This window comes from Balaenoptera borealis, assembly GCF_965194805.1.
Source record: "Balaenoptera borealis genome assembly, chromosome: 2".
Lineage (NCBI taxonomy): Eukaryota > Metazoa > Chordata > Mammalia > Artiodactyla > Balaenopteridae > Balaenoptera > Balaenoptera borealis.
The window spans coordinates 167,048,117-167,177,634 of record NC_138867.1 but is presented as its reverse complement, the minus strand read 5'-3'; the positions used below and the strand labels follow the sequence as shown (position 1 = coordinate 167,177,634).

The 129,518-nt window shown below is 39.2% G+C and overlaps 1 protein-coding gene and 1 pseudogene across 4 annotated transcripts; both read right to left on the bottom strand.

The window, feature by feature from the left end:
• Positions 1-28,301: 28,301 nt before the first annotated feature.
• RNF130 (ring finger protein 130) lies at positions 28,302-128,665 on the bottom strand. 3 transcript variants are annotated; one of them, XM_082379328.1, is made up of 9 exons: positions 127,976-128,663; positions 99,090-99,284; positions 80,458-80,708; positions 50,065-50,136; positions 48,104-48,186; positions 40,828-40,924; positions 38,885-39,089; positions 35,616-35,709; positions 28,302-28,489 (listed from the first exon to the last, which is right to left on the bottom strand). In XM_082379328.1, the coding sequence occupies exons 1-9, from the start codon at positions 128,427-128,429 to the stop codon at positions 28,474-28,476; spliced, it is 1,467 nt and encodes a 488-aa protein (XP_082235454.1). In that variant the 5' UTR covers positions 128,430-128,663; the 3' UTR covers positions 28,302-28,473. The 3 variants fall into 3 exon arrangements, with proteins under 3 accessions (XP_082235454.1, XP_082235455.1, XP_082235456.1); XM_082379329.1 differs by lacking the exon at positions 35,616-35,709 and having other exon boundaries at positions 127,976-128,664; XM_082379330.1 differs by lacking the exons at positions 35,616-35,709; positions 38,885-39,089 and having other exon boundaries at positions 127,976-128,665.
• LOC309623013 (rab-like protein 2B pseudogene) lies at positions 55,616-57,223 on the bottom strand (annotated as a pseudogene). Its single transcript has one exon. The product of its transcript is annotated as a rab-like protein 2B pseudogene (transcript).
• Positions 128,666-129,518: the final 853 nt, after the last annotated feature.

Sequence of the window (129,518 nt, the reverse complement as noted above, 5' to 3'; positions counted from 1 at the left end):
TAAAACTGAAATCCAGACAGGTGAAGTGATTTGCCAATTTCATACTAATAAGTGGCAGAGGTAATATTAATGTCCAGACCTTTAAGGTTCCAACTCTATTCTACATGTATTGGACATTTGCTGTTTTTGCCCCAACATCCTTTTCTTCCTGTGCAGCATCATGATTTTGCTGTGGCAACCACACCTTACAACTCTCAGCTCCTATCTTTCAGGTGAAGCTGAATGCACTCCTGGGCTGCAGAAGTAGAGCCCATGTTGGCCTTAGCTAATGGCACATTCTACCTCTGTGACCATAGTGGTTCGGTGATGTCCATGTGCTTCCAACCAAGCCAATCAGGGTCAAGGAGATGCCATTCTGGTCCCCTGGGGAAGTAAACCAGCTCTTGTGCTGATGGGGCTACGACCTCTCTGAGCCTGAGAATGCATTTTACTTGGAGGAAGCAAGGCTAGCAAATGTGTCCTGGAGTCAGTGTTTGAGGGCCAAACCATGCTATAAGTGACGTAAGCATACCCATGGCATTTAAGCTTTTGTGAGACACTATACTTCTCTTTGGCTTAAGCCAGTTTGGGTTGGGGTTTCTGACATTTGCAACCAAGAGTCCTCACTGATACAGGTTACCACCAACAGTACTCCATGTGGCCAATGCATCTTTTTCAATAGGTTTTTATTGAAATGGTTATATTAGCAAATCCCACACATACAGGTATACACTATTGGAATATAGGTATATACCATACAATTTTACTACTTAATTATACTTACATCAACCATACATTTCAAAGGGCTAAGATCTGATTGCCAAGAAGTCAGCTCACATTCTACTTGCAGGTGCCTGTGTTCTAGACAAAGTAACCCCCCTATAGTGAACCCCCAAATTAAGCTAATGATCAATTTTGCTTCTTGGATATTTGATGTGTGTTCTTTATGGCACAAGCTATCCAATGGTGAATTAAATTTAAGTGCAGTTTCCCTTTCATCCCTCAATGTGGACAATGTCATTAGCTACATTTAGGTATATCCCAAGCCTCCCCCACCCCAAATTACCTTTGCTACAGTTAGAAAAATAGTTTTGTAACCCACGCTCTGAGAGGTTGTGCATAGTTAGCAGGAACCCAGAGTAAGAGGAACTCTTTGAGTGACCTAAATATGAAAGCAGTAACTTTGATATGAGTATAAAAGCTACTGAAGGTAAAAAAACAATTGTGACATATGTGGCCTAGGACTTGGACCAACTCCTTCTCTTGTACAGGAACAAGATTGTTCTATTAGGTGATGGTGTTCCCCATATTCCAAATAGCATGTCCTAGCTTGGAGTCTTTTCCTGTTTCTGTAATCACACTGGTCAAGTTTCCTTAGCCAGAGCCTTGCTGCTCAGAAGTAGACCCTGCTTTGCATTCTCAGCTTAAGACACCAGATTCTGGCCCCAAGCATGGTCCGAGGGTGCCCCTCATCCAGCTGGGTCAGCAAGACAGGCCTGGGCTGCTAGGGGATGAACAGACATAGTGCCCTCTCCACTCCTCTCTAGGATGGCACGTGTCATCTCAGGCTGGGCACCCAGCAAAGGAGCTGGGACTCTGGCACTGGCCGCACCTACTGACCTGGTCCACGTGGGATGCAGTGGCAGTAAGCAGTAGGCAGTTAGCCTTTCTGCTTAGGAACAGCTTACTCACCTGGGAAAGAAATGGCCTGAGGTGTGATAGTCTACCTACCCCACATCTTTTGTATTCCACAAACATCTTGGCTCAGTACCACCCGGTCACTAGAAAACTCCTTTAATATCACATAGTGTAAATATCCTTGGACCAAATTATGGATGAAGGATAATTCTAAGAGCAAATTAGAGTTCACTTTGTGTTGGGTTAAATTTGTAAAAAATAGCTCAGAACATTCATCTGTAACTAATAGCTGTAAAGAGAGCTGGAGAGAGAGGGTGATAATCCGCTGAGGGGTAAGGAGCTGATGAAGGCCAGTCAGACTTGCCAGATGACCGGCATGCCCCTTCCTTACACACATGCCTGCCCAAGTGGGCTGGTGACAAATGAGCTGTTTCAGCCCAGCATTAAACGAGGGGGGGACCCTAGAAGCTGTGTCCCAGGGGATCAAGGGCCCACTGCAGCTGAGAAAAAGGTGCTAATGACATCCTCCAGCTCTTGGCTTTTCCACAGAAGAGGAATGTGTGTGGTTTGTAAAGGTGCTTACAGCTGAGCTGGACGCCACCCTTGGCTTGGGCATGCATGCTCTGGCAGCTGCCTCTGAGCCACCAGCAATGCTTCCCCAGGCCTGTTGTTTCTGAGAAAGTCACTCCTTTCAGGCTGCCAGGCTGGGTCTGTGTCACCTCAAACCTCCGTCTTTTTGTGTATGTGCATGTGGAAGAGTCAGTGGGCGGGACCAGGAAAGCCTGGGACAGGTCTGAGTGACTCCAACTGCACTGAATCCTTCTGAAACTTTAATTCTCAAGTTTGTATGAAGTTCAACGTTTCTTTGTTTTTTGTTTGTCATAAATTATCTTCCCCCTTCCCCAAGTCAGAGTGAAGAAAAAAGTGGCTTGAGCTATGGTGGAACTGCGAGGCAAAACCCCAGGTAAATCCCAGGTTACAGACTGGGGCCCACCCCAGGGCCTCGTGAGACCATTAGAACCAAGTCTTGGGCAGACGTGTCCTTTTAGCAGTCGAGACCGGCGGCATCGCCTCCCCTCCGTGGTCACTGAAGGCTGGTGGGACGCAGCTCTGGAGAACACAGGTGACTGCTTTTACCCCATGTCTGGTGAGGACCCACTGGACTCTCTTCTTCAAGGCTCAGTCTTTTGGGATCTTTCAGGGCACCCCTAAGAAAGAGGGCAAACCTCCTGACTTGACTTCCAGAGGAGTGATAGAAGCTGGCCAGTTGGGGACACGGCCCCTGTGGGAGAAACCCTTCTCCCTGGTTGTGGGAACTGGCATGCTTTGCTCTTCCTGCTGCTTTGCAGGACAGTAAAAAAAAAAAGCACAATTCCATGAAGGAAACACAGGCACCTTACCTCTGTATCCTTCTTTCTGAATTTTCTCTGATGTTATGAAACAAAATCTTTAAGGCATTTTCCAGTCCTGCTGAAAGGATCTTAACCATCTACGGATGTCAAATGAACCTGTATACTCGACATTTCATTTCATCCTTTTCCAAATGGACTTTGGAATGATTTACCAACAAAGCCAAAAGAAAAGGCAACACTAGATGCATCCCACTTGTAACAACTGCCTTTAACAGGGAAGAGACACTTATTTTAAGCTGTGGGTGTCAACTCCCATATGTTGAGTTGGGAGTGAATGCTGAGTTTAATAACTCCAAACCCCATCTCTGGGCGTGAGTGAGGCTTCTCCTGGCATGGCAGTGAGGTGAACACCACTTTTCTTGAATAGGGAAGTTACACTCAGTGGTTTTTCTAAATCAGTTGCTGTCTATAGCCCCTTCTGTCCTTATATTTATCAGTGTCCCCAGGGCTTTATCCCAAGCCTGGTTCTCAAATCACTGGGCAGTTTTCACCCCATTCTGGTTTCCATCATCATCTGAACTTAGCTTAGGAACCGCAGGCCTGGCTGGACACCCACTCTGGGAGATTCTAACTCCAGTGAGTGTGTGTGGGAGGGGGGAGAGGGAGAGATTTGGGGCACCTGTGGGACTGGATTACATGGAGACTACTTTGGTAGGTCTAGGTGACGTGTACATTTAAAACACAGCTTCCCAGGATTCTAAGGCACAGAGGGGCCACACACTGACCACCCTTGCCTCACCAAACCACTGCCTGAGATCCAAGGTTACATCTCCGTGCCTCCCCTAGAGGTCCTGCCAGCCCCCAGATCTAAAGTGTCCCCACAAGGGCTCTCTCTCCCTGTGTCCCACCAACAACCACTGGGTCACCAAGACCGGCGCCTGGGCTTCCTCTTCAATCTCATGGCTCCCTCCTTTCCCACTGTCAGACCCCAGCACTCAGGCATTGCAGGGCCTACCCGGCTCACCCTGACCCCATCTCCCTCTCTTTCCAAAACAGAGGTTTGGGCCCTCCCCACAGCAAAGCCGTCCCTGCCCAGGAGGTGAAACCCACGGCCTTGCTGGTCTCAGCTTTTCTTGGCCTGTCTTCACTGGGGTGTATCATCCTCGGTAACCACAGGTCCTGTTGGTGGGGTCCCTGTGCTGCACCGCCCCCTTCCATCTAGGCCCTGAAACCCCCTCTTCACCATTCACCATCATTTCATTTGGGCTCATATCCTAGTTGGTTGTTAATGTGCCAGTTCCCATAACAGCCAAAATTTTAATGATCACTGGATCCACCTTAACTCCCTGTATGTGTGTTTGGTACATAGTGAGAACTTACTACCTTTTTCCTTCTAAATGCTGCTTCCTGGAAATAGTGCTTTTGTTTCACGACATTTATGAGCAGCAACCATTGTCAAGGTGACCTGACATTAACACCATCTCCTTGTTTTCCTACAGCAGAACCACTACCTAGATAATAAAGGTGAACAGCAAGCAAGATAACATTTTGATTTTTCTTCAATTAAAACCAGTTTCATTTAACATGTAGATCAAGGAAAGAACTGGATGTGAGGGGTAATAAAAATAGAAGAGCTTATGAAATCCACAGGAAATATCAAGTTAGTCAAATTTAGTAATCCTATTTTGCTTAAACCCTTTGCGGCCGCATCTTTTGGAAGCTAGGCTGTTGCATGCATCAGTTCAAACCGGTGTTCAGGGAAGTGCTTCATGATGTTCCTCTGAGCCAGGCCTGAGGAGGGACCAGGAGATGGAGCCTTTCTTCAAAAGTGGGACTCACCAGACTTTGCCAGGTGGTATTAACCACCTGGTGATGGAACTTGTCTTCCCCCAAGGGGGTAGAGGCAGGCAGCCCTCGACAGACATGCTGCCCGCTCACACCACCAAGCCCAACCCTTGTACTGCGGGCAGCTTGGCTGTTATCTGGCCAGGCGCCTCTCTGCTCTCCCGAAAATAACAGGAAAGGAGGGCTAGGGGCAGTTCTTCCCTTAGGAAGTTAAAAATCACCAAATTGTAAGCGTTTGCATTTTAACTGTCACAACCGAATTCCTCGCAGATCAGCTGACGGTTCTGGCTGCTCCGGACATTGCTCCACCCTCGTCCTGTGGTGCCTGCTGGTTCTGTACCCAGCTCGGCCTGGAGACAGGGTGGAGGCCTTGCCAGGAGAAAGAGGCTGGACCCAGGCCCAGCTCAGAGCAGTCCACTGGAGGGACAGAGGGTTTATGGTGTAAGAAGCTCACTCCTCTGCCCCTTCCACTCTTCAAATAGTACTCCCCGCCCCCTTCCCCCCAAAGCCCACAAAAAACAATCAGAGGTTATCATATTATTCCTGGCTAATGATCACTGCAGCCGGAAGACTTACAACAACTGAGATACTCCTACAGGGCAGAAGCGCCTCTCCACACCCCAACTTTGCCACATGGCCAAGGCACTCGGCCCCCCGCACCGCAAGCTTCTCACGGGCAGGACTGCCCATGGTGAGAAGTGCATTCTCACAAAGCTCACAGGGCAAGCAGCCCTGGGGTCCCACCCCCTGCCAGGGTCCCGAGGGTGGCTGGGCCGAGGCTTTCCCCTCGGCACAGCAGCCAGTGAAGCTCTGTTGTTTGGGATGAAAAATGCTACCCTCGCTATTCCTGGAGTATATGACCTCCCTGGAGAAGTTACTGCCTCTCCTGACAAAGGCAGGACATTCTCTAGCTGAGCAGGAAAGTGGCCCCAATTTTTAGGAAAAGGGTGTTGAGCTGGGATCTGAAGCACTATGCTGAGAGAATTCGCCTGTCGGATATGCCTCCTTGGTTATTTGACAGTGAATGTGTGCCTAGGTTTACCAGAAATTCAAATATTATATTAATAGGTGGACTTTTAGGCACCTGAATATTTAATTTCATCTCAAGTAATTTCATTTCTTTTCAGTAATGTCTGGAGTGAAATTTAATGTATATGCTTTTTTTTTTTAATATATATGAAATGTAGTATTTGTTTTATTTATTTATTTATTTATTTATTTATTTATTTATTTATTTATGGCTGCCTTGGGTCTTCGTTGCTGCGCGCGGGCTTTCTCTAGTTGCGGCGAGTGGGGGCTACTCTTCATTGCAGTGCGCAGGCTTCTCATTGCAGTGGCTTCTCTTGTTGTGGAGCACGGGCTCTAAGCACGTGGGCTTCAGTAGTTGTGGCATGCAGGCTCAGTAGTTGTGGCTCGCGGGCTCTAGGTGCGTGGGCTCAGTAGTGGTGGCGCACGGGCTTAGTTGCTCTGTGGCATGTGGGATCTTCTCAGCCCAGGGCTCGAACCCGTGTCCCCTGCATTGGCGGGTGCATTCTTAACCACTGCGCCACCAGGGAAGCCCCTGTATATACTTTTGTAAGATTGTACTAATCAGAAGAAAACACTCCATTCGGATCTGAGTTCTGGTTCAGGAAAACAAGGTCATGGTAGGGACGACATAGTCAGAACTGAGCCATTTTCTCTGTCAGGTGAGCCAAACCAAATATAAACGCAGGTGAGTGTCTGGAACCTCTGGCAGACCGAGTTCTAATCTCCTTGAGACATATTGTCTCACTGTAAAGCCAGTGGGGCAAACCTGTCTTTCTGAATAGTGCTCTCTTGGAACTGTTTATCAAAAATATTTTTACAGTACAAAGACTATAGTACAAAGGAAAACCAAACAAAAGCCCTTGGTTAAAGGTAAAAAGAAAAAGCTGCTACAACCTCAAAACTCTGCACTGTTCCAGCCTCAAATGATAATAACATGCTGCTGGTCACTCGGAGGTGACGTCACTCCCTGGTTCTCTGAGGGGTTTTGTTCCAGGCACAACTGTGTCTGAGGCATCTTAGCGACACATCACAAGAGGAGAAGCCAGCTGCACACGAAAAATGGCAAGTGTTCACTTCAAACTCTGTCCTACAGAGTCAATACAAATCACAGGGCAACTCTGCATGGCTTGCTGCTGGACCTAACTCTAGGCATATGGAACTGAAGTTTCCACTCTCATACAAGGATCTGAGGATTTACATTCACATCTCTCCGTAGCTTATATCGATGGGAGAAACAGGCTGAACTACGGTGTGTCCTTAAGCAAAAAGGATGCGTAATTTGTTTTATAAATTTGCTCACTGTGGTTCTGTGTTGGCATTACTCTTAAGATACATGTTTCTTGCGATGTTAACTTGATGTCATCCCAGGCATGTGGGAAGAGCATGTGTGTCCCTCATGTCTGCCACGCTGGCTACCAAGGCTTTCCTGTAAGCTCCTGTGCCTGCTTCATGCTGAAGCTGAGGCTGGTGGGAGGGGACTGGGCTGGATGGGTGAAGACTGAAGACGGGTGCTTATATGGTATCTAACAGCAAGGAGGTGGTTTGGTTTTCTCAAGAAAGCACTCAGAACCTTCTGATTTTGACAACCACTGGCCGTCACCTGGGGATCACCATGCCCAGCTGGCCTCCTGGGCACTATCTCCCCATACACATCAGCAGTTGCCAAGAAGACAAGTCCACTGGCCTCAGGGACAGGGCCTCCAGTGTTTTAGTGGTCACATAAGCACTCGTCACCTTATGTCATGCTCTATGAGGGACGTTGGCAACAACACAGACAACTGCCTATACTGCACAGCCCGCAGCTCCACCGCAGTGCGCTGGGTCAGCCTCAGAGGAGGGACAAAAGGCAAGGCTTTCTCTTGAGAACCCTTAGAAAGAAGTCCTTTGACAGGAAGTAAAGTAAGAGACAGGAAAATACAGAGTGGGCCAAGGAGCAGCAACTTGTGCCCTGCATCAGTAAGAAGCAGTGCCTGCAGGCTTTAGTATGCATTATAAGTGGGGAGCACAAAAGGTATTTAAAAACCCCCAGCGGCACCCCGACACAGAATAGCATGTGATTATTCAGAGACACGTTGGCAATGCAACATTAACCCCTGGGCCCCGCCTCTTCTCTGGAAACAGCCAGGCTTGCTGGGGCCCATGTTCAGTGGCCAGCTTTGGGTAGGTTTTCAGTGCCATGAGGCTACCTGGGCAATAACGTTGTCCTCAAAGCCTCACCTTGGGGGAACTTGGCAATTTAACCCTGAGCCCCAACCTGTGCTTGAAAAGCACTGCCATTCTTCCAAAATGGACACTGACAGAAGAATACAAAATAAGAAAGGTGATCATAAATCAAATCACAAAAGAGGTGACAGCCCATTTTTAAAAATCAGGTTTTGTTCTCATCATACATGTCCAAAGAAGGTTCGATTGTGGAGAATTCACTTTCATACACCAGGCTCCGAGGGGACAGAGAGTTCCGATGAAAGAAGTGACCGCCTAGAAAAGGAACAAGAAAAACAGACTTAATAGGTTGTCAGGCCTATACTCCCCACACGGCTTGAAGGAAAGAACACGGACTACTTCAAAGCATCACATTTTCTCAAATATCTCCATTTTGGGCTCTTATCATGAAAAGAATACAGGCATCCCTCAGTGTAAGCACACTTTAAACATGTAAATTCCAGTGCTTGGATCCCCAAGAGATAACCACTGGAGCTCTTCAAGCAAAAGCTGCCTGTCTTTTTCTTAAGAGAAAAAGACTCCACTTATACATTTGAAGGCTTCTGTCTGGGGACACACGGTCACGTGGAGAACTCTCAAACCTCCTGTTTGAGCACCTGTTCTGGGCTGAGCCCGATAGTGGGGGTAGGGTGGGCACAGAGCCCCTTCATCAGCTGAGCAGACTGACAGATGTGACTTTGAAGCTCTGATAATGCATTAAAAAGTTTTTATTTATATCCAAGTTCATTTACATGGTTAATTCTACACATGTTAAGACCAGTAATCTCCAGTCCTCCTTTCTCAGACAGCCACTTTGAGCTGATCCATGTCCCTAAATAATATGCCTTTGTTGATCCTTCCTAATTGTTTCAGTCTTAGACTTTATCTACCGCACTCCTACTATGGAAAATGAGGATTTTCCCCCTCCCCTCTACCACATCCACACGTATTTTCCATTGCCCCAATATAACTATATTTTGATTAAAAAATTCAGTGTTAACAACAAGGTCCTATTGTATAGCACAGGGAACTATATTCAATATCTTATAATAAACTATAATGGAAAAGAATATAAAAAAGTATATATATAGATACATACCTATATATCTATATATATATCTGAATCATACCAGAAACTAACACAACATTGTAAATCAACTATACTTCAATTTAAAAACAGATTTAGGGCTTCCTTCCCTGGTGGCACAGTGGTTAAGAATCTGCCTGCCAATGCAGGGGACACGGGTTTGAGCCCTGGTCCAGGAAGATCCCACATGCTGCGGAGCAACTAAGCCCGTGCACCACAACTACTGAGCCTGTGCTCTAGAGCCGGCAAGCCACAACTACTGAGCCCACGTGCCACAACTACTGAAGCCCACGCGCCTAGAGCCCGTGCTCCACAACAAGAGAAGCCACCGCAATGAGAAGCCCTTGCACTGCAACGAAGAGTAGCCCCTGCTCGCCGCAACTAGAGGAAGCCCGCAGGCAGCAACGAAGACCCGACACAGCCAAATAAATAAATAAATTAATTAATTAATTTAAAAAAAAGATTTAAAAGATTGTGTCTACATTATTTGACTATTTGTGCTATTCAGAGCTGAGCCATGCTTACTCTGGTCCTTCCTTTTCTGAACAACTGTTTGTTTTTACAGCCTTATTGGAGTATATGTGACATACAACAAAATGCACATATTTAAGGTGTACAGTTTGACAAGTTTGGACATATGTATGCACCCCTGAAGCCATCACCTGAATCAAGATAGTGAACACCTCCATCACCTTCAAAAGTTTCCTGGTGTCTCTGATAATTCTTGCACTTCTCCAACTCTGCTCCTATCTCCAAGTAGACCACAGATTAGTTTGCATCTTTCTAGAATTTGATTTAAGTGGAATCATATGGTAATTTATTGGCTTTTACAAATAAAGCTGCTATGAACATCTGCGTACAAGTCTGAGTGTGGACATGTGCCTTCCTTTCTCTCCGGTAGGTACTTAGGAGTGGAATCACTGGATAGGTGTATGTTTACTTTTCAAAAATGGTTGTACCCCACCAGCAGTGAATGTACCCCTCCTCCAGTTCCTTGGCATCCTCGTCGGCATTTAGATGGTCAAGTTTTTACATTTCAGTCATTCTAGTAGGAGTGTAGTAGTATCTCATTGTGGTTTTAGTTTGCATTTCTCTGATATTTGGCTTCTTTTCCTGTGCTTATTAGCCAACTGTATATCTTCTTTTGTGAAGCCTTTTGTTCAAATCTTTTGCCCACTAAAAAAATTTAGTTGTCTTCCTATTATTGACTTGTAAGAGTTTTAAAAAAAAAAAATTCTAGAAACAAGTCCTTTGTCAGATATATGTTTTGCAAATATTTTCTCCTGGTCTGTGGCTTGCCTTTTTATTTTTATAACAATGCCCTTTGAAAAGCAAAAAGTTTTGAATTTTGATAAAATCCAATTTATTGATTTTTTCCTTTTATAGTCTGTGCTTTTTGTGTCTGAATAAAAAAATCTTTGCCAAATCCAAGGTCATTAAGATTTTCTCCTATGTGTTCATGTTCTATATTTTTAGCTCTTACATTTAGATGATCCACTTCAAACACATTTTTGTATATGGTGGGAAATAAAGGTTGAAGTTCAGCTTTTGCCTACGGATATTCAATTGTTCCAGCATCATTTGTTTAAAAGATTATCCTTTCCCAATAGAATTGCCTTGGCACTTTGGTTGAAAATCCATTGATCGATGTGTATGGTCTTTTTCTAGGCATTATTCCAGCAATTCGTTTGTCTATCTTTACACTAATATAACACTGTCTTGATTACTACAGCTTTTTAAATCTTGAAATCAGGTATTATAAGTTCTGTAACTTTGTTCTTTTTTTTTTTTAACTTTTTATTTTACTTTGTTCTTATTGTTCAAATGATATGATGGGCAGGGAGGAGAGGAAGGCTGTTATAAGGAGTATAGACAATTATTAAATGAAAGCATTTCATGCACTAGTATGAGTAGTAGGACCATTTCTATTTTCTTGTTTAACTTTCCTATATTAAAAACTTCTGCATTTAAAAAACTGGGATGAATTCAAAGATGCTTACCATCCGTATAAGCAGACCTCTTAGAGGAGTCCCAAGTAAAAGACGGGATCTTGATCTCTGACAGCTGAGTCTCAACCCTCAGAGGAATCTGCATAGTCCAACAGGGCTAAAGGGTTAAAGATTTTTTTTAAAAATTTGGTTGCACAGGGTCTTAGTTGCAGCAGGCAGGCTCCTTAGTTGTGGCCCCAAGGCTCCTTAGTTGTGGCTCTCAAGCTCCTTAGTTGTGGCATGTGGGCTCCTTAGTTGTGGCATGTGAACTTAGTTGCAGCATGCATGTGGGATCTAGTTCCCTGACCAGGGATCGAACCCTGGCCCCCTGAATTGGGAGCTCAGAGTCTTATCTACTGTGCCATCAGGGAAGTCCCAGGGTTAAAGATTTAAAAACCAAACCAAACAAACAAAAGAAACCCAGCAAAAGAAGAGGCTTCCTGCTCTGCAGGAAGAACTAAAGCTGCCAGAAGTGGAAATGACCTAACTTTTTGTGTTAGTGCACTGCTCAGCTGACACCAAATCTTTGGTAATAAATAATGGGTCAGAATTTACTCAGTAATCTACCCAGCTATTAACCAGTTTACTTGAGAAAAATATAATATCAAGAGAGGAACACACAAGCAGCTGAATTTCAGAGAAAGGCATGATGCTGGCTTTGCCAAGAAAGCACAGCATATTTTTCAACACCTGGAAACATCCTATTTACTGATTAACTGATTATTATTATTTTTGTTATTGGCTACGTAATGTTATTAAAGTAAACTCTTGAGGTATAACCTATATACAGATGTGCACAAAGTATACGTATACAGCTCAGTGAATTTTTACAAAGAGAACACACCCATGAAATCACTGGATCAAGAACTAGAACCCTACAAGCACCCCACAAGGACCTCTATTGATCCCAGTCACTAGGCCCTCTCTTCTCTCCAAAGGAAACCACAGTCCAGACTTTTCAGGCCATGGTTTAGTTTTGTCTTTTTTCAAGTTTACATAAATAGAAACAGAGTATATCTTCTTTTGTGTCTGGATTCTTTCAGACAATATTATGTTGTGACATTCATCCATGTCATTGAATATAGCAGTAGTTTGTTCATTTTCACTGCTGCATGATATTCCATTGTACGACTACCCCACAATTTATTTATCCAATCTTCTATTGATGGACGTTTGCTTTGTTTCCATTTTGGAGCTATTATGAATATTGCTGTTAGGAATATTTTTGTGTTTCTTTTTTGTACATGTGTATGCAATTCTCTTAGGTAAACTAGGGGTGAAATTGCTGGGTCTTAGGGTATGCATATACTGGCAGTTTTGGCAGATACTGGCAGTTTTCCAAAGTGGCTGTACCAATTTTTACCCCCGCCAGTGGATAAGAATTCCAGTTGTTCTATATCTACACTAATTCTTGATATTTTCTGACTTTTAAATTTTTGCACTTCTGGTGGGTATATAATGGTATTTCATTGTGGTTTTAACTTACATCCCCTGATGACTAAAAACGATGAGCACTTTTTTTTTTTTTTTTTTTTGAGCACGTTTTAATATGTTTTTAGGCTATTTGTACATCTTGCTCATCCTGAAACGTGTATTTCTTTTGCTCATTTTTCTATCAGGTTGTCAGTCTTTTCCTTCTTTATTCTGAGTGTGAGTCCTTTGTCATAAGTAATACTTATGACATTATGTAAGTAATATATAAGTATTACTTATTACTTTGCTGTAAGTATTATAGGTTTTCTTCTAAAATAGTGTATTGTGATGAACAGAATTTCTTAATTTTAGTGTGGACCAACTTATCTATCTTTTGTTTTATGGTTAGTGCTCTTTTGAGTCCTGTTTAAGAAACTGCCTATCCCAAGGTTTTGAAGATATTCTATTTTATCTTTCAGAAGCTTCATTGTTCTACCATTCATATTTAGGTCTATGCTCCACTTCAAATTCATTTTTGAGTATGGTGTGAAGTAGGAATCAAGATTCATTCTTTCTTTATAGATATTCAGTTGATGCAGCACCACTTATTGAAAAGACCATCCTTATACCCACTACTATACAGTGCTACCTTTGTATGAATCAAGTGTTCATAAATGCATGGTCGTTTTAGGACCATATTCTGTTCTATTAAGTTATTTGTCCATCCTTGTATCAATACCTCACAATCTTAATTACTGTACCTTTATAAAAAGTCTTAATATCGAGTCCGGTAATTCCTCCACTTTATCATTCTTCAAGATTGTCTTGTTATTTTCGGTCTTTTAAATTTCCATGTAAATTTTACAATCAGCTTGTCAAGTTTTACACACACACACACACCCCTACTGGGATCTGATTGAAACTGTAGTGAATCCATAGGTCAATTTGGAGAGAATTAACATCTTTATAATATTGAGTCTTATAACCTATCAACCTGGTATATTCATTTATTTCGGTCATCTTTAATTTCTCTCAATAATGCTTTATAGTTCTCTGTGTAGAAATCTTGCACATATTCTTTTAGATTTATTCCTCAGTATTTGATGCTTTTGTAAATGGTATCTTTTTAAAAATTTCATTTTTAATTTTTTATTGTTGGCATATAGAAAGAAAATTGATGTTGCTAAATTTACTTATTCATTTTAAGAGCTGATTTGTGGAGTCTTTTGGAGTTTTTACATACACTACTATGTTGTTTGTAAATAGTGACAGTTTTATTTCTTCCTTTCCAATCCTTACATCTATCTCTTTTTCTTGCCTTATCATATTGGCTAAGACTGCCAATAAAATGTTGGAGAAATCACAGGAGGTATCTTGATTTCCAATCTTAGGGAAAAGTTTTAAATATTTCATTATTAAGTATGATGTTTGCTGTAGTTTTGAAAATACTATTAGATAAGGAAGAATGGGTGCTGAATTACAGCAAATGTCTTTTCTGTATCTATTAAGATAAAAATATGACTTTTCACTTTCATTCTGTTAACGTGTTGAATCGCACTGATTTTCAACCTTGCATTTTTTAACAAGTCTAACTTGGCTGAAATTTTTCCTACTTATATATTGTCAGATTCATTTAGCTAATATTTTATTTAGAATATTTGTATCTATATTCATATAGTAAATTAACTTGTAATTTTCTTTTTTGTAATGTCTTTGTCATGATTTGGTGTTAGTGTTATGCTGGTCTCAGTGAAGGACTTGGAAGTATTCCTCTTTTTCTATTCTCTGGACAAATTTGTGTAAGACTGTTTTATTTCTTCCTTAGATATTATAAACAATTCATCAGTGAAACCACCTAGGCCTAGAGTTTTAAAATTTTTAAAAAATTAATTAATTATTTAAAAAATTAAAGTATAGTTGATGTTATAACATTAATAACATAATATCTATAATGTTACATTAGTTTCAGGTATACAACATAGTAATTCAATATTTTTATAGATTATACTCCATTTAAAGTTATTATAAAATTTGGCTATATTCCCTGTGCTGTATACTATATGCTTGTATCTTGCTTATTTTATAATAGTAGTTTGTACCTGTTAATCTCCTACCCCTAGAGTTTTTCTTTGAGGGAAGATTTTAAACTATGACTTTAATTTATTACTTAGATGTAGGAGAATTCAGATTTCCTGTTTCTTCTGTGTCAATTTTGGTAATTAGTATTTTTCAAGGAATTTGTCCATTTTCATTTAAATTTCAGAGATTCTTAACACAAAGTTGTCATAATACTCTTTTATTATTGATTTTTTTATTATAGTAAAAAACATAACATAAAATTTGCCATCTTAACCATGTTTAAGTGTATAGTTGAGTAGTGTTAAGTATATTCACATTGTTGTGAAACATCTGCAAAACTTTTTCATCTTGCAAATCTGAAATCTATACCCATTAAACAACAATTTCCCCTTTCCCCCCTCCTTCTCATCCCTGGTGACTACCATTTTACTTTCTGCTTTTATGAACTTTATTATTCTTATTTTTAATGTATGTAAGCTCTGTACTGATGTCCTCTTTTTTGTTCTCCTTATGGGTCATTTGGGTCTTTTTTCTTGATCAGCAGAGGTTATGAATTTTATTAGTCTTTTCAAAGAAACAACTTTTACTTGGTTGATTTTTTTTCTATTGTATATTTGTTTTCTGTTAAATTAATTTATGATCTTTATTATTTCCTTTGATTCAGTTTGCTGTTCTTTAACTGAGAGGAATGCTTACAACACTGATTTTTAGCCTTTCTTCTGTTCTAATATATGCATTTGAAGCCACAGATTTCCCTCTAACATGGCCTTAGCTGCATCACACAAGTTTTGATATGTTGTGATTTTATTGGCATTCAATTAAAATTTTTTTTATAATTACAACTGCAATTTCTTGACTCATGAGGTTGTTTTTAGAAGTTTATTACTTGATTCCTATCATTCCAATATCTTTTTGTTATTGATTTCTAACTTAATTCCAGTGGTCAGAAAACATACTCTGTATGACTTCAATCCTTATATATTTGTTGACATTTGCTTTATCACCCAGAATATGGTCTATTCTAGTAAATGATCTATGTGCACTTGAAAATAATATATATCCTGTAGTTGATGAGTGCCATATATATGTCAATTACATCTTGTCTATTAATTATGTTGTTCAAATCTAGATCCTTAATGAATATTTCTCTGCTTGTTACCAAGAGGTGTGTTTAAAATTCCCAGTGGGACTTCCCTGGTGGTGGCGCAGTGGTTAAGAATCTGCCTGCCAACGCAGGGGACACGGTTTAATCCCTGGCCTGGGAAGATCCCACATGCCACGGAGCAACTAAGCTTGTATGCCACAACAACTGAGCCTGCGCTCTAGAGCCCGCGAGCCACAACTACTGAGCCCGTGTGCCACAACTACTGAAGCCCACGTGCCTAGAGCCTGTGCTCAACAAGAGACGCCACTGCAATGAGAATCCCGTGCACCGTAATGAAGAGTAGCCCCTGCTCACCGCCAACTAGAGAAAGCCTGAGTGCAGCAGCAAAGACCCAACACAGCCAAAAATAAATAAATAAAATAAATTAATTAAAAAAAATAAAATTCCCATTGTGATAGTGGAACTGCCTTCTTTTAGATCTGTCAATTTTTCCTTCATATATTTTGAAGATATATTAGGTACAAAAATTTAGAACTGTTTTCTTCATGATGGATTAACTCCTTCATCATTATGAAGTGTCCCTCTTTATTGTAAAGCATATTTTGTTATATTTATATAACAATTTTCTTTTGGTTAATATTTACATGGTATTTATTTTTCTATCATTTTACTTTCAACATTTCTGTCTCATATTAAAGAACTATTACACATTCATTGATGTATATGTATATAAATTTTAAATCTAGTCTATATTTATCTTTGAGTATTTAAGCATCAATTTACATTCATTACTGACATATTGGGATTTAAATTTATCATTATATTGTTTTGTATTTATCTGACCCGTTCCATATTATTTTCCTCCTTTTTATTTTTAACTCTTCTTAAAGATGACTTTATTATTCCATTCTCCCTCATAAGTTTATTATATATTATTTATTATTCTTTTAGTGGTTTTGCTAACCTAGAGACCATTATTGTTTTAGTTGTTACCCTGGATCACAACATGTATCTTTGATTTATTAACATCTAATATAAATTGGCGTTTTTAATTATTCCTGTAAATACAAGTGTCTTGAGTACTTTTATTCCATTTATCCTCTCCCATCTTTTTGTGCAATTAATGTCAACTAATTTCCACAAGACATTATTATTAGTGTTTTATATTACATCGATTGTCATTTTACCTGAATATTTACCCTTGATGTTGCTCTTGAATTTTCCTGCATCTCCATGTTTTTATCTGGAATAATTTTCTTCTGCCTGAGGAACTCCCTTTCAGTGTTTCTGTTTGTTGGAAAATGTCTTGTTTCATCTTTATCTTTTTAAATTTATTTTTATTTTTTAAAAAACTTTTAAGAGTATCATGATTTTTAAAAAATATTTATTTATTTATTCATTGGCTGTATCGGGTCTTAGTTGCAGCCCGTGGGCTCTTTGTTGTGGTGTGTGGGCTCCTCTCTAGTTGTGGTGTGCAGGCTCCAGAGTGGGCTCTGTAGTTATGGCACGTGAGCTTCGTTGCCCCGCGGCACGTGGGATCTTAGCTCCCCGACCAGGGATTGAACCGGCGTCCCCTGCATTGCACTATGGATTCTTAACCACTGGACCACCAGGGAAGTCCCCTCATCTTTATTTCTGATGAATTTTTTCCCCTAGGTTTTTAGGTTGGCATATTTTTCCCCCTAACACTTCATTCCACTGTTTTCTGGTTTCCATTGTTTCTGTCAAGACACCAACTGTCAGTCCTCTGTTGCTGCTTTAAAAGTAATATATTTCATATAGGATAGATAACCAGCAAGGCCCAACTGTATAGCACAGGGAACTCTACTCAATGTTCTGGGATAACCTATAAGAGAAAAGAATCTAAAGAAGAATGAATATATTATATGTATAACTGAATCGCTTTGCTGTACACCTGAAACTAACACAACATTGTAAATCAACTATACTCCAATAAAGTTAAAATTAAGAAAGTAATATATTTCATATTGAAGAAGGAAAAACAGAGTTGGAGGACTCACACTTCCCAATTTCAAACTTACTACAAAGCAACAGTAATCAATACCATGTGATCCTGGCACAAGGACAGACATAGAGTCAATAAAATAGAATTGAGAGTCCATGAATAAACTCATATATTATGCTCAACTGAATTTTGACAAGGGTACCAAGACTATTCAACAGGGAAAAAAGAATAATCTCTTCAACAAATGGTACTGGGACAAATGGATATCTACATGCAAAAGAATTTGGATCTCTACCTCACATCACATACATATGCTGACTCAAAATGGATGAAGATCTAAACATAAGAGCTAAAACTACAAAACTCTTGAAGTTTTTGTGACTTTGAATTAGGCAATGGTCTCTCAGATATGACACCTAAAAACACAATGAAAGATAAAAAAGACTCCATCAAAATTAAAAATTTGTGCTTGAAAGACACTATCAAGAAAGTGAATAGACAACTTAAAGAATGGAAGAAACTCTTTGCAAATCATATATCTGATAAGGGTGTTCTATTTATTTATTTATTTATTTATTTATTTATTTATTTATTTATTATTTATTTATTTGGCTGCATTAGGTCTTAGTTGCAGCATGCTGGATCTTCGTCGCCGAGTGCAGGATCTTTGTTGTGGCATGCGGGTTTTTAGCTGTGGCATGCAAACTCTTAGTTGCAGCATGTGGGATCTAGTTCCCTGACCAGGGATTGAACCTGGGCCCCCTGCATTGGGAGCGCAGAGTCTTAGCCACTGGACTACCAGGGAAGTCCCAGAAAAACTTAACATTTATATACAATTTCACAACAATCCCATAAGATAGAAAAGTTATTCTTATTTCACAGAGAGGAAACCAAGGCTCAGAGAGATTAAAAACTTGCTCAAAATCATAAAGCTACAAGTTGAATCCTGGTAAATCTGAATCCAAAACTAAGTTATCTTTCAGTTTTGTACTCTTAAAACATAAGTAACTTGGATTACAGTTATGATCAAACTGCAAAAAACATTTAACAATAATTTAAAACTCCCTAGTGGCAACACCATTAACTGATTTGTTTCTTATGCTGCATAAGAAATGGCAATAGTAAATAAGAAGGTATTCTTTTTCTGAGGCAATCAAAATTTAATTAAACTTCAAAAACTTCCCAAGGACTTTACAAAGGTCCTGGTAACAACTTGGATTTAAAAAATACAATGTTGGGCTTCCCTGGTGGCGCAGTGGTTAAGAATCCGCCTGCCAATGCAGGGGACACGGGTTTGAGCCCTGGTCCGGGAAGAACCCACATGTCGCAGAGCAACTAAGCCCGTGCACCACAACTACTGAGCCTGCGCGCCACAACTACTGAGCCTGTGTGCCACAACTACTGAAGCCCGCGTGCCTACTGCCCGTGCTCCACAACAAGAGAAGCCACTGCAATGAGAAGCCTACACACCACAACGAAGAGTAGCCCCTGCTCGCTGCAACTAGAGAAAGCCCGCGCGCAGCAATGAAAACCCAATGCAGCCAAAAATATAAAATAAATAAATTTAAAAAAAAATTAAAAAAAAAATACAATGTTGCTACTACTTCTCTTTCTTTTCAAGAAATTTAAAAAATAGAACATAAGTGAAGACACAAGTTTTCAGCACTCAGTGCTGTAATAGAGCCAGCTAAATAACTAAAGGACCTGGCAAATTTTAAGAATTACTTTCACTATGGAAACCTCGCATTCCTATAATTAATGTAACAATGTAATCTACAAATCTTTATCTTGTGTCTTCTTAAAGAAATTAGACAATGCTCAAGTCTTCTTTATCCTGAGGAATCAAGAGTTCACTTGGAGTAAGGCTCCAGGGGTGACGGTGCTTGGCTCTGTGAATCGGGGCTACTACACCCCCCTTCCTGGTCCCCTTTCCTCCTATTTTCTTTGCATCATTTCTAGCCTGTGGGCCCCATTTCTAGATCAGATGCAAATATTTGCTCACAAGCAGCAAAGCTTTAGGTTTAATGGTGGCTGCACCTGTTGAAAAGTGATAAATGACCAGAATTTTCACATAAAGCTTTTCTCATGTAAAACAGGGATCGTGGTTGGAGGTGAGACAGCTTTTCCAAGAGACCTTTCAAAGGGCTTCATGAATTCTCACCTGGACCCAGGACCCCTGCTCCTTGATGAAGACGAGCATGGGTAGACATGAGGGAGAGGTAGTGGTGCCCAATGGACCCAAGCATGGAATAGAAGACTAGTCGTAAAACCTCAGCAGTGTGGAGCCTTTCCTGGTCTGAAGGATGCCTGAGCAAGGCTTTCTTATTATCAACACTAGGAAGGACTTTTATAGGTCAGTCCATCTTTCCATACAAGGAAGGAAGAAACAAACATTATTGGGTAACACTATATGACAGGCACCTTCACAAATCATCTATTTCTCACAGCCCTGTGTGGCTATTATTGTAACTTTCATTCCACTGCTGAGAAACTGAGGCTGCGAGAGGGTAAGTGACTGACCCAGTCAGGAAGGGCCTGGTCTGGGACTCATACCTCTGTCGCCTGACTACACGTTCGAATGTGTGGATCACATCGGTCTACAGCACCGAAGAGATGCTGCTTTGTGTGTTTCAGTTAACTTAGCTGGCTGTGTAGATGAAGTACTCAGAGAGGGTCAATAAAAATTCAATTTGCTTCTCCCAAAGCTTAGCAGTGCTGGCCTTGACAGGAACCTAAATACTATGCTCTGCTGCTGTGAACTTTTATGTCTGTCTTAGGCTGCACATTAATACTTCTGTGGAAGAGGATTCCAGCCCGGTTTAGAGAGTGGGAGCCTGAGTTTCAATGTACATTTATATCCACTCAACAATAAATGCCAGGAGAGAAAGGCGGAAGAGGAGGGTGAGAGAGAGAACATTTAAATAGTGGGGGGTGAGTCTGCCTGTCACCCCATACCAGGAGTGACAGGAGTATATGACTCTGACGTTTCTTCAGTAAGTTGCAGTCTCCTGTATACCCCCTGTCAGCATTTCACTGGGATTTGAGGGATTTTTCAAATGTAATTTGGGCTACACTTTGTCTTTTGCCTTTATAAACTACCCCTACCTGCTAAGACACAACTTCCCTACACTATAGCTATGATATGCCTGTGACCAAAAGCAAAATCCTGGAGAACTCCCTTTTCTGGGACAGAAGAGAAATTAAGTCATTTGTGCCTTGAATTCTGAACGATTCTTCGTTGTCCACGTGTGTAGGCTATTCTTGTTTTAGTCACGTGTGGTAGCGTGTGTGTATGGAGGTCATGAGGCACGAAGCCTCCTAGAGGAAGGGTCAGGTCAGGTCCACCTCTGGCCAAGTGCCCAACTTCGCCCTGAGCTTTGGGGCAGCCTGAGCAGGAAGAGGCACCCCCTTAAGGCAGAGGGCAATGGTGCCTCAGCTTCCTCTCCCAGGGTGAGAAAACCCCTTTCCCCGTGATTAGGAAAGACTGACTGACGCTTTCCTCAAAAGGAACTTTCATGAAAAAGGAACTGGATAATTTTAAGATTTACTAGATTTCTTTTCAGTTTTTTGAAGCCTCATCAAAGAATGGCCAGGCTGTTGCCACCAATATAGCACACCCATCTTGGGCATCTTTTCATCACCTGGGTTTGCCATTACCCTTTCTTATGCTCAGGTCAAACTCAGGTTTAGCTGCTGCCCTAGCTCCTGTTATTTATACCTGCTTTTTGACTCCTCAGTAAAGAAAGTATTTCCCCAAGACAATTTCAAAACTTCTCTCTGAGCTGTACTCTGAGTGGGCATAAATGCACTCATCAAGCTCTGCTGCACTGAGTGAATTCTTCCTAGAGGTCTCCTTACTTACGGAGTAAGATTTCTAGAATTTTCCCCTTGTCACTGACCCAACTGTTTTCATCCCATTTCTTACCTGCTGGCTTGTTTAAGGTAGCTTCTAAGCTGTAATGTTCTAAACCAGCACCTCTACCTGCTTTCTTTAGTGATCCCAGTATTTTAATTTCAGGAGCCAGTCTGTGTCTAATTCATACCTGCCAAAATGCACGAGCCTCTTCATGGCTCCCCACTGGAAAGCCCATGCTTTGTGCAGAGCGGCACCATCTCTAGCTCTAGAAAAACTCTTCTCACCAGCCCTGCTTGTGTCCTAAATCCAAGCCCATCACACTTCTCAGACTTTCCTACTATTATGCTTTGCACACATGGGTCCAGTGGTCAGCATGCCCTGTAACCTACCTTCCACTTGGCGAGCTTCTCTAAGAGACAAAACAGAAAGGGGGTTAGAACACAGACGCCGGGGCCAGGCTATCTGCACTGGAGTCTAGCTGCAGCTACTTACTAGCACTTTAACCGTGGCAAGTTACTGGATCTCTCTCAACTTGTTTCCTCACCTGTAAAACGGGGTTAATAATAATAGGGTTGTTGCAAGGATTAAATGAGTTAATATATGCAAAATGTTTAGAAGAGTGCCTATCACATAGTAAGCACTATAGGTTAGCTATTATTATTGTGGTTAACTTTAAAAACATAGTGTGTGTGTATATACTGTCCATTTTTCTGTGATACACACACACTATATATAAAACAAATAAACACATACACTATATATTTGTGTGTGTGTGTGTGTATATATATATATATATATATATAATATGTGTGCATATATAAAGCTTTCCCCTCAAATAGTTCCCTCTGTTTATTTTCCTGTTTTTCTCCCGAGACTCTGAATTCCTCAAGTACAAGAACTGTGCACAACCTAAATACTGGCCCAACTGTCTCATGGATGAAGGGTGGCCAGCAGTTAGGAACAATGGACCCTGGGCTGCCAGGGTCTCATTTCTGACTTTGCCACTTAATAGGTGAGTCATCTTGGCCAAGTTACTTGACCTTCTCTAAGCCTCAATTTCTTAATTTGTAAGAGAAGAGCTGTAACTTCTCTCATTGGGATGCTGCCAAGATGAAAATTATAATGTATATAAAACACTCAGCATGGTGTCTGGCACATCCTGTGATCTGAACTGCTAGCTATAGTTAGGTTTTCTCCTGCCCAGCCTCACAGCAGAGATCTAGAATGGCAGTTTCTATTTCAACTGGATTCTTTGTATTATCTGTTGCCATTAAGTTCTATTCTTAAACTGCCTGGATAAGGAATTTAGCATAACCAAATAATTTGGTAGATAAAAAGTCAAGGAACCTTCAGGATCTTTTCTCAACTATTAAAAAGCCTAAAGTTACAACCCAGCTGGCCAAAGAGAAATCAGATTTAATTTCTTCAGGTCTGAAGTTGCCAGGCAGGATCAGGTAAGCTGCATTCCTGTTGGAGGCTCTCTGGACTAAATTCTTACCAACTTTTGGTCTATTGTAAACACTGAGGCTTCCTTGAAATAAAATACTCTTGAATAATACTATGTGTGTGTGTGTAAAAAACAAAACAAAACAACCTATGCCTCATGCATTACAAAAGTTTGTCCAAGAAGGGTTTAAAAACTCTGAAATATCACATCTGTTCCAGACTAATTTCTGATCACTCAATAATTTTTAAAATAGTGAACAAGAAGTTATTCAATTTCATACATTGCTTCAATTCATAAAGCTGATTTCTTAGTTGATAGCACCATGCCCATGAAGAAATAAGCAACTGTATTTTGATGCTAATTCTAACTTTGGTTCTAAGGAACAAATCCCACACTTTAAAGAGCACTGAGACCATGAAATAATTGAGATGTAAAAACTTGATGATGTCAGTTCAATCTCAAAGCCACAAAACAGCAGGTTCAAATTTCAGTGTATGATGCAAATCTTCCCCAAGATTAATGGAAAGCCTTATCCTAGTAATTCACTCATTTTATTTCTTAGCTTTTGTAAAAAGTCTGTATTTGGCCTGAACAGCACCTACTTTTTTTAGTCTTACTCTCTGCTAGGACTTGAAATAATGTGAAAAGGGTGAAAGTACAGTAATAGAAACAGTAACATTGCCTTTAAATAGTCCTACATCTCCTGACTGTTGATGAAGGAAAATAACAATTCACCATAAATGGGAAATAGAGGAGAGGGAACAACTGATTTGATTTCCACTGGATAAAGGTAGGTGGGGAGGAACTATACTATTAATTGATGAAAATACTACTAAGTGAAAAACATTTTGTAGGTATTAAGGAGAATGTCAAGGCAACAGAACCCATTCTAGAGGGTAAGATCAAACACATTGAGCTTAACTCTCTAGCATTTAGAGTTGGCTGGAAATATCAGGAGGATCACTGAACCAGTGAATCTCAATGAATAATGATGTAATGAATAACCTGTGCAGCTTTTAAAAATCCTTTAACCCCATATGCACTTAACAAGAGAGCCTCCAAACAAATGAAGCAAAAACAGACATAATCAAAGGGAGAAATAGACAATTCAACAACAGTCATTGGAGGCTTCAATACTTTACTTTCAATAATGGATAGAACACTAGATAGAAGATAAAGAAGGAAAGAGCTATTAACCAACTAGACCTATAGAGCACTCCACCCAGAAACAGCAATCTATATATTCTTTTCAACTGCACATGGAACATTCTCCAGGATAGACCACATGTTAGGTTATAAAACAAGCCTCAGTATAAGTAAAATGACTGAAATCATACAAAGTATGTTCTCCAACCACAATGGAAAGAAGTTAGAACTCTATAACAGAAGGAAATTCACAAATATGTGGGATTTAAACAACCAATGGATCGAAAGGAAAATCACAGCAGAAACTAGAAAATACTCTTAAGATGAATGATATAAAAACCAAAACATACCAAAATTATGGATGGGTGAAATTGTGCCTACAGAGTAATTTATAGCTGTAAATGCTTATATTAAAAAAGAGAGATCTGAAATCTATAACATAATCTTCCACCTTAAGAGAAGAAGAAAAAAATGAGACCCAAAGCAAGAAGAAGGGAGAAAATTATAAAGATGTGAGTGAAAATTAATAAAGTAGAGAATAGAAAAATAGACAAAGCAATAAAACCAAAAGTTGGTTCCTTGACAAGATCAAAATTTACAAACCTTTAGCAAGGCATAACTAGCTAAACCATGGATAAGCGTTAGGTGCATGTATCTTTGACCAGGCAAAAAAGAACTCAAATTACTAAAATCAGGAATGAAAGAGGGCACATAACTACTGACATTGAAGAAACAAAAAGGATTTTAAGGGAATCTTATGGACAACTGTATGCCAACAAATATGATAACCTAGATGAAATGGACAAATTCCTAGAGAGAGACAAATTACTGAAATTGACTTAACTAGAAATAGAAAACCTGAATAGGCCTATAAGAAGTAAGAGGGTAAATCAGTAATCAAAAAACTTCCCACAAAGAAAAGACCACAACCAGATGGCTTTATTGGTGAATTCTACCAATTAAGAATTAACACCAATCCCTCTCAAACGCTTTCAAAAAACAGAAGAGAAGGAAACACTTCATAATTCATTATATGAGGCTAGCATTACACTGATACCAAGTCAGAGAAAGACATCACAAGAAAATTACAGACCAATATTCCTCATTGAATATAGATATAAAAATCCTCAGCAAAATACTAGCAAACTGAATCCTGAAACATAGAAAAACATAATCCTATTATGACCAATTGGGATTTATCTCAGGAATGTAAGGTTGGTTCAACATATGAAAATCAATTAATATAATATACCATATTAATAAAAGACAAAACCCACACGATCATCTCAACAGGCACAGAAAAAGCATCTGACAGAACCCAAACTCGTTTATGATAAAAACACTCAACAAGCTAGGAGCAAAAGGGAACTTTTCAACCTGATAAAAGGACATCAGTGAAAATCCCACAGCTAACATCATACTCAACAGTGATAGACTAAAAGCTTTTCCCTCAAGATCAGGAACAAGACATGGCTGTCTGCTTGTACCACTTCTATTCAACATTCTATGAATGAAGGCTCTAGCCAGGGGCAATTAAGAAAATGAAATAAAAGGCAGCCTGACTGGAAAGGAAGAAGTAAAACTATCTCTATTTGCAGATGACATGATCCCGTATATAGAAAATTCTAAGGCATCCACTAAAAAACTATTAGCGCTAGTAAATGAGTGCAGCAAGGTTGTGAGGATAAAAGCTCAATGTACAAAAATCAATCACATTTCTGTAGAAATTAAATAAATAAATAGGAAGGCATCTCCTGTTCATGGACTGGAAGACTTAATATTGTTAAGATGACTCTACTACCTAAAATGACTTGCAAATTCAAGGTAATCCCTATCAAAATCCCAGGGGGCTCTTTTTGCAGAGATTAAAAACTGATCCTAGAATTCATATGGAAATGCAAGGGACCCTGAATAGCCAAAACAATCGTGAAAAAGCTGGAGGACTCACACTTCCCAATTTCAAACTTACTACAAAGTAATAGTAATCAATACCATGTGATACTGGCACAAGGACAGAATAGGGACCAATAAAGTAGAACTGAGAGTCTAGAAATAAACTCATATATTATGCCTAACTGCCTTTTGACAAGAGTGCCAAGACCATTCATCTGGGGAAGAAAGAATAATCTCTTTAACAAATGGTACTGAGACAAATAAATATCCAACATGCAAAAAAAAAATGAAGTTGGACCTCTACCTCACATCATATACATATATTAACTCAAAATGGATGAGAGAACTAAATATAAGAGCTAAAACTATAAAACTCTTGAAAGTTTTTGTGACCTTGAATTAGGCAATGGTTTCTTAGATATGACTCCTAAAACACAACCCAAAGAAAAAATAGACAAACTGGACTCCCTCCCAAAAAACCCCAAAACAAAAAAACTTGTCCTGCAAAAGAGTCTATCAAGAAAGTGAATAGAGAACTTATAGGAGAAAATATTCGCAAATCATATATTTGATAAGGGCATAGTATCTGGAATGTATAAAGAACTCTTACAACTCAGTAACAAAAAGACAAATAATCCAATTAAAAATGGGTGAAGGACTTAAATAGACATTTCTCCAAAGAAGACATTCAAGTAGCCAACAAGCACATGAAAAGACGTTAAACGTCATTAGTCACTAGGAAAATGCAAATCAAAACTACAGTGAGGTGCCACTTCACACCCACTAGACATGGCTATAATTTTTTAGAAAAAGGAAAATAATATGCACTGGTGAGGATGTAGAGAAACTGGAACCCTTGTACATTGCTGGTAGGAATGTGAAATTGTACAGATGCTTGGCGAACAGTTTGGTAGTTTTTCAACAAGTTAAACTTAGAGTTAACATATACCCCAGCAATTCTACTCCTAGGGATATACCCAAGAGAATTAAAAAGATATGTTCACACAAAAATTTGTATACAAATGTTCATAGAAGCATTATTCATAAAAGCCAAAATGTGGAAACGACCCAAATGTCCATCAATGGATGGATGAAAAAAATGTAGCATATATCCATACAATGGAATATTATTCAGCTACAAAAAAGAACATAGTACTGATACATGCTACAACTGGATGAATTTTGAAAACACTATACTAAGTGAAAGAAGCCAAACACAAAAGGCCACATACTGTATGATTCTAGTTATACAAAATGTCCTGAACAGGCAAATCCATAGAGACATAGAGTAGATTAGTGGTTTCTGGGCTGGCAGGGGTGAGAGGTTACTGTTAATGGGTATGAGCCTTCTTTCTGGGATGACAAAAACGTTCTGGAATTAGACAGTTGTGATGGTTGTACGACCTTGTGAACATACTAAAAACCACTGCAGTGGCTTTACCCTTTAAAAGGGTAAATTTCATGGTATGTGAATTATATCTCAATAAAAAAAAGAATCTTTAACCCCCTACTGATTTGAGTATGACTGCTGTAGTGGACCTATTACTACTAGTGGGAATATTCTCAACTCTCAGGTATGCTGAGGTGGAAGGTTGGGCGCATTTACACATACTGATAATCCCTTCAAGCATAAGATTCATATAACATAAAATATTTCAACATCTTCCTCACAAGTAATGCAAAAAAATTTCATTTCTACATGTAAAATTGCTCTCATCCAACTTCAGAATTCACTGTTTTTAAAAGAATACAGTACAAACTACGTAAAAAAAAATCTCGGACAGATATAATTTATTACTAATCAGTTATGTATTTTGGAAAATTTTTCATACACTCACGCTTTCATCCCACCAAATATTTATTGAGCACTTACTATGTGCAAAGCACTCTACTAGGTACCAGAGATACAGTGGCAAGTGACACAGTTAAATGTCCCTGCGGCTGTGGAGCTGACGTTCTAGAGGAGTCAGATCAACCACCAACAAAGGAACAAGAAATTATCAGAGAGTGAATGGCGACCTTGAAGAAAATAAAATGGAGCAACTCAGTTCAGGGCCCGAGGGGGCATCACCACACAGGATGTCCCCACACTTGGGTCCTATCTGGGCACAACAGGAGCCAATGTGAAAAGACCAAAAGAAACAGCATCACTGTTCCTCCCCTGGGGAGTATGAGCACGTTCTGTATCTGAAACACACACAAATGAAATTTGGGCATGTGATCTCCAAATCAGCCTTCCAAACACAAGTGGGTGAATAACACTCAACAACACAGTCTTTTAATTTTATTATTTATTTATTTTAATACAAAGCTTTGGCATTAGCAATTTTATGAAAAAATAAAATGTACTAAAAATAAATGCTTGTGTGGCATGATTGGTAAATGATGCACAAAAATAGGTTCTTTTTTCCTTCAAGGCAATCAGTCAGAAAGCATTCTTTTCCTTCTTCAAAACCATTCTACCCTATGGAATAAAAGGAAAAAAGAGAGGTCAAGAATTAGTTAACGGGTAGTTGTCAATGTTTTAAAATAACAGAGAAAGTAATCCTAACTGAATGGTGGCCTGGGGTTGTCCCCAAGTATTTCCCAGACCAATTTGGTAAAGCCAGTAAGTCACTAGCATTTTCGTGAACTCAGCAGCTGTAGATCTGAGGTCAAGTGGCTCAGTCACCTAAAAGTGTGTTAGTACTTCCAAAAGGAAGGCAGGGAAAAGTACAGGCTAACAGCATTTTGTTTAAAAATGCAGGGACAACTGTCGTACAATTTACAACTTTTCCTGGTTTGAACACATGTTCTAAATGCTGAGTGCCCTGAAATCTGTAGCTGCTGTCTTTACAATATGCTCCTGCTTTATACCTCAAACAAACATGTCCTTATTTATTTTGAAGTAAGATTTGAGGAGTACAGACTCCCAGGGATGTAAGGCTTTCTTACAGGAATTCCCCAGATTTTACGTGCGTGCGTGTGTGTATGTGTGTGTGTGTGTGTCCCTAAATCAGGTGCCTGAAGGTACCTGACATCTTTGGAAGTTTCCTGCATTACCCTCAGGCTAATGCTGCCCCCTCTGCAGCCTGGCACTGTGGGACTGCCCTAGTTCCTGAACCCTTATAGAGTCTGGTTCATTTCTAAGGTTCCCACGTCATATCTTCAATTCTGCTCTCTTTTTTCCCGGCAGAATTCCAGACCCATACTTCAAACCTCTTAATCTTTGGTCAACATACAACTCTCCAGCATCTCCTGTTTTATCTCCTCCCCATCATCCTGACTTTCTCCTTCAGCTCCGTATTTTCACCTAACCTAACTTCTTGCTTCCAGTCTCTACCATGAAAGCAACTTCTCAGCCATCAGCAATTTTCTTTTTGCTGAAAAGCCTTAGATATCACCTGCTGGTTACAAAAAACCAGTCCAAATTCTGTAGCCTGCCTACCGTCGCCACCACCTACAGCAGACACGTCAAACCACACAACTCGCTGAAACTGCTCTGCTTTTTCTCACCTTGTGCTTTAATTATGCCTGGCTTGGTTTCTAAGTCACCCCCTCCAGGAAGCCTTTTTCAACTCCCTCGGGGCAAAAGCGGCAGTTCCCCTGTGTCTGTGTGATACTCCTGTCATCTTGTGCTGGGTCCGCAGGCACTCCCTGGCTCCTCCGTCACTTCAACCAGCACCGCAGTGCACAGCACTGAGCAGTGCAGCCCCCTTCCCTTTCCCCAGGGTTCCTGCAGGGTCAGGCCTGGTGCCGCAAACACTGGGGAGATGGTGCCTAATGAATGAAAGGCTGGGTATGAAGGCCATTCACAGAAACTGCAAACAGGGCTCTACACTTGTTTACTGTAGTTCATATTTAAGACAACACATTGTTTTTATAACATTTCCTCTGAAAAACTGGATATAGGACTTCTAATGGACAAATAAAGATTTTTAAGCTTACTTTTTTTTGCTGCCTGAGAAATTATAAACAACTATGCAGCCAAACATTAAAGGCACTTCTGAAAAATGAAAGACTGACCACTGTCAAAGACAGGACAGAAGTCCAGTCAAAGCTTCTGCTGCTGTAATCTTTTTGTCACCATGTTTTTAGAAAACCAAATTTATCTTTTTCAACCGCATTATTTGGAGCCCTTAAATGGCTCTCCGGAGTAGTCAAAGACAAGCAGTGTAAAGGAAAGAGTTGGAACCAGAAATACTGGGCTTGAATCCCATGCCCTTCTTCCTATGGCATTTCTTGGGGGTCACTCAGCCCCTCTGGGCCTCAGGTTACTCCTCTGTGTATATATCTCAGGCTCAGAGTGGCTAAAAGGAGAACTAAATACTAAGACAAAGAAGAGTATTCATGATCAAACTGGGGGCAAATCTTTGCTGGTATTGCTACAAAAAAGGCTGTCTCAGGAAAATAAACAATCAGAGATGTGTACTAGCGTGAGCAAAAGTTTTTAGGTTGAAAACTAAAAATTCAAAATTCTTTAGATCAGTGTTTCTCAAACTGGAAGCTGTAACCTATTAATGGATCATAAAATCAATGCAGGAGTTCATGACCAACATTAACAACAACACAACAAAAAAGCACAGAGAAGAATAGATCAGAGAATACTGTATGTAGTAAGGAAAATGTGGAACTTCTGTTTCAGTTATACATGTGGGAGCACTGGGTCAAAATATAAAATGTATTTCTTACAGTAGGAGACGGTTAAAAAAAGTGTTTTAAAAACATTGCTTTTGGGCTTCCCTGGTGGCGCAGTGGTTAAGAATCCACCTGCCAATGCAGGGGACATGGGTTCGAGCCCTGGTCCGGGAAGATCCCACATGCAGCGGAGCAACTACGCCCGAGCGCTACAACTGCTGAGCATGCGCTCTAGAGCCCGCGAGCCACAACTACTGAAGCCCGCAAGCCTAGAGCCCGTGCTCCACAACAAGAGAAGCCACCGCAGTAAGAAGCCCGCACACCGCAACGAAGAGTAGCCCCCACTCACCACAACTAGAGAAAGCTGGCGTGCAGCAACAAAGACCCAACTTAGCCAAAAATAAATAAATAAGTTAAAAACAAACAAACAAAAAAAACATTGCTTTTGACCCTGAAGGTTCTAAAAGAGGCAGCCAGCAGAGACCCCAACCCCTCTCCTTGGGCTCTGATCTCTCCTAGGAAGGGACCATTTAGGACAGACAATTCAAGAGCAACTCTGAGAACTAGAAGGAGTCTTAGAACTTCTACCTGACTCAGGATCTGCCTCCAAACAGCTTCAGCCTTGTAACTTCTGTCTGAATAAGCAGGTCCCAGCAAGCTCATTAGCTTTCAACACAGCCCATGGCATGGATGGACAATTCTGACTGGCAGGAAGTTCTTTCTTACATGAAATGGAAATCTACCTCCCTGTAGATATCTCCAGAGCTACACAGTAAGTATCACCCTCTGTATGCACTGGTTAGTCACCACGGGACCATTATGAGTATTAAATGGGGCAATGTGGGTAGTAACAGAGCACAAAACAGGAGTAAGTTCTTGGTAGGCATGCAATAAACAGTAGCTGTTCTCATCTTTGGCAGTCCTCCAAATACCTGGGGACACCTCTGACATCACCCCAGTCTCCTCTAAGGTAAGCATCCCTAAGATAGAAATGATTAAGTTTTCAGACTCTTTCATACTGAAATATGTCAACGTTCCTCTTAAAGAGTCCAAGCAAAACAATTCAGAAATATTGAGTAGAGAGTAAAATAGAAACATCAATTCCTTTGACCTGGCTTATAAATTTCTACCACTACACCTCAGAGGAGGACAGCTCAAGAGGAACACTGGTGTGGACAACTGAAGCCCAACGACCTGCCGCAGAGCTAGGGCTTCCTGGTCTTCAGTTATGCTACAGGATTTCATATTTGTTCCAGCTATTTCATCAAGTTAACTACATCAGATTCATTTCCTCCTCCTGAGACTGTTTTGAATCTTGAATGCCTGGGCTACGATCCTCTGCAAATCTCAGAACATGATTTCTATGCAACAGAATCCAGGAACTTAAGAAAGGGCTGTAGAGAATACGTAGCTGAACCTCCCATTTGACTCAAAATCTCTCCTATATCATCCACATATCTTACAACTTGTTCCTCCAATAAAAACAAATATTATTTTTCAAATAAATATTTACTTTTTTTATATTGAGGGAAAAATGGATTTATATAAATGTAAGCTGGTAAATGTTGGGATTTAACAAGGTTTACTTGAATAATGAAGTAGAGCAGAAAACCTCCTTTGGGCCAGAAGTTCAATAATGTTGCTTACTTAAGTACAACAAATGTTAGGGAAGCTAATATGTAAAAATATATTTAACTTACATTTATTTGTCTCTTTGACTACTATCCTGTTTAAATTTGCAAAGTCTCAAAATTCACTAGATTTGTTTGTAGTCATGGTTGAGTACTTACATAAATAGTATTTCATCACGATAGAAGGGGGTGACCCCAGATACTTGGACTTTTCATTGATCTCTGAGTTAGGCCCTGAGTGAACACACAGAGCGTAGTGAGGGAGGTGGAGTGCTTTCACCCCTAGTGGAACAGCAACCCATGGAGGCCTGGACCTGCCTGGGTTCCGCAGCCCTGCCTTTATATATGGCCAGTACTGCTTCATCTTGCCCACAGGGTTTCACCAATGACTAGACTGGGTCAAGGTCTTATTGACATCACAATACAATCAGTGTAACACTGTCAGAAAAGTAAACTATAACAGTAGGTAGAAAGCATAAGGTGGAATTTACTACTAATTTCCAGACAAATCATTAAAATGTGAAAAGACAGAATCTATTTATACAGAAGACTATCTTACAAATGGATGAGGTTACCCAGAAAATTGAAACAGAGCAATTAAATTGAAAGGCAATCTCACTTTGATTGTAATTTTTTAGTAAAAGTGAAAAGGTAAGATAGATTTCAAAGACTTCATTAATGAAGAATAATTATAAATTTATTTGCTAAAATAAACTTTTCTCCGGAATTAAAATCACACAGGAATTTTTCATCAACATTTTTGGGACAGAGACATTGAGTAAGAGTGGCTATCTTTTTTTTTTTTTTTGGCTGCACTGCACGGCTTGTGGGATCTTAGTTCCCAGACCAAGGATCGAACCCAAGACCCTGGCAGTGGAAGTGCAGAGTGCTAATAACCATTGGACCACCAGGGAATTCCTGGCTATTATCTTTTTTTATCCCCTATAATTAAAAGGGTCTTTAAAAAGATTAAGTAATTACAGTTACAAAAAAAATCAACACATAAAAGTACAACAGGAGGGTAAAACATCACCCAAAATTGTACTAAATTAAGATAATCACCATTAATATTTTGGTGACCATCCTTTCATGCATCCGTATGTGTGTACACACACACACACACACACACACACACACACACTCTCTCTCTCTCTCTCTCTCTCTCTCTCTCTCTCTCCCTCCCTCTCTCTCTCTCAATTTCTCTCTCTAAATGGAATCATGGAAATTGTCCTTCAGAGTGGTTTTGACTGAAGGCACAGAAATAATAGTCAAACGAACAATTGCAGCATCAACCCTCTACAAAGGCTAATGGGAGAAGGGATGGACTAAGACATGGATCTAAGATCTATGACTTAGATTCTGAGTCATGCAGGCATTTATGAGCAGAACTCTAACTTACAATAGGTAACATGTCTATTGAGCATTCTCTAAAATATCTGATACATGAACTGAGCACCTGGCTGATTCTGAGTGGCAGTAAGGTGACTACTAAATTACTTAATAATTCTCTAAAAGTGCCCAGTGTGCAGCTACTTGCTGTGATTGGTTTCCACTCTTTTGTGAAATTTTAAAGAAGTGGGCTTACATTATCATCTAGTTTATGGGTTGGTATGGGAGTAAGCAAGAGGTGACTGCAGGTGAAATAAATATGTCCCTCCAAATTGAGGTTTGAATCACAGGTACTCACGAGCTCTTATGATTCGGTATTCTACTTCATGGAAGAAAACTAATTTGCCAAAGGATAAAGGCAGATGGCCATCTTATTCATAGAACTTGGAAAGAATTGCAGAGGAATTGTTTTGGCTAACATTTATTGAGCACTTATTATGTACGAGGCACTGTGCTAAGCACTTTATATGCTAGTTCTCACAACAACCCTATGATGTACTCCTACCATTATTCTTGTTTTATGGATGACCAAAAGGAGCTTCAGATAAATATAACTGCCTAGGTCTCACAAGAAAAATATGGAGGAGCAGGGAGTTAAGTCCAGGTATGCCTGACTCCAGAATCTGGGCAATTAACATTGTGCTATGTTGAAGTAAAACTGCATCAGGTGGGCCCAACAGAAGCAGCTAGCTGTTGACCTGTTGGATGAGGCCGAGACTACTTATCTGAAGGTTGAAGAATGCCAACTGACATGACATCCTCCCAATATATAATATGTTGTATAAAGGATGCCAAAGGGTACTTCTTATAAGTATCTAGCCAAAAGATCAGGTTAGAGGTAATAAAATCATGTCATTGGAAGTGGAGGTTACTTGCCCATTGTTTCCACAGTTGGACTACGAGTATTTAATTAAATCAATTAAATGAGCTTGGTTGGTTGTTATTAATCCATTAAAATGCCAGGACATAACTGAATATAGAGAGCACAGGAATTCTACCAATTCAGGTTCAAATTTGGGCAGTGTCCCAGGGATGCTGTCATCTTGAATTAGTTTTCATAAATACTTCTTAAAAGAAAGGACTGAATAATATCCTACAGTAAATGCCAAAAATTTAAAGCAAAACAAATAAAGCCAATAAAACCTTTTCTTTATCTTACCCCCATGGAAAGCTACTCTTGGAAAACCATTGGATCAAAATGGACCTCAACTGTTACCCAGCCCAATTTTCCATCCTCTGAAAAACCTTTTACCGACAACAGCCCTGACAAGTAACACCCAGCTTCCTTCCGCCTGCATTCCTAGTCCTGCGCACTCCCTACCCCCACGGCAAACCATCTCACTGGTAAGTAGCCTTGCTGACAGATGTTCTTCTTTTTGCCAAGGTGAAAATTTGCCTTCCTGTAACCTACCCTTTGGTCCTCATTCTGTCCTATGGAAATATAGTTTATGTTTATTTTCTTTTTCTCCTGACAGTCTTTCTAATATTTGGAAGTCACAGGTCTTTCTGACTGCTTCTTTCTTGCAGGTTAAACATCCATGTTCCTTTGACCATAGGCCAGGGTGCCAGTACTCCACCAAAAGCTAAGTAGATAAGACTCCAGGTAAAGTCTGATGAGCACACAGCAAAGTGGGGCTAATCCTGTCTATGATTAGGACATGGGCATTCTCCACATACTACGACTGTATTGGTTCCCTTGGCATTTGTTCCATTGTTGATTTATTCTAAGCTTGTGGCTAATGAAAGCCCTGAGATCTTTTCTAAAGTGAGCAGTTGTTGCTGAGCACGGTGAACTCCCAATCAGTGTTACTGTTCATGAAATAAACTATTTTGCTAGGTATGATCCCATCAGGATCAGTATGGTAGAAGGCAATTCTCATGATCTTTATGAAAATTACATATTTTCTTGGGATCATCTGGCACATGCAATCCAAGAAACAATTGGTTACTTACTCATTAGCATTCAAGCTAGCTGTGGCTCTGATGATCATGTAGCAGAGTGTGAGAGCACTGAGGAGGCCAAAACTGGCAATAATAAACCATTCTTCTGTTGACAAAGGAAAGGGAGGAAATCACTCTGGGGAGAAGGCTTATGTCAAATCGATGTCAACATTTCCCTCAAATGCAACGAAGCAGACGTCAACGGAGGTGTAAGCCAAGACTGGCCCAAGGAAGTGAAGCAGGAGGAGGTTTGCCAGAGAGCTACTAAGTGGAGAAGGTTAGTGGAAGTAGTGGTGAAAGCTGCAAGGGAGAAAGGAAAGCATGGCCCAAACATTTCTTCCAGTTAAAGTCCTGAGGTTTGTGAGAAGTGTGGCCACCAAAAAGTATGTCACTTCTGCATGGCTGTGTCCCTCATTCTCTTTTTTTTTTTCCCCCCTCATTCTTAAAGAAAGGCTTAGAAACATGGAGCAGTGGTTCCCAAAGATCTCGTGGGTACTCCAAGCAGTCTGCAGGCTGGCCTTCCATGGCATTCACATCTATATTCTTTTTGCTTATGAGTGGGTTTACTTATAGTCTTTATTTAAAAAGGACATCTTATTGGTGTCTCCTGCAAAGAAGAGAACTACCCTTCACAACCCCACCGCTGGGAAGCGGCACTGGCTGTTCTGGCTTTATTAAACAGAAGTAGAAAGGGTAGGTTATTCACAAGGTAGGTTATTTCAACTCTTGGCTCATCAAAGAGTTGAAAACCTCTGGTACACAGAACTCTAAAGGTTTTTATCTAGTTTCTCTCTAGATCCAGGAAATAGGTTAATATTTTCCCTTAACTTTTCAAACTCTGTATCATCAAGGTAACATTCCAAAAACAGTACTTACTGAGAACCACAAAAATAACCTGAGAACCAATCTGACTTCCTAAAAAGTCTTAACTATAAAATATTTCCTAAAATATACACAAACTAGGGCTGGTTTAACAACGTGTTACACAGTAAAGTTCCCTATACATCTGCAATAATGCAGAGAAGAAATTTATACTTGGAATGCCAAATGTTTATATGCGAAAGCTGTGTATAACATGGGAGTTTCTTAATCTGGTTTCCATGAATCCTACATCTATGCAAAACTGTGTGTGCCTAGGAATTTTTCTAGAAAAACGTTATTATACTTTCACTGAATTTTAAAGGTTGTGATCTTCAAAAGGTTAAGAAGAACTGTTCTTCAGGACTCCAGGATGCTGAGTTGTTCTATGAGCATTTCTCTGCCCACCTTGGTTTACATTATTAAAATGCACAGCAAACTCTTTCATTTTAGATAACAGTGCAGCCACTGCTTCTTGGAATACAAATTCCTCATCAATAGAGTGAATTTATAAGGTTTTTATTTAAGTCAAAATAAACATTTAAGAACCCATGCAAAATCCACCATTTTTACCCACATATATTTTAAGTTAGAAAAAATATATACTGCCATTTAAAAAAAATTAAGAGATGGCTGATAATCAATTTCAAGAAGCTTAACATAGCATTCTTTATTTTTTTCTTCTTAGGCTTTTATACATGATAAGCAGACTAACTTTTAGAACTTCAATTACGTCTATGTTTCCAATTTTGAATATAGCATCCATACACGCATGGCATTTCAGTTACAAAAATTAGTAACCAAAAAGAAGTAAACACCGTCGTAATAATACCCGATGGGCCCAGAGGTATTTTAGCACCGACCTACTGCAGCTGGGGTCTCGGTCACCTCTGTTCTCCCCAGTGTGTAGTTAGCACAGTGCCTTGCAAACAGTGGATGCTGGTTGAATGCACTGTAGTTACTATGGCACTACAGAGCTTTGAGGTTAAAGCAGAGGTAGCTTTGGTCTAATTTAACCACATGAGTTTCATTTATTAACATGTACAAATTCTGCTAAAGGTGATTAATTTGATACATGAAGTAATATTTTTATCATCAAAACATAAGATTTTGAAAGGATATTTCTATATAAAATATAATGGGATCAGTACTTAATGTAGTAGTAGGTGCTCAATAAATGTCGATCAATGAAGGACCTACCAAAAACTCATTAGTAAACAGACAACTTTTGTCTCCTTTATTATTACTAGATCAATTTTTAAAAATCTAGCCCATAAAACCTAAATGTCAAAGCAGGACAACATGAAATGCTGTTAAAACAAACCATTCGTAAATGGTAAGAAATCAGTCAAATTGTATCAAAGAATAGCTTTACTTATTTTATAACTGAATGAAGTCTCCTTGAGTTTAGACAGATGAGAAAATAAAACTTGGGAAATCATTTTCTAACAATAATTTTTGGTTAGTTAAGATCACGTATACTTCAATTGAATAGACCACACAAGTCGTACTATTTAAGGGAAAACTCTTTTTAACAGCTCTATCCATTTTACTGACTCCCAGAGTTGAGAGGAGTCCCATTAGGGTTAGGGCTCGAAGCTATAGGTAAGCAACAGCATATACTGAAAAAGGCAGCACCAGAGTGGTGACGAGGAAGATGGGGTGAAAGGTTGTTAGATGAAAATAACACATAAAGAATGGATTGAAAACAGCTGGCTTGTTACGGGGTGAATGTCCACAAGGCCCACTCGCACGCCTGCCAGCCCACTCATACTTTGGCAAGGCCATCAAAACACTCAGAGCATTTTTTTTTTTCTTCTCGTCAACAGTTCAACAATCATGACGGTCATAATTAGCCCAGAGCATTTTTTAAAAGTAGATTACCTTTTGGCTTTTCTCACACTTCTTGTACAATTATACCAAAGAGGTAAGTGCTAAGACACCAAATTTCATAAAAGTATAAAATAAAGTGAGCAGCAGCTGGCCATCTCAACTGTTCCTGAAGTTGTGAATTTTTAGGTTCAAATTCTGGATTAGTTTTTTACTAGGTTGCCTGCAGCCTAGGTGCTAGAGACCACTGGTGCTCACAGTTACACGACACACCTGAGATGCTGCTGACGTCCTACCTCACATCCCTGCCTGCAATGCAATCGTTTCAAAACAGGCTTATAAACAGCTATTAAGACAAACCTCTGATCAACTACTCATCAAATGGCAACTATTCCTATTAACTACACACAAGTACACAAGCTTCTTATTATAAAGGAAGTTTCGTTATTCCAAATATCTGTTTTAACAAAAGTAACCATTACTTTCTCAGTTACAGACTAAGTCACTGGCCCTCGTGATTGCCTCAACTCTCCACCACACGTCAAATACCAGCAGCAAATCTGTCCTGTGCCCTGGGCACAGGGCCCACTTACTTGTTACTGCGATGTTGATCTCTCCTGTTCTAGGAGTGAGATCCCCATCCTGAGGAAGAGGCGAGATCCCCGAAGTTCGAAGTGGCTCGAGGCCAAGGGAGTTGTCACTGGCGAGGTCACCTAGGGCTGATCTTCGGTTAACTGCTTGGGTTCTGGTGAGCCTTTCCATATCAAATGCTACGTTATCAGTACATGGCAAATTTGGCTGCAAAATATTTCCAGATTAAAAGTACTTGTAAGATTAACAAATCCTTTTATACAATTCTAAATGTTTGACATCCTGTTGCAAAGACTTTACCAAGTTTTTTCCAGGTGATTTCCTCTCATTTCTCTCCCCATCTACACCTTCCACTCTCATCCAAGAATTTTTATTTAAAAGGAACAGACGATTTCTTCCCCAAAATGGTACTAAGGAAAGCCAAAATCCATTGCAGAACCGAGAAAATTGAATACTTCATCTTTACAAAGTGACAACCTTTTGTGGACATGGCTCACAGGCAGAGGGATTCATTATTATAAAGCTGACAAACAGCACAGTTATCACTTTGGCTCGTATGTTAATACAGGTAACATAAAATATCCTTTCACCCTATTAACTTCTCTGTAATACCCCCACCTATCTGCTAGTCAGTTTTTAAATATCTTCTATCTTTAAACATAATTAAAGCACACAACCAAGAGCAGATCAACATTGAAAAGACTTTTGAACTCTAAGAAAACTATGTTTCAAAACCTAAGCATTGGGACTTCCCTGGGGGCGCCGTGGTTAAGACTCTGCGCTCCCAATGCAGGGGGCCTGGGTTCGATCCCTGGTCAGGGAACTAGATCCCACATGCATGTCGCAACTAAGAGTTTGCATGCCACAACTAAGGAGCCCGCCTGCCACAACTAAGACCCAGTGTAACCAACAAACAAAAACAAAAACAAAAAAAAACCTAAGCATCTAATGCTGAAGGAGAGGTACAGAGCTGCTGTGGGGTCAAAGCCTACTAACTAAAAAGTGGATATGAAAGGCCAGGGATGCTGCTAGACAGTCTCAAGGACGGCCCTCACCAGAAGGAATTACCTAGGCCAGTGTCAGTGGTGAAGAGGTGAAGAAACTACAACACCACTGATGTGATCTCTGGAGATGGAGGATAAATGGGGCATCACTACCTAACTAGATAACATATTTCAAATAGGACTACTTAGATCTGTAAAGCTAAAACAAGGAATTCATCTGTTGGGTCAAAATAAACTTTCTTCTCTCTATGGAGATTATTCATTCACTCTTTTTTGAGACCAGAAAGTATTTCACTTTCCTCTAAAAAGCAATAATCCTGGACATATACTTCTCTTAAGGAAGGAACTGCAGGAAGTCTCCAAGGTCCTCAGTTAGTCAGTCCTGACTCTCCTGGCCAGGGCTGAAGTGCCCTATGTGGCCGGCACCCAACCAAAACCCCTGCCCAGCTGTCAAAGGTCTGCCCAGGGCTGGCACTGCCCACCTTCACTGACTGCAATTACCAACGCCCAGGAGAGCAAAGCCAAATTCAAGAGGAAGGAACATAAGTGATGACATAGTTTTATATCATGCTGAATGCAGAAAAAATTACTATTGGACCAGAGTTAAAAGTCTACATTCTATTCCTTAAATAAAAAATATTGGAATAGAGGAAAATCATGTTCTTCTCTCTACCTCAGTTCTTCATCACACACCCACCACCCAACAGAAGAAGCAGGCTGTAAAGTGGACTAGCACAGTTCTTCATCTGCTCTTCCAGAAGTTTCCTGAGGTGGGCTGGACTTTAAGTAACGTAGGAAAAAAGGCAGTGTTGGACTAACAGGGTTATCTGGCAGAGAAAGCCAGTGTTTTCTTGTGAGACTTTTAACCATCTGCTTGTGCTATGTTATGTTATGCTTAGAGATAATACTACACAAAAGTATTAACAAAATAGGAAACATACCACAATTCCCAGGGCCTTCAAAATATTAAGTTTGCACATAGGACAGGTACAATGTTCACTAAGCCAGGGATCCACGCAGGATTTGTGGAAAACATGCCTATAAAAAAATGGAGAATTATATCACAAATTATATACTGAAAAACTCCTAGGCCAAAATGTAAAGAAATGGAATTTTTAGTTAGTCTGTTTGGTACCAAGAGACAAATATTGGGGATGTATTAAAACTGAGCTGGCAGAAAATATCCTGAATCCAATCTTGTATGTTGATAGCACCGTATAATGAGAACTGATACGTAGTATTTGGCTGTTTGGTGTTTTTACTCCACCAAATTCCAAAAAAGATTTGAGGAAAAGTAGGAAATTTATTAACAATGAAGATAATGAATTATACGTTATAAATCAGTTGTTTTCAATAGTATCTAAAGTAGAAATAGAATTTCAAGAAGATATTAACCAGAAGTTAAATGAAGAGTTCTCTATATAATTAGTTTCATGGACCTCTGTTTAAATATCATTTAAAAAATTATTTAAAAAGACTTCTAAGCAACCCAGGTTAAATGTTTGTAAAGTTACAAACATTGGGTGGTTCGAACTATGTTTAGGGATGCACTGTGCTTGAGGACCAGATAACATTTAGTAGCAGTTTCCAGCTGAGATGTTGAAGGGAGAGAGAGGATGGGCGATTTTCTCTCTTATTCCAGAGAGTAGAAAGTCACATCCTTGTGACTGGAAATCAATCATGGACGGTTTTGCATTCTTGAAAAAGATGCCTGTGTCCTTTGGAAAGGAGAAAAGATGGTGAGGGAGCCGTTGACATCATTTCTCAAGCTCAAGTACCTCTCCGTGGTAGCTCTGAGAACCTGAAACGAGGCCACACGGAAGCCCCCGAGTCCTGGCCAAGCAGGGGGAAGGGCAGGTGCCAGGACAGATGTTCCAGGCACCTTTGGAAGCACTATAATCAGAGTCTCTGGATAAGATAGAATAAATTTTGAGAAAGATATCAAATTGAACCATGGTATGCCTTTTAAACCTTGTTAATTTATAATTTATATTTAGCTTATAAGCAGTTATATGCCCCAGTTTTAAAATGCAGTTTTGATTTTAAAAAGTAGGAGATCTAGAAAACTCACTTTTTTAAATTGGGATTTGGAAGAAACATTCACGCTTACAGCTTCAACCCAAACAACCTAACATCACTTGGTAGCCTTGTACCCATTTCTTTGGGGTAAGAATAAAAATCTTGACAACGAAATATATTAATCTGGTCTGAAACTTACAGATAATGCAATGAACCAGAACCTCATCATCCTTGAAAGCTTTTATTTAAAACTGAAGGTTTTTACTTAAGAGGTGAAAGTCATCAAACCATAGGCAAGACCTAAATTCATTCAGTATACACAGTGCACTGTCACGTCTGTTTCCTGTTCCTTGCATCCAAGTATGAGTGTACTCCAAAAGGGAGATGAAGCCTCCTTACCACAGGGCTGCACCAAGGGCGTGTTCTCAGAGATGGGGTTCAGTCCCCAGCAGCTGTGAACTGTGCCAGTGCTGGCTGTGGCCCAACAAAGACTAGAACAAGGCCTCTAGTCCTTTTTGAAGACGTATACCCTTTAGGTCTGACATAAATGACAGATCCTCCCCCTTGCAAGGGTGCATCTGCCTAATATCTGGCGTACTTTTTGGAAGGCCTATGGACCACTGAGGGTTTGGTCAGTGTTGGGTGGCTGGGAAGGTGCTCTAAGCCAGTTCTATGTAGTGTGGACCATGGACTTTGGCCAGTTGGCAGGTGACAGAAGAGATAAGGTTTTGTGATCTCTGATGCAGCTGCTTTGGTGTGGGGCAGCTGACTTGAGCCGGCTGTTTGTGGAGACCTTGGTTTAAGCCAGCAGCGGTGGCCTGGCTTTCACCTTCCCACTCTTACCAGCGTTTTTGCTTTCCCCTTTTCTTATTGTCTGGTCTTTTCTATTACTGGTTATTCAAAAAGGAACAAAATGGTATAATCCTATATTTAATTTTTAAAGCTGCGTTGAGTGTTCTCTATTTATCTGTTCTTTAACCTTAGTTATAAATGGATTTCTCTTATGTTGGGGTTCTTAATTGTTTCCTTGGAGGTTTGCTGATCTAAAAGAAAGTATCTGGTCCCCTGCTGTGGGGCACTGTAATGAAGGAAAACAAAGACTAACTGGTTTTCTAGGGACAAGCTGAGAAAGAAAGCCTCCCCTCCTTAGCTGACTCAAAATCACAAAGAAGTATTTTCTTTCATAAAAAAATAACTTTTCCTTTTGACTATCTGTTTACCCCATGGCTTTCCTACCCCCAGTCCCCACCCCAGGCAGTGATCCGTCCCTCCCTCCCTCCCACACTCCCTCCTCCATCTGTGCTGTCTTTCCAGGTTCCCTACAGTCCAGCTCCTGCACCTGGCCCAGAGACCATCAGTCCGATTCCCACAGCACATCTCCCTCTTCTGAAAACAAAACCTGACAACGTTTGTCTTCACCTACTGGCCCTTCTGACACAAGCCTATCACTCTGCTTCAGGTCACTGACAGAACTGTGGTGAAGAGCTGCCCTGTACTTGTTGCTTCTTTTCTTCGTCACCCATTGTTTTTACCTCTTGCTTCTATCTCCTCCTCAGGTCTACTGTTTTACCAAACTCCACATGGCCTTCCCTTCCTCCTAGGTAAAGTTCTGCTACTACAACACTCTGAGCCTTGACGAACTGCCCTTTCTGACTCCCAGCTGTCTCATCTGAACACTGCGGGGTTGGGGCGTAGTGGGGAAGGTTGCCTGCCATCTACCTTGTGAAGCTGTTTGGAGCAGTAAGTGAAAAACTTAGAAAAGGCACCAAGGGCATGCAGATGAAAGGTGTCATTAAACATACATTCAGGCAAAGTAACGTCAGCATTTCACACGATATCCTGATACGTGGTCAGAACACTTGAGTGTGCCTCAGGTCCCAGCAGCCCAGCACCAGAGTGACCTCGTACAAGCTTGCAGACATACCACAAGCATGCGCGGACACCTCAGAGGGCGGCACCTGGGGCCAGCCAGACCTTGAAAAGAAGCTCCCTTCTCACTTTTATAGATAAAGACTTGAATAATAAAAATGCACATAAAAGCAGAAGAGGGCCCAACATATTTAGGGCTGAGTGGTGTACGGGAATGGAAAGCAGGTGATGTGCTGACGAACAGTGAAACGTGAAAAGGATAAGCGTATCAGAGCTTCGGCAAAAGTCCTTTATTCCTATTAGAAATACTTTGGGATACAGAATGTGAAACGTATAGAACATGAAAGGAACCAAACCAATAATACTGAAATACGATGCTTTCCCACTCTCCTACTTCCCACGTACACCATAAGCTAGAGTGATCAGAACAACGGCTGGGGGTGGGGTGAGGAGTCTACATTGAAGGTGAGTTGTTTTCACAGCTCTGCAGCCTCTTGGTGCCGTGCAAGAACCTGGCAAATATAAAAGGATCCAGGATTATTAAAGGTCAGAGCAAATAACTCTTCTCCCTGAACTGGGACCGGCAACAGACACTGTTGAAACAGGCCCTCCCTCTGAGGAGGGGGCATCACGGTAATGCCTCTGCCAGCAGCCAGATGACTGACCCATCTTAGCTCTCGAAGTGGCATCTTAGACATACGGTCATCCAAGCTGCAGAACTCTACTTCTGAAAAGTATTTTTAACCACTAAAAATTTTGTGGCTGACCTTTAAGTAAAAGAGGTCTAAATAAAGTGCCAGTTTTCCAGTTTCTAAGATGTGTTGGCTAACATCCAAAGGATGATCAACTGTAATCAACTGCCACAAGTAGGAGGTCCCAAAGCAATGCCAACTGCCATCTGTCCACAGTAAATTAACATGACAGAAGGTAAAAAGTAAAGGTCATGCAACAAAAAGCCAGCAATCCATGAGAGGTTTGCTATCTACAGAAAGTCTTAGTTCAGTCTTGGGATAGGCTTGTTAAAAGGAAGGACAGACAAAGGCATCTGGGCTTTTCTTCTCCCCTTACTCAGGGGTAGAAGGGACAGTGAGTGCAGATGCTTTCCAGAGTCTGGCTGTAAAGGGGAGAAGCTGTAGAGTGGTACAGCTTTGGAGATGGGTTTGAAAGAGAATTATAAAAACTGGATAGAAAATGCTTGAGCATGATGAAATGCTGGTGGGTAGAGACAGAAAGAACAAAAAATGGAGGGAGCAGAGAGTCAATACAGCAAGGTCCCCAAGGAAGGGAAGGTGTTGGCACACAGAGGCCTAGGTTGAAAGAGCACAATAGAACCAAGGAGGCTGTCCTCTCCATCCTAATTGGGAGGGAAGGCTGCAAGGGTGGGTGTGGAGGCAGGTACGCATGAAGGCTTGGGGACAGCAGGCTGGGAGAATTTCAGCTGTCTAACAGCCATTATTTTCTGTGAGGTTTATGGTGAAGTTACCTGATGAGAGTGAGGAATAAAGGGATGAGTTAGGGTGTTTAAGGAGAATGAATACACCTGGATGTGCTGCTTGAGGAGTAGGGAGAAATGACCAGGGAAAGAGAGAGGCTCCGGGCAGCGCTCCTGGCCCAGCTGGAGGAGGGCTGGTTGGAGCCCCACGGGAGGCAGGGAGGTAGCAGAGCTGTCTGGCAACCAGAGCTAAAGGAAGACATAGCAGAGTCACACCTCGGCACAGTTTTAAAGACCTATAGACAAAAGAGGAAGGGCAGAGTATCTCAGGCAGAGGGAATAAAGCAAGTAGCGGCGCAAGAGTTAATTCAAAGGTACTTGAGAGGAATCCACTGGAAAACAGAGGCTTGGAGAAGATTTGGAGTAAAGATGAGTATTTGTGTGGAGCCATCCTCTAGGTCAGTGGCTCTCAACCGGAGACACCTGTGGTTGTCACAACTGTGTGTGTGGGGTGCTATTGGCGCCTAGTGAGTGGAGCCAAAGATACTGCTAAATAACCCACAATGCACAGGCAGCACCCCAACCTGCCCAACAAAGAATTATCTGGTCCCAAATGTCCACAGTGCCCAGGTGGAGAGACCCTGCTCTAGGTCAAAAGTTGTCAACTTGGGTCATACAAAATGTTGCTTGATGTGCAAAGTTAGTCTTTACTACACCTGAGAATCATGCTGTTGTCACCATTTCAGTTAGGTGAAATGTTTTTTTGCTGAGCAGGCTGTGCAACACAGAGAAAGCTACAACCTGCTTCAAAGCAAAAGGGGAAGTCAGGGCAGTGGGAATGTATAGTCTAGACAAGGATCTAGGAATAAAAGACAACCAAGTGAGCAGTGCCCTAATTACAGGTGCACAGAGATGCCGTTAAGTTTGCCAAATTCTAATACTGGAAAGCAGACCATAAACACAAAGGTTGAGAGCCCTCCTCTGGTGGAAGGTGCAGCCATAGAAATGGCTGAGGTCAAGCAAAGCTCTAGACTTCAATAGATGGTATGGCCTTGCAGCATCAGAGTCACCCGGGTACTTAATAAAAACACACATGCCCGGGGATCCCCTCAGGATTTGTTTCTGAAAGCTCCTCACTGATTCTGATTTCTGGAAGGAAAAAAGAGAACTAAGAATGAAACTCTTGAGAAGCCAATGCTTGAGGGACAGGGAGAATACGGAGCAAACTTCCCAGCATAATCTATTTTCAGCTGAGGCTCCCCTGAGGAAAACAGTGCCACCTTATTAATAAACCATTAGTGGTTTTGGAAGCCTTCGTTCTTAGGTCCCAGATGCTTCCAAGGGCCCCTGGACTGAGATAAGAAGACAGAGAATTTTGAAAGACTCGGCTTCTTCCTGGCTATTCCAGTGTCAAAAGAAATCTGTGCAGGTAAAAACAACTTTTAAAAGCAAGGAAGAGCTGATTATGCTTTATAACGTAACCTACTAATCTTTCCCCTGATCTGCACAGTTGACCTTTGAACAACCTAGGGGTGGGGTGGGGTGGGGTTAGGGGTGCTGATGCCCCATGCAGTTGGTAATCCACATATAACTTTACCGTCAGCCCTCCGCATCCACAGTTCTGCACATTCAACCAATTGCTGATCATGTAGTACTGCAGTATTTACTACGGAAATAAGTGGACCGGTGCAGTTCAAACCCGAGTTGTACAGGGTCAACTGTATTTGTATGTGTATTTCCTTTAGCCTCATGTTTTTAGACTGGAAAAACTGTAATTACATAGTTTAATTTTCTATAGCACAGCTTACATTTAGTTTTACAGATTTCCCTTTTTATGTAAACTAAATGATTTGACTTCCTGAATCTTTGTTTTCTGTTTCAGTATATGGAATTATTCTTAAGTTTTGATTAAAAAACCCCAGATCTTTCTAGGCTCAAAATATATAACTATGTGAATAAGTAAACTAACACCAGTAGCCTCATGCAGACAACTACTACTAATTATTCTATTCATTCACATGTTCCGTATTATTAGAAGGCAGGAGTTATGTGGATGTCTTTTAAAAGAGAAGGGAGAAGGAAGAGGAAAAGTCTTCTGATTTTAGGCTTCTCAGTAGGTGACCTCATATTTTTCCAGTCAATGCTCAGAATTGTGTATCTTAGTGTCTCATACTCCCTAGCTTGGCATAGCACCATGGTAGAAATCCACATGCTCTTTTTAGGGCACCAGAGTACAGGCGAACATCCTCCTTTTGGAGGGAGGCATGTGGCCCTACATAAAGAGCAGGAATAATACAGAGGCACACCTTTATATTGGCTCTGCCATTTCTGACTTGTGTGACCCTGGCAGCTCTACTATTGACTTCGCCATCCTTTACTGGACAATGGGGAGAGAGTAGATGTAAACTGCACAGAGCAGAGTACCTGACGTGGGACAGGCACACAGCACATACCAGTCCTCCCCACTTTACACAGCCAAGGCTCAAAAAAAGATTTGATCTAAGTCCTAGAGTTCTGGTACCCAGCACCAAGTGAACACTGCTGAGGCTTTATCAGACAGCCTAGTGATGTACTCTGATTTAAGAAGGAGAGGAACAGTGGCTAGTTCTGAAACCCACAGAAGTCACAGAAATAAAAATTCTTGACCTTAATGTTTTTAGGCTACTGATGTGCCTGGAGGTTATGCCCCTGTGTTTCTCATAACTAGAAAAGGCTTTGCAATCAGTTCTTGCTGAGGCACACGGCTCACCACTATGTGCAGTATGCAGCTGGGCCTCTGCCTACCAGAAAAGCCGTGGGTAAGGTGGCTCTCAAAAGCAAGTGGATACCCACTCTGAAAGGGAGATGTACAAATCACATTAGTATCATTCTATTTTAAACGAAGAAAGTTGACATACTTGCAGGGGAGAATCCGGACAACATCATTCTGTTTATAGCTTTCTATGCAGACTGCACAATGATCAAAGTCTGGGTCTGTTTCCTGAAATGAAAAGCACAGCAACAAAAGTTATACGCTAAAGCTATAAGTACCTAAATGGAGGAGATACGATCCAGCTAAGATTTTTCCTGTGGCAACTGTGGTAAACAGGTGATTATAAAGTGAAAGGTTATAAAAAAAATGTAACGTTTCCATTTGCTTAACTGTATTGACCCAAATTGTAATTAAGCCAGTCTATTTTGTTTTTAAACTATGGTGTAACAATTAATACTAATTCTGTTTGTGAAACATCTTAGAAATCAGAATACTAATTTTTTTCAAGATTCAAATCAGCTATCACCTTGGACCATCTAGTGCTGCATCACTATTCTGGTCTGAGAAGGTTTTCCTCATCAGGACGCTCATCTGACCACACAGTTAAGTACAGGCAGAAAAGATGGTCGAGCCCGCAAAAGACTCACCCCAAGGATGGGAGCTGTGCATCTGGTCATAGATTCGGGGTAGAGAACAGTCATGGACTCAACTCTATACTAGGTCTTTATCAAGGGTCAGGAAGAGTCAGCCAGGTGTTTGGTCACCCAGGGTAATTGATCTCCTTCCTCCTCTGGATTGGGGAAGGGTTCCCCTGCCTTGTCATTAAACAGAGCACTACCAGGAAAGGCTACACTATTTGCTGTGTCACTGCCCCTTGGACTGAAACTCAGTAGGGTAACTCTTGACAGGTCTAGGAGGTACAAATTAAAAAGTGCTGGCTTTAATAAGGAAAGATGGTTTTGTATTAGCATGGGGGACAAAGTAGGATGGGTAGGTTGGATGAGCTCCAGGGAAGTTCAAATTAATGTGGCAGCTGAAGGCTACCAGGTCAAAAAAGCATTTATATCAGTGACCACTCCTCTGGGGTTAAAGTACAGCTGTTGTGATGCTGCTTATATTTTCTGCAAGTGTTTTTACTTTTTTCTTTCTTTATAGTGTACCATGAAGTTCACTGAAAATGTTTCTACCTTCTGGAGCTGTGTCAAGGAAAACTAGATGTGGGGTGTCAAGGCAGTGGGAATAAAAATGAGTAAAGTCAAGAAAGCGGTAAAACTTAAGACGATGGAGAATCACCTGTAATTATCCTTCCAGAGCTCTTTGCTAAAAAATGAGAGTTGGTTTTGGGGCAGAAGACAGGTTTGGTTTTATAACTTCAGAGATGCAATTTCTTCATTCTAGATAACCTTGAATATATTGAACACAGGGTCTCACATTAAGTTGCTGTTTTGTCCATAGAGAGCAGAAGCAGGGCTCTACCTAATTTTGAGATCTGACTGGAGAATTCGGGTCAGGAATCTCAGCCACAGATAGCCTCTATCACTGCCTCTCTGATTCATTCCCCCTAAGCCACTAGACCCAACCCTAACAAACTGTGCCCTTCTTTCAAACCGCGCCCTTCTTTCAAACTGCTTAGCCCACTGTACAGAAAGCACCTTGTTAACCAACACTCCCTTGAATGTGGGTCTCTAGTTCTCCAGCTAATTGGTGAAGAACTAGAATACAGAAGAGAGAGGCAAAGTCGCATGAAGCACAGGAAGAGAATGCACATTCCTGGCTACTTAAGAGTTCTTCCCCAAAGTATGCTAGGTTTTAGCAGAAGAAAACTGTTGAACACCACAGCTAGGGAAACCGTAAGTAGTCCGGTGATGCTAATGATGACAGGAGCATTTAAAATCCAGGAAAATTAGAGAACTGTATGGAGGGTCTCTGAATGACAGGCATACTAAGAATAAGATTTCAAAGAGAAGCTAGTTTAGATAGTATGCTTGGAGAAAAAGAATAATCTAACAAAGGAGACACAAATGGTTAGGGTATACTCCCGCCCACCAAATCAAAAGCAAAATACTTTACTGTTTTTATAGTGTTAAAGTGATTTCATTACTGTACCTTATCACCTTTTTTCACTGTTCTGGTTGTTAATTTGCTGATGGCTTTCTTGGCTGCATCTCCAAGACGACGCTATGAAAATTGCAAAGGAAAACAGACATTAAGTGTAAGATCTCTGGATGTTCTTTTTTTTTTCTGATATTTCAGCTAACTTTATTTTATTAAAATTTTTAATTGAGGTATAATTGATATACACATTATATTAGTTTCAGATGTACAAAATAATGATTTGATAGTTGTATGTTTTGAAATGATCACAATAAGTCTAGTTAACATCTATCACCATACAGAATGTTTTTCTTCTTGTGATGAGAACTTTTAAGATGTACTCTAGATGATGTTCTTTATTTTAAAATAATTAAATGTATAAAGTCCCTATTATCCTACATTACTTTCCATGTCATATCATATGAGAGGATTCTAAAAAAGTAATTAAAAAACGAGAAAAACTGGCAGTTTTCCCATAGATTTAGCATTCTGGTAAATAAATGTATATAGTAAAAAAGCCAGGTGTCATAATCACCGTTGCATTTTGTATCTAACAAACATTTGAAATATTACAGCATTATCAACATCTAGTTCTTGTACATGTCAGAGCTACTGCCACTGTTCTAATAGCTTTCCTATTCTGCTCCAAGGATGACCATTATTAGATATATAAGCTCTGTCTTTGTGAAAGGACACCTCTAAAGCTCCTTAAAATTGCTTATCATATCACTGTGTGGGAGAAGGGATGCAGTCATGAGCTCTGCTTCTGACTCTGCCACTGCTATGCTCCGTGATCTTAGAAAGGTGCATTTACCTTTCCAAGCTTGAGTTTTTCTCATTTATCTAAGGTTAAGTCAGAAAATCTCTAAGGCTGAATTTATCCAGCATTTTGCAGACACTGCCAACACTGTTAGACACCAAGGACCCAAAGATGAAAAGACAGTGTACCCCTAACCTTGAAAAGCTAACTGAATTGGAAAGCAGACCAGTAAACACATTTTCATCAAGTGCCGTACGATGGAGCATGCCCAGGTGGTGTGGCAGCACAAAGAAGGCAAAATAATGCAGGTGGGGTGGGACAGGGCAGCAGAGGACTGCCAGGGAAGGCTTTGAGCAAATGATGCCTGAGCTAAGACTTGGAAAAGTGAGTAGGAAGGAGTTAGATAAGGAAAGCATTGGGATAGGAAGGGGGATTCTGGACAAAGGAATAGTCTAGTAAAGACAAACAGGTGTGAAGCACAGGTATGTGAAGGAAATTACAGTTCGATATAACTATAACTAGGGTAAGCGTATATTACTCAAATTAGAATATTTTGAGAGTCAGAGGGCCCTGTTAATAATTACACTGGGACAACAGGTGCAAACCAAGACTGTTCCAGGCACACTGGGACAGACGGTCACCCTGCATATAACCAGATCCTAAACTGTGGTGGGAGGCAGATGATGAGGCTGAAGGGGTATGGTGGGGGTTAAAACAAAGGGGACCTTGGATTCTACCCTGAGGATAAGACAAAAACAGCATAAAATTTTAGGAGGAATTTTAAAGTACACAAAAGAAACCGGAATTTAATGAACCTTTAATGTACTTATCATTGACTTTCAATTATCAATATTTACCTATATTCTTCATCTATTCCCCTCTCCTTATTGTGCTAGAGGATTTCAAAGCACATCACAAGCACTGTATGCTTTCACCCATAAAGTCACCCCAAGTGAACTATGTCTAACAGATACGGGCTTTTGTTTGGTGCCACTGTCTTATCTAACAAAATTAACAATAATTAATCAACATAATCTAACACTCAGACAATTTCCCCAGTTGCCTCCAGAACGCTTGAATCAGTATACAAAGTCCAAACATTGCATTTGGTTGCTGTGTCTCAAGTCTCTTTTAATCTGAGTCCCCTCTATCACATACATGCATATATACATATACATGCATACATACATATATATATTTTAAATAGCCTTATGGAGATATAACTGACTTAAACTGCATAAAGTGTACAATTTGATGTTTTAACTTGACTATGAAACCATCACAACAATCAACATAGTCTATCATCCTCCCCAAGTTTCCTTGTGCCTCTTCTTAATCCCTTCTTCCTGCCACCTTTTCACTTCATCCCCCATGAACTACTTTCTGCTACTATAGTTTGTATTTTTGAGAGTCTTATATAAATGGAATGACAGTATGTACTATTTTGTGCATGCTTTCTTTCACTCAGCATAATTATCTTGAGATTAATTCACGTTGCTGCATGCATCAATAGTTCATTTCTTTCTTATGCTATGTAGTATCCCATTGTATAGACATACCACAACTTATTTATCCTTTTCCCTGTTGATGGGACATTTGTATTGTTTTCCAGTTTTGGCTGCAATGAATAAAGCTAAAAACAGCATTCTTTACTTTTCAAACAGCATACAGGTCTTTGTAAGGACTTATACATTCCTTGTGCTGGGGTAAACAGCTATGAAGTAGGGAAGATTGGCTAATATGGTAGGCGTGTGTGACTTTTTTTAAGAGACTGCCGAAGTGTTCGCCAAAGTAAGTGTACCATTTTACATTTCCACCAGCAGTGTATGAAAATCCCAGTTCCTCCACATCCTCACCAACACTTGGTATGGCCAGTCTTTTTCATTTGATTTTAACCATTCTAATAAGTGTGTAGTGGTATCTCATTGGGGTTTTAATTTGTATTTCTATAATGACTAATGATGTTGAGCATCTTTTCATGTACTCATTTGCCATCTGCATATTTTCTCTGGGGATGTGTCTGCTAGAATCTTTGGCCCATGTTTCTAGAGTTGTTATTATTGACTTGAGAGTATTTTACATATTCTAGAAGTCCAGTGTGCTACCCATTGTGCTACAGAGCCACTTAGAGAGTATTTTACATACTCAAGATATAATTCATTTTGCATATACTTTCTCTCTGGCAGAAGTTTTTAATTTTGATGAAGTCAGTTTATCAATGTTTCATTTGTTGATTGTGCTCTGGTGTCGTATCTAACTAATCTTTGCCTTAACTCAAGGTTACAAGAGTTCTCCCTATTTTCTTTTCTAGAAGTTTATATGTAGGCCTTTATACGTAGGTCTCTGATCCATTTGAGTTACTTTTGCATATGGTTCAGGGTATGGATCAAAGTTCTTTTTTTCATATGACACATAATTGTCCCAGCACCATTTGTTGAAAAGGCTGTCCTTCCTCCACTGAATTGCCTTTGTACGTTTGGCAAAAACCTGTTGCCCATATACGTGTTGGTCTATGGCCAAACACTATTTTGTACCATGTATCTATTTGTCTATCATTAAGCAAATACCACACTGTCATGATTTCTGTAGCTTTGTAACAAATCTGAAATCAACTCCAATTTTTTTCTCCTTTTCCAATGTCTTTTTGGTTGTTCTTGATCCTCTGCATTCCCATATTAATTTTAGGTTCATCTTGTCAATTTCTATTAAAAACAAAAGCCTTCTGGGATCTACACTGGGATTGCACTGAATGTATAGAACTGGGAGAGAACTGACATCTTAACAATATTGAGTGGTCCCCCGAACACTGTATATCTCTCCATTTATTTAGTTTTTATTTATTTTTCTCAACAATATTTTATAGATTTCACTGTATAGGTCTTGTACATCTTTTGTGAGATCTCTAAGAATTTCCTGTTTATGTTATTTCCTGTTTGATGCTAATGAAAATGGTATTTAAAAAATTCAATTCCCATTCATTGCTTGTATAGAAATAAAATTCATTAATGTATAATGATCTTGGGACTTCCCTGGTGGCACAGTGGTTAAGACTCTGAGCTCCCAATGCAGGGGGCCTGGGTTTGATCCCTGGTCAGGAACTAGACCCCACATGCATGCTGCAACTAAGAGTTCACATGCCGCAACTAAGGAGCCCACGTGCCACAACTAAGGAGCTGGCAAGCTGCAACTAAGGAGCCTGTGAGCCACAACTAAGGAGCCCACCGGCCGCAACTAAGACCTGGTGCAACCAAATAAATAAATAAAATAAATATTAAAAAAATAGTTATAGTATGGAAATATGTATGGAAATATGTTAATATAAATGTTTCAGACATTGCATGAAATTTCTAAAAATCTTATATGTTCTGGTATAATGTTGTAAGTAATAATCCTAGTTATTACTTTAAAATGTATATCTCAGAAATAACTAATTTTCTTGTCAACTGCATTATTATGAACTTTCATCAAATCTTTAAAAAAAAAAAAAAGTTATAAAACTGTATAATGATCTTACATCTTGCAACCTTGTTAAACCCATGTTACTTCTAGTAGCTTTTTTATAAACGCCATCACATTTTCTTCATAGACAATAATGTCATCTGCAAATGACAATTTTACTTCTTCATCTCTAATATGGGTACCTTTTATTTTTCTTTTTCCTTATTGTGCTGGCTAGAACCTCCAGTATAATGTGGAAACAAAAGTCATAAGAGCACACATCAATCTCTTGCTCCTAATCTTAAGAAAAACCATTTAGTCTTTCCCCTTTAAGTATGATGGTAGCTGTCAGTTTTTCATAGATGCCCCTCTTCAGTTTAAGGAAGTTACATTTTATGCCTACTTTGTTAAGAGATTTCTAAAATGTAATTCAACCCTTACTGTTAAAAAAAAAAAACAGAAAAAAAATAAAAACAATGGAAATAATGCACAAGATGATCATAAAAACACATTAGTGAACCACAAGTACTAGAAAGAAGCGGAAAAGGCAGCAGGATGGTTCTTTTGCAGCCTCTGTCACCCAAGGAGACACAATGTCCATACTAGTCTTCAAAAAATGAGGGAAAGCCTCATATGATGAAAGAGGGGTTTTAAAGGTACCTCTTTAAGAAGTCAAGTTCTTGTAATCCAAATGGGTTTGGACCCAATGGCCTACTGACCTTTGACGTTTACCAACAAAGTTTGTGTACGGCCAGATCTGACACCTGCTTTCACTTGATTTTAATGGCAAATCTGTGCCTGTGGTCTTGGCTGTACCTACAAGAGCTCGTGAAATACCATAGGTGCTCAAAAATCTGTGGAGTGAACAGCTGTCTACTCAAAACCATTTTTTAAAAAGTTTGTTGGGAGACTAAAGAGGAAAAAGGATGGTAGGTCATGTGTAAAAAGGATGGAGGCTTCCCAAATTCCACGGGGATGGAAATGGGGGTAGTCAAGGATTAGAAATCATTCCCTTGGTGGAGATGCAATGAACGGACCCTGAGGTCAGTTCTGGGAGAAAAAAAAAAACTCACCTAAATTTCTAAGAGACACACAAAGCATGTTCCCTGATTCTCTTTAATGTCTGGCCATGGAAGGAAGGTTATAATACTGATCTCTAATTCTGCTTTACGGTCTAATGTGGACCTCTTACACCTGTTGAGGGAACTAGCTGGTGCTATCCCCATCCCTGTCCCTGAGTACAGGGGAGGGGACAACAACTGTGAGAGGGTCAGCTATCATGGGCCATGAAGTAGGGGAGGCAAATTGGATTGGTGGGTTTTCAGGAGGTAGAGTGGGAGATGGCTTGGAAGAGCTTCTCAGTTTTGAGATGGGCTCACAATTCTGCCCCATTGCTTCTTAGTTGGGCATATCCTCCTCCTTCTGCTCCTTCTATCCAAGTCAAAGTCCTCAAGCTCCTGCAAAACCTCATCCATGAAGTGTACAGGGTGTTCTAAGACACAGCCAACTGAACTGCATCATTGGAAAGCTTTTCACCATTGGTACCATCAGCAGTTGAGACAAAGTATGGGAGCAGGGAGAACTTCTGGGCAAAACTGAAGATTTTGGGGGTCACCTTTATGTCTGCATCATTTTTTTTGGCCACCAGATGCACAGGATCTCTGGCCTGAACTCCCAAAGCCCCATTTCCCAAGGTGCTCAGGTTCTTGTAGGTGACTTTCCTCTGACATCAAACACCACGATGTAGGCGTGGGCCTTGCAGTAGGAGGCATGTGTGCTCTGGAACTGCTCCTGGCTTGCTGTGTCCAAAAAGTCCACAAGGATGAGACCAGTAAGATACTGCCCACCATGGCCATGTGCTTATACAGGGTCAGGGTGTATGTGGACAGCTGCTGTGGCTGAAATCCATCTATGAAAAATCTCTCCATAAATTTGGACTTGCCCATGGTGCTGTCCCACTGGCAGATGATCTTCATGTTGTCATCAGCATCGTATTTCTCTTGGTTCAGCTCACAGGGTTTGGCTCTGTCCCGGGCCATTGGCTCCTGGCTATAGAGGGGCCCAGCCCAGGGGAAGGGACTCTTGTCACTGTCAGCCTGTTATTCCAGGAACCAGGCCCTCTGTCTGGCTCAGGGCCCAAGGAAGGCCTCAGAGAGGTGGTTCCCACATGCTGAGCCTGCCATCGGGGAGGCTTTGTCCTCTTGGATAGTCTTGGGTGAGGGCTGGAGAGACCAGGGATACTGCAGGTTGGCCAACCCTTGGCCAGCTGACCCCCAGGCCCTGCACACTGCCATCCCTGGACCCTACATCATCCCAGACACCTTGCTAAAAGTTTTTAATCAGGAATATATGCTGGATTTTGGTAAATGTTTTTTTCCTGCGTCTATTGAGATTATGTGGTTTTCCTTTTTTTGGTCTGTTAATATAGAAAATTATATTGATTAATTTTTTGAATGTTAAATCAACCTGCATTCTTGGGATAAATGCCACCTGGTCATGATGAATTATTTTTATATATTGTTAGATATGATTTGGTAAAATTTGTTTAGAATTTTAAAATCTATGTTCAAGAGGGATTCTGGTCTGTAGTTTTCTGTTTTGTAATGTTTTTGTCTGGTTTTGGTATCAGGATGATGCTGGCTTCATAGAATGAAATGGGAAGTATTCCTATCTTTTCAGTTTTCTGGAATTGGCATAGAATTGTTATTATTTCTTCCTTAAGTTTTTGTAGAACTCACCAGAAACCATCTGTACCTGGAGTTTTCTTTTTTCGGATAGTTTTAAATGCAATTTCCTTAATAGATATAGGGCTATTTAATTTATCTGTTCATCTGGAATGAGCTTTGGTCATTAGTATAGAATGACCACACTAATGGAATTCATCCATTTCATAGAAGTTGTCAAATTTATTGGCTTAAACTTGTTCATAAGATTTCCTTACTATCTCTATAATCTGTAGCGATGCCATCACTCTCATTTTTTTTTTAAAGGTTTATTTTATTATTGATTGATTGATTGCTATGTTGGGTTTTCATTTCTGTGCTAGGGCTTTCTCTAGTTGCGGCAAGCGGGGGCCACTCTTCATCGCGGTGCGCGGGCCTCTCACTATCGTGGCCTCTCTTGTTGCGGAGCACAGGCTCCAGACGTGCAGGCTCAGTAGTTGTGGCTCACGGGCCTAGTTGCTCCGTGGCACGTGGGATCTTCCCAGACCAGGGCTCGAACCTGTGTCCCCTGCATTAGCAGGCAGATTCTCAACCACTGCGCCACCAGGGAAGCCCTCTCATTTTTGATATTGCTAATTTGTGCCTTCTCTTTTTCTCCTGATCAGTTTGGCCAGAGGCTTATCAATTTTATTGATTTTCTCAAGGAACTAATTCTTTGAGTAATTTTCTCTACTGTTTTTCTGTTTTCTAGTTCAACAACTGCTGCTCTGATCTTTCTTATTACCTTTCTTCTGTCTACTTTTGGTTTAATTTGCTCTTCTTTCTCCAATTTCTTAAGGGGTAAGATGAGAGTATTAATTCCAGACATTCTTCTCTAATATAGAAATTGCTTTAGTAGCACCTTCAAAATTTTGATATATTGTGTTTTCATTTTCATTCAGTTCCAATGATCTTCTAATTTCCCTTTTGATTTCTTCTTTATCTCATGGGTTATTTAGAAGTTAGTTTCCACATATTTGGGGGTTTTCCAGAGATTTTTCTGTTACTGATTTCTAATTTAACTCCAGGAGGTCAGAGAACATATTTTGTGTAACTTGAATCCTCTTAAAATTTGAGACTTGTTTTTATGGCCCAGAGAGCATTTCCAAAGAATGTATGTTCTGCTTTTGTTAGAGGGAGTGTTCTGTAAACATCAATCAGGTAAAGTTAGTTGACTATGCTGTTCAAGTCTTTTACATACTCAATGATTTTCTGTCTCCTTATTCTTTCAATTATTGAGAGAGGGGTAATGAAATCTCTGACTATAATTGCAGGTTGGTCTATTTCTCACTGCAGGTCTATCAGTTTTCACTTCATATTTTTTTTAGCTTTGTTATTACCTGCATAAATGTTAAAATGTATCCCTGGCAATAGGTTTGCTCTGAAATCTCCTGATATTAATTAGCCTCTTCAACTTTATTTTGATTTGTGTTGGTTTTGTGTAGCCTTCTTCACCCTTTTAACCTATTTGTATTTTTATATTTAAAGGTTTCTTACAAGCAGCATATGGTTGGGTCTTCCTTTTTTAATCCAATCTGTTAACCTCTGCTTTTAACTGGGTGTTTAGAGGGTATACTTTAATGTGGCTATTGATATGATTATGTTTATGTATATCATTTTGGTATTTGTTTTCTATTTGTCCCATCTGTTCTTTATTCCCTTTTCCTGTTTTCTGTGTTGTTTAGGATTGAGTTTTTTGTTTTGTTTTGTTTTGTGTTTTTACAATTTCATTTGTCTCCTTCGTTGGATTTAGCTATAACTCTTTGTAGTGTTACTTTAGGGTTTAAGTATGCATCTTTAACTTATCACAGTCTAATTTCAGGTGATTATACTACTTTACATATAGTGTAAGAGCCTTACGACAGTATTCTTTCATTTTATCCCTCTCAGCCTTTGTGCTATTGTTGTCACCCATTTTACTTATATAACTCCACTATATATTATCATATTTCTTAAAGCAGTTTTTAAAATATTTATTTATTTATTTATTTATTTATTTATTTATTTATTTATTTATTTATTTATTTATTTATTGCTGTGTTGGGTCTTTCTTTCTGTGAGGGCTTTCTCTAGTTGTGGCAAGTGGGGGCCACTCTTCACCACGGTGCAGGGGCCTCTCATTATCGCGGCCTCTCTTGCTGCGGAGCACAGGCTCCAGACGCGCAGGCTCAGTAATTGTGGCTCACGGGCCTAGCTGCTCCGTGGCATGTGGGATCTTCCCAGACCAGGGCTCGAACCCGTGTCCCCTGCATTGGCAGGCAGATTCTCAACCACTGCGCCACCAGGGAAGCCCTGATATTTCTTTATACAGACAAATATCTTACAAATTAAAAACTTTTTTAATTGTGGTAAAAACATGTAACAAAATTTACTATCTTACCCATCTCTAAGCGTACACTTCAGTAGTGTTATATACATTCACATTTTTATGCATCAAATCTCCCAAACTCTTTCATCTTGCAAAACTGAAACTCTATATCCATTAAACATTCCCCCCTTCCACCCCCAGCCCCTGAGTCTCTGGCAACCACCATTTTACTTTGTCTTTGAATTTGATTACCCTAGGTACCTCATGTAAGAGGAATCATACAGTATTTGTCTTTTTATGACTGGTTTGTTTCACTTGCCATAGTGTCCTCAAGGTTCCTCCACAATGTAGCATGTGTCAGAATTTTCTTCCTTTTTAAGGCTGAATAATAATAAGGCTTAATAATATTTAAGGCTGAGTAATATTGTATGTATACACTACATTTCCTTTATACATTCATCTACTGATGTACACCCAAGTTGCTTCCACTTTTGGCTATTGTGAATAATGCTGCTATTGGAACATGGGTATAAAATAATCTCATTGAGATCCTGCTTTCAATTCTTTTGGTATATACCCAGAAGTGAAATTGCCAGGTCATATGGTATTTCTATGTTTAATATTTTGAAGAACTGCTATACTGTCTTCTACAGTGGCCTCACCATTTTGCAGTGCCTAAGGGTTCTAATTTCTCCTCATCCAAGAAATATTTTGTTTTAAAACATTAGCTCTAATGATTGTGAAGTGATATTTCATTGTGGTTTTGATTTGCATTTCCCTAATGATTAGTATGCTGAACATCTTTTCATGTGGTTATTGGCCATTTGTATATCGCTCTCTTTTTTGGTTGCTTTGGGCCTTAGTTGTGGCACGTGGGATCCTCGATGCGGCATGTGGGATCTTTTGTTGAGGCACGCAGACTTCTCTCTAGTTGTGGTGTGTGGGTTTAGGTGCCCCACGGCATGTGGGATCTTAGTTCCCCGACCAGGGATCGAACGCACATCCCCTGCATTGGAAGGTGATTCTTAACCACTGGACCACCAGGGAAGTCCCTGTATATATCTCTTTTTGAGAAATGTCTTTTTAAGTCCTTTGCCCATTTAAAAAATCAGGTTTGTTTGTTTTGTTGAATTGTGGGAGTTCTTTATATATTCTGGATATTAACCCTTGCCAGATATACGATTTGCCAATATTTTCTCCTATTCTGTGGGTTGCCTCTTCATTCTAATTTACTGTGTCCTTTGATGCACAGACATTTAAAATTTTGATACAGTCCAACTTATAATTTTTATTACTTGTATGTTTAGTGTCATATCTAAGAAGTCACTGCTAAATCCAATGTTATGAAGCATTTCCCTTATACTGTTTTATAGTTTTAGCTCTTATGCTAAGGTCTCTGACCCATTTCGAGTTAATTTTTCTACATAGTGTAAGGTAATGGTCCAACTTCATTTTTTTGCATGTGGATATCCAGTTTTCCCAGCATCATCTGTTGAAAAGACTGTCTGTTCCTCACTGAATGATCTTGGCACCTTATCAAAAATCATTTGAACATATATGTGAGGGTTTATTTCTGGGCTCTCAATTCTATTCCATTGGTCTGTCTGTATGCCAGCACCACACTGTTTTGATTACTGTAGCTTTGTACTAAGTTCTTAAATCCAGAAGTTTGAGACTTCCAACTTTGTTCTTGTTTTTCAAGGTTGTTTTGACTATTTGGACCCCTTGAGATTCCATATGAATTTTAGGATAGATTTTTCTATCTTTGCAAAAAAGTAATTGGGATTTTGATAGGGATTGCACTGAATCTGGGTACTACTGTCATCTTAACGATATTAAGTCTTCTAATCCATGAACATAGTATGACTGTCCATTTATTTGCATCTTTAATTTCTTTCAGCAACATTTTGTAGTTTTCAGTGTATAAGTCTTTTACCTCCTTGGTTAAGTTTATTCTTAAATATTTTACTCTTTTTGATGCTATTGTAAATGCAATTGTTTCCTTAATTTCCTTTTTGTTCAGTGTTAGTATACAGGATATATTCTGAAGGTAGATCTGAGAGAACTGATAGATTAAGTGTGGAATATGGGAGAAAGAAAGGGGTCAAAGATGATGCTGAGCAGCTTAGAGAATACAATCACCATTTAATGACATAAGGAAGATTCAGGAAGAGCAGATTTGGAAGGAGAAATCAAAAGTTCAGTTTTGGGTGTATGAAGTTTGAGGAAGTATCACGAGAACTAAGAAGTGACTACTGGAGATGGCAAGTAGAGGTCATGGTGGCCTCGACAATAACCGTTCAGTGGAAGGACAGGAAGAAAAGCCTGATGGAATGGCCTTCAACTGGGACAAGGTGGTGGTGTCAGTGTACCTTTTAAAATCTTACCAAATTTCCTCATAAAAATGCAAAGAGAAACTTTAAGAGTAAAAGTAAGAGCCCACAAACATCTTCAACAAAACCAGGTGAAAGGGTATCTCGCAAACCCCAGACTACAAGTAGGTGGGTTCAAACCACCAACTACAGCATTATTCTACAGATACACAATCAGCAGCTGTGCTGAGGTAGTGGAAGGAAGAGAAAATGGGTTCTGACAGTCCTAAGTGATTGATCCATCCATTATGAAGCTCCCATTGGTCTTTCACCTGATTTTAGCATCCACAAATGAGCACTATAAATCCATCATTTCATTGAGGGTAATGAAATGGTGATTTTCTAATTCTATGATTCATTTGTTAGTTGGAATTCTTCTATAAAGAAGTTTCCCTCATCAACTAGCTGGTTACTATGCAATACAATTTGTACAGAAAAAACAGATGAGTCAGTTTTTAAAAACTGATTTTCAGAATAACAAATTGGTTCTCTAACAACCTGCAGTTTCAATCAATTGCAATATTTATTCCCTGAATGCTCAGTCTCATTTTTGACTGATATAGGGAGCTCCTTTAAGATGGCACCCAGGTCCTTTTGATACCACCATAGTAGTCTTCAATAGCTTCCTTGCTATCTAGTACAATATTCATCTTATACATTTGCTGCCCTAAACCTAAAAAAAGCCTTTTCTCCAAGGATGCCTGGTTTTTTTTTTTTTGAGTGGGAAATGGTATTTGAAAATAACCCTAGAGCAGTCTGAGGGTGGAATGGGGTGGGAGTGGAGATTCATTATTTTATTAAGAATGTAAAATAATTTTCTAATTCTGTCATTCCTTCTGCATTTGGCTGCACTGGGTCTTCGTTGCTGCGTGCAGGCTTTCTCTAGTTGTGGCGAGCGGGGGCTACTCTTTGTTGCGGTGCGTGGGCTTCTCACTGCAGTGGCTTCTCTTGTGGCAGAGCACGGGCTCCAGGAACGCGGGCTTCAGTAATTGAAGCATGCGGGCTCAGTAGTTGCGGCTTGTGGGCTCTAGCATGCGCAGGCTTTGGTAGTTGTGGTACGTGGGCTCAGTAGTTGTGGCTCGCGGGCTCTAGAGCACAGGCTCAGTAGTTGTGGTGCACAGGCTTAGCTGCTCCGCGCCACATGGGATCTTCATGGGCCAGGGATTGAACATGTGTCCCCTGCACTGGCAGGCGGATCTTTAACCACTGTGCCACCAGGGAAGTTCCCTTCTGCATTTATTAGTTGGAATTCTTCTATTAAAGAGAGGTATTCATTGTTACTGGGTTGTCATTGCCATGGACAGAGGAGCTCTGTATTTTTTAGTAAAAGGAAAATAAACCAGGAGTCTATACTGACATTTTCAATTCAATAATAAGATTAAAGGATTATTATATAATTTCTGTATTTTAAATATTTATTCTCTTACTCTGATTCTTGGCTTCTAATATCATCAACATAAGTTATTTGCTTTATCCTACAATCTACATATAATAGTTTCAAAATAACAATCAATACTACCAACAATAAGACTATTAAATGCAGCTTAGACTCTTTTTTTTTTTGCCAATAGAGTAATTTTTTTAATATAGTCTCACCTGATATCTTATTTGAATTTTATTGTCCTTTTACCAGGAATATAAAGAAAAAGTTATGTGGAAGTAAAAAATGTAATCAGAAACAATAAGTTAACCAAAAGAAATACCCAAGTAAGGAACAGTAAAATTGCATTTAAGAAAATTCAATAGATATCCATTAAGATTTTTGTATCACTGACACAAGATATGAATTTAATTTTTAAACTCCATTTAAACCATTTCTTCACCAAAAATAAAAATATAAAATAAAAAGGCCAGTTTAACATTCTGGCTCTCAAAAATGAAATCTTAATTGGTGTTGCACTCCCATTTAGCTCACATACTCTGTACATCACTATTTAGTGATGGTTCTGTTTTCAAAAGAAAAATTATACAAAATAACTATTTTTCAAAAAAGGTCAGTTGTCAATATTCTTTTTAATGATAAAATATATACTCTTTAAAATAAAATAAGCTTAGAGACAAAGAAATGAATTTCAGAGACTATCAGTATATTCCTAAGAAACGAAAGCTGGCGTTTTATTCCAATTCCTATGGTATACTGAGTTATTATGATAATATATAATATCAAGAAAAGAAAAGCTTTTGATACCTCAGAACTGCAACATAAAATGAATTTAATTTGGGAAATTAAATTCAGGATTAAAGGATAATAAACTTCTTCTTGGAACTTTTCATCTTAGTCATCTGATCTTTAACATAGATCCTCACACAAGAGATGATTCGGTCTTATACTGTGGGTTGATTTATTTTTTAATGGCCAAAATACCAAACTTTTTTTAATCCAAGGAAACGTACCATTGTTTTAAGACATATTATTATTTTTATATATTTTAGAAAGATAAAGATACTGCTAATTAATATTTGATTATATACTTTCTTATTCTTTATAATTTGTATTTTACACAGAGAAAGAAATTTAGACTTAATTGATCATATGTTTTTATCATGCATCAGTCTTTTGCAAACATAAAAAGGAAAATGTGGACCAACCAAATTGGTAAACCTTTTCCTAAAGCTTCTTTGTATTTTTTTTTTAATCTCTCTTAATTCTTAAAAAAAATTTTTTTTTTATACAGCAGGTTCTTATTAGTCATCAATTTTATACACATCAGTGTATACATGTCAATCCCAATCGCCCAATTCATCACACCTCCACCCCCAACCCCCTGCCTCTTTCCCCCCTTGGTGTCCATACGTTTGTCCTCTACATCTGTGTCTCAATTTCTGCCCTGCAAACTGGTTCATCTGTACCATTTTTCTAGGTTCCACATATATGTTAATATACGATATTTATTTTTCTTTCTGACTTACTTCACTCTGCATGAGTCTCTAGATCCATCCACATCTCAACAAATGACCCAATTTTGTTCCTTTTCATGGCTAATATTCCACTGTATATATGTACCACATCTTCTTTATCCATTCGTCTGTCAATGGGCATTTAGGTTGCTTCCATGACCTGGCTATTGTAAATAGTGCTGCAGTGAACATTGGGGTGCATGTGTCTTTTTGAATTATGGTTTTCTCTGGGTATATGCCCAGTAGTGGGATTGCTGGGTCATATGGTAATTCTATTTTTAGTTTTTTAAGGAACCTCCATACTGTTCTCCGTAGTGGCTGTATCAATTTACATTCCCACCAACAGTGCAAGAGGGTTCCCTTCTCTCCACACCCTCTCCAGCATTAGTTGTTTGTAGATTTTCTGATGATGCCCATTCTAACAGGTGTGAGGTGATACCTCAATGTAGTTTTGATTTGCATTTCTCTAATAATTAGTGATGTTGAGCAGCTTTTCATGTGCTTCTTGGCCATCTGTATGTCTTCTTTGGAGAAATGGCTCTTTAGGTCTTCTGCCCATTTTTGGATTGGGTTGTTTGTTTCTTTAATATTGAGCTGCATGAGCTGTTTATATATTTTGGAGATTAATCCTTTGTCCGTTGATTCGTTTGCAAATATTTTCTCCCATTCTGAGGGTTGTCTTTTTGTCTTGTTTACGGTTTCCTTTGCCGTGCAAAAGCTTTCAAGTTTTCATTAGGTCCCATTAGTTTATTTTTGTTTTTATTTCCATTACTGTAGGAGGTGGATCAAAAAAGATCTTGCTGTGATTTATGTCAAAGAGTGTCCTTCCTGTGTTTTCTCTAAGAGTTTTATAGTGTCCGGTCTTACATTTAGGTCTTTAATCCATTTTGAGTTTATTTTTGTGTATGGTGTTAGGGAGTGTTCTAATTTCATTCTTTTACATGTAGCTGCCCAGTTTTCCCAGCACCACTTATTGAAGAGACTGTCTTTTCTCCACTGTATATCTTTGCCTCCTTTGTCATAGATTAGTTGACCATAAGTGCGTGGGTTTATCTCTGGGCTTTCTATCTTGTTGCATTGATCTATGTTTCTGTTTTTGTGCCAGTACCATATTGTCTTGATTACTGTAGCTTTGTAGTACAGTCTGAAGTCAGGGAGCCTGATTCCTCTAGCTCCGTTTTTTTCCCTCAAGACTGCTTTGGCTATTCGGGGTCTTTTGTGTCTCCATACAAATTTTAAGATTTTTTTGTTCTAGTTCAGTAAAAAATGCCATTGGTAATTTGATAGGGATTGCACTGAATCTGTAGATTGCTTTGAGTAGTATAGTCATTTTCACAATATTGATTCTTCCAATCCAAGAACATGGTATATCTCTCCATCTACTGGTATCATCTTTAATTTCTTTCATCAGTGTCTTATACTTTTCTGCATACAGGTCTTTTGTCTCCCTAGGTAGGTTGATTCCTAGGTATTTTATTCTTTTTGCTGCAATGGTAAATGGGAGTGTTTCCTTAATTTCTCTTTCAGATTTTTCATCATTACTGTATAGGAATGCAAGAGATTTCTGTGCATTAATTTTGTATCCTGCTACCTTACCAAATTCATTGATTAGCTCTAGTAGTTTTCTGGTGGCATCTTTAGGATTCTCTATGTATAGTATCATGTCATCCGCAAACAGTGACAGTTTTGCTTCTTCTTTTCCAATCTGTATTCCTTTTATTTCTTTTTCTTCTCTGATTGCTGTGGCAAGGACTTCCATAACTATGTTGAATAATAGTGGTGAGAGTGGACATCCTTGTCTTGTTCCTGATCTTAGAGGAAATGCTTTCAGCTTTTCACCATTGAGAATGATGTTTGCTGTGGGTTTGTCGTATATGGCCTTTATTATGTTGAGGTAGTTTTCCTCTATGCCCACCTTCTGGAGAGCTTTTATAATAAATGGGTGTTGAATTTTGTCAAAAGCTTTTTCTGCATCTATTGAGATGATCATACTGTTTTTCTTCTTCAATTTGTTATTATGGTGTAACACATTGATTGATTTGTGTATATTGAAGAATACTTGCATCCCTGGGATAAATCCCACTTGATCATGGTGTATGATCCTTCTAATGTGTTGTTGGATTCTGTTTGCTAGTATTTTGTTGAGGAGTTTTGCATCTATATTCATCAGTGATAGTGGTCTGTAATTTTCTTTTTTTGTAGTATCTTTGTCTGGTTTTGGTATCGGGGTGATGGTGGCCTTATAGAATGAGTTTGGGAGTGTTCTTTCCTCTGCAATTTTTTGGAAGAGTTTGAGATGGACGGGTGTTAGCTCTTCTCTAAATGTTTGATAGAATTCACTTGTGAAGCCATCTGCTCCTGGACTTCTGTTTGTTGGAAGATTTTTAATCACAGTTTCAATTTCATTACTTGTGATTGGTTTCTTCATATTTTCTATTTCTTCCTGGTTCAGTCCTGGAAGGTTATACCTTTCTAAGAATGTGTCCATTTCTTCCAGGTTGTCCATTTTATTGGTATAAAGTTGCTTGTAGTAGTCTCTTAGGATGCTTTGTATTTTTGTGGTGTCTGTTGTAACTTCTCCTTTTTCATTTCTAATTTTATTGATTTGAGTCCTCTCCCTCTTTTTTCTTGATGAGTCTGGCTAATGCTTTATCAATTTCATTTATCTTCTCAAAGAACCAGCTTTTAGTATTAATGATCTTTGCTATTGTTTTGTTTCTATTTCATTTATTTCTTCTCTGATCTTGATGATTTCCTTCCTTCTGCTAACTTTGGGTTTTGTTTGCTCTTCTTTCTCTAGTGCCTTTAGGTGTAACGTTAGATTGTTTACTTGAGATTTTTCTTGTTTCTTGAGGTAGGCTTGTATAGCTATAAATTTCCCTCTTAGAACTGCTTTTGTTGCATCCCATAGGTTTTGGATCGTCATGTTTTCATTGTCATCTGTCTCTATGTAGTTTTTGATTTCCTCTTTGATTTCTTCAGTGATCTCTTGGTTATTTAGTAACGTATTGTTTAGCTTCCATGTGTTTGTGTTTTTACGTTTTCTTCCCCTGTAATTCATTTCTAATCTCATAGCATTGTGGTCAGAAAAGATGCTTGATATGATTTCAATTTTCTTAAATTTACTGAGGGTTGATTTGTGACCCAAGATGTGATCTATCCTGGAGAATGTTCCATGCACACTTGAGAAGAAAGTGTAATCTGCTGTTTTTGGATGGAATGTCCTGTAAATATCAATTAAATCTATCTGGTCTATTGTGTCAATTTAAAGCTTCTGTTTCCTTATTTATTTTCACTTTGGATGATCTGTCCATTGGTGTAAGTGAGGTGTTAAAGTCCCCCACTATTATCGTGTTACTGTCGATTTCCTCTTTTATAGCTGTTAGCAGTTGCGTTATGTATTGAGGTGCTCCTATGTTGGGTGCATATATATTTATAATTGTTATATCTTCTTCTTGGATTGATCCCTTGATCATTATGTAGTGTCCCTTCCTTGTCTCTTGTAGCATTCTTTATTTTAAAGTCTATTTTATCTGATATGAGTATTGCTACTCCAGCCTTCTTTTGATTTCCATTTGCATGGAATACCTATTTCCATCCCCTCACTTTCAGTCTCTATGTGTCCCTAGGTCTGAAGTGGGTCTCTTGTAGACAGCATATATGTGGGTCTTGTTTTTGTATCCATTCAGCAAGCCTGTGTTTTTTGGTTGGAGCATTTAATCCATTCACGTTTAAGGTAATTATCGATATGTATGTTTCTATGACCATTTTCTTAATTGTTTTGGGTTTGTTTTTGTAGGTCCTTTCTTCTCTTGTGTTTCCCACTTAGAGAAGTTCCTTTAGCATTTGTTGTAGAGCTGGTTTGGTGGTGCTGAATTCTCTTAGCTTTTGTTTGCCTGTAAAGCTTTTGATTTCTCCATCGAATCTGAATGAGATCCTTGCCGGATAGAGTAATCTTGGTTGTAGGTTCTTCCCTTTTATCGCTTTAAATATGCCATGCCACTGCCTTCTGGCTTGTAGAGTTTCTGCCGAGAAATCAGCTGTTAACCTTATGGGAGTTCCCTTGTATGTTATTTGTCATTTTTCCCTTGCTGCTTTCAATAATTTTTGTCTTTAATTTTTGCCAATTTGATTACTATGTGTCTCAGCGTGTTTCTCCTTGGGTTTATCCTGTATGGGACTCTCTGCGCTTCCTGGACTTGGGTGGCTATTTCCTTTCCCATGTTAGGGAAGTTTTCGACTATAATCTCTTCCAATATTTTCTCGGGTCGTTTCTCTCTCTCTTCTCCTTCTGGGACCCCTATAATGCAAATGTTGTTGTGTTTAATGTTGTCCCAGAGGTCTTTTAGGCTGTCTTCATTTCTCTTCATTCTTTTTTCTTTATTCTGTTCTGCAGCAGTGAATTCCACCATTCTGTCTTCCAGGTCACTTATCCATTCTTCTGCCTCAGTTATTCTGCTATTGATTCCTTCTAGTGTAGTTTTCATTTCAGTTATTGTATTGGTCATCTCTGTTTGTTTGTTTTTTAATTCTTCTAGGTTTTTGTTAAACATTTCTTGCATCTTCTTGATCTTCGCCTCCATTCTTTTTCCTAGGTCCTGGATCATCTTCACTATCATTATTCTGAATTCTTTTTCTGGAAGGTTGCCTATCTCCACTTCATTTAGTTGTATTTCTGGGGTTTTATCTTGTTCCTTCATCTGGTACATAGCCCTCTGCCTTTTCATCTTGTCTATCTTTCTGTGAATGTGGTTTTTGTTCCACTGGCTGCAGGACTGTAGTTCTTCTTGCTTGTGCTGTCTGCCTTCTGGTGGATGATGCTATCTAAGAGGCTTGAGCAAGCTTCCTGATGGGAGGGACTGGTGGTGGGTAGAGCTGGGTGTTGCTCTGGTGGGCAGAGCTCAGTAAAACTTTAATCTGCTTGTCTGCTGATGGGTGGGGCTGGGTTCCCTCCCTGTTGGTTGTTTGGCCTGAGGCGACCGAACACTGGAGCCTACCCAGCTCTTTGGTGGGGTTAATGGCAGACTCTGGGAGGGCTCACGCCAAGGGGTATTTCCCAGAACTTCTGCTGCCAGTGTCCTTGTCCTCACGGTGAGCCACAGCCACCCCCCGCCCCCCCGCAGGAGACCCTCCAACACTAGCAGGTAGGTCTGGTTCAGTCTCCCCTGGGGTCACTGCTCCTTCCCCTGAGTCCCAATGAGCACACTACTTTGTGTGTGCCCTCCAAGAGTGGAGTGTCTGTTTCCCCCAGTCCTGTCAGAGTCCTGCAATCAAATCCTGCTAGCCTTCAAAGCCTGATTCTCTAGGAATTCCTCCTCCTGCTGCTGGACCCCCAGGTTGGGAAGCCTGACATGGGGCTCAGAACCTTCACTCCATTGGGTGGACTTCTATGGTATAAGTGTTCTCCAGTTTGTGAGTCACCCACTAAGCAGTTATGGGATTTCATTTTATTGTGATTGCGCTCCTCCTACAATCTCATTGTGGCTTCTCCTTTGTCTTTAGATGTGGGCTATCTTTTTTGGTGAGTTCCAGTGTCTTCTGGTCGATGACTGTTCAGCAGTTAGTTGTGATTCTGGTGTTCTCGTAAGAGGGAGTGAGAGCACGTCCTTCTACTCCGCCATCTTGGTTCTATCCTGTGGGCTGCTTTTTAAAAATTCCATATACTCGGTATGCTTGATGAGTCCTGTCCTCATCATTATTGTTTGAAAACATTGTCGATCAATGGCCCAGAGTTTCACATTTACAAGAGCTTGTTCTCAAGAGCCTCCTTGCTGCTGAAAACTCCAGCTTAGACTTTTTTTTTATCCTTAGAATGTATCGCAATAGAAATGTACTGTCAAAGAAAAGTCCCCTAAAACAATTCCTTTCTCTATGTGCTTATATCATCATCTTGAAATATATTTAGGTTCCATTTATTTTCAATTTTGATGATTTCTTTTCTTTTTTAAAAATAATATCTAAAACATTTAGATGGTTCCAAAGTCAAAACTATAAAACCAGTATGGGGAAGTCTCATCAATCTCTATCTCCTCCACCCTGTTCCCTTCCCCCCAAATAATAACTTTTTATGTTAATTTTTGCTTTATCCTTACATTGTTTCCTTTTGAAAATAAACGCACATATATGTACGTGTGCATATATGTATATATGTCTATCTATATGTATATCAACGTTTTCATGGTTCCCCCCCCCCCTTCTTACAATAAATTGGTATGCTAAAACTGTTCTGCACTAAGAGGTCACCCCATAGCAGCATCCAGAGAGCTTTAGAAACCATTCTCTTTTACAGCTATACACTACTCCATTGCATTTAGAGTATTTCATGTGTAGAGTACTAGTTTATTCAAGAAAACTCCTACTGATGGACATTTGAATGTTTCAAGTCTTTTGTTATTATAAATAATATCACAATGAATTGTATAGCAAATATGTCATTTTTTACTTTTGCAAGTTCATTATCAGGCTAATTTCCTACTAGTGAGGTTACTAAGACAAAGTATAAGTGCATATGCATTTGGCAAGATATTACAAATTCCCACTTCCCCACCACAGGAATTGTACCATTTTGCATTCTCATCATCAGTGTATGAGTATGCTTGTTTTCCCTACAACCTCGTCAAGAAAGTATGTTGTCAAACCTTAGAATATTTTTTCCCCTGCACTGATTAATAAGAAATCTTAGTTTGGTTTTAAGTCAGATTTAACTTATGAATGTGGTTGAACGTCTTTTAACATTTTAAGAACTATTTGCATTTCTTTCTGGTGAACTATTTATTTTTTTGCCCATTTTTTTCCACCAGGTTTTCTGTCTTTTTTTGGGGGGGAGGTCTTCTTTATATATCAGTGTCATTAACCCTTTGTCTGTAATGTAAATTGCAAATATCTTTTTTTAGTTTGTCACTCATTTTTTGGATTTTTCCTTTAAAAAATAGTCAAATTTATCAATCATCTTTATTACTCTACTGGATTTTGAGCCGTAATTCAAAGTTTTCCAAATTCTCCATTGAAAAGGAAAATTTAGCCTTCATTTTTCTAATATGTGTAGTTTTATTGTTTATAATTAGAGCTCTGCTTCATTTGAAATTTATCCTGGTGTACAACTGAGGAATGGATCTAATTTTGTCTTTTTCCAATTGTCCCACAACCATTTATTAAAAAGTTCATATTTCTCCACTGATTTGAGATGATGCTTTGTATTAAATGTCAACACTCAGTTGTGTCTATTTTTGGATTTTGCATTTTGCTCTATTTATTCATGGATTAACTCTTAACACTCTTTTAAATAAGAGGCTTTATTAGGTATTATAAAAGTTGGTGTGGCTAGCCACCTGTTCACTGCTTCTCTTTTTCAGGATTTTTTTCTTAATTACTTATTCTTCTAAATAAATTTTATAATTACCTTATCTAACCCCAGAAAAATATCTGAAAATAATTTTATTGGGCTTAAGTTAAACTTATGAATGAATTTAGGAAGAACTGATACATTCATTGTATTGAATGATTATATTCAATAGGAAGAAGGTGTCTTTTCCATTTGTTTAAGTATATACCATATATACATGGTATATATATTTAAGTATATACGTCTTTCAGTAGTGTTTTGTAGTTTTTCTCATATAGATTTTATACAGTTTTAAAGTTTATACCTAGATTGATCCATCCATCTCTCCATCCATCCATCCATCCATCCATCCATCCATCCATCCATCCATCCAGGCTGAGTGTGTATGCTCATGTGTGTTACTGACTGCCTCAAGGGCTGTGGCTGCCCCACCACCCTGTGTTCCCTAAAGTTCCTTAATGGGTTTCCAAGGTATTTTTTTCAATTGTTTACAAATTAGAGTCTGTGGTGCTATATCTATTTTACCAGTTGTTCTCAGATTTATTTGCTGAGGTTTCCCCTCTGAGTGAAGCCCTTTCCTTCTGATTTCTGGTTCTTAGGACCACCCTTTTCTTCTTTTGGCTCCTTTTCTTGGAGCTACAGTGCAGGTCTTGCTGCTGCTAGTTGTCTGGCATGACCACTCCTTTTCCAGAAGTTCTTGGAGGTACCCTGCTCCTTGGCATCATTGAAGATGCTGTCTGTGGGTTTTTCCTTTTGCTATCCTAGTTGTTCTTTGTATTTTTAAAAGGGATTTGGGAAGATTAAACAAAATACCCACTGCTTCCATCCTGCTCAGATCAGAATTCTACTGAAGAATTTTAAACAAAAGAGTTCCATGATGAGATCTGAATTTTGGAGAATTCAGATCTGACTTCCAGAGAAGAATGTATGTGACACAGAAAAGACTGGAGACAGAGAGACCAGGTAGAGTCTAGTACTTTAGAGAGATAAGTAGGGCTTGAATTAGGCAAGTAGTAGTGGGGCAAGAGGAGAGGACAAAGTAAGAAAGATTTAGGAGGTAAGACTGACAGAACCTAATGACTGACTGATGCGGGGGAATGAGAAGAGAGGGAAGTCAAGAATGGCCATCCCAGCTTTCTAGTTAGTGACTGGCTATGTGGGAGAGGCATCACGGTAGACGAGAGACTGGCAGAGAGAGGAGAGCAGGCACTGATGGGAGGAGTTCAGCTTCAGCAAGTTGATCTGAATGTATGTACGGCACCTAATTAGAGATCTCCCATAAATATTTAGATATATCACTTCCACTTCTGAACGTTCAAAACCTGCAGCAAAAGTAAAAAACATCTTTTCCTTGTGTTTGATAATAATGTCAAATATCTTCATTGTAATATTTTTCTTGGAACTTGGCTTCTGTGTTGCTACCTTGTTTTGGACCATCCCTTGAGTTTTAAATACTTCCCTCAACATTTCCCATCACTCTGTGACAGGTATACCTCAGCTATGATTTTGTTCTCTTACTTGAATCTGTCTAAAAGCCATTTTTCCCCCACCTCTTGGTTTTAATACTATTTGCGCCATGCTGACTCTCAAATATCTAAGATGAAGCACAAATTTCTTTTGTGAAGATCATTTTTTTTTTAAGATCCCTTACCGTCACCTGACTACCATGCCAGGTACTTAATAATAATATGAAATAATGATGATATTTACAGTAACTAAGATTTATTCAGTACATACCATGTGCTAGGTACTGTGGTAAGTCCTTCACATGCACTGACTCATGACATCTTCACAATCATTTTGTGAGAAAGAATTACATTATTCCCATTTTACAGAAGAGGCGATTGAGGCACAGAGAGATTAAGTAATTTGCTCAGATTGAGAGCTGGTAAGTATGCTCTATCCAGACTTCCTGAAAAGACTGGAGGGGGCAGGTGTCTTGGGAATCTGCAGTTTTTGAAAGTAAAGGAGGAGGAGGAGGAGGAGGAGAAGAAAAAGAGGAGGGGAAGGAGGGGGAAAAAGTGCCCCCACATGATTCTTTTGCATACTAAAATCTGAGATCACTATACTAAGTATAAACTACCAACCCTAGCTTCCAAAGCATTTCTCATAACCCTCTACCCACTCATATTCTCCGTACTTCTGACTTTAGTTAACAAAGCTACTCAAGTTTCCACCTCACCACACACAGAACATTATAGAATGGGACAAAACCACAGGGATGCATCATTTTATTATACAAAGGAGAAAACCCAAATCCAGAGAGAACTAAGGTGATCTATCTAAAGTTAGTAAAAGTGCTGGGACCAGAAACTTTGGTCTCCTGACTTTCTAGTCCAGTTCTTTTTCCATTGTAAATGCCTAAAAGACTTCCCATATTATAAAATATGAAGGGATATTGACCATCAGGGGCTAGATTAATTTATTTCACTTGGTTAAGGACATCAAGAATACCAATGTGAACACTATTCTATATTTGGATGCAGAGTGTCCAAAAGTTTTAAATTGGTAGAAAACAATTTAAAACAACTCACACTGCTTAATTTAACAGGAATGATCTGTTCAAAGCCAGATGGTTCACAATATATTGATGGCAGGTCACTTTAATGAGACTCATCTCTGGTTTCTGTTCGTCATCAGAACTCTCCCATAGACACAGAATTAGGTCTATATCAGCAGACAATAGGGCTTTCTTCTTTTAGACACTGGTGAAATTCAGGTGCTGTAAATATAATTTTTCCCTGACTGAAATAACTGTCTTGTAGTCAGCACCTCCTTTCATTCACTCTCTCATCACTACTACCTTTTTCTCTTTTGTCTGAAACGAAGTTATCCCCAACAGTTTTCCAAGGTAACCATTTGTCTGTGCCCCAATCCCTCCCCCAGCTCTCTACATAACCTTGTTTTATTAATATTATTTTCCTTTGCTCTTCAATATTTTCCTCTTTAAGAACTCTTTCCCCCAAGCCTCTCCTAATAGAAAAAAATCTTTTATCACTCCACTGCTAAAAAACCTTTGATGACTCCTTACTGCTTAGAGAGTAAAGTCTAAATTTTTCAGCATGAGAGTCAAGCCCTTCATCTTCTAGTGTCAATATGCTCATCCAGTATCAGTTCAGTCTCAGGTCTCCTCCCTACTATTTCTGATGCCATTCAACTCTTCTGTCTCTCCTTTTATCTCCCCACAGCTCTGTGGAAAATGATCCCTTTGCCTGAATTTCCACCCAGTTCCTGTCTGATGAAGTCTTATTCATCCTTTAAAATTCAGCTCAAATGTCACTACCTCCTCTGGATAACACTCTAGTAATATCACTCTGCTCCAAAAGAATAACTCTTATACTACACGGTATTTTGATTACACCTGTCTACCTTCCCAATAGAATGTAATCTCATTCTTTAATTCATTTAAGCATTTACTGAGATACTGTGACATGCCAGGCCCTGTGCTAAACCCCAAGGATGTAGAATTGAATATCTTAGAAACACTCTGATCTCAAGAAAATATTTTGTACTAGAAAAAGTCTTAAGCTTTGATATAATGTTTAGAAGGCATATAGTCTCTGAATATAGAAAGTGGTATTTATTTATGTAAATTGATTGTAATAGCAAGACATGAAAAAGAAGATAAAACACTTGCAATATACTTAAAAAGTGGTAAAATAATACATTCTCAGTTCAAAGATCTAGTTTCCTTTTCTAGCTCTGGAATTGTTAATCCCTAAAAAACATAATAAAATTCAATCTACCATCCAACTATGAAGAAATCTGTCCCTTTTTGACTAAATAATCTTTTCCTAGGGGAAAAACCTTGACAGTATGCACAATAACTTCTCCCCTTCCAATCTGGAAGGAAAAGACTTTTGAACCCACCATTTTTGAAGATTATACATGCAAAGTACTAGCCTTCCTCTGAAGAACATTCAGTCTTCTTCCATACTTGCACATGCAAGTGCATCCTCCAGTTAGCTATCTTCCGAGATAAAAATGGGCAGCAAAAGCATATTTCATTTCAGTAACCTTGAGATATGTATAAAGTCTAAGAATACTGCATATACATTTTGGCAAGAAGCTATAACGAGTTTTAAATACCTTAAAACCATATGCGTTTTCACAGAGGATTTTCATAAGAAGACCTTCTAAACTCAGTAGTCCTAGGTTATGGAATTTTTTTATACCTGCCTTATTCCTCAACAGTAAAATAAAAGGTTTATTGTTCTGGTTTGTCAAACTTGACCACTTTGGGATTAAGGGTACATTATTAACTATGTAATTGTGAACAAGTTTACATTTCTCAGAAAAACCTTAAGTACGCTTTCAATAACACACACCAAACATCTATCCTCTTGTGTGGAATAACTATCATTGTCTTATTAGAAGGTGACATTTAAGTTTACCATCAGCCATCATCTGACCTATTTGTATTCAGATGTATTCTAACAAGTTTTCAAGAAGAGCAACCACAGATACCTGGCAGTACACTAAAAAGCCAAAGCATTAGATTCTTATTTCCAGTGTAAAATGGTGTCAGTTGTGTACATTACGCTGTGCTTAGAAAGTTATTCACAACACAGGGCTCTCTTTGGTAGCATATTCTGTAGAAAGAACTGCTTCACGATGACAGTTTGTGGGAGAAAATGAGTCTCTCCTTAAACTCACTTATTTTTCTTCACTAATAGTTCTGGTTTCTCTTTTAAAATAGCCAAAGGTTTCAACCAGTTGAGTTGCTGCCACCTTCATATTAAACTTTAATAAGCTAAGCTTTTTAAGCCACATAAAAATTTCATCAAGTGCTTCTCAACCTTAGGAAAAACGGAAGGAGGAACAAAGGTCAGAATACCACTCTGCTACAGCAGCGTCTGGAGAAGAATGCTTAGGAAGTCTGCGTGCAGTCAGCCGCAAAACCAGTTCCCGTTTGTGGCCTGCGCCAGATGGTGACTATGCTGAGTCCTTCATCACACACAGGCCCCATGGTGGGTGCTAATTAAAGCAGTACCGTCAAAGAGCAGGCTCCTGGGACAAAACATTTGCTTTTTTCAAAAGTCCTTGAGATGCGCTACATTCAAACGAATATTTTAGGGTTTTCTTGTCAAGAACACCCTTTTAGAGCTACTCTTGATCATTTTACTTTGTCTTTCATGATGGCAATATATTTATAAAAACACCTTTAACTTATTTAAAAAAGGAGTATAGCATGCTACTTAGTTATATGAAGTTAATAACAGAAGGAACAGATAAGAGTTCAAAGAGGCGACTTGTTGCTGGGAAACAAGAATTAGAAGGAGGAGGGGCTTCCCTGGTGGCGCAGTGGTCGAGAATCCGCCTGCCAATGCAGGGGACACGGGTTCGAGCCCCGGTCTAGGAAGATCCCACATGCCGCGGAGCAACTAGGCCCGTGAGCCACAATTACTGAGCCTGCGCGTCTGGAGCCTGTGCTCCGCAACAAGAGAGGCCGCAATAGTGAGAGGCCCGTGCACCGCGATGAAGATGAAGAGTGGCCCCCGCTTGCCACAACTAGAGAAAGCCCTCGCACAGAAACGAAGACCCAACACAGCCATAAATAAATAAATTAAAAAAAAAAAAAAAAAAAAAAAAGACTTGGCCCTGCTGTGTGCAAAAAAAAAAAAGAAGGAGGAAAAGATTGGGCAAGGAATCAAGCTTTGTGGTTTTGACAAAGGTGCAATACTGGACAGACATAAGCAAAAAAAGGAACCTCAACCTAAACCTCACACTTTACACAAAAATTAATTCAAAATGGATCATGGACTTAAATGTAAAACTTTTTGAAAAAAATTAGAAAATCTTTGGTATCTAGGGCTAGTCAAAGAGTTTTTTTTAAGACTTGCCAGCAAAAGCACAATTTATAAAAGGAAAAATTGATAAATTAAGCTTCATCGAAATTAAAGATTTTGCTCTTCAAAAGACCCTGGGAGAAACTGGGAGAAAATATTTGCAAACCACAGTTCTGACAAAAGACTTGTATTTAGAACGTATGAAGAACTCTCAAAACTCAACAGTAAAAAACAAACCCAGTAGAAAATGGGTAAAAGACATGAATAAACATTTCACTGAAGAGGATATACAGGTGGCATTTAGCACATGAAAGATGTTCAACATCAGTAGTCATTGGAGAAATGCAAATTAAAATCACAAAAGAGATATTACTATACACCTATCAGAATGGCTAAAATGAAAAATAGTGACAACACCAAATGCTGTCAAGGATGCAGAGGAACTGTATCAGGGATATATTTCTACTGGGAATGTAAAATAGTACAGCTGCTTGGGAAAAGAGTATGGCAGTCTCTTATAAAATTCAATATGTGCTTATCATAATAACTCAAAAATTGCACTCTTGAACATTTATGCCAAGGAAATGAAAACTCATGTTCACACAAAAACCTGCACATGAATGTTCATAGTCACTTTATTTATAATAGCCAAAACTGGAAACAACTTGGTTAACCAAGTTATAGTACATCCAAGCCATAGAATACTACTCAGCAATAAAAAGGAATAAACTATTGATACATGTAACAATTTGGAAGGATCTCAAGGGAATTACGTTAGATGAAGAAATCCAAACTCTAGAAGTTAAATAATATGTGATTCCCATTTATATAGCATTCTTGAAGTGACAAAACTACAGAGTGGGGAACAGACTAGTGTAGTCAGGCGTTAGGCAGGGGTGTAGGAGAGAGGTGGCTGTGGCTATAAGAGAATTTGCACAAGTGATCCTCATGATAATGGGTCTGTATCTTGACTGTGGAGGTGGTCACCTGAAACTGCACAGAACTATACACACACCAGCACAAGTTTAACTGGAGAAATCTGAATAAGATCAGTGGATTGTATCAATGCTGATATCCTGGTTGTGATATTTACTATAGTTATGCAAGATTTTACCGCTGGGAGAAAACGGGTGAAGGGTATTTGGGATCTCTCTGTATTATCTCTCATAAACGTATGTGAAATTACACCTATCTCAAAATAAAAAACTAACAAATGTAAAGGACTGGTATTCCTGACAAAAATGCATATAACCTGGATCTAATCATGAAGGAAGATCAGACATCAGACAAGCTCAAATCCAAAACAACTGGCCTGTACTCTTCAATAATGTCAATATCATGAAACAGATTAAAAGAGACGTGACAATTGAACACAACATACAATTTGATTGGATCAATCCAGGGTTTTCTTTGCTATAAAGGACATTATTAAGATAATTTCACAAAACTTAGAAAACGTCTATAGATCAGATAATGATATTAATGTTAATTTCATTATTTTGATAATCATACACTGTGGTTATATAAGAGAATGTTCTTGCTTTTAGAAAGTACACAACGAAGTATTTAAGGGTAAAGGGGCATCTTATCTCAAACTTACTCTCAAATGGTTAAAAAGGAGATATGGTAAAATGTTAACAGTTGGAGAATTTGGGCAAATACTTTATATTACTCTTGCAACTTTCTGTAAGTCTGAAATTATAAATAATAAAAATTATCATGATAAAAATTTTAAAGATGTATAGGATGCTGCACAGAGCCTGGCACACAAATGTTCAATAAATTATAGTTTTCAGATATTTTATACATGTTTTCAGATGCAGAAACAAGTTGAGAAGCTAAAAAAACTGTGCAAGAGGGACAAGGGCAAACTGGTGGTAAGGTCAGGATTTGAACTCCACACCAAAGTCTGTGCTCTTTTCACTAGTATGAGGAAGGATGAAAATTTCACCCCCCACCCCCCACCACGGGGACTTAGATGTACTCTGAGGAGAGGATGGTGTTATATAAAAATTGTCTTCAAACCACTCTCCAAGCAATTTACTTCTTAGTGTCCTAGAAAAGCATAGGACTGGTAATGGGACCTAATACCTCAAACCTGGCTCCAGGGTAGATATTCTATATATAGCACATCAAACAAACTAAGTAATAAACTCACAGAAAACCATCTGCAAGCCCTTTACTACAGGGCAGTATATTGTCTTTTCTGTGTCTTTATTCATTCATCTGAAATCCACTGCGCTGGTCAATGGAATTTCTAGGATGACTATCTAGATATATCTCTTCTATTGGTCCTTCCCCACCTCATCACTGCCCCATGGCTAAGCTTAAATAGGACAGGTAATTTATTTTTAATTTATTTTTTCTGAATAGATAGTACATAGTTCAAAATTCACATGGAAAAAAAATTTCACATGGAACAAAAATATATATAGTGAAAAGTCTCCCTCCCCCACCCTTCCAACTCCCCTGCCACTGACAACAAATGTTACCAGCTTAAAAATGCAACTTTGTAATATTTCTTCAAATTACCAGAATTAGCTAGATCACACTATGATATTAAGCTAACCATTTACCTGGAATATTCCAAGTGATCACTGTAAATTTAATAATTTCTCCATTTAGGTATTTCAAATATCCTTAAGATACTTGTATAGAAATGTTTTCGACATATTAAAATGACTGAGGGTTACCACTTTTTTTAATGAAAAAATATTCATACTATGTATGATTACAACAGATGTCTATGAATTATGGCCAGTAAGCATCAATCAATATAGAGTACTGGTAGCTCACCTGGTTCCTGTCCCGGGCATTTGTGTACCTGATCTTCTGAATGAAGTAGAATATAAGCCATGCTGAAGAAATAATCATCAAAACAATAAAGGATATTGACACGAAGACTAGAGAGCCACGGCTGAAGTTCTTTGGCGGCATTCGAGTTCCAACCGCTATTGTCATTTGTACAGAGATGTTTTTCTCCAGGTAACTCAAAATATCTTTACCCCTCAATTCTGTAATCATGACAGCAATAATATCTCCAGTGCCTGTAATGTAAAATAAATATATATACTCAAGTGACATTTAAAATTTATAGAACATCAAATACATAAAAATGCTACTTAGCAAAACTACTGTAATTTTTGCTAATGGCAAGGGTTTGCAGATTCAACTTTTCAAATGAAATGAAGTTGCAGTTGGGTATGCTGGCACCAAGTGGGAACAGAAACTTGTTGTGTACTACTTAAGACTTAAACGCACTTGAAGCATAAAATGATTGCAGTGTTAAGAACCATATTATCTTACCTTACAACTATATTTAAAAAACAGATTATTAAATCAGCCAAATGTAACAAAAGACGGTACACAGCACTGTATTACACACCAATAGAAATGTGATAAAATCATGGCAGGTTTTCACTGTAAAACTTTTTCCATCTTAAAATGTTCTTTCGAGAGTCCCAACTCCTTATAAAAAGGTGAAAAACATTTATAGTACAAAAATTGGTACTTTTTACATTAATCTTTCTTACAAATGTTTATGGAGCACCTATTGTGTGTAGAACTAGTACAGGAATAGAAAGAAGCAGAAGTACAGGATATACAGTTTTATAATTTCACTGACTTAGGACACAAATCTGATAATAGAGTTCCAACAGCAAAATGCCAAATGGTGGTATCTTTAATCAATAACAGTTGAAACTAACTTTGATCCTATGTGTAGGTCGGACTGGAGGAAGGTTCCTTTTTCATTTATCCCAGAACTCTTGTAGAAATCAAACCCTTCCTGAGAAATGTCCAAACTTCAAAGCTCTGGACTAGTCTGGCATCAAAATACTTGTAGCTTCTAACAGCCATCCAGAGGTTCCGCTACAGCCACTATTTAAGTTACTTATAAGGATGTTTGTAAGTTGCTCTCCTAGTCGTCCAGTTCTTTCAATTACATAAGCAGTAATACGGTAAAGGCAAGTGACTCTCTCTCCTATACACAGCATGAAATTTCTATCCCTTTCCTTCTCCAGAAAGGGAATAATTTCCCACCTTCTTTTAAGCAAAAAGAGAAGCCTTTCTACCACCAATCCAGCTGTCAGTGATCATCCTTTCATAAGGTGAAGCTGCCTGTGGCAATATGCAACTTTTACAATAGGCCTTCCTTCTTCAAAGAGCCCCGAGACTGTGGGGGTCAAAGGAAGGAGAACAGACATTTTATTCTGGGAAAGAGAAAATAATAACCACTTACTTAAATTTGAATAAAGTTTGTGCATATAAATGTAAACCACCAAAACAAAATCAAAACCCCCCAAACTTGCCCTTTGGAAGGCTTCAATGACTACTACTACTAAATATTTAGTTTATGTCTCATTTATCATATTTAACTAAAAGGACTATCCTTGTACAATGTGCAGTCAAAAGACCATATACAACTGAAAAGAAATTTAATAATAAAAAGTTTTATGAAAAGTTTAACCCAATGGAACATATACCTTTGTATAACCTCATTCAAAACTGTGCCAGTCATTTCATCAGAATTTATCGGCAGTTTATCAGAATACTGATGAAAAATCCAAAAACAGAAAGAAAACTGCAAAATTAAAGCAAGCAACAAAGTTAACATCTAATTATCTTTCTGAAGTAAGAGTTCTGATCAGTAAGTCAGAAAAAAAAATCATAAAACGATGCTAAACCATTTAAAATTTCCATTTAGAAACCTTAAGTGCTTTTAAAATGTTGTTCAACAGGCAATGATCTGCAGTATAAGATACCAGGTATGGCTATAAAGTAACTGAGACGGATCCCACAAACAACACATGACAATCAGTCTCATTGCTTTATAATCACACCAGGTACAAATGGTTTTAGAAATCAGTTCTGAGGCTCCCTCTTGAAGACTCAAGCTGGAAAAGGAGCTGGGAAAGCTGCACAGGTAGCCAAGGGAACCAATCCATGTAATTTCATTCATTCAAACAACACTAAATGAGCACCACCTAATTTCAATTGGAAGGCTGTTTGGGAGAAGAAGCATTTAATTATTTCAACCATCCCTTCAACAGTAGTTATTGAGCATATCCTATCATCAAGGCTCCTTAATGTTCACTTTGCAAAGAGAGTGGAAAATTACCTGCTGTGAAATAGTAGAAAAGATACATATTGGTCTCTGTCCCTGGTTCCTGGGACAAAGCTCCTAAAACCCCTGCAATTTCCTAAGTGACAGCACTAGGAGCATCTTTTGTTCTAATATAATATTAGGTCTTTGACCTTGGTTCCTGACACAGAGCTCCTAAAACCCTTGGAATTCCCTGGGTGATGGGAGTATCTTTTGTTCTAATGAGGTAAATCTTGGTGGGCTCCTGGATAGCTGCAGGATGGGGGCAGGTCACCAGAGAGACCAAGCCATGATGAGAAGCTTGGACCTTTCAGCCCCACCCCCCAATCCTCTGGGGAGGGAGAGGGACTAGAGACTTGAAGCCTGCATAAAAATGCCAAAGTATGGAGGTCAGAGGGTGTCCACGTTGGTGAACACATGGAGGTGGTGAGAGGATGGCATGCCAGAGAGCCCCTTCTCACACACCTTGCCCTATGTTATGTTTTCACCTGTATTCTTTATTATATCCTTTATAATGAATCAGTAAATTAAGTTTTCCCCTGAGTTCTGTGAGCCATTCTAACAAATTTTTGGACCGGAGGAGGGGGTTGTGGGAACCTCAACTTACAGCTGGTGGGTCAGAAGTGCTGGTGACAACATGGGACTTGCAACTGGCTTCTGAAGCAGTGGCGTGGGGGGTGGGATGTCTTGTGGGACTGAGCCCTTAACTTGTGGGATCTGATGCTAACCCCAGGCAGATAGTGTCAGAATCAAATTGAATTACAGACACCCAGCTAGTGTTGCTGAAAATTGCTTGGTATAGGGAAAACCCCACAAACATTTGGTGACCAAAGTGTCGGAAGTGAAGTTTTCTGTGTGAGTAGTAAAAGAGACACACACAGGAGTGCTTTTTCCTTTACACCTGCTCTTGATTACATGAAAACTGCATCTGCTCTCAAAGGGCAAAGGACAATTTTAAAGGGACTAGAGAGAGGAGCCAAACACCGGTGGTCTCATAATGTTACTACAGTGGAGGAGACTGGGAAGAGTGACAGGAAAGGAGACTAAAACACTGCTGGTCAAACAAAGTGAAAAATAATTACAGCAGATCATCAGAATACCAGCAACGGCATTAGTCTCAACCATTTTAGGTCGTAAATCCCTTGGAGAATCTGATGGTAGGGCACCCCCTTCTAATTTCAGGAGAGGTTCACAGACTTCCTCATTCCCCACCCATAAAGGTGATCTGGGCTCAAAGACCTTAATTTAAGGATTGCCTCAGACACTTGACTTTTAAAGACTGTGAAGCCTTGGCCCAGCTTCTGGGGTGGGGTGGGGTGGGGTGGGGGGAGGATATTAATGCCAGAGAATATGTAAGCTCAGGATAAAATTAGGGTTAGATCAAGTAGTGACTGATAAAGAGTTAAGAACTAGTTAGACTGTAACGATGTGAACATTCAAGGAAAGATGACAAATATTTGGAACATTCATCCCCACTCTCACATCTGAAGCCCTTGGCAAACAATGCTAATAAATCATGAATATGGCCTCAGAATCCCATGCATTTCAACATGCCCAGCAGCCAGGATTAATTTGCCAGAGATGTCGATTAAGTAAAAACCTAGTTGTGATACCTGATTTCACCTACTTTATTGAAAACTTTCTCCACTGTTACTCTTTAATGTGAATCTGTTTCCTCTGCTTGAGTATGGCTACTTTAATATACAATTCTATTCTTTCTTCTTCTATTTTGAGAATTTTCAAGCCTACAGTATAGTTTCAATACTGTATGAACACTCATGCACTTTTTTATTTAGATTTGTCAACTGGTAACACTTCACTTTTTCTGTGTGTATTTATTTTTGCTGAACCAATTGAGAGTAAGTTGCAAACATCATGACATTTCCTTCTTAAATACTTCAGCATTATCTCCTAAGAACAAGGACACAGTTCATTTATCATACTCAAGAAACTGAACTCTGATATGACATTTTTCTGCAACATACTGTCCACATTCAAAATACTTCTGACTGATTCTAATAATGACTCTCAGAACTGTTTAGGTTAGTTGAGTACCCAGTACCTAATCAGGCCTTGTGGGCACTGTGCTTAGTTGTCTCTTCTTGTTAGTCTCTTCTGATCTAAAACAGGTTCCTCAGTCCCTTTTGGTCGTTCACGACATTAACCTTTTTGATGAGTCCAGGCAATATGTTTAAAAAATGTCCCTCAACCTGGATTTGTCTGATTGTTTCCTCATGATTAGATCTCCAAAGTAAACACTTTTGGTAGGAATGCTACACAGGTGACGTTATGTCCTTCTAGCGTGCTACATCAGGAAGCATATGTCGGGTTTTACCTTTATTGATGAAGGCGAATTTTATCACTTGGCTAATAAGCTTTCATTCAACGCTCTGAGCACCCACTAATGCCCACCTGAATCAGTTACGACAATAGTGTTTGCAAAATGGTGATTTTTCTAACACTATGATTTCTTCTACATTTTGTAAAGTGGTTCTGTACTCAATATTCTTCTACTTATCTTTATTTCCTACTAAATAAACAGAACTTCTGGGTTGGCATTTTTTCTGTAAAAAAGAGTCCCCCTCGCTGCAACACCTAGCACTTCTATTTTTTAATGGGAAAAAAGGGTAAGTGAAAAAATATGGTAATGCTGCTATAATCCTGACTACAAAATCAATTTTCAGGGGCCAAAAAATGAACCTCAGAATTAACCTCCTTTGGGCTCTGAAGTCAGAATGTCTGAGTTCAAATTCCAGCATGATACTTAACCTCTCTGAACTTCAGTTTCTTCTTTCAAAAAATGATATTACCTGCAGGCTTCATGGCCGATGCTCAGTAAATGCTACAGTTTACTGAGCTTATTCTACTTGTATTATTATTACTCATGGAAAGCAGAGGAAGGCATTCTTTGGAGGAAACCACAAAGCCCCCACCACAACATTTTGGAACTCCTATTCTCTTTAATTTCTCCCACCACCTTGGGAAACACTCAGGTATCTGCTGACCAACACAATCCTCCTGGCTTCCAAGAGGATTTGAGCTTCAGCTCAGGGAGTCCCCGCAGTTGGGAAGTATCAGAAATCACCAGCCTCTCCCCTCAACTGTCTTCGTCACCCGGCTCCTGAGAATGACTCTCAGGGCAAGCCCAATTCAGCCAGGCAGCTGATACTTTAACTCTAGAAAGGCAGATACAGGAAAAGAGCAAATGAACTGTTTGAGGCACCAGGCCACAAGTGGAGAAAGTGCTTTTACTATAAGCTCTTTCACTTTTGTACTATAAGCTTACCTGCAAAATCCCATTTAGCAGAGGTTTTATGCCTTAATAGATGAACTTGTTTGTTAAGCTCAAATCAGCTGCCAATGTTTTAAGGAATTTTAAAGCTCTTAAATAATTTTAGGAAATTTCCCATAAAAAATAGCTCAGGGGAATGCTGCATTCCCACATTAAGTGTCTGCAATGATACTTTTATAACTTCTGATAGTGGTATCAGTTATTCCTATAGAATTCAATGACCTCTTTATATGTAAAGCAGAACACCATATATTGTAAGTGAAAGAGATTAAAATTTCTTTAAAGGTCTAGAATGGCTGCTGCTGAAGGAACAGGTAGGTGTAGGTCAGGGACTTTCTGTACTAACCTACCAGTCACATTGCACAGACTGGCTGAGCCCTGTGTGCTTGTGTCTCAATGAATCCGCTCACTTATGATCTGAGGGCTTCTCTTAACTCTCACTTCCACTGACTTAAGTCCTTCTCAAATGTTACTCTATAATACTTTCACTTCTTCAAACGTAGTATTCACTTGTCTCTTAACTGACCCCTTAAAGAATTCAAGGGAGAAAAAAAGATGTTACATTCTTTTATGAAATGAATACAGCAGTAATTCTGATCAATGTGGATGACAGGTTATATCAATTATAGATCTCCTGCTGAGATTTGTCAGTGGTTTTTCTAAAACACATCTGTCATGTCATTCCTCTGTTCAAAGACTTTCATGTGTCCCTTCTATCAACTAAATAAAATTCAAACTCCTTGACATTCAGGGCATTTTGGGAGGCAAATGGACCTAAAGGTAACTGACAGTCATGTGATGGTAGACACTTCTTAACCAAATGAAGCAGTCAAAGTGACTGAAATAGTGGCTCGTGATCTAAGTAGAATGCAAGTGTGAAGTGTGGAGTGGATAAGTGGGAGAAAACAGAGAGAGAGCCCAAGGAACAGGAAGCTTCAACAAACCCAAATGACAGGAGAGGGAGAGAAAGAGAAGCAACAGTTGGAGAACAGGACACTGGAGTTGAGACTCCAGAGATATAAAAATTCCAGGAGATAATGAGGCCTAGGTTCCTGGTGAGGTGGAATGGTCAAAGGATCAGAGTTAAGAATTTTAGGTTTGGGTGTTCACTCTCCACAAGGATTCTGAAGTTGGCCAGGACGATGGCAGGACCATGTGTGGGTAAGTCAGCAGGAGTCAAGGCCTCTGAGAAGTGACAGGCAGCGAAGTGAATGACTGTGATAAAGGAGGGACACAGGGTGTGGAGCAAGAGAATGAAAGGTGAAGTTTTGTCATTGTGGAAGTGCACTGGTTTGAAAGCAGCTGTACTGATTCAAGAAAATGCCAGCACCATGGGTATACAGCTGATGCCCACAAGGTTCACAACACTGACTAACTTGAAATTGTGCTGAAGTTTGAATCTAAACCTCCTGCCCCGAGGCTGATATACAGGAGCTCCATGCGTGAGCCACCGAGCGATTCCAGAGTTGCTTGATAATTCCTGATGATCCTCAACAGTAGTTTGTCCTCAAAAAGAACAAGGGTCTACTGAATCCTTGTTCTTTTATTCCTTGAGTAGGAAGTTCTTCAACCTCACACAAGCGGAGCAAAGGCTCAATGCCCAGCACTCAAATGTCAGTTTCTTTTCTTCTTATACTATCTCCTGCCTATATGCGCTCATCAGGTAATCTCTACATCATAAAAAAGAAAAGATGGCAGGAGCAAAGACCAGCATGGAAAAGAAAGCCACTTTCTTCCTTCATGTAGAGAGGCAGAAAGGTAGGAAAGTAATTAGGAAGACATCACCAGACACTAAGAGAGTCATCAAATCTTTTAGTTAGAAGAGTTCTTAGGGGTCATCTTCAACATAATACAGGAACACCCTATAAATTACTGACTCTTTTAGGTAACTGGTTCTATCCATGGGTAGTTTTAAGTACTAGAAAGGTCTTTTTTATAACTAAAATCTTGATTCCTAAACGCCCATTCATGGCTCTTGGTTCTCTTCTCTGGAGAAGCACCACTGAATAAACTGTATTTCACTTACTGATGGTGTAAAATACCATCAACTGTAAGGTGCATCGTCACTGTATCCTGTCAATAAACTGTAAGATGCCATCAAATACAAGAAACACCTTCTAGAATCAATGAAAATTCCTCTTCTACACAACAGTCCTTCTGATAATTAAAGACATCTTCCCTGGGGCTCCACCTCAGTCTTTTCTCCATACTAATTATTCACAAAGTCCCAAATTATTCTTTTTTAAAAAAGATTTTTTAAAGAATCTAACATTTACAAGTTAGAAATATCATATAAAAACCTTTCCCACCACCTTGGGAAACAAACCATTCAAGAGTAAGTTACTGGCATGATGCCACATCACCCCCAAATATTTAGTGTGTATTCTACAAACAAAAAACCATTTATAAACAGAGTACAACCATCAAAATCAGGAAATTAACACTGATACATTGCTAATCTGAAAGTCTATTCAATTTACTCAATTTCCCAATAATGCCCTTTATAGAGGCCCAGATGAGAGCCATGCATTGCATTTAACTGTCATGTCTCATTAGTCTCCATCAGTCTGGAATAGTCTCTCAGACTTTGCTTGATGTTCACAACCTTGACACTTTTGAAGTCTACAGCCCAGTTATTTTGTAGAATGTCCCTCATTCTGGATTTATCTGGTGTTTCCTTGTGGCTAGACTCAGGTCATATACCTCTGGCAGTAACATCACAGAAGTGATGCTGTGCTCTTTTCAGTGAATACTCTCAGGTGGCACAGTTTTGATATATCCCATTACTGGTGACGTTCACTTTGATCATTTCATAAAATAGATGTCCTCCAGGCATTTCCACTGTGAAGTTACTCTTTTTCCCCTAGTAATTATTAAATATTCTGTAGGGAGGTATTTCGAGACCAGGTTAAGTATTCCATTCCTCATCAAACTTTCAATTTATTTTACTTTTTAGATCAGTATGAAGTCACAGTTACTATTTTTTTTTTACTTAATCGTCTAAAATACTATCATTATTCATTTTGATGCTCAAATTCCAAACTGTGTTTGATAAAACACGTTTATAGACTTTTTCCATCCTGTTCTTTTTTTGGACATCATTTTTCAATGTCTTTTTCAATTCTTTCAACAAAGAATGAATACTTCCAATATCAAGAGCAGTATGAGACTAACATCTTCCTTCATCTGAGTATTATGTTCACAGGGATACAGGCCAAGCCTTCAATATATTTTTTTAGCAGCCATGGCACATGTTAGCATATGCTGAGCTTACATGATTGAAGGTTCCCAGCTGTCCTCCATTTGAACTGTTACTTAAGCCACGTCTCCACAAAACCTTGTTACTTACTTTTTTTTTAACCCATTTGCAGGCTGACCTAATGAATACTTTCTTTTTGTTGTTATATGTTCCAAGATCCACCTAGTTTTGTGTCATTTTCAAGTTAAGATACTTATATTTTCTTACAAGTTTTTTTTCAATTTAAAAAAATTTTATTGAAGTATAGTTGATTTACAATGTTGTGTTAATTTCTTCTGTATAGCAAAGTGATTCAGCTATATGTACACATATTCTTTTTCATTCTTTTCCATTATGGTTTATCACAGGATACTGAATATAGTTCCCTGTGCTATACAGTAGTAGGACCTTGTTGTTTATCCATCCTATATATAATAGTTTGCATCTACTAATCCCAAACTCCCAATCCTTCCCTCCTCCATACCCCCTCCCCCTTGGCAACCACAAGTCTGTTCTCTGTCTCTGTTTCGTAGATACGTTCATTTGTGACATATTTTAGTTTACACATGTAAGTGATATCATATGGTATTTGTCTTTCTCCTTCTGACTTACTTCCCTTAGTATGTTAATCTCTAGATCCGTCGATGTTTCTATAAATGGCGTTATTTCATTCTTTTTTATGGCCAAGTAATATTCCATTGTAGATATATACCACATCTTCTTTATCCATTCATCTGTTGATGGAAATTTAGGTTGTTTCCATGTCTTGGCTATTGTGAATAGTGCTGCTATGAACATAGGGGTGCAGGTATCTTTTTGAATTATAGTTTTGTCTTTATATATGCCCAGGAGTGGGGTTGCTGGATCATATGGCAACTCTGTTTTTAGTTTTTTGAGGAACCTCCATACTGTTTTCCATAGTGGCTGCACCAATTTACATTCCCACCAACAGTGTAAGAGGGTCCCCTTTTCTCCACACCCTCTCCAGCATTTATTATTTGTAAACTTTTTAATGATGGCCATCTGACCAGTGTGAAGTGGTACCTCATTGTAGTTTTGATTTGCATTTCTTTAATAATTAGTGATGATGAGCATCTTTTCATGTGCCTAGTGGCCATCTGTATGTCTTTTGTGGAGAAATGTCTCTTTAGGTCTTCTGCCCATTTTTCGATTGGGTTGTTTGTCTTTTGATATTGAGCTATATGAGCTGTTTGTATATTTTGGAAATTAAGCCCTTGTCAGTTGAACCACTTGCAAATATTTTCTCCCAGTCTATAGGTTGTCTTTTCGTTTTGTTTATGGTTTCCTTAGCTGTGTAAAAGCTTATAAGTTTGATTAGGTACAAGTTCTTGATAAAAAATTTTTAATGAGTGGAGAAAGAAAAGTTAAGTACACAGTTAGGCATTCCAGCCAGGGAAGATTTAAGTTGAGAAGAAAGTAATTTACATTAGCTTTCACACCAAGCACCAGCACTCCAAAGGCCTTACAATATGTTACTTATGTTTAAGAACTTCTAAGTCTGAGAGCTCAGTGAACTGAACAATTAAGAAAATGGATGGTGGTTGGTGTCAGCCAGGTTTCTCGCTTTTGGAGTGGGAGTTTACAGATAAGCAAAGAGAGAAAACTAGAATGATCTATGTAATGTAATGGATTAGAATGTAATGGATTAGGGTTGGAGACCTAAGTATGAACTTATTCTTAGCTTAATATAGATACAAATGGTTATATGTAGAAATATTTATAGATATGTGCATATACAGGTATTAGTATACACACATATATTTCCTTGCTCTGTCAACTGGGAAGCCCCAGAAGCAACAGAACCTTAGTAGTAACAAGTATACCTAATACCCAGAGCCTGGTTTCTAATATCATTCTCCAATAAATGGAAACTAGGGTTCCTCGGAGAAATGGCTGATTTTAGGACTGGGACAGGAAACATATACAAGATGATCCTGGAGCTTCTTACAGCACCAGAAAAGAAGGAAGTGCTCAAAAAAGCAAAACAAACAATGGTAATGGCAACATGTCAAAGGACACAGGAGTCAACTGAAAGAACTCTCAATGGCCAAAGCTGAAATAATTTGAGCAAAAAAATAAGCAAAGTAACACTGTATTACAATACAAAGTATAAAATAAATATCCATGAGTCCATACTGATACATATAAATGACTGAATAAATTAATAAATAGAGAAGAGATGAATCATCCAGATGAAATAATTCCAAGTAAATATGTAATACTTTACCCTAAGGAGGGGAAGCCTAACTCCCCACTCCTTAAGTGTGGGCTGTGCACAATGACCTCCTGAAGAGTGTTGCATGGAAGAGAGAAAAGAGAAACTTTATTTATTTAGTTATTTATTTTATTATTATAATTTTTTTTGGCTGCATCAGGTCTTAGTTGTGGCACACAGGATCTTTTCGTTGTGGCACGCGGGCTTCTCTCTAGTTGTGGCATGCGGCCTCCAGAGCGCGTGGGCTCTGTAGTTGCAGCACACAGGCTCTCTAGTTGTGACGTGTGGGCTCAGTAGTTGCGGCATGTGGGCTTAGTTGCCCCACGGCATGTGGGATCTTAGATTCCCGACCAGGGATCGAACCTGCATCCCCTGCACTGGAAGGTGGATTCTTAACCAGTGGACCACTACAGAAGTCCTAAAAGAGAAACTTTATAGTGGAGAAGCCTGACAAACAGCCAGGTGGTCAAGGTCAATATCAACAGTGATCACTCATATTGGTAGTACATGATATGATATGATGAGAATGACACTTTACCTCTGTGGTCTTCCTCCCCAAACCCATATCCTCAGTCTAATCATAAGAAAAACAAACAAATCCCACTGAAGGACATTCTACAAAATACCTGAACAGTAGTCCTCAAAAAACTGTCATAACCAAGAGGAGCCTAAGGAGACATAATGACCAAATGTAATGTGATATCCTGGATGGGATCCTGGAACTAAAAAAGGACACTAGATACAAACTAAAGAAATCTCAATAAAGTATGGACTTCAGTTAATAATAATGTACCAATATTGGTTCATTAATTATAACAAATGTACCATACTGAAGTAAGATGTTAATAATAAGAGAAACTGGGTGCAGGGTCTATGGGAATTATTTGTACTATCTTTGCAATTTTTCTGTAAATGTAAATCTGTTCTAAAAGGTTTATTTTTAAAAAGAGTCTTTCTATAAAAGGGCACAACTCATCAGAAAAAAAGGAGGCTAGAAAACAAACAACACTTTTAAAGTGCTGAAACCCAGAATTCTGTACCTATGTCCTTGAAAAATGATGGCAAAAAAAGACACTTTCAGGTAAATGAATCATGAGAGAATTCATCACAGCAGATCTGCACTGCAAGAAATGATTAAAATAATTATCTGTATTGAAAGGGAAATGACACCAGATGGAACTTGTAACTGTAGGAAAAAAAAAAGAACACCAGAAATGCTTATATGTGAGTAAATATAAAAGCCTATCACTTTTCCCTTCATCAGTTTTTCTGTTCCCATTACCCTCACCAACAAAGGATCTCTTTTCATTCCTCCTCTAAAGGCTCTGTAGACTTAGAATTTGACAGTAGGTAGAAAAGCCCTCCTAGGGAGAGTCTGTCTAGAAACTCTGGGGGATTTTACACTGTTACAAACATGGAGGGGTGCCTCTGGCATTTAGTAGGCATGGGCCTGGGAGGCTAAACATTCTGTAACGACAAAGGACAGTTCTGCAGAACAAAGAATTATCCTGCCCCGATATGCTTCACATCCCACCCCCTGAAAAACCTGAATTGAGGAGCACTGTAAGGCATCAATTAAGGGGTAAGGTAGCCTCACCAGACCTCTGACACATGCAGCCAGGCTGCATCATCTTCCTTAGCAGCTGTGCCTTAATTGAGCTTGCAACTGTAAATCCCGGTCATCATCATATGAACAGCTACCAAGTAAAAAATGTCTTTTGTCCTGTAACCTATGGAACTGATTTCTAAGCCAGTATTCTAAACCCCATGCAGATCCTTTATATTACTTTAGCTTCTTCCTCTTCTGTTGCTGGAGAGGAAAGGATAAGCACACGCAAGATAAAAAGGCAAATCAAGGGGCTTCCCTGGTGGCGCAGTGGTTAAGAATCCACCTGCCAATGCAGGGGACCACAGGTTCGAGCTCTGGTCCAGGAAGATCCCACATGCTGCGGAGCAACTAAGCCCGTGAGCCACAACTACTGAAGCCCGCAAGCCTAGATCCCGTGCTCCGCAACAAGAGAAGCCACCACAATGAGAAGCCTGCGCACCACAATGAAGAATAGCCCCCACTCGCCGCAACTAGAGAAAGCCCACGCAGCAACAAAGATCAAACTCAGCCAATAAATAAATAAATAAATTTTAAAAAGGCAAATCAAGTGATGAGTCCAAACAATTTACTCAGGATGCTGAGCCTGCAATGTCCGTGTTAGACAGGAAGGCTAGAAGATAAGTTGTCTTAAGTATCTGGCAGAGGGAGGGGCTCTCCACTTCCAGAGAAATAAAGGACAAATTTAGAGCTTATAAGAAAAGTTTTTAAACAGAATCATCAGCATTTTTTAAAAAAGCTGCTATTTTTTAAAAGCTACTGCTTATATGTTTCAGTGTCAGATTCTTCTTGATAATTATGAATTTTTGAAAAAGTGGATGGATCATATGGAAGATACAGAAGAGATATATGCAAACTCAGGCAAAAAGATACAATTAAGACTCTATATCCTGCTATAGCAGTACATTTAAAATGCAAGCTCAACCTTTTCTGAGGTAATTAAATCCATATTCAATTAGAACCGAAAAACTTTAAACAGTTAAAACAATAGTATGACTATTATATTGATATTATAATGTATTATTATATATTAATAATATATATTATTAAAAGCCCATTTTCTTGATGGGCTTTAGAATAAAATAACAGATTGACACTAAGTGGCCCCAAATTATGGATATTTAAAGATATTTTGCAATATGTTTGTGATTTATCTTTGTTTTCATAAAGTGTGAATTTTTACTATTCACAAAGTGATTTATTCTATATTTTACAAAGTATGTTTTTTTTCTATTCATTGCTAGATAATAAATATAGAGCTATATATATATTTTTAAAGAGAATATGATGGAAAAAAGGTGAAGAGCTATTTAACTAATTCTATTCAACCAGCCAAAGAAACACTAAGCAGCATTTGATACTGCTAATTGACATAAAGATAGAAAAGCAACATTATTATTTGGTTACATGTTTATCTAAATTACCTCATCTTCCTATTAACAATGAAAAAAATGTCCACAGATTCTTATAGACATACAAATAAAACTATAAAAGAGATCTCCAATTTGACAACGATCTGACACAATTTATGACTGTTAAACAGTAAAGTCTATATCAATTTTTAAAAACCAGGAAAAAAAATCCTTAACTTTCAGACAAATGTGCATTATTTTAATGTGCATTATTTTAAACTATCCAAGAGCCCATAACTTCCCCTTTATACTGCCACATATCTGTTCACTACAAAGAACTTATTCTGCCAACTAGAGGTAACAAATAAAACCACAAATTGAGCGGTCTTTCCTGTCAGTGATGTCATGGACAATGTGCCAGAAAAGATGTCCTTCAGTCACCAGATGAAGGGCATTCATTAGAACAAACATGAACAAGCTCCTGAAACATCATCAACAAGGCAAGAAAATGAAATACCTATACTTAACAATGTGGAATTTAAAAATTAGTTATAAAATATATCCTTAAATGGAAAGAAATCTTAACAAAGCTAAATGTCTTCATGAAACCATTTCAATGTAGCATATACTTATTTTGTTCAAGGTATTCTGCTGCCCACTGCAGAGAACAGAAAGATAAGACACAAACTTTAACTTAAAGAAACCCGCAGTCTTCTCTCTACTGCCAGTCTAGTATGCAAATGGTGACAACATAAAAGCAAAAGGACAGTACTGTCAAGAGGTACAAAAAGACACCGTGAAGACTGCAGGGGCCTTGGATAGTAAACTCACTGAGGGTGTGACCCAGGGGTCTTTTTTTCAACTCCTACCATTTTGTATTAGTTCATGTCACAATGCATAGCACAAAGGTTTCTTTTCTTAAATGAAGGGTGGATAGAATTGACATGAGAGCAAGGGAGGGCTAAAGCATGGATCTTTGGGTCTACTCCTTGAGATGTGGAGTTATATAGGTCACTGGGGGAATCTAGTGACTCTGATGGAAGGGTCTTTGAACCTCATGTAGAAACAGGAAAAGAAGGGGCTCTATGGAGGGAGAGAGAAGCAGTGACACATTAATGAGCCAGGAAAACAAGTGGTTCTCAGAGCATAAAGATTTTCTATGTTGTCGTCCTACATAATAGGGATTCATGGCCTTCCAGAGAATTAGATTTAGAGACGAAAAAGGTCTTCCCACACAGGAGGCAACGTGGCCTACATCACAGAGGAGGTCAGTGAAAAATCTGAGACTAAAACCTAGTTTTCCTGTCTTTACCTATTTCTCAAAGCAAGATCTGTGGGCCAGTGGCATTAGCCTCACCTAGAAACTTATTAAAAATACAGAATCTCAGGCTATACCCCAGACCTACTGAATCAGAATCTGCATTTTAACAAAATTGCCAGGGGATCCACACGCACATCAAAGTTTGAAGAGTATTCCAGAGCATTTATCTAGATGTGAAATTACTGGATCACAATGTGTGAGTTCTTTAATGTATCAGATGGTGCTAAATTTCTCTCCAAAGTACTGTTATCAGTCACTGTCTCACATTATTCTTTCTAATTTTCTGTGTATCTAATTACAACATAAAGCCATTTCCTATCGATCTTACATTCCATTTGCCTTACGAAAGTTCCATTTCCTAAGAATATATCCTCAAACTCTATCCCTAAATTTCCTTATTTGTGTTGTTATAAACTAAAATGTGATAAAAGTTACATGGTCAAATAAATTTAGGAAACCATAGGTTAATCAATTAAAACAAGTCTTTAAGACTTCTCAGAGACCTCATTATGTTTATTAGGATAAAAGTGGAATACTTTTCAAGCATTTTCCAAAACTTATTTTATCATTTACCTTTTTTCTCCATGGGTCCTCTATGGATACACTGACATTTCAAGGAACACAGATGGGAAATCTATGTTAATTTATAGAGAATTTCCTCCTTTTTAAAACAAAAATCATTTAAAAAATTCAATACCCTCTCTAATAATCCCCAGATCTTCTCATACTTAAAAGACTCTCATTCTTGCTACTTCTCTGTGGTTCTGTGTATGTAAAATAACATCACAGAGAAAGAAAAATACATTCTGCTCAGCTGAATTTCTCCCTATTCATTTTTCATGTTTTCAGTAAGAAGAAATCAGTAAGGTCCAAAATTTCGAATAGTTTTTCTTACCTCTAAGGCAGCTGAGGAGAGCAAACTGTCACCTGCTCTGAGACCTAAGCAGAAAAACCAGTCTTTTTTAAAAAAAATTTTTATTGGAGTATAGTTGATTTACAATGTTGTGTTAGTTTCAGGTGTACAGCAAAGTGAATCAGTTATACATATACATATATCCACTGTTTTTTAGATTCTTTTCCCATATAGGCCATTACAGAGTATTAAGTAGAGTTCCCTGTGCCATACAGTAAGTCTTTATTAGTTATCTATTTTATATATAGTAGTGTGTATATGTCAATCCCAATCTTCCAATTTATCCCCCCACCTTACCCCCTGGTAACCAAAAGTTTAAAAAACCAGTCTTGAATCCAGTGTTCCCACACAAGATGTCCTGCAAAATCAGACTGACCCTTAATTTCCTTTTGGTTTCCCTGAAGAAATGAAAAGTGATCTCTGGATAGTGAAAATCACACGTTCTTTCTATTTTATTCTTTATAAGTTTTCTTTAGTTTCAGTTTTTCTACAATGAGCATGTGTTACTTTTGCAATTACAAAAAAAAATTTTGGTTCTAAAACGCTTAATTTGAAGGGAAGAAAACAAGTCAGAGCAATAAAATTTAAATCCGTCTGCATTATCCTATCAAGATACACACAAAAGTATCAATGACCCTCAATTAGGGTGAGATCTTTGCAAGATAACTGTCTAAAATCGATTATGTGAATATTAACTACATGATTAAAACGTTAATTCTTGGGCTTCTTGGGTGGCACAGTGGTTAAGAATCCGCCTGCCAATGCAGGGGACACGGGTTCGAGCCCTCGTCCAGGAAGATCCCACATGCCGCAGAGCAACTAAGCCTGTGTGCTACAACTGAGCCTGTGCTCTAGAGCCTGCGAACCACAGCTACTGAAGCCCGTGCACCTAGAGCCCGTGCTCCACAAGAGAAGCCACCACAATGAGAAGCCCGCGCACTGCAATGAAGAGTAGCCCCCGTTCGCTGCAATTAGAGAAAAGTCCGCACGTAGCAACGAAGAACCAACGTAGCCAAAAAAAAAAAAAGTTAATTCTTTAAATAAGTCATTAATCTTTAAAATTTTTATGAATGCGGAATGAAAGTTTATCTAGGTTTCAACTTTAAAAGAGTGAACTGGTGAACTGAAAGAACACCAAAAAACCTTTGTCTAAGCCTCTCTTCTGCTGGCCTTTGCCTGCTTCAGTCTCTTGGTCTGTAAGTGGGAAAGTACCTGTACCATACATGGTTATGGTGAGGATTGGCTATGAAAATATATAAAAAAGGGGCTCCTCTACATCATATGTCATCAGAGAAACATAAATTAAAACAACCTATTACAACGGCCAAGATACAAAAACTGATAACACTAAATGCTGGTGAGGATGTGGAGCAACAGGAACTCTCATTCACTGCTGGTGGGAATGCAAAATGGTACAGCCACTCTGGAAGACAGTTTGACTGTTTCTTACAAAACTAAACATCCTCTTACCATACAACTCAGCAATCATGCTCCTTGGTATTTATCCAGGGGAGCTGGAAACTTATGACCACACAAAAACCTGCACACAGATGTTTATAGTGGCTTTATTCATAATTGCCAAAACCTGGTAGCAACCAAGATGTCCTTCAGTAGGTGACTTGATAAACTGTGGTACATCCAGACAATGGAATATTATTCAGCACTCAAAAGAAATGAGCTATCAAGTCATGAAAAGACATGGAGGAAACCTAAATGCATATTACTAAATGAAAAAAGCCAGTCTGAAAAAAGCCCAGGTTTTGCTGGGAACATAAAATTGCTCTAAAAAATAAATTCTATTAAAACCCAAAAAAGCTCATAGCCATATAGTGCCTGCCATATATACAGCAGTGCTCAATAAATTGCAACTACTGTTATTAAAACAGGTACATTAGAAATATCCTAAATGCTTCCACAAGAAATGAAGAAATATTATTACTACTGTAATTATAATAATTACTAAGTCAGTTTCAACATTTATCCTGATAAGATAAAAAGCATCCTTCTCAAACAGGTAATCCTTAAGAATCCATGACATAAATTGGATGAATGATTCTAAATCTAATATATTATTTTTCAAAGTTATCAAGTAAAATGTAAAATGACTAAGGATTCAGTCACAGCCAGTTACTTAATAAGTGCAAGTTTTACAGGCTTTTATGGTCATTATTTAAGAAAAAGAAAAAAGTTCAACTAAAGGAAAAAAAGACATGCATCTCAACAAAGAAATGGCAATACCAAAAATAAATATAATCATTGAGTTATGTTGGAAATGATATGGTTTGAGCAAGAGGTAGAATTCCTACCTATAAAGCAATCATTTCTCAGAAGAAAAACAAAATCTACAGTTTCCTTTTTTTGTTTACCTGGATGAGTCATGGTGACTGGCTCCTCTTTGGATTTATTATTGTATATGACTACAGCAACTGCATTGTGGAAAGCAGCCCGTGATATTTTCTCTTTAAAGGTGCAATTTCCCCTCTGCAGCAAGGCAATCCACTGTTTGATGTTAGGAGGGACAAAGAACCGTGTTTGAGGATCACAGCCCAGATGATCAGCAACTAAATAGATGAGAAAAGAAAAAGAAAACAGACATTAATTTTTTCAAGTAAATAAAATCAATCAAGTCTTCATCAAAGTGCTCAACTATTCTCTGGATACCATACAGCTCTAAAGCACTGCAAGCAGCTCACTGCCAACAGAGCTATAAATACATCCACAAAGGACAATGCAATGAATCCGAATCTACATCTGCACAGGGAGAGAGATGCTTCATTAAAATGTTACCTGTAATGCAAATTAAAACCATGAAAAATTCTGTTTAACTTTATAGATCGACAAAAATATAAAAGACTGATAATATCCAATGTGGGCTGGTGAAGAGGAGGGAAAAAACGCAAACACAGAGAACCCCCCAGAAACCCAAGTGACTGAGCTACCCTGACTTCTGCTCATTCATCTGCAGTTACTCATCTCTTGATCCCCATCTCCCACCATCACCACAAGGAGACTGATTTTGCTTGGGGTAAATGAGAAAGCCAAACTAATCTTTGGTTCAGTTACCCAGCAGTCTTGTTGAAATGCAAGCATGCTTGAACAAATTTCTCAGTAAGTGTCAAAGGAAATTAGAAAAGTTCAGGCCTGTATTTGAAAGTTTAAATTAGCTAAAATAACATGAAACTAGAATTAAGATGTTATTCCTCTAATTTATATTTACTGGTAAATATTACCCTACAATTTCACATTAGGATACATATATTAACTTACTATATCCACTTGTCTAACAAGATACATAAAGACACCAAAACTATCCCTTGGGACAATAAATTACATGGTCATTGTCCTACATTTGGAGGGACAGTTTTTTCAAGTACATTTAAATTTGTACTTGAAGCTCATCAACTTCTGATCCTGCAAATATGGTAATCATAGATCAGGCACTCTTTGCAAATCTTAAAAAGCTGTCCCGGTTGCTCTTTCCACTCCTCATCCTCGCATTTATAACAGGTTAAAATGAAAAGGGAAGGGCAGTTCAGAAGGAGGAAAAAAGTCACAAATGTTATTTTGAAGACTGCAGGTAGGCAGTTCCAGAGGACAATGGGCCCAAGTCCTCCTGGAGCCGGTCGCCAGTATTTTGAGGGCTGAGAGGGAGGGAGGGAGAGGAACACAGCACAAAAGGGTAACACTAGAAGCAAATAAATAATGAAAATATTAAATAAATATTAATCAATAATAAAGTGTATAAAAAGACAACACCAGTGGGGAAATGTTTGCTTTCTACACCCCAGAAGCACACTGCTTAGCAAAAGAAATTCTCTTATTATCATGGTGATGGATGTCAATGAGAGCATATTTGCTATCAGAGGTCTCCTAATACACATTAAGTGGGAGATAAATGATTTCACAATTCGCCATGATTGATATTGTCGATGACTATGACTCATCCTTTTCCTTAAACAGTTTCTGCATTCTGAAACTTTAGTCCTTTCTCAAATTAAACAGAGAGAAAAAAGCTTATGTAATGATTTTAGTAGTCAACTATTGAAAGACACAGTCAAGGCATCATGAAACTTTGAAATCCTGAAACAGACTGTTTACTTTCAGTAATATCTGTTTCACAGATAATTATGCTGTTTAAAAATATAAGCGTTTAGCCAATGTGTTATGATAACCTGTCTTGGGAAAATTTTCAAGAATATCTGAAGAGATCTGTATGCTTGTCTTCTGTGAAACATTCACTATTTTTCCTGTGACTTATCCTGTCCTCCCTATGATTTCTTACTCATTCACAGTGTAGTAAAGAGAAAACAACACAGTTATGGAAGCAGCAAGACCTGGGATCCAAATTCTAGATCAACGATTTATTAGTCGAGCACTGTCACAGGTTCAATTTTCTGATCTTCTATTTCTACTAATTTATAAAGACTGTATGTGTCAATCCCAATCTTCCAATTTGGGATTGACACATACACACTACTGTATATAAGACAGATAACTAATAAGGACCCACTGTACAGCACAAGGAACTCTACTCAATACTCTGTAATGGCCTATATGGGAAAAGAATCTAAAAAAGAGTGGATACATGTATTTCTATTACAGATTCACTTTGCTGTACACCTGAAACTAACACAACACTGTAAATCAATTATACCCCAATTAAAAAAAAAACAGATTGAAATACAATTCTTACCTTACCAGAGTTATGTATGTGAAAAAGTCTATAATAATTCTTCTACCCTTGAGTGCTGAAAAAATTAACTTCCCTTCCCTTAGTTTTCTGGGTGCCATCCTATCTTGTCCTAGTGATCCAGCTTGGTGCCATGGGGATGTTCTACACAAATGTGTGTGAAGTCTACCCACAGCCCGGCAGCACACCTCCACTCCATACCCTTTGCTCCTAATAGCTACCACAGCCCAGCAGCATGCCTCCACCCCATATCCCTTGCTCCTAATAGCTACCACTCCATTTCATTCTTTCTCCCTGATGCTCTGACAGTATCATTGTCCACTTAGAAGAACAGCAGTTTACTAATTGTCACAATGTCTGACACTGAAAAGACACACCGAGGGAAGCAACAACAGAGCAAAATCAAACACACTGAAGGAAAACTTTAAAATTCTCTTAAGGATTGCCCGCCCACTAAGAACAGATTCTATGAACAACTGCATCATCAAAACAAATGCCAACAACAGACTGTATGAGCAAAAGAATGTTCCTGCTCCCCCAAATTTATCCAAATCATCATTCACAAAAGGTCTTTGAAAACATTTATATCAGTAAGAATATAATATGCAATAATAAGAAACTCCAGTTCTTGTTCAAGGAAGTAGTTATTCAGAAAAAGAAAATAAGGGGTTTTCATAATCACTTAGTACCATGGTATGCTTATTTTATCTATCTATTCTTTTCTGTAATTAAAAAATAACTTGAACAATGAAAATAATGTCAACAGCTCTAAAACAAATTCCCAAGAGGACTGATGACTGATTGTGATTAAGTGGCACTACTGCAAAATTTAATACCAGTTGTTCATACTTGAAGCAATTTATTAAGTGAAGACATGGTAGAATGGCATAAAAGATCTATGAACTAGTAAATTTTTTTCATTAAAAGTCATAATGAAAATGTGAAATTATAGGTGATATAAAATATTAAAGTATTTTACAATTTTATTTGTCAATTATACGTCAGTAAATCTGGAAAAAAATTTTACATTACTGGAAAACTTCAGTTTTTTTCTGTATGGCCTTTCCTGTTGAGTCCAGAAATAGTTATGAGACTTTTATTTATTCCTTGACAAGAACCAAACAATTCTGGACAGGAACAATTATGGAATCCTCATCTCAACGAATATTAGCTTAAATGCTCAGCAACGTACTAAATACCAAAGAGAAGTACAATAGAACCAAACATCTTGGTCTTAAATGTTAAAGAACCACTAAATGTATTGAGGAGGCATGCCTGGCACAGAAATTAAATATCAGCAAGGTAGTTTAAAGTGCCAACACAGAGAGTGCTTAGAAATTTAGGAAAGGAAAAGAGCAACATAATGGTTAAGGTTTAGTGGAAGTTGGAGGCTAAAACACTTGAAAACTGCTCAAGCAGAAAGGAGGCGGGTGTACAAGACTAGCACAAGAACACAGAACAAAGATTAAGAGCCTCTCTCCAACTCTTGTGAAAATCAAATAAGATGATATATTGAAAGGCTGATATTAAATATTTGAATATTTAAAGGGCTCTCTGAGTGGATAAGTAAATAAATAAATAAAATCTCTCTTCCCTACCCCAGAGCAGCCTGAAGTTCTCCACTTTGATTAATTTCACTTAATAATTTCACCCCATTTCTTAAAAATGCAAACACCCCATCTGCTAAGTAGTGATGTCCACATTGTTGTGTGGGTGATGTTTCCTCCTGCGCCCTGAGAACTTGCAAGAGCCTTGTGGGGCTAGGGCACTTGATGGATGGTTGCTGGATTCCTTAGGCACGCAGCACGGGTACCCCAATGTGACTCTTGCTCTCAGAGGCTGCGTGTCTTGTTTCCTCCACCTTAAACGCCAATCCCACCACTCCTTTGCTGACCACCTCCTAAGCCTCAGGATTGTGCTAAAATATCTTCTCTGGAACGTCTTCCCAGTTTCCTAAGGCTGAGTTGGGTGCTTTATTCATGTTTCCATGGTACCCTGAGATTCCATTTATTTTAGCATTTATCACACTTTATTAGTAACTGGCTGTTTATTCTGAGTCTCTCCTAAAGCATGAGATCTAGCATCTCCGCCAGTATCTCTGGCATACAGAAGACGCTTAACTTACCTGATGACGGGAGCAAGAGAAGAATGACAGAGGGAGATTAAGCAAGACCTGATATAAAGAAAAAGCTTGTGCCAAAGACCTCTCTGTTTCATGTGGTAATGTTCTGACAGGGGTAATGTTCTATCAGTTGTTTCCTACAAAAGAAGTAAAAATAAAAATGAGCCTAACTAGTTACCCTAAATTTAGATGTTTCCATTATCAGTACGTTCTGATTATTTGCTTTTCTGTTTTCACATTAATTATAATCTCTTTAATCTTTAGATTTCTTACTTCTACCTTGTCTTTATTTTCTGTTTGTTAAATTTTAGTTTTATGATTCAAAGGAAAAAATACAATTCTTTATTTTTGTTCCCAACTTTTTTTTTTAATTGAAGTATAATTGATTTACAATGTTGTACTAGTTTCAGGTGTACAGCAAAGTGATTCAGTTTTATATATATATATATATATATATATATGCGTGTGTGTGTGTACGTGTATGTATGTGTGTATATGTATATATATACATATATATATCCTTTTTCAGATTGTTTTCCATTATAGGTTATTAAAAGATACTGAATATAGTTCCCTGTGCTATACAGTAGGCCCTTGTTGTTTATTTTATATATAGTAGTGTATATCTGTTAATCCCAAATTTCTCCCTCCTGCCCTTTCCCCTTTGGTAACCACAAGTTTGTTTTTCACCCAACTTCTTAATTTAATACATTCAGCTACTGGACTTAAGTATCTAGCTTTTGGGGCTTCCCTGGTGGCGCAGTGGTTGAGAATCTGCCTGCCAATGCAGGGGACACAGGTTCGAGCCCTGGTCTGGGAAGATCCCACATGCCGCGGAGCAACTAGGCCCGTGAGTCACAATTACTGAGCCTGCGCATCTGGAGCCTGTGCTCCGCAACAAGAGAGGCCGCGATAATGAGAGGCCCACGCACCGCGATGAAGAGTGGCCCCCACTTGCCGCAACTAGAGAAAGCCCTCGCACAGAAACGAAGACCCAACACAGCCATAAATAAATAAATAAACCCAAAGTTTAAAAAAAAAAGTATCTAGCTTTTATCCCTTCACACTTCCATGGATAAATTTACTTTCTTACTATTTCTACACTTTCACTTAAATCTAACATCTTATTTCTCTTTATAACTTATCTTTATCGGTTATTTAGTCTAGTTGAAAACGTTTACTCTTCCTTTTGTTTTAATTTTCTGTTAACTTATTTGTAAGTTTCAATTTTTTCTCTTAACCTTGTATATACTTTTTAAAATCCCCCCCACCCCATACTTCTGTTACATTTTTTTTCTGTTAGGATCTGTTATCATAATGGTCTGCAAAAATGATCTGGACCCTAGCCCTTCTTGATTTCTCAGGAACCTTGTATTAATGATCATTCCCTCTTTTTCTTTTTCCTCTCATTTAAACCTGCCTGTCTCTTCCATCTTAAAAATAAAGGAGAAGAAGAAAGAAAGATATCTCAAAAGATTCCCTTTTACTGCCACTGTTCTCAAGAGCTGCTTGTACCTGTGATTCTCATCTCCTCAGCATCCACCCATTCCTCATCACATTTTAATCTCTGCATCCAGCCACTCCACTAAAAGTGCTCTGATTAAAAGGCACCAATAACCTCGGTGTTGCTAAATCCCAGGACATGCCTAATCCTCTTACAAACTGACCTCGCAGCAACATCTGTCCCAGCTGAGCACTCTTCTCTCTTGGCTCTCAGGACTCTCATCCTCCCGGCTTTCCTCTTCCTCCTCTTCCTTCACAGCCCTCCTTCCTAGTCTTCTTGACTGACTCCATTCCCTCCACATGAGCACTCAAACCACTTGGACATAGGTCTAAGACTCTCCAGAGCTAGAATTCTCTCTACGTTGATGGCAGACTTTTTTTTACTGGAATAACGATGCTTACTAACATTTAATGCCAATCAGCCCTTTTCTGAGACACTATTTTTCAAATTTTACTTCTATAAATCCATAGTTTCCAATATATACAACTAAATCAGAATGCTAAGAATCAGGAGAGGAATACAGATAATTACACGCAGGGAAGAGATGGTCTTGCTTTGATGAGCTAACAGACATCCTTGAATGTCTTTACTGGTTCACACAGAAGGAGGCACAGGAGAGCACCTGTAGGCAGGTGTATGGACAGTCACTTTCTAATTTATTTGTTTCCTGGCAGCTTTGCCCCACTTCCAGGCAAGGCCATGGGATCACCTTGAGGTTTCAAATGGATTCTATCAGTTGCCAAAAAAACCCACCCCAAACCAAAACCAGAAACAGAAACCTAATTTAATTTGGGCATCACCTCTACACAGTCATATGCTTTAACTGACACCTACTTGAGAGCAAGCTTTAGGGGGGAGGGAGGCAGACAGATGACCTAAGATGAGGCACACAGAAGTTAAATTACATATGAAGGAGAGGCCTTTTCTCTGTTTTCCACAGGATGTGAATAAGGAAACATGTGACTCCAGTTGTTGCCGGCAGTCATTTTGTGATAAAGAGGGGAACAATCTTAGGATAAAGTTAAAGCTATGATGGCAAAGGGACACTGAAAGGGACAAGATCCTTGGTAACACTGCTGAGCGCTGAATCTCTGAACCCTGAAAGCTGCCCTACCTTGGAGTTTCCAGTTCTGATACAGGATTAATGTCCTCCTTATCTGTAATCAATCTAAGCAGGAATTTGTTACTTGGAGCACTCACACTCCTCATGTGAGTCAAGCGGCAAAGGTTCAAGACTGGGGCTTTATCCCTGCTGAGGGGATCTCTTAATCCATCGGGATCCTTGGCAACTCAAGCCCACCAAGAAGATCAAATCATAAGAAGAAAGCTTCTTGGAAAAGTCCTTTGACACAGGGAGGCAGCTGTGAAGCCAATTCTTTGCCTCCCTCCCTCCCTTGAGGGGAGTGGTAGCTATTCAGGAGCGGAGAGCTTCACTTGAAGACTAACATTTAAAGCAAGGGTTCTTGACAAGGATACATGGGTAGAATCCAGGAGGCCAGGGAAATCGTCTTTACTTTCACTAAACGCTAACTGACATTTAGCATTTTCTTCATCTATACCTCTGTAACCAATAGCAACTACATTAATTTTTGTTATCTCAAAATACTGGTAATTAAAGTTATTAAACCCACACCAAGAGCTTGTTACTTAATATGTTAATAAAGAATCACATCTACTACTATGTCACAAATATTTTAAATACGTTGATACCGTGTTTCAGTATACCTGGTTTCCTTTAATCCTATTTACTTTTGTACTGATCACTATCCTAAGAAGTCCATAGTTTTCTTTTTCACTAGACTGCAAAAGGAGTCTCAACTGCCAGGTTTAGTTTGTTTAATTTATATGATATATTTGTATCTGTTTCTATTACTTTACTTTGTTCTTATTATCCCTAAGCTTCTTTATACTCCCCCCACCCCCAACTTCTGAATGAATAAAGAAAAATTTTCTTTATTCCCCTCTTTTCTTCCATCTATATACTCAAGTTCTATTTTTTAGAAGTTACCCTTAAAAAATTAACATGCATACCTGATAAAAAGTGTACATTTAATCAATGTCTCTATCTTCTTCCTAAATAACACAAGGCTCTTAAAAGGGCTACCATAACAAAGTACTATAAACTTGGTGGTTTAAACAACAGAAACTTATTCTCTCACAGTTCTGAAGGCCAGAAGTCTTAAATCAAGGTTGTTGGCAGGGCCATCTTCCCTCTGAAGGTCCTAGTGGAGAATCCTTGCTTGCCTCTTTTGGCTTGGTAGCTCCAGGTGACCTTGGCTTGTGGCTGCATCACTCCAACCTCTGCCTCTGTCTTCACATGGCCTTCTCCTCTGTGTCTGTCTCTTCACTTCTGTCTCTTATAAACACACTCATCATTGGATTTAGGACACACCTATGCAATCAAGGATGATCTCATCTAAAGATCTTTAATTTAATTACATCTGCAAAGACCTTTTTTCCAAATAACGTTTCCACATTCACAGGTTCCAAGGATTAGGACATGAATGTACTCCGGGGAGACTACCATTCACCCCCCCTTCAGAATGAGACTCCAACCACCACCTTTCATCATATGTGTAATTGCCCACTATGCAGTTCCACCTTGCTTTAATTATCCTTTAATTATTTGTTACACTTTACCTACAGATGCTTGTCAGTCCTTACATTAGTCAGGGTTCTCCAGAGAAACAGACCAGTAAGTTATTTGTGTGTGTATGAAGAGATTTATTTTGTAAGGAACTGGCTCATGCAATTACAGAGGCTGACAAGTCCCAAGATCTGCAGGGTAAGTCAGCAAGCTGGAGAATTGATGGTGGAGTTCCAGTCCAAAGGCTGGCAGGCATGAGACCCAGGGCGCGATGATGTTTCAGTTTAACTCCGAAGGCAGGAAAAAGCCAATGTCCAGTTTGTAGGCAGTCAGGCAAGAGGAATTCTCTCTTATTTGGAGGAGAATCAGCCCTTCTGTTTCATCCAGGCCTTCAAGTGACTGGATGAGGTCCACCCACAACAGGGAGGGCAATCTGCTTTAATCAGCTTTATTCAATCTATCAATTTATGTGTTAATGTCACCGAAAAATACCCTCACAGAAACACCCAGAATGATGTTTGACCAAATACCTGGGAACCCTGTGGCCCCGTGAAGGTGACACATAAAATTAATCATCACAGTACTCCTCACATCTCACTTTTCCCTTCTGTGTTTCCTCCTTCTTACTTATTCTACATCTTTTAGAAGTTCTTTCAATGAAGATCTGTTAAGGGTAAACTTGCTTTTTCGGGTAAACTTGTCTTTACACATCTGAAAACTTCTTTCACTTTCGCTCATTCTTGAATGATAAATTAGGGTAAAAAATCTAGATTGTTATTGTTCTGTCAGCACACTAAAGATAATATTCCATTGTCTTCTGCTTCTTATGTTGAGAAGAGGCTGAACAAAACATTTTAATTATGTAGGCTCTCAAATGTAACCTACTTTTTACTTTTGAATCTAATATTTTTAAGAAGTAAAATAAATATGATTAATCACCAATTCTTACCTCTTTGGTTATATTCTGAAGAAACAAACTTTTCACTACCTTTTCATATAGAATTTTAAAGGAGAAGGAAACAATAAAATATCTTCTGTACACCTAGAGTGCTGGATATATCAATCCACATTGCAAGAAGGGTCATACGTAGTTGAACCGTCAGCAAGTTTAATTGCCAATAGCTATCCATTATCGTTTGTCTTCTATACTTAGTTACTGTAGATCTCAAATGGATTTTGATTATTTTTTATATCCTTAGAACTTATATATATCTGTTGGATGTTCTCCATGACATAATAAAAAGCATCTTAAAAGTAATTTTAAATGATGGCTAACTCAAATCACTTAACTTGAAAAGTCATGTTCAGAAATAATTTCTATTACAACTGATGTAACAAATACTTCATGCATAAGAGATGCTATAAATTGAAATAACTAAAAATCACTGCTAGGTCCTTGTACAATCATGGTATCATAGTACACATACACAAGTGCTAATTATTTCATCCACATCACTCCCCATTCCACAAAAGCATCATAACACTGAATACAACTATTTCTGAGGCCTTCTTTTCTGCTGGCTCCTATCCATCATGGATGGTTCAACATCCACAAATCAATGTGACACACCACATTAACAAAAAGAAGGATAAAAATCATATGATCATCGCCATAGATGCTGAAAAAGCATATGATAAAATTCAGCATCCATTTACGATAAAAACTCTCAACAAAGTAAAATGGGTAGAGAGGGAATGTACCTAAACATAATGACAAGCCCACAGCTAACATCATACTCAACAGTGAAAACCTAAAAGCTTTTCCTCTAAGGTCAGGAAAAAGACAAGGATACCCACTCTTGCCACTTTTATGCAGCATAGTACTGGAAGTCCTAGCCAGTGCAATTAGACAAGAAAAAGAAATAAAAGGCATCCAAATCTGAAAGGAAGAAGTAAGACCGTCTCTATTTGTAGATGACATGATATTGTATATAGAAAACTCCAAAGACTCCACCAAAACACTGTTAGAACTAAGAAACAAATTCCATAAAGTCACAGGATGCAAGATCAATATATGTAAATCAGATGTGTTTCTATATACTGATAACAGACTATCAGAAAGATAAATTAAGAAAACAATCCCATTTACAATCGCATCAAAAATAATGAAATAGGGTCTTCCCTGGTGGTGCAGTGGTTAAGAGTCCACCTGCCAATGCAGGGGACATGGGTTCGAGCCCTGATCCAGGAAGATCCCACATGCTGCGGAGTAACTAAGCCCGTGCACCACAACTACTGAGCCTGTGTCTAGAGCCTGCGAGTCACAACTACTGAAGCCCACGTGCCACAACTACTGAAGCCTGTGCGCCTAGAGCCTGTGCTCTGCAACAAGAGAAGCCACGGCAATGAGAAGCCCTCGCACTGCGACGAAGAGTAGCCCCCGCTTGCCGCAACTAGAGAAAGCCCGCTTGCCTCAACTAGAGAAAGCCCACGTGCAGTGACGAAGACCCAACACAGCCAATAAATAAATAAATAGATAAATAAATACATCAAATCTAAAAAGAATGAAATACCTAGGAATAAACTTAACCAAGGAGGTGAAAGACCCATACAATGAAAACTATAAGACACTGACAAAAGAAACTGAAAAAGACACAAATAAATGGAAAAATAATCTGTGCTCATAGACTGGAAGAATTAATGTTGTTAAAATGTCCATTCTACCCAAAGCAATCTATAGATTCAGTGTAATCCCTATAAAAAGTCCAATGACATTTTTCACAGAAACTGAATAAACAATCCTACAATTTGTATGGAAGCACAAAATACCCCAAATAGCCAAAGCAATCTTGAGAAAGAAGAACAAAGGTAGAGGCATCATGCTTCCAGATTTCAAACTATATTACAAGACTACAGTAATCAAAATAGTATGATATTGGCATAAAAACAGACACATAGATCAATGGAACAGAATAGTCTCCAGAAACAAACCCACACATATATGGTCAATTAATTTACTACAAAGGAGCCAAGAATATGCAATAGGGAAAGGACAGTCTCTTCAATAAACAGTGATGGGAAAACTGGACAGCCACATGCAAAAGAATGAAACTGGACCACTATCTTACACCATACACAAAAACAAGGGTCCTTGTTTCATGCAAATTTCTATTGACACAGTTCCCCACTATTCCTAACATTTCACAGGTGCTAGCTAAGTGTGATATTGCTGTTATCCCTTGAATTAATGATGTTAGTTAAAAGAGATGACTCATTCTCATAAAAAAAAAAAAAATTATGGGCTAGGAACAGTGTCACTCACACTAACAGGAGAAGTATTTGTCCAGAGGCTAACTGACCACTGACTGAAGGACTTTAAGCAAAACTGCTGAGGAAGGAGGTAAGAGAACATGAAAAAAAAAATCATGAAATCAGTCCCTATGGAGGACAATTAGAAAAAAAATAACACGGTGAGAGACTATTCATATAAGAAAACAAATGAGAACAGGAAGTTTAAAGTTTTCATAATCTGAGATGTTTGTAAACCAATAAATATAAGTAATGAGAAAAATATTTAAAGTTTACCCTAAATATACAAAATAACCAATGAGATTTGTTGAAGTGGGTCTCAAGATTGGCTGATAATAATAGAAAAGAATACTTTACCTAAGAACCTACTATTCGGAGGAAAAAAGGAAAAGCAGTTATTTTACATCACGATAATGTACATCCTTCAAGAAAATTTAAGTGAAAACAACTCAGAACATGTCTGAGAGATAGAAATGAGACTTTGATGGGGGCAATATACCAAGGTCAACTGGCCCAATGGAGTAAATACAAAGGTTCTTTACAGATCACAAAACTGGCCGACAAGATAGAGTACTGATAGGGGTTCCAGTCATCTACAAAACTGCAGAAATCTCATTTAGCTAAAAGCAGGATGTCTAACAAGTTCCTGATCTGCTTTACTGTTCATTTCATCTCCCACAGGATAATTGCTAGGGATAACCAGAGGAAAATGCAACCCAGACATAACATATACCCAGATTGTGAGGTGACTAGTTACTTGGAAGAAAGCAACCTATCATTTTACAGTACGCAAAACCCAAGGCAAAAAAGCTGGGTAATTACAAATCATCTCGATGAGAAAGAAAATGAAGAAATCAGCAAGAATGCACAAAATAAATTCAACTTTAAGGAAGACTCGTACAAAGTAAAGGCCAATGCAGGATGACAATATAGACTTATAAAAATTCTCCCCAAAACTAAAAAGCTCAGAAAGAGTTGAAAGTTGCCAGTAATGACAGGAACAAGCAAAGGGGCTTCTCTCAATCCCTTCCCAAAAGATTTCAGTTTTTTCAGAGCAAGAAGAATAGGAAAGAAATAGGTCCACTGCTCAGGGCCAACAAAACAATGGATGAAAACATTTCTCAAAAACTTTTTTGCTTTTGTTTCCCTGTAAAGGAGAACCACCTGAGAACTAAGACGACCAGAGCAAGGCTAAAGCACCCTGGAAATGGGCTGAGTTCATAAGAAAGCAAATATATTCTTAGGATAGGTCTCCCAGTTCATCTCAGTAAAACTGCTGTTCATAGCTTGTGCATTCATGCTGGTTTCTTCAAGTAATCTCTCATCCCATTAAAATAATTTATAATTACCCAGCTTTCTTTGCTCTGGTGTTTGCAAACTTAAAAATGTTATAGTTGCTTTCTTCCAAATTTCTAGTCACTTTGCTTTACATCACCAAATGCAAAGAATACTTCCCAGTCCTCAGCATGCCATCCTCCTCAGCAGTGTCAGAGGTAGCAAACCACTTAACTTTTGAGACAATATATATTTCTTTGGTCTCTTCCCTCTCCTTCTCAGTCTTCTTGGCTATCCAGTTGTCCCAGCACCCTCTGTTGAAAAGACTGTTCTTTTCCTCACTCAATTGTGTTGGCACCTTTGTCAAAAATCAATTGATCATAAATTAAGGGTTTATTTCTGGTTCTCAGTTCTATGCCATTGATCTATATGTCTATGCCAGTCCACAGGGACTCGTAAGTTTTGAAATCAGGAAATGTAGCCCTCTAATTTTGTTTTTCTTTTGCAAGATTGTTTTGACAATTCTAGGTCCACATAAATTTTGCTTGCCAATTTCTGCAAAAAGCCAGCTGGTATTTTCTTAGGCTTATTGAATCTGTAGGTCAGTTTGGGGGAGTACTTTCACTATAACAATATTAAGTCTTTAGATCCATGAACATGGGATGTCTTTCCATTTATTTAGGTCTTCTGGAATTTCCTGTGACAGTATTTTGTAGTTTTCAGGGCCAATGACATTTTAAATGATATTAAAAATATATTTTCTAATTGTTTGTTCTGGCATACAGAAGTACAATTGACTGTGTGTGTGTTTGTATTGATCTTGTATCTAGTGACCTTTCTAAATTTACTCAACTTTTAAAAAAATCACTCTGTAATAATAAATGAGAAACAAAGGTTTAATGACATTTAATTATGGATTAACACTGGCTGCCTTTCTCAATCCATGTCAGATGGTTGTGTATCTCATATGGTATCTGAGGTATCCTGAATGAAGAGTGATCCCACAAATGTAAAGTGGATGTCAGTGACTCCCTCACACATGTGTTTTTTCAGTTTATTGCAAAATAGCATATATACTCAGTTACATGGATTTATACATGATACCATCTACTTTTAACTAAATGTCCCTCACTAAATGGACAATGCCTTAAAAACATCCCTACAAAATAAAGCAAAAAGAAATTGGCAGAGCTGACATTTCTACTCCTGTACAACCTCTTTTTAGTTACCATAAAAGGTTTTAAAAAACCCAGCTAATCAGATTTGTAAAAGAAAGCCCCCAAATTAGAAATGATCATGAAAGACTATTAGAAATACTTATTACAGCTGTTATTAGCTATTAACCTAAGTGTTAGGCTTTAAGGTACTATGTCAAAGAAAACCAATAGAGTGGTTTAACATTTGTAAGTATAATACATATATTGGGGATAAATGTACACGCACAACCAAAAAAGTTTGTGCCCCAGTACTACAGGGAATGGGCTAGAGAGGGCACCAGTAGACACAGGGAAGCCAGTTAGGAGGCCACATTCTAGGTAAGAGATTAGAGAAGGCTGCAGTGGATGTGGAGAGAAATGGATACATTTTAGAGATATTCAGGAATTTGGATCAACAGGACTTGGTAATTAATTAGATATGGGGGGAATGGTGGTCTAAGGATGACATCCTAGTTTCTGGCATAACACACTGGGTAGAAGGTGGTGTTGACTGAAACAGCAAACATTGGAGGAGAAACAGATTTTTGGAGGAAAGATGATGAACTGTTGTGGACATACCAGGCTTGAAAGAAAATTGAGAGGGAGAGAATAATTCCACTCCCTAAGCGTACCTCCAATAAAATGTTATATATTTTATGTAACAAAAGACATGTACACAATGTTTATGACAGCATTACTTGTAACAGTCAAAAAACAGGCAACCCACATGTCCTTCAACAGCAGAATAGGTAAAATGTGATATATTCATGCACTGGATCACTGACAAAACTACTGCTATGTGCAATGACATGAATTTATTTCACCAGTATGATGTGAGCAAAAGAAACTAATCACAAGATGAAAAAGAATACATACCATGATTCTATGTATGTAAGTTACAAAGCAGGCATAATCTCTAGTGTTCAAAGTCAGGACAGTATTTACTTTTGGGGAGGGAGCAAGGGAGAAGTAGTGATTGAAAGGGGACTCCCAGGGAGCTCTGTGGAGCTCATAATGCTCTATTTCTTGAAAAGGTTCAGAGTGACGTCAATGTGGTCGCTGTAGTAATTCATCAAGCTGTGGACTTATGATGGTGTATTTTTCTGTGTATGTTATAGCAGACAAATACTGTATGACTCCATTTATATGAGGTTTCTAGAGTAGTCAAACTCATAGAGACAGAAAGTAGAAGGGTGGCTGCTAGGGGCTGGGGGGAGAAGGAAAGGCATAGTTTAATGGGTATAGGGTTTCAGTTTTGCAAGATGAAAAGACTTCTGGAGATTGGTTCCACAACAACGTGAATCTAGTCAACGCTACTGAACTGTACACCTAAAATGGTTAAGATGGTAAATTTCATGTTACATGTATTTTACCATAATTAAAAATTAAATGAACAAACCAACCAACCAACCCTTCAATAATTTTCTATTCCTCTTAGGATAAAGTCCAAAATCCTAACACAGCCTAGAAAGTACTGACCCACCTTTTCACCTCTGCTGTATACCACTCTCCCCCTTACTCTCTTAACTCCTTTCAGTTCCTCAAGCACACCAAGGGTTTCTTTGTACCTTTTGGTCTTCATATATGTTCCTGGCCTGAAATGGTCTTCCTTTCTGTGCCCCTCTTAGTTTAATATCTGCTCCTGCTTTAGCCTCAGCTTAAACATCATTTCTTCAGAGAAGCCTGCCCTGAGCATCCTAGACTGGGTTAGTTCTCTCATTTATGCCCTCTCAGCATCCTGATACTTTCCCCAAGAATTACTATTAAATAATTACTTGTGCTATTATCTGTTTAATGTCTGTTTTCACCACTAGACAATACACAGGGGCTGACTCACCTTGCTTCTTCCACTAGACAGCCACGAGACAGCATGAAGGAACTTCTTGTCCTGCCTGCCGTACACGTGTTTAATAATTATTTGCTGAATGAGTATTTGAAGAGCTGTCCCACATGAGTTTAGGATTTCTGATCCAGATGAATTATAGTCTGGTGACAACATGCAAATGAGAAACTGCAACACTGACAATGATCTTTGAGGAATCATAGAAGAGAGATATTAGAAAACTAACCTGTGTAAATAGCACTCCAATATTTATAAACTGATAAAGACGGACTGTGTAGATTATGGGCTAGTTAGGGTACTATTAATCATTAGCAAAATTTCAGAAATAATTATTCAAGGAATAATTTGTAGACACTTAGAAGAGAAAGCTATAATCATGGGGTGCTTGCACAGGTTCACTATGTGTGGGAGACAGAATAATGCCCTCCTCCCAATCCTCCCAATGTCTCCATCCTAATCCCTGGGACCTGTGAATATGTTATGTAACATGACAAGAGGGAATTAAGGTTGGTAATCAGTTGACTTTAAAATAAAGAGATTACCTTGGACTATGTGGGTGGGCCCAATGTAATCACAGGGTCTTAAATGTGGAAGAGAGGTAGGAGATCAGAGTCACAGAAAGCTCTGAAGATGCCTCACTGCTGATTTTGAAGATAGAGGAAGGGGCCACAAGCCAATGAATGCAGGCAATCTCTAGAAGCTGGAAAAAACAAGGAAATGGCTTCTCTCTCAGACCATCCAGAAGGAATGCAGTCTTGCCCAACACCTTGATTTTAGCCCAGTGAAACCCATTTAGGACTTCTCACTTCCAGAACTGTAGGATAATAAATTTTTGTTCTTTTAAGCCACCTGGTTTGAGGTAATTGATTACAGTGGCAACAGGAAAATAAGATACTATGGTTAAGCCATAAAAACTCACTTCTTCTCCTTCCTAGCAAATCAGAAACAAAGTAAATATAATATATTTGTTTTTATCCATCAAAGAACTTGATTATGTCTTTTATGATATCATAAGACAAAGAAATATGTACTAAATGCAAAATCAATACAGTAAATTAGAAAATGGTTAAATGCCCTCCCCACTCCCCCAGAAGTGCTGATTAGTGGAATAATGTCAACCATCTTAGAAGGTTTTTAGAAACACACTACAAGGGTCTGTTCATTCACACTCTTCGATACTTTTATCAATAACTTAGAGCAGGGTTCTTAACTTTGGGTCCGTGGACCACTTGAGGCCTCAAGAGGCATCTGAACCTCTTAAACCTTATTGAAAACTTTGTGTATATATACACAAAAAAGTATCTTTCATCAGAAAGGTCCACAGTTTTCATTAAAGTCTTAATAGGAATCCATAATCCCAGGAGGTTAAGAACCACTGACCTACATGAAGATACAGAAAGTATGCTCATCACCTTCACGGGTGACACAAAGCTGCTAGAAAGAGTAAAGACTGGATGAAAAATCAGGATTCAAAAAGTATCCTGAAAGGCTGAATGAACAGGCTGAACCCCGTAAAGGTAAAATCACTTGGCTTAGGGCAACCTCTATGAAAAAGACCTAGAAGGTCTAATCAGCAGTAATCTCAGTATGAGTCAGTGATTAGGGCTACCAAAATAACCTATATGACTCTAGGCAGGTGTTCAGAATGATGGGAAAAAAGCATTCTACTCTTTTCTGCATTGGTGAAACCAAATTGCAACACTGTTCAATTTTGCTTTTCTCTTTGGGCTGCCATAACAAATGACTACAAACCTGGTGGCTTAAAACAATATAAATTTATTGTCTCACAGTTCAGGCCAGAAGTCGAAATGAAGGTGCTGGCAGGGCTGGCTCCTTCTGGAGGCTCCAAGGGAGAAATAGTCCCATGTCTCTCTCCTAAGCCTCTGGTGGCTGCCAGCAATCCTTGGCACTCCCTGGCGTTGGCAGCGTACCTCCTATCTCTGTCTACTTCTATCTTCCCATTGTTTCTCTGTATCCTCTCTTCTCCTTATAAGTACACCAGTCACTGGATTTAGGGTCCACCCTAAACTAGTATGATCTTATCTTGATCCTTAACTACTTACATCTGCAAAGATCCTATTACCAAATAAGATCACATTCTGAGGTTCCAGGTGGACATGAAGTTTTGTAGGACACTATTCAACTCACTGCATCCTTTAAGTGGAATATTGCATTCTATGGTTTACAATACCATATTCTTAAGAATGGTCAATAGAAATAGGAATATGAAGTCTAAGGGTTAGAGGAGTTGAGTCAGACAAGGAAATTAACTACTGTCTACAAATTTTTGAACTGACTTTTTTTTCCTCCAAATGAAAAAAGACTTGCTAACATTCTGTTTTCCAGAGATGAATGTGGTAGATTTTGGTCACTCATTTTTTCAAGCTTGAGCTGTAAAACCATCGGATAGTAATGCTGAGGCCTCAGATGGGTGGTTAGACTTGATGATCACTGATGACTGTTAAGTTCTTAGATTCTACAATTCCTTTCCCATGTCTCCATCTCCATGGCCCTTTTAACTGGCCATTATACAGTATCAAAGAACCATAAAGCTCTACTAATACAGCCAACACTGTGTGGGAGAGTAAGAGGTAGAGGTGAGTGGGATGCCAGCAAGAAGGTACACATTGTAAAGAAAACTTAGAAGCCCTAGGAACAAAAGAATATCAGAATACAGGTAGCTTCAGCATGGTGAGCAAGGGTGAGATGAATGGCCTGAGGGAAGGTAAGGCTGCAGCCAGACCAAGCAGCAAGTGCCTTGTATACCACAGTAAGGAGTTCAGATTTCCATTCTAAGGACAATAAGAAGCCACTGAAGGGTAGTTTAAGCAAGGAGTGACATGACTGGGTGAAGCTTCAAGATCACTGTGGCTACCTGGGAGAAAAGACTGATGGAAGTTAAGAGAAAAAGCAGAAAGACCAAAAAAGGGTAAGAGATGGTAGCTGCCTGTACTAAGATGGCAGGAGTGAAAATGGCAAGTAACAGATAGATATGATACACCCTGAAGGTAAACTGTGGAGGACAGATCAGATGCGGAATGTGAGGAAAAGAAGCCAGGATGAAATTTGTTTAAATAACAAGAGTGGACAGCGATATCATTTACTGAGATGGAGAAGACTGGGGAACAGTGGTAGCAGACTGGAAGGCAAAAAATAGATATATATCAAAAGCTCCATTTGAAGCTTATCCATCTGGAGATGTCTCTGAGAAATCTAAGTTAAAGATACCAAGTAGGCAGTTAAATATATGAATCCAGAGCTCAGAGGAGAAGACTAGGCTAAAAGTAAAGATATAGGAAGCTGTCGCAGGAGGCATGTGGAGAGAGGGAAAAATTGTCACAAAGAGTTTTCTTATTTCTTTAAAAGAAAATATTTTTGGATTACTGGATATTGTTAAGTGCCCATTTATTTTTGCTTAAGTTTTATGATCTCAAACCTCAGTCAGTTGGGTTCTAAGATTTTTCTCCAGCAACATTCAGCTGCTTGGGTGACAGAAAGCATGGAGAAGATGAATGGTGAAGAGCTCAGATGTTGGGAAAACAGGGAGCTTCTTCAAACAAAAAAAAAAATAGGGGGCAGAATTCATTTGCAGTGCACACAGGGGAAAGAGTGGGAATCATACTGTATACACGGATTAAGAAAAGACAAATTCACCCAATGGCATACAGCAAAGTGCACCAGCCCCATTCACCCCATCACCCCCAGTCGCCAGAGGCAACCACTTTTAACTAGCTCTTTTTGAGTTCTTCCGGTGGTCACCTTCCACTAGTTCTAAAAAGGCTTACAGCCATTATTTCCTGGTTTTTCAACTTTAGACACTGTCTGTGGATTTATGATGTCACAAATTAGGATTCTGCTCACTTAACACTTCTCCATCTTCCCTCTCTTCTGATTTTATTATTTCATTATTTTCCACTGCAGTTAAACCTTTCTAGTTTCTGCAATTAGACTATCTCTTGAATCCTCACCTGTGAGATGAGATGAAGATACTGGCCCTCACCTGTCCCTAATATCTCCTTTCTCTCTTCTGTTTCTCCAGCTTTGTCATCTATTTATAATTGTATACTCTTAAGGTTGATAACATTTCCTTTCTGGTCTGCAATTATACAGGTTTCTCTGCTATACAAAAGTCGAGCGTTCCTGTGAAACCTTTTGTAAGCCAAAATGGCAAAAAGGGAAGAAGCAATTACCGCGGGACATCTTGCTAACGGACCCACAAAATAAATCAAGATAGAGCACAGGTGCTCACAGACACGGTTCACAGCTACAGCAGCTCAACGTTAAGATGCTGAGTGACGTTCCAGGGCAGGAGCTTGGCGGGGCCGCTCTCACTGCTCTGGGTGCGGCTGCCTCTACACTGGCTCGTCTCGCTACAAAACAAACGCTGAATGCTATTTTCGCTTCTTGCCTTTTTTCCATTAAAAGCGAAAATCCTCTTCAGATTTCTGAAGAGGAAGTCAAAAATAGGTACTAATATAGGTCTTTCGTAAAAGCAAAGTGTAAAGCGAACTTTCAAAAAGTGGAGATTACCCATAGTTAAGTCTTCATGCTTTAACTACAGATTGATCTTAAACAGTGAAAGCCAACAAAACCAATAAAAGCATTAATATCATCATGATAAAAATATTATACAAAAGCCAAGTCCTGTCCCTTTCTAGGATTCACTAACTGCTCAAAACGATGACACATTTTAGCCTGATTCCTGTTAAGACAAGAAAACTTGGTCTTAGAGTTCCTCTTTTCTTAATGGTGAAAAACATGCCCTCTTCAGTTATTTCTAGTATCTTCCAGTTTTCTACTCATTCTAACCACTGCTTGGAATTCATTCAATTCTTCTTGAAGCTAGGGAATAAACTTAAAAAAAATACCGACCTTAGACACTTTCTTGTTCCCTTTCTAGTTTCTAGTCAGAGAGTATGACTTTCCCCCTATGGAGAAGGTTTTATATTAAAAATAATTTCAAAAAAATGAGAGAGAAAAGAAAATGAGAAATGTCACCCACAGTCCAATCAACGTAACACAACCATTTTTATTTTTGCCTATTACTTTGAGTCCCTGTCTACTGTAAGCATATTTAACACAGTCACAGTTCAATCACTATGTATTTACTTTTGTAGGATATAGCCAGCTTTCACAATGATCCCCTTTAATGGCTGTGTAACATTCCACTAAATAGATATATCATAATTTATTAAACCTACTTGGGAAGCGATACAAGATGTGGTTAAAGTATAAGCTCTGCAGTCAGATAGACCTACATCAAGTCCAAACTCTACTGAATCACCAACAGGATTCAGCTGGTGGATTACCTCACTCGCTTTAATTCGTCCAACACTAATTACCAGTGCCACCCTCCTATGTTCCAGGCTCAACACTAAGCACTGAGTATGCAAGAGTGGACACTGAGACAGGATCTCTGCCTTCAGAAACAAACAAGATAGATATATAATTTCCAACCATGTTAAGTGCTATAAAGAAAAAAAAAAAACACTAAGTGCGAGACTGGAGTGCCTTGAATTCCCATCCACAGAATGAGGATATAGTACCACCGAGAGCTGTTACAAGGATTAAATGATAATCCACGTACAGTATTTGGCACCATTCTTGGTACACAGTAGGTACCCAATATATATTAACTATATCACTGCCTGGGATTAAGAGAGAACACCAAAGCAGGAAATACCATCCTCTCAATATACTCTTTCCTCTTCTTTTCTCTGTCAATATAAATCCTACACTTTTTCAGGTTTGAGTCTACTGCTAGAAGTTTGATGTGGGTCTTTTTTAGATCCATTTCTCTCCTTATCATGTTCAAGTTTTCTTTTACCTCCCTGACAAACTGAGTATATTTGTAATAGCTGTTTTAACATCCTTATCTGCAATTCCATCATTTGCCCCATTTCTGGGACTGTTTCTACTGCCTGTTTCCTGCCTGGTTATGGGTCATGTTTTTCTATTTCTTAGCTTGTCTGCTAATTTTTGATTGGATGCTAGTCTTGGATTTCGTGTTTTTGGGAGCTGGATTTTGTTGTATTCCTTTAAATATTATTGGGGTTTGTTCAGGATTAGTTACTTCGAATAAATTTGATCCTTTTAAGGTTTGCTTCTAAGCTGTGGTAGGTGGGTCCAGAACAGGCTTTTCTCCAGGGCTAATCTGCCCTCACTCCATGCCTTGTGCATCAGGTCTTTCTACTCTGATTAGTGAGAATATGAACTATTCCCAGCCTTGTGCGAACTCCAACAATTCTTCCACCTGCTAAGTTCTAACAGTTCTCCATAAAACGTGCAGATCAGTACTCAACCAAAGGCTTGAGGGGACCCCTTGCAGCTTTCCAGAGCTTGCTCTCTGTGCAGCTCCCTCCTCTCCTATACTTGACCTCCTCACACATTCAAGCTGCCTTTGCCTACTTGAGCTCTGAACTCTGTCTCATCAACTCGGGGAGACCACCAGATTCTTTGTGGGTCCCCCCTCCCGGTGCTGCAGCTTAGAAACTCTCCAGGAGGTAAACTGAGGCCGTCACAGAGCTCTGTTGTTTATTTCCTTTCTCTCAGGGATCACTATCTTGTGCTGTGTTTTGACCTATTTCTAAAACTGCTGTTTCACAACTTTGTCAGGTTTTCCAGTCACTTGAGGTGGCAAGATAAACCTGGTGTCTGTTACTCCATTATGGCTGGAAGCAGAAGTAATCAAGTTTAACTTCAACTTCCACATTTTCAATGAAACTTCTCTAGACTACAAGTCCAAATAATTTTTCATTTCTCTGGTCTTTGAACCATTTATGATCTAGCATAATAACAGAGGCCCTACAGTATATTCTGTCCATCAACACCCCACCATCCCCCATCCCACCATACAGCTTCCAGCAATGCCTGCTATCAGTTTCACTACCAGACCAAGCACCACAGGGTTAAATGCAATCACATATTACAGTGGCTTGCTAGTGCCAGGCACAGTCCTAGGTGTTTGGCTGAAACAAAGAAGACACTGTCCCTAATTTCCAAGAGCTCACAGTTTGGGACAACTGAGGAATCAAATTCCACCCATAAATCCATAACATAGTTTTAATGGGAAAAACTAAGGTATAAATGAACCTTTAGAACAGGGATTGTGGGTTGTCAAAAGTTTTCTTAAAGGGCCAGAGAATAAGTAGTTTAGGCTTGGAAGCCATACAGGCTCCTGTAATAAGCGCTCAACTCTGCCAGTGTACCTTGAAAGTAACCACAGACATGTGAGTGAATGGGCATGGCTGTGTTCCAATAAGCTCTGTTTACAATAACAGGTGGCTGGCCCCCTGGCTGGAGTTTGCAGACAGCTTGCACCACCTTCTACAATGGCATGTCCTGTTTGTGCCATCCAGACAAAACTGATCTCAACAAGAAAACCAAGTTCTCTCAGGCAGAATTACATACCATGTCTTTTGCACAAACACAGAACCTGTATAACACAAGCACAGAGTAGGTGCTTATCAAGGACTTTTTAATTTACTTCATTTGACATTTGAAGGGTTCCCTTTATTTCACTCAATTGCTTCCAACAGTAAAGAAATCTACACGTACTATGATTTACGGAAAAAAATGAATGCCTAGTGCATAAAATACTCTAAGATGATAAAACAAACAAATGTTGATGATCCTGACAACTTAATTTCATTTTGTAAATAAGTCAAGTTTCCTATACTTAAAAGAACCAGCTCTGAGGACTATCCATGCATCCCAGTGATGTGGACATGGTCCAAAACACTACCAGACCTCTTTGAGAATTATCTAAAGAAAGAGTTCACAAGCACATTAAAAAACTGCATCAAAAATAATTTTCAATTGTCAAAATTAAAATCTATCCAGAAAAGACAAAGATTTGGTATATTGCATGTATTTTTCAAATTGTTCAATCAAAAAGATAATCTCACAAAACAAATTCTAAATGTTTAAATTTGTTTTCATTGTTGCACAGTATGTATGTATATATATGCACACCCACGTGACTGGTGTGAAAAGAACAGTATCCTTAATGGGTTTATTCCGGCAGGTTTGTTTAACAAGATTTGTCTTATTACTTTACAGTCGTACTTTGTTCAAGATGGAGGGAATCTTAGAAGCCATCTAATCGAACGTTCCTTCAAATGAAGGATTTCCCTTTTATAATATTCAAAACAATGTTCTGTAGTTTGTTCATCTCTTAAAACTCATAGTCAGAATTGAACATGAACTAAAGGTGTCCTTGGCCTACAACGAGGTGCGACCAGTGCTACCCAGGATCCAGATGCTCAAATGCATGCAAGAGTAGAATGAGCTCGTCAGTGAGCACTCACAGGCTTTGTCCTGTGACATGCAGCTCTAAGCCTTATCTCCCCTCCACTCCCTTCCCTGCAGCTAATTTTTTTTTTTACCCAAATCAAGGCTACATATTCACTCCTATTAACTTTTTTCTTAGTTTCAGCCCACCATTCCATACACTGAGGTCCTGAGGATCCTGTAGTCCAATATTTCAGTTAAATATGTCATGTCTTTATCAAAATCACTGGCACAACAATCAAAGAACTTCACAATGTGAAGAATAACAGGAGGAAAAATTGAAGGCAACAAGTATAGACAACACTTTGCCATAAAGAGAAACAGAGAAATGGGATGGCAGCAGGATGGATACTTGGTGGGGAGGTCAAATGTTTAAATATATATATTCAAATATTTATATGCTAATGAATCATCCAAAAGCAAAGGAAAAATACAGTATGTAAAAACATTTTCTAAATTGTTAAATTCTAAATTATTAAAATTCAATACAAATATAATTTATCATATATTGCTTGGTCATCTAATTTATATCAAAATTTGGTTTTTAGAGCCTCCAGCTCCTGAATTCTCTTTCCTGTCAGGGTCTCTGCTTCTAGGATCACACTTACTTCTTCTCTGAATATTTTGAAATCTCTAACTATATCCAGTAGCCCCTGCCTTTGTCATTATGAAATTGAACATCACATGGCCCTTTTCATCCAAGATCTTGTTTCCACATCAATCGCCTTTACTCTCAGAATTTTAAAAACCAAGTTCAGGCTTAATGGATTCATACAATAGAATCACATAAAACATAAGAATCTAAGATTTTTTTAAAAATGTTATTGTATCCCTAGTCAGCAGGATGGCGAAAAAAAGTTTATTATTTGGTAAAATTTTTCTCCAAGGCTGTAACATCCAATCCTGAAAATTTCTAGGCTAAGTGGCCATTACCAAATTCTTCCCACCAGCACATCTGCATACAAAATGACATCATCAACAACAGGGCCTTCTCCTCTCCCAACCCCCACGCTAGGGTCAAACAAAAAGTTAGTGTGCACACACATAAAGCACATATACAATGTTCACGCACAGTAAATGTTAGCTAGTTTACATTTGTTTCTAGATCTAAGCTCACCCTTTGAGTAAGTAGTAAGAAAACAACCATGAACAACCACGATCTGTGCATAAATATAAGGTGTGTTCTTTCAAAAGTCCATTTCTAAAAATGAATTCTTTATCAGTTAAAATATGAAATTTGTTATCACCAAACAAATGAATCTCCATTTACATCTATTTAATGATAAAGAATATATTTTCAAAGTACAACACTTGTTTATGAAATATTTTATAAAGTTTAACACTTTCCAAAATGTACTTTTAAAATACTAAAGCATCTAAGGAAAAAATGGCCAATTTGCCCTTTAAAGATATAAGACAAATAAGTCTTCCTCAGTAATTCATACATGCCTAATCAATAGAAACAATGCAAAATAACAAGAAAGGTTTTTACTTTCACAAATCAAGTCATAGATTTAAAATGAGTCATCATGTTAAGCTCTAGGAAAACTGTAAAGTTATTTTGTCTTTATGTTCATTTCTACCAAACATTTGTCCTCAAAATGAATTTTCATTAATTTCCCATCTATTGACCACAGCTGTTTTTTTTGCCAGGAATTCTGTCTCATAGCTGTTTTCTGTAATTTGAACATCACTTTGTTCAGTGTCAACACACAGTAAATCTTCAATAAACATGTTAAGAATCAAATTATAAGAACATAAGAGTCAGAAGGAATGCATTATTTTTTCTAAAAATACAAAAATTTGAGACTCACTAAATCAAGAATATCATAATATGAAATACCCAAATATTACTCAAATTTTAAACTGTTTTCTTTCTTTTTTTATTTGAGGTATAATTGACATAAGCCATTTTCTTAAACAGGAAAAATTTTAACAGATTTCTACCACCATTCTTGTTTTTAAAATACATTCCTGGGACTTCCCTGGCAGTCCAGTGGTTGGGACTCTGCATTTCCACTGTGGGGAGCATGGGTTCAATCCCTGGTCGGGGAACTAAAGATCCTGCAAGCGCATGGCGCAGCCAAAAAAACCAAGAAACAAAAAAAAAAACAAAAATAAAATACATTCCTAAATTCCTGCTGTAAAAGCACAAAAATGTCTTAGATTTCATGTTAATCCATCATCGGTTTAGAAACAATTTACAGGTAAACTGACATAAAAACCGCCACTAGACTGTGAGCTGCAGGAAGAGAGAGATTTGTTTTGTTCACTGCTGTGGCCCCTCCCTCTGCCCCAGTGCCTTGGATGGTGGCTGGTACCAGTAGGTTTTCAATTAGTATTTGCTGGATTGAAAGAACCTATGTGTGCAGACCCCTTCATACAAAGCCGAACCCAAACCTGCAGGATCCCACGAACACCATGAGAAAACATGGAGCAATCTCATGCTGTGCAGATACAAATTGAGCCTCTAGAGAACACAGGACAGGAAGAGAAGACAGACACTTAGGGGAACTGACTGCAGACTCAGTTTCCACACACTGCTCCAATGTATTCACATTGATGCCATGTTTAAACTCCACCAATTTGGAGATTCATTTAGGTTAACAAATCTCCTCTTGTAAGAATGCAGGAATCATTTAAACTTCTCAATAATCTTATGATGTAAATATTTCACCATTCCACTTTGCAGATGAAACTGAGGCTAAAAGCCCAAATTACTTTCTTAGAGTCACAAAGTACTTTCCCAGTGTCACACAGTTTATGTACAGCACGACTCAGAACCTTTAATCCTTTAATGCTACCTCCTCGTTGACAGGGGAATAGGACTAACCTTTACCCACACATCAGTGCCTAATACCTTTCTATAGAAACACCTAAAACAAGTTTTCTTAAAGATGGGGCTTTTGTTTGGAGTGACAGGCAAGCAACAAGTAGTTTCAGAACATGGATCACTTATGAGGTAAGTATCTAAAGTGAGGATCATGGATTTGGGGTGCCTGGGGGAATCAAGCCCCAAAGCAAACCACAGATTTCAAAACACTGCACAGGGCCAGCTCTTGCTCTAGAACAGTTTGCCTCTCTCTCTTCCTCTTCCTCCCCTTCCACGTGACCCTCAGAGATCTCAGCACCAGAAAATAGACTACCATTGTCAGTGCCATAGTTTGGCAACATTATGTGTCCCAACCACAGTGACTGGCACAGAACAAGCAAGCAAATATTTACTGAATGAACCAAAGGCCAAAGTTGTTTCTGTGGGCAAGGTGGGACCCTAGCTGCCTTTTTTAACAAAGTGGAGATGAGAAGTGCACCCTAACTCTTGATTATTGGTGTAAAAATGAACTTTTAAAAGGCAGGTGTAAACTGGGGACAGGCTACAGTGAGAGCTTTACCTGATTCTTCTTCCTCAGCTAGATTGCCTCAAAGAAGAAAACAGCTTAGCACGTTAGCATTCAAATACAGATCTCAGAAGGCGCATGATGTTTTAATATTTTAGAGTATAAAAACAAACACCATTACCTTATTTAGGTTGCCTAGTTTAGGTCATCTTAACATGAATAGCAGCTTAAAAAAAAGTCCCCTCTCAGCATTCTCAGGGTGAGAGTGGGTGGGGGTTGAGAAGAATAGTAGGCATTTTTCCAAAAAGTTTGCTGTGGGCCAAAAAACAAAATCATACTCCACAGTGTGGGAAAAGTTTCCTTTAATACATGACCAGAAATTTATACAAATATACGCTTTATACCAAATAATTAAACAGAGCCTATGATTATAGGAAGACGTAAGGTTAAGCCAAACGCTTCAGAGACAACTCTCGAAAATTTTACCTATTTCCCCTTTGGTAGACTCCCGTGACCTGAAGACTTGGCTACAGGTTCCAATTGGTATTGGATTCTTCATAACGTGTGATTTTCAGGCGTCAAATTACAGTAAAGCTGGTGGGGCAGAATAACAGCCAAAAGCAACAGGGAAGATGCCCATTTTTCTCCTCCACCCTCCTTTCACTTGCCACTTAAGAAAAACGGCACGCTTCTACGTTAGAAAAGGGCCTCATCCTTCGAGATTCAATGCAGCGCTAAGTCTGTGATTTCGGGAACGAACCTGCGGATTCCGAAGTACAGGTTAAGACCTCATCCATCATGAACTACTTTTGCGCTCTTCCACCACCTCCTTTGTCTGAGCTGTCCCTGCAAACTCGCAGTTCAATGCCTTCCTGTAAACAAGCTAACTAAACCAAAAGGAACGTTCTAAGTCTTTCTCAAAAGAAGAACCCAATAACGCGTCTGAAGCCTCATCCCAGCAGTGAGCAGGCGGGGGTGCACACGACGGGAACCTCGACCCTGGGGCCGCCCGCCGAGCTGCGCGACAATCCGGGCCGGGGTGGGGGCGCCGCGCCCGCCGCCCCCGCGCCCAGGCGGCGGCTCCCGCGGGGCCAGGGACCAGGGACCATCGCCCGCCGCCTCGCCACGGCTTCTCTCTCCGCTGCCAGGCACTCACCTCCGTGGATGGGCAGCGGCGCCAGCACCTGACCGCGGACCTCGGCCTTGGGCGAGTCGAGCCCGTAGCGCCCGCGGTCGATGCGGAATGTGAGCGGGGCGCCGCGGCCGGGCTCCTGCACCGTCACGTTGATGAGCGCCGTGTAGTACTCCTGGCTCGCGTTGTCTGCCCGCGCCGGCCACAGGCTGCAGGTCAGCAGCGCGAGCGCGGCGAGCCGGGCCGGGCCCGCCCGCGCCGCACCGCTCATCGTCCCTCCGGCCGCCGCCGCCGCCGCTGCTCTCGGACCGGGCTCCCGGGCCGGCGCCGAGAGGCGGTGCGGGCGCGGCCGGCGCGGCGGCGGGAGCGCACGCGCGCGGCCGGTGCAGGGCCGGGCACGAGCACGGCCCTCCTCGGTGCCGCGGCCCTGCTGCTCGCCGCCCTCACGTCCGCGGCCCGCCCGCGGGGACGCGCCCATGGGCCCCTTCGGCGAGGACGACGGGTCAGACCACGCGCGGTCGTCTCCTCCGGGTCCCTCCAGGGCCGTGGGGGCGGGCCCTCTCCATTCCCCGGGGCCGGTCCCGCCGAGTGGGGGCGCCTCGCAAGGACACAACAGGGGTGGGAGATGCGCCCGAAGGAGGGTCTCTGGAGCACAAAGTCCCGGTCGCCGAGCTGCCGCCTCAGGCGCGCGCTCGCCACCGCCCCGCCCCCTGTCAGCCGGGTGGCACGGCGCAGGCTTGGGGCTCAGCCCCGCCTCCATGCGCATGCGTGCGAGGGCCTGTCCGCTCCCGCCCGCCTGCACGAGGGCCCTAGGAGGCCCCGGCACTTTCTTAACCCGCGCCCGGCCGTGTTTATACGTCAGGCTTGATGCGCCTAGGATCTGGAGCCTGGGGGCTTTCCAAGGCCCCTGGAAGAGTTTGAGGTGAGGTTACAAAAGAAAAAGAGCTAAAACTTGAAAATTAATTTAAAGATTAAATGTCTGGGATTTCACATTTCAGCTGGTCAACTCCAAGTCATATAATTGGCATTACGGGAGGGCGGATGGTTCTGTGCAAATAAGAGTACAGGGTCTTACTAGACCCGGATCTTTAAGGACATCTGAGTTATTAGGAAGGACCTCTACAGACTAGATGAAACCTCCAGAGGCCCTTGGACAAGGCGGAGACTGTGGTGAGACTTTCCCCCCACCCCGAACCCCCGAGCACACACACTACCCTATACAGACACACACACACACACACACCCCATGTCAGTTAAGCTGTGCACCCTTCCAAAGCATAAATGGGAAGAGTGAGTCTAGATTTGGGTGTAGCTGAATTCAGGAGCTTATATGATATTGGGCAGCATACCCATCATTGCCATGAAGCGGGGAGGAAGGGTGGCATCTTCTGACTAGCCAGGCCTGGATCTCCTGCGTCCTCTAGTGGAAAGGGGGTGGAAGTCATCCTTGCTCAACCAACTGTACTGAGAATCCCAGAGAGAGGCTGCTTCCCAAAGGAAAGCTGAGGCGCAGTTTCCAGGGAAAAGGTATAGATGTAGTGCAGGCCAACACATCAGATGTCCACTG

Excerpts from the sequence above, each read along its gene's own strand:
- RNF130 (XM_082379328.1), bottom strand. The coding sequence starts at position 128,429 with ATGGGCGCGTCCCCGCGGGCGGGCCGCGGACGTGAGGGCGGCGAGCAG. Across the intron at positions 99,285-127,975 it reads GCCGCTGCCCATCCACGGAG|TTGCTGATCATCTGGGCTGT; the intron begins GTGAGTGCCTGG and ends TCATCTATTTAG. Across the intron at positions 40,925-48,103 it reads GTCCGGATTCTCCCCTGCAA|GCATGTTTTCCACAAATCCT; the intron begins GTATGTCAACTT and ends ATTTTTTTATAG.